Raw genomic sequence first — 144,179 nt, 5'->3', positions numbered from 1 at the left:
TCATAATAACTTCAGGACATATGACACAGGTAGACATCAGAAGGGCAAAAAGTACCTCCTGAATTAGGATCTCTTCTTGCTTGCAAAGCAGCTTAACATCACTTCCCAGGCCCTGGGCCTGGATGGGAACTTGCCCTCCAAGGGCAAGACCCAAAGACGAGGCTTCTCTTGGCCCACGTTTTGTCTTTGTAATTTCCCACCCCAACCCTAGGAAAGGATTTCCCTTCCAAAGCCTCACCCTAGTCTCCTAATTTCCCTCTTCCTCCTTACTGTCCATGGCTTCTTTCCTTTCTCTACCCCTCAGAGTTGAGGACACGCAGCTCAGATAAAGATCACAGCCAACCTTCCCCCAATTACTACTCTTCAATCAGTTCCACCCACGTAGTCACCCAAGGCGGCCACCATGATGTCATCTGCAGCTACTTGAAGAGAGCCACCAGAGCCACCAGCCACTGAGTCCTATCTGCCTTTCTACACCCTCCGTGACTTCCTGTCTCCCCTAACCATCACTGCCCTGGATCAGGTCCCCAGCATCTCCTTCCTGGGCTCAGGCAGGTCCCCCTGCCTCCATCAGCTCTTGATTTGATCTTGCCATTCTTTTGCTTCCGACTCTGCGACAGTCCCCCATTAACACACAGTAATGGTTTTCCAAATGTGTCTGGAGGAACCCCAGGTTGATGGGTCTTGGTGGAGTTTTAGTGAGCCCAGTAAATGAAATTCTGCCAGGGTTTTGAACAGATTTACAGGTGCAGGATTCCAACAGATGGAAATGAAACCATCACCTTTATTGCCAGTAAAGCTACGTTGAAGGATATGGCTTAGCTCTGGGCCAAATAGCATGGCAACACTTCCCTGAATTAAACCACAGATGCCCTGAGCAGCACAAACATCTCTCCTTCTTGAGAAGTGATTTTTCTTTGAGAAGAGGGTTCTCTCGCACAGGGACAAAGGAGTATGAATTAATGTGCCGTCCCCGAATTACACTCTTGTAAAAATTGTCAGGGAGCATTTCCCTAAGTGTGCCCATGGAACACTAATCTTGAAAAGAGATGATCTGGAAAGAAAGCATTCCATGGTCAAATGCCTTTAGAGAAATCTTCTTGTTCTCCATTGAGAATCAAGTCCACATGAGCATATTAGAGGTTTCCAGATCTGCAGTGAGGAAATCAGACTGATTTTGCTCATCAGAGGTTAGCCTACTGTTTCCCGAAATTATCTGATGAAAAACCCCTTTAAGAGTGGTGACTCTTTTTATATTTCCATGTGAAAGAAACTCCAACAGAGTAAGACTGCTGGTCTCTCCCCCTTGGGAGGAGAAAGAGGTGACTTTCTGATTAGAGAATGGAGAGGGAGGGAGTGTAACTCAGGCCTTTCTCCCCTCTCTCCAAGTAGGGTTTTCCTAAGTGAACCTTTTTGTTCACTCTTGTGGCTTCTATCAGATTGTGGCTCTAAAGTCTCTTCTGAAACTTTGTGGTTTTGATAGTAGAATGAGCAGTTAGGAATGTTTCATTAAAAAGTTTATGGCAGAAGTAGAGGGTATGAGAATTCTCAACTTCACAAACTGAGTGCAGTTTGTTCAAGCTTTATGTATGACCTCCGAACTTGGAAACAAAGAGGGCAATGTAAGGCCACTTGGAGTGGCTTTGCGGCTAAAAGAAATATGAAATCCTTGGAAGGGTCCTTTGCAAAGTAGAGATGTGTGGCACAGTTTCAAAGTAGAAGATTCCTAACCTCCATGTTACTTTGGAAATAAGTGCTGGTTTTGTTCATTAGAATACATGAATGGAGAATGAAATGTTGTGGCAGGAAACTGTTCTTGGTCAAAGACAAATTGGCTTCTCTTCTTTAAGAAAGGGATCTACCCTGGGCCCCCACCCCCATAAACCTTTGAGATAACCAAAGAACATGGGAGAAGAAAGATCTGCCTAGCTAAGCGATTTTGTGGGAAGAGCCAGACACTCATCAGTCTAGAGTCTTAATTACTCTCACTCTGATGGGAATAACTATTAAAAAAAGCACGTGATCTATACTGGGCAGGATTGATGTTCTCAGCCAGCTCATGAATTGTCTTCAGTCCAAAGATATTTTGGTCTGAGACAGGAAATGAGACAGTAAGGGTAAAAACATCTGAAACACACGAAGATCTTCAGCCTATTGATCCGAAGGTATTAGAGGATGTAATGAACCCAAGTGTGGTTTGAAGAAAGTAGCTTTAGCACAAATGAGAACAGAATTTCCTGGGGTTTGAATGAGCATCTAGATCAATTCCTACAGAGTTCCAGGAAAAGAGGAGTTTTGACAACCGTTGGTTTATTTGATCAATACATTCAGGCTCTCAAATGGATTTCTTTTAAATTTGCGTGTATAAACTTGACAAGGCTGTTAATAAACCAATACTTGTCAATGAAATCAATAATTGTCAAAGCTCCTCTTTAGTTTGTATAAGAAAAACATGCCCACGTATGTACCTTTCAGGACTAATGGTTGTAAAATTGGAGGCTACCCTTTTACCCACAAGAGTTCACATACGCTAAATGTATGCAAATCATTCATTCGACACACTTTGAATTCCTGTGTCTGGAGTCATAAAGACAGATAAGATAGAGTCCCTGCCCTCAAGAAGTACAGACTAGTTGGAATGACCAGTGTATCAGCAAATTAAAGGACTCTGTGGAATGACAGAGCCAAGAACAGAAGTATGTACTAAAAAGAGTGAGGCCCAAAGGAAGGGGTGTCAGAATGCCTGGGGAGGGGATAGAGAGTCTTCAAGAATAAGGGGGGAGTCTGGCAGGAAGGCAAGGGCATTCCATTATGAGAGAATGGCTTATGCAAAGGCCCTGAGGTATAAAGTCTTAGTATTCAGGGAACTGCCAATGGTTAGACATGATGAGTATAGGAACAGAGAGGGAAGATAAAGAACATGAAGGTGAAGAAATACAGGGAGTGCTCAGATCATTCACTCATTGATTCAGATAATATTACTGAGTACCTATTATGTATCTGGTAGATACTGTTTGTTACAACAATGAACGAGACAGAGATAGTTCTTGCATTCTAGTGGAAAACACAGAGAATAGATAAGTTAATAAACCACCTCAGAAAGTGATGAGTGTTTATGAAGGAAACAATCAGGGAGATCAGACAGAGTGATGGGGTCAGGGTCTTTGCAGCTTGGAAAGCATGGTCTTTCTTGGAAGACCATTTAGAGACAATGGCTTTTAAAGATTTAAAGGATGTAAAGTACTCACAGAGGTGAGTACTGAGGACCAAATCTGGAGGTCCTTATAATTTAGAGGACAGAGATGGGGCGCCTGGGTGGCGCAGTCGGTTAAGCGTCCGACTTCAGCCAGGTCACGATCTCGCGGCCTGTGAGTTCGAGCCCCGCGTCAGGCTCTGGGCTGATGGCTCAGAGCCTGGAGCCTGTTTCCGATTCTGTGTCTCCCTCTCTCTCTGCCCCTCCCCCGTTCATGCTCTGTCTCTCTCTGTCCCAAAAATAAATAAACGTTGAAAAAAAAAAATTTTTAGAGGACAGAGAGAGGAAGAGGGGGCTGCAAAGAAAGCCAAGGATAAAGATTTAAGACATAAGTTGGGAGGCAACTGAACAATGAAATCCAAGGAGAAAAAGGAGTATTAAGAGACGATAATGTTCCACTACATTTATTCACTTTTCACTTGGTATTTTTAAAGCTTATTTATTTATTTTGAAAGAGAGGGAGATAGGGAGGGGGAGGAGAGAGAGAGAGAGGGAGAGAGAGAGAGAGGGAGGGAGAGAGAGAGAGAGAGAGAGAGAGAGAGAGAGAAAGAGAGAGACTGGAGGTATCATCCTTGGAAAGAGTGGAAAACAACAGAGGGTAGGAGTGCTGGAGTAAAAACATGAAACATCAACAAATGTATACATACCGGTTTATGAGATTCCTCCTGATTTCTACCCTCATTCAGCTCCCAGAACCCTGACATTCTGGTCTTACCTTCAAGGCAAGAGAATCAAAGGGCATTCTCTGAGGAATTTGACGTGTCCAAGAGGAAATGTCTAAAGAAACAACATAAGCAATTGCCCTAAGAATGGTTGACTCAGATCACCCTACAGCAAAATTCAAATTCTAGGAGCCCACCAACATACTCAAAGGTCCCATCAGCTTTTTTGCCCACTTCTCTTAAACATGTGCCGACAACCAAGGATTACCTGACTGCTGAGAAAAAGCTTCAACCTAAAACTAGAGCCTAAAACCAACTGTAAAAACACAACCTAGAGGAAACTATGAAGACAGAGGACAACTTCAAAAATGACCCTAACTCAGAGAATGAGAAGATATTGCATCCGTGATACAAAAGCTGGATTCTGTTAAAATGGAGGAGGAGAAGCATTCAGAGAACACTGGAAAAAAATCTCTGAGAAATTAAAAGCATCGAGTCAGAAATTTAAAACTCAGCAAAAGGATGGAAGATAAAGTTGAGAGACATTCCTAGGGAGAAGAAGTGAAAAGAATTGAAAAGTTACAGAGAAAGGGGGAGAAAATTAGTAGACCAAACAAGGAGCTCCCATCTCTGAATAACTCGGGTTCCAGGAAGAGACAACCAAGAAACTTAAAGGAAGGAAGCCATCATCTGAAGGATATGCTTTTGGTTGAAAGCCTATGAGTACTGAGCACAAAGGTGAAATACACTCTTACTGAGACACATCAGTGTAACATTTGAGAACTCCAGGAACGAAGAGAAGATCCTATGGGCTCTCAGGGGGCAAAAACAGGTCCCATGCAAAGAAACAGAATAAAGATAGTCTCAGACTTCACAACACCATAAGGCAGGGGAACAGTCTTCAAAATTCTGAAGAAAAAAATTATCTACCCAGTCAAAATAGTAATCAAGTATAAGGACAAAATAGAGACATTTTCAGATATGGAAGTTCTCAAAATTTTATCTCCCACACAGTTACCATGGAAGGGCCTAGAGAATGCATTTCATCAAAATGAGGGAGGAAAGAGAAAGACATGAAAGATGAGAAAAAGAAGATCCAAAGGAGGAGAGAGGTGGAGGGAGTCCGAGAAGGTGATCAAGGGAAGATCCTGGGTGACATGACTGCATGTAAAGGATGCGTTCAGATCAGAGCCCATCAGAAGGCTCTGGGAGGGATACTTTCAAGATGATGTGAATGAAAGGACTGAGAGGCAGTGGAGAGAACTGGCAGAGAGATAACGGTTGAATTGGTATCACGCTTAGAAGACTAAGGATATGGTAAAAACAGTTGCCTCCAATGAATATAAAAAGTTACACAAGAGGTGCCTGGGTGGCACAGTCGGTCGAGCGTCCGACTTCAGCTCAGGTCATGATCTCGCAGTTGACGAGTTCGAGCCCCGCGTCGGGCTTTGTGCTGACAGCTCAGAATGTGGAGCCTGCTTCTGATTCTGTGTCTCCCTCTCTCTCTCTGCCCCTCCCCCACTCATGCTCTGTCTTTCTCTGTCTCAAAAATAAAGATAAACATTTAAAAAAATTTTTTTAAGTTACACAAAAAAAGGAAAAATACTTATATTACTACATGAGTCAACTACAAACAATGGTAGATGATCATAATATATTAAAGCTGAATATTGACCTAACCCAAGTGGATTGTAATTTTAATGTGTGAATAGGACTATGGGAGAAAAGAAGAGTGAAATCTTCTTCTTCTACATGAAGACCCTAACAGTGCCTAAAACTGAAAAAAAAAAAAAAAAAAAAAAAAAAAAAAAAACCCTGAAAAAAACTAAAAAGTAAAACTGAAAAAAAAAAAAAACCACACATAAAGTAGCAGTGCAACCACATTCTTAGAGAGATGGGAGTAAATATTAAAAGTATCAACACACTAAGAATAGAAAAGAACTTCATTAGTCTGATAAAGGATGTCTACCAAAGACCCACAACTAATATCATACTTAATGAGGAAAGACTAAATGCTTTCCCCCTACAGTCAGGAAGAAGAAAAAGGTGTCTGCTCTTGCCAGGCCCATTCGACACTGTCCTAGATATTTCAGCCTAGCCAATTAGGTAACAAAAAGAAATAAAAGAAATTGAGATTAGAAAGTAAAAAGTAAAACTGTATCTACAGATGACATGATTGTGTACATAGAAAATAAGGAATCCACTAAAAAAAAAAACATTTGAATTAATGAACAAGTTCAGCAACTTGGATATAAGATCAATATACAGAACTTAGTTGGATCTCTGTACGCTAGCAATGAATAACTTAAAAACGAGATAAAGAAAACAATCTCATTTATAACAACACCAAAAGAATAAGACACTTAGGGATAAACTGAACAAAAAAGTACAAGACAGCAACACTGAAAAGTACAAAGCTTTATTGAAAGAAATCAAAGAAAATCTAAATAAATGGGAAGACAAGCCATAAGAGACTCTTAAAAACAGAATAAACTGAGGGTTGATGGGGGATGGGAGGGAGGGGAGGGTGGGTGATGGGCACTGAGGAGGGCACCTGTTGGGATGAGCACTGGGTGTTGTATGGAAACCAATCTGACAATAAATTTCATATTAAAAATAAATAAATAAATAAATAAATAAATGGGAAGACAGCCCATCTCCATGGAACAATAGTTTTAACATTTTTAAGGTGGCAATTCTCCCAAAATTGATCTACAAACTCAATGCAATCCCTACCAAAATCCCAGTTGCTTTTGGGCAGAAAATTGACAAGTTGATCCTAAAATTCATACGAAAATGCAAGGGACGTGGAATGGCCAAAATGATCTTGAAAGAGATCAGTTGGAGAACTCATATCTTCTGATTTCAAAATCAGGAAAACTACAATCAAGACAGTGTGGTACTTGCATAAGGATAGACATATAGATCAATGGAATAGAACTGAGTGTCCAGAAATAAACTCCCACATTTATGGTCAACTGACTTTTTTAAAAAGAATATGAGACAATTCAGTGGGCAAAGAACAGTCTTTTCAAAAAATAGTCTGGGACGACTGGGTATCTGCATGCAAAAGAATGAAGTTGCACCTTATGCAACTCACACCTTATGCAAAAATCAATTCGAGATGGATTATAGACCTAAATATAAGAGCTACAACTATAAAATTCCTAGAAGAAAACATAGAAGTCGATCTTCATAACCGTGGGTTAGACAGTGATTTTTTCGATATGACACCAAAAGCACAAGCACCAAAGAAAACATGGATAAATACGACTTCATCAGAATTTCAAACTTCTGTGCTTCAAAGGACACCATCAAGAAAGTAAAAAGACGGGTGCCTAGGTGGCTCAGTCGGTTGAGTGTCTAACTTCGACTCAGGTCATGATCTCACAGCTCGTGAGTTCAAGCCCTATGTTGGGCTCTGTGGTGACAGCTCAGAGCCTGGAACCTGCTTCAGATTCTGTGTTTCCCTCTCTCTCTGCCCCTCTCCCGCCTGTGCTTCCTCTCAAAAGTAAATAAACATTAAAGAAAAATTTTAAGTGAAAAGAAAACTCATGGAATGAGAGAAAATATTTGCAAATCATATATCTGGGAAAAGACTGGTATCCTGAATATATATATATATATATATATACACATATATAGAACTCCTATAACTTAATAAAAAAAAAGATAAGTAGCCCAATTTAAAAATAGGCAAAAAAATTGTATTGACATTTCTCCAAAGAAGATCATCATTATACATTAAGGAAATGCACATAAAAACCATAATGAGATACTACGTTATACCCCTTAAAAGGGCTGAAATCAAGACAAGTAATAGTGAACAGGTAGAGAAATTGGAACCCTCATACACTGCTGTTGGGAATGTAAAAATGGAACAACTTCCTTAAAAGAGTCTAGCACTTCCTCGAAAGGTTAAACATAGAGCTACCATATGACCCAGCTATTGGACTCATAGGCATATATCTAAGAGAAATGAAAACATATGTTCACACAAATGTTCATAGCAGCATTATTCATCATACCCAAAAGTGGAAATGATCTAAATGTCTAACAGCTGAACAATGCATTAAACAAACTGTATATCCATACAATGGAATGTTATTTGGTCATAAAAAAGAATGAAATACTGATACATGCTATAACTTAGATGAACCTTGAAGACATTATGCCAAATGCAGGAAGCCAGTAACAAAACACACACACACACACACACACACACACACACACACACACACATTTTACATGAAATGCTCACATTAAGCAAACAGAGACAGAAAGGGCTGAGTGGTTGCCTGGGGCAAAGGTGGGAAGAAATGGAGAGTGATTGCTAGTGGGTATGGGGTTTCTTTTCAGGGTATTGAAATGTCCCAAAATTATATTATTGCTATGGTAACACAACTCTGAATACATTAAAAACTCATCAGCCGTACACTTTCAACAGGTGAATCTTAGAGTATGTGAAAAACATCGCAATAAAGCCATTAAAATCCCATTAAAGATATTGACAAAACATAAACATACCGTAAATATCTTCACAGCACTACAACATGTTTCCCCATCTTACTACTTAAGGCTCTGTTAGTACTTTTTCAACTTGCAGTGACCTTGTACATTTCACTGGTCTTCGACAGTGAGATAAAATAAGTCAACATTCTGTAATCTGAGGGAAGACGTACTCCAAAGTTCAGTGGTCAGGTTTTACCTAATCGGAAAGGGTAGGTCAGCAAGTTTCACATCTTACAACCTAACACTTTAACACGTGCTTAACTGCATCATCATAACAAGACTTGTCTTTGCGGGGAAACTGAAGAGTAAGCAGAAGATGTTTAGCCAGGGGTCCTACTGAAGTTTTTTTCTGCTAAGGTTGATTATTTGATTCTTCTGGATGTGAGGTGAAAGGGAGCAGAGAGCCAATATGCCGTGGTGGTCACCAGATCAGAATCTGGACATAGATGAACCTGGCTTGGAATACCGTCCCTGCCACTTAGTAGCTGTGCGACCTTATGCAAGATGCTTAGCCTCTCTGTGCCTCCATTTCCTCCCTTGTAAAATGGGAATTCTATATTTACCTCTGTTTTTATTTGAAGGCTTATCCTATCATAAGGTACCCAGTAACAGTACCATTATTTTATTTTATTTTATTTTATTTTATTTTATTTATTTATTTTTAAGTTTATTTTCTTAATGTTTATTTATTTTCAAGAGACACAGTATGAGTGGGGCAGGGGCAGAGAGTGAGAGAAATAGAGACAGACAGAATCGGAAGCAGGCTCCAGGCTCTGAGCTGTCAGCACAAAGCCCAATGCAGGGTTCAAACTCACAAGCTGTGAGATCATGACCTAAGCCACAGTCAGACACTCAACCGTCAGAGGCATCCAGGCACCCCTTTAAGTTTAATTTCTGAGAGAGAGAGAGAGAGAGAGAGAGAGAACGTGTGCAAGCATAGAAGGTGCAGACAGAGAGGGAGAGAGAGAATGCCAAGCAGGTTCCACGCTATCAGCACAGAGCCTGATGTGGGGTTTGATCCCCGGGAACCATGAGATCATGACCTGACCTGAAACCAAGAGTTGAATGCTTAACGAACTGAGCCACCGAGGCATCCCTTAGTACCTTTATTTTAAAAAGCTCTTAGTAGGCACTTACGAGCAATACTTCTTGGCAATTTTTTCCTGAATAATAAAAAAAAAAAAGTGTCATTTTTTTTGTAGATCAGCATCGTATCCATTCATTAGTTCTGTTTTATTCTGATGTGTTTATTATTATTTAGGCAAGAAAAAATTCTTCCTCTACCCTTCAAGGTCTTCTTGCTGAACTGAGAATTAAATTTACATGAAACATTAACAGGAGGAAAAAAAACAGTTTTATTACAAGTGCACAGAAGTCCAATTATGAAATTGAGACATAAAGAAATGACTAAGGCAGTTTTTATGTTTTTTAGACAAAGAGATAATATATCTGTGAGAAATTGACAGGGAAAAAAAAAAAACACTTAACTTTGGGAGCTTCAGTTAGTAAGGAACTTTAAGCAGAATTTGGGCTGAGGTAGTAAATTAGTAAAAAGTAACAAGGTTTTTTTCTACAGCCTTCTCAGCTCTAAATTCCCTATCACTGGTGAAAAGGATGGCTCTTTACCACCTTGTACGGGGAGGGTAACTTTCACATGAGAGATTTATTTCCCACTTTCAGAGGGACAGTCTCCTCTAGTTACTTGTAAAAGTATTTGCCTGAAACTCAACTATCAATCGGGAAATAAAGAACTAAAACATTTGATTTCTAAGCATTTTGTTACTCAACTGTTAAGGCTGCACTACTATTTAGCAAGAGCATATAGAGTGCAAAGACAGATTGAGCATGCCTGACTAAGAACCCCATTCTTCTCACGTGTGGCAGGTAGTAAAGGGTCAGTGTAGGCAAGAGGTGCTATAGCTGTCCTTGGCTCAAAATTGCCTTCTAAGGGATTCTTTGGTGGTTAAGCAAAGTCTTTGTTACAATGCAAATACCCCCCAAATGACCTATCAGTCAACCATCCAGGGAATTCCTTTCCATACTGCTCTTAGATCTGGACAGGAGAAGAAAGGTCCCGGACCTAGAAGACCCCACATTATCACACACACACATGCGCGTGCGCGCGCACACACACACACACACACACACACACACACACACACTTAAAGAGCATATGTGTGCCTCTATCACTTGGAATCTGGTGCTCAACACAAGCCTATCACTACCTCTAATTCTAAATATCTACTCTTGGGACAAACACTGCTCAGGTCCCAGGGAAAAATTTTTTACATTTTTTGCCTTTGTCCTCAAAACAAAAGCTACTGGGTCTGAATGCCACAAAGGTCTGTAAGTGGCTGCTGCCGGCTTTAGAAATGGACACTGCTTCAGCATGTGGACAGGATTAAAATGGTATGAGCCTTCAGTAATAGAAAAGGCAAATTAATGAATTTGTCAATTTCTTCCTCTCAGCATGAATTAAGTAGATTTTTATATAGCACAGTGTCATTCCTCCTAATGGTGGGCATCTCTTTTTCTTTTGTTTGTGTCTTGTTTGCTGTCCCTAAACTACTCATGAATTAGCATAATCACAACAAAAGTACACATGGGCAGCTGAGAAACATACTATAATATTAATTTATATTACTCCTAATTTTTTTTAATGTTTATTTTTGAGAGAGACTGAGAGACAGAGCACGACCAGGGAAGAGGCAAGAGAGGGAGACACAGAATCCAAACCAGGCTCCAGGCTCTGAGCTGTCAGCACAGAACCTGATGCAGGGCTTGAACCCACAAACCGTGAGATCATGACCTGAGCCAAAATCGGACGCTTAACTGACTGAGCCACCCAGGGGCCCCCTAATTTATATTAGTCTTAAATATATTTCTAAGTCTAGGCATAACACGAAAGAAGTGAGATAATGATTACTTACATCAGCAACTAAATTAGGAGAATAAATATTAGAATTGTGAATAGTTTTATTTTTGTAAAAATATTTATTAAGATTTTATTCCATTTTTGAAATTTCAAATAAAAACTGCGACTTTATTTAAACAATTTTATTTATAATTCTTTGTTATTATAATTTCTACTTTGCCTTTTAATGTTATTATTTTTGTGTTTTAAGAAATAAATTTTCTTGGGGCACCTGGGTGGCTCAGTCAGTGAAGTGTCCAACTCTTGGTTGCAGCACAGGTCATGATCTCACGGTTGGTGAGTTTGAGTCCCACGGCAAGCTCTCAACTGACAGCGTGGAGCCTGCTTGGGATTCTCTCTCTCCCTCTCTCTCTGCCCCTCCCTCACGGACTCTGTCTCCCTCTCAAAATAAATAAACAAACAAACTTCAAAAAAAAAAAAAAAAGAAATTTTCTTTTAAAATATTCAATTCTGGGGTGCCTGGGAGGCTCGGTCAGTTAAGTGTCTGACTTTGGCCCAGGTCATGATCACGTGCAGTTTGTGAGTTTGAGCCCCACGTCGTGCTCTGTACTGACGACTCCGTGTGGAGCCTGCTTTTGATTCTGTGTCTCCCTCTCTCTCTGCCCCTCCCCAACTTGTGCTCTGTCTCTCTCTCTCTCTCAAAAATAAATAAACGGTAAAAAATTTTTAAATAAAAAATTATTCAATTCTTATTTTTACACTTATTTTCATTTACATTTTTAATGGAAATATATTCAAGTTTGATACTCTTGGAAAATAATGAAGTGTTCTTTTTAATCCTTTAGATTATTATTGTCAATGGCATATGAATTATGTGTATATTTTGATACAATTATTTATGTAACTAGTGATTTTTTTCTGTCATGAAAACACAAAAATAGGTTTTACGGAATGTACGATAATCCATAAAATAGGGCTTTATTTTATCATACATCCAGATGTTTCTGGGCCTTCAAATAGCACATGAACAATATAATAAAATTCAGTTATCTTGATATTTTGCCAACTTTTAGTCATATAAAAGTTTTCCATTTTTTCCTATAGTTTTCCAATTTAAAAATTGCCATTATGAGGCTCTATTTCTCCAGCAAGAGAAAGAAGAGAAATTCTATTTGACAGCATGATTTATAATCTTTAAACATGTAGACCATTTGTACTCTAGCCCCGACCCCCAATATTTTAAGCTTCAGCAGCACTCGAATTCAGGACTCATCATCCCAAGCACCACCTCTCCATTTCCTTCTCACCTTTGCTTGGTTATACAAACAACTATTCTCTACCGGCCAACCCCACATTCACCTTCCTCCAAGGTTAGCCACCCCAAGAGGAAAAAGAATCTACTTTCTACAGTCTGTATATTCTTTGGGATTGGGCTCTATGGGCCCTGCTTAAATTCATGTCCACCCTTTCTAGAACAATCACTGTTGTCAAAGGGATTGGATGCTACTAATTGGCCAGGGGTGGGTCATGGGCCTGTTCTCGAGGCCAGAGGTTAGGAAGTGAGAACTCCAGGAAAAGAAACTAAAAGTGGGAGTTCCCCAAAGACAGGAGTGCTGGGCAGACAAAAACAAAACCCCAAACAACATAATTGGCCTGTTATATCTGCCTGGGTGGTGCCCACAAGCTTTGTAGGGGAAGCTGCATCGCTCTCGTGGTCAGAGCTGCCTAGATCAGACATCAGTCCCACAGCAGCCTACACACAGGGAACCTTATCAGCTCTGAGGTGACTCAGCACAGCTGGCCAGCGGGGGCCCTTCACTCAGTGGCTGCAACGCGAAACAGTCAAACTTTCTCGTTTAGAAAATACACATGCAAAAAAAAGAAGGCCATTTTGCTCTCAGACTGAGATTGCCAATAACACTTAACAATTCGTCCGGGTTTCCATCTAGCTCATCCTACATCCCTGGGTATAAACAGGACTCCACACAGTGAACCGAGTTGGCTGGAGGAAAGCCAGGCCTGTCTTTCTGTCCTAAGAAATTTGCCCGCATTGATCAGTACGATCTGATGGCCCGGACCTTTCTTCCTCCGCCTTTTAAAGGGAAATTTTTCTGTCACTGAATTTCACACAGCCAAAAATGAGCCACTCTTCTGGCAAGGAACAATATGGCCAACATAAAGCTTCCGTCGTTGGAAGGGAATTTTAAACACTTTGGTAGGTGGCCAGGGGAGATTTAACCACAGACTTTCTTGGGGGGAGAGGAAGCCAAAGTGAAAGCTCACACGCCTGCTGGTAGTCGGGCAGGCGTCTGGGTTCAAGTCCCTGCTGGGGTGCCGTGGCCAAGCTCCTCTCCACTTCCTTCTGGAAAGTGAAAAATTTCAAAATCATTCATTCATTCTACAAAGCTGTGTGACTGGAGCCAGAGGGAAGTGTGGCTGAAGAGTGAATCAGGTAGAAAGTAGATGAGGGCTGGCAGGTAACAGGTCATTTGGAATCTTGGACTTTGGCTTTTACCTCGCACAAGGGAGGGAACTGTATTAGTTTCTTATGGCTGCTATAACAAATTTCCATGGATTTATGTATCAAAACAGCACACATTTCTTGTACTAGAGTTCTGGAGGTCAAAACCTGACTTCCAGATGATCTCATTGGCCTGAAATTAAGCTGTTGGCAGGGCTGTGCTTCTTTCTGGAAACTCTAGGGGAGAACCTTTTTTTTTTTTTTTTTTTTTTTTTGGCTTTTCCAGCTTCTAGAGGCTGTCCACATTCCTTGCTCCTATTCCCCCTCCGCCTTCCAAGCCAGTGATGGTGGTGGGGTCTTTCTCATATCACATGCCTTCAATTTCCCTTCTGCCTCCCTCTTCCACTTTGAAAAACTCTTGTGATTACGCTGGGCACAACTGGATAATCCAGAATAATCTCCCTATTTGAAGGTTAGCTGCTCAGCGGTCTTAATTTCAGCTGCAACACGACTTCCTCTTTGCTACGTAACGTAACATACTCACAGGTTCTGGGGATTAGGACGTGGACGTCTCGGGTGGGGGGCGTTATTCTGCCACCACTGGAAACACTTGTGGTTTTGAGCAGATGAGTTGCATGATCAGGCTTGGGCTTTACCACAGTCACCTTGGCGTCGTTGTTTGCAGAGACAGTGGGTTGGCAAGGGCAGAAGCAGACAGGCCAGTTAAGAGATCACTCCAGGGGCACCTGGGTGGCTCCGTCGGTTAAGCGTCTGACTTCGGCTCAGGTCCTGATCTCACGGTTCGTGGATTCGAGCCTCGCGTCGGGCTCTGTGCTGACAGCTCAGAGCCTGGAGCCTGTTTCAGATTCTGTGTCTCCCTCTCTCTCTCTCTACCCCTCCCCTGTTCATGCTCTGTCTCTGTCTCAAAAATAAAAAATGAACAGTAAAATAAATAAATAAATAAATAAATAAATAAATAAATAAATAAAACAGAGATCACTCCAATAATCCAGGCCCCAGATGGTGCTTGAACCAGGATGGCAAATGTGGTAAGAAGTGGCTAAATTCCAGATATATTTTGAAGGCAGAACGAACGGATTTTGTTAACAGAGCACATGTATATGCAAGAGAAGGAAAGGTGTTGAGGATGACATAGGGCTTTTGGCCTGAGCCACTGGACGAACGGAGGTGCCATTAGGGAAGATGGGGAGGACCGTCCTAGGAACCAGTGTGGACTGGACATCGGCTTAGTTTTATAGACAGTGAGTCGTTCCACACCCGAGTGGATCTGCTAAGCTGTTGGATATGGGGGTTTCCTAAAGGAGTTTGATGAGGAGGTCCAGATTGAATCAATACATCTGGAGGCATAAGCATATGGATAATATTTAAAGCTGTGGGGCTCGTGAAATCACCTAAGGGATGAATGTAAACAGAAGGGAAGAGGGGAGGGTGCCCTGGGGCCCCAGCAGTCACAATGGTCTCCAAACACTGAATCTGGATCTATTGGCAGATCTCAAGGTCTTACCATCTTTGAACCTCTTGCGGCTGCAACCTGTGTATTTTCTCCCATGGTTACCTTTTCCTGTTTTGGCAGAGAAGCAAGGCCAGCAGCTCTCATTTGCAAGGCTGGTTGGGAAATGTCATGTTTTTAAGCTGAACAACTTGCTGCTCTCAGACTTTTCATTTTGCTTCTTGGTATTTATTTAAGTAACCTCTACACCCAGCGTGGGGTTCAAACTCATGACCCTGAGATCAAGTTGCATGCTTGGGGTGCATGGGCGGCCCAGTCGGTTGAGCATCCAACTCTTGATTTCGGCTCAGGTCATGATCTCAGGATTGTGAGATCAAGCCCCATGCCAGGCTGTACGCTGGGTGTGGAGCCTGCTTGAGATTCCCTCTCTTGTTCTCCCTCAACCCCCCCACCCCTCTCTCTCTAAAAAAAAAAAAAAGAAGAAGAAGAAGAAGAAATGCTCTGACTTAGCCAGCCAGGTGCCCCTCAAATTCTTCTTTGAAATGAAAGGAGAAATGAATGGATATTAGAGGGGCAGCTAGCAGTGTCTGTTCCAAGGATCAGCATAAAGCAAGAACAGGGTGTTATGTGAGCAGACAGCAGGGGGCCAAATCTAGGCTAGAAAGAGGCAGAGAAACTCTCCTCGGAGGAATGTTTAAGTCTAGACTTGAGAGGCAGTGGTGGTCTGCAAAGAGAAGGGGGAGAGAGCTTCAGGTGGAAGAAATGGCATGTGCAAAGGCCAGGAGACAAGAGTCATAGTAAGGCTCAAGGAGGAATCACAAGAAGTGCAGGAAGCCTGGCACAGAGCCATGAGCAGGGAGACTGTTAGGGATGGAGTGGAATCTCAAAGCAAGGACTAAATCGAGACAGTCTTGAGGGACTGCACTCAGGAATTTAGCACTTTATCCAGAAGCCTATGGAGAGCTGGTGGAAAAATTTTAAGCAGGGAGGAGCATAACTTGGCTTGGCTGCAGAGTGGTGAATGAAATGAGAGGAAAGTTGAAGGTGGGTAGACCAATTAGGAGGCAGTGGCAGGAATTTAGGTGAGAGATGACGGTGGTCCAGAGTGGAGAAGCATCAGGTGATAGAGAGGAGTGGAATGGCTTAGAGAACAATCCATGGGGGATATAAATGCTGATTAAGGCCTCATTTATCTCATAAGAATCTGATTATAAGTGATCTCTCCATTCTCTGGGTCAATGAGCTTGAGTAGCCTACAGTTTGCTCCTCCTGTATTACCTGTCTATTCATGGAACCCCCCCATATTCCACTCACTCAACTGTATAACCTCAGTTGTTTTTGAGTACTTCCCCATTTACATAATTTCCAACCAAATTCCATTTACTCTTCCTCTAAAATGTCTCTTAAAACCAACCTACTATGATTGCCTTAGTCTAGTCCCTGATCAACTCTTGCTTGGATTCAGACAAAAGGTCCTCATAAGTCTTGCTCTCCTTCAATACAAACCCTCTTGCAGTCTCTTAGCAGTTATGTCTTAAAAAGGACCATATTCACTCATCCGTTATTCTATCCCTCCATCCCTCCATGCATCCCTCCCTCCATCCATCCCTCCATCCACCCCTCCCTCCCTCCCTCCACCCATCCATCCTATGAACATACTCCCTCAGAGGTGCTTTGGGGGCCAGGGATACAGAAACAAAAAAGCTATGGTCTTTGCCCTTGAGAAGCTCACAAGTCGACTTCAATTCAGAGCCAATAACAGGGAATCTCAGAACATGGTGAGAAATGCTGTTTCCATGGTGACCTCCAAGTGCACTGAGGACAATGGAGGAGCTCCTAACCAGATTTAGACAAGGTCAGGAGGGAAGGGGCATGAACAGCCAGGGAGAGCTTCCTGGTAGAGGTGACACTCCAGTCTAAAAAGAGTCCGAGTAAGAGTTATTCAGGCAATGGGCAGGTGGTCCAAAGGGTGTCAAGGTCAGAAGGAAAAGCATTCACTTACATATCCACAAATATTTACTGAGTAACTACTATGTGCGAGGCAAGAATGACAAAAATAAAGGAGCCCACAAATGGGATTTCATGTGGCTAATGAGTAGGGCCACAATTAGGGTGAGATGAGCGAGGCACTCCCCTGGGGCACAAAATTTAAGGAGGTGCCAAAAAACCCAATCATGGAGATAAATAACATTTAATACAACATCTAAAAGGTAAAAATCAACACGAAATCTACAATAAGCAAAATATCAAGATTTTAAATAAAGACAGGTTCTGACCGCGCCACCCCAAGAAATATTGGAGCCTAAGACAAAAGGAAAAATGTGAATCCCTATATGTACATCTGTATGTATGTCGAATGGCTAATTTATCCTAGAACACTTAGTAGTTGAAGATAGGTTGAAAGTTTGGAAAGTAGGTACGTTAAAGTTCACATGAAGTCCAAATATTTCGTACCCCAAACAGAGTTTATCAAAATTTTACTTTCTGGGATTTAATGGCACCAGATTTATCAATAATATCTTTGAAATCTACTTCTGGAATAGTGAGGAAAAAGCTGAAGTGTAAGCAAAGGCCAGATCGCAAAGACCATGGTTTGCCTTCATAATGAGTTTGGAGGGTCTCCTAAAGGAACGCGGCCCTAAAACGCAAGGTGGTGGGTTAGACAGCTTGTCCAAATCTCTGCTCCTCCACTTATGAAGTTAGCGACCTTTGGCACGTTGTTTATCTGCAATTAAGTGTCTGTTTTCTCACCCTTAAACTGGAGATGACAGTACCTACCCCAAAGGGCAATTGAGAGAATGTAAATGCTTCTAAAGTGCTGAGCACAAGGCTTCCCATTTATAATGCTCTTGATGTATGAGAGACATTAGTATAAATATGGCTGTGGGGAGCCATCGAAGAAATTTTAGCAATGAAGTGACAGGATCAGATTTGCGCTGGAAAAGATCATTCTAGCAACAGTGTGAAGAATGGATATAGGAGGCAAGACAGGCAAAGTGACTAGGGAGGAGGTAACTGAAGAAATAAAGTCATTTCAAGTGGAAGAGGGTCTGAAATAGACTCTGGTGATAGGGAGAGAGAAGTGGGGACACATTTGAGATACAGTAAGGAGTACAAAGAACGTGGGGGAGTGAGGGGGCAAGCAAAGTTTGGATAGGTGGGTAGGGAACACAAAGGAAGAGCTGGCTTGAGAAGACTGGTTGTAAGGTGAAACAATTAGGATCAGACTCAACTAAATATAACAGAAAATCCAGGCTGCTATGGTAGCTCCAAGAAGCCATCAAAGATGCAGGCATCTATCTGCTTTGTCATCTTTAGCATATGGCTTCCATCATCAAGGTTACCTCAAGGTCCAAAATAACTGCTGGAGCTCCAAAAAATCTTGACAGCTGGAAGAAGGAACAAGAGGGGAGAGCAAAATGGTGTAGCTTACAGCTGAATCAATTCCCTTTGAGAGACTTTGGGAAGGTCCTACGCAATCGTTCATACAGATCAGAAACCAGTCATGTGGATGCATCTAATTCAAGGGAGATAAGAGTCTTTTACTTAGGTGCATTGCCATTTGTGATAAAATGGAAGTTCTTTTGTTGAGGCAGAAGGGGAGAATGGACAATGGGCAGGCCACCAGCAGTGTCTACCAGAAGGGGGACGTTCAGTTTTGGTCAAGTTTAGTTGAAGATGTCTTGAGAATAGGCAGGAGAGAAGTGTAGCTAGAGAGGTGTGAGTTGAAGGCTTTGGAATCAAGGTCATCATCCAAGTAAAGGATGTGGAATAAAAAAAGAAGAGGGCTAACTAGAGAATCGTGGAATCACTCAGAATTGTATGGGCGAGTGGAGGAGCCGTAAAAACCAAATCCGAACAAACAGAAACAGAGAAAGGGACGCACAAGAAGTCCTTTTAGTACTGTTGAGTTACTTGGGGTCCAACATGATGTAGAGATTTTTAGAGGTCAACCAGTAACACTCCTCTTCCCTACCTGAATTCTGAATCGACTAAGAATGAGCATTGGTAACAAGTAGATACCGGCGAGGGTGATGGAGAAAAATGCCCAGTTGCTTTGAGGGCCCAAACGAGAACAAAGACCATGAATTTATAGATGCGGAGGGGAGGAAGTAGATAGCTGAACTGGCTTGGGTTTTGCAGGTAGAGATAATGGAAGGAAAGGGGAAGTGGTCTTGGCTTAAAAACCTTTGGAGACTTTACACACTGCAAAACAGAATCTAAACTTGCCTTGACATTCAAACCCCCCTTAATTCAACTCAAGCCCACTTTACCATCTTATCTCCATTTCTCCTCCGGCCTCCTCGAGCCAAAGCTATTTATATCACCCTCCAGCCATCCTGGTCTCAACTTCCCTAAATGGTTGGATTTCCAACTTCTGAGCTTTGGCCTCCTTCTAATTGAATGCCCTTCTAATCATCAAAATCCAACAAAAATTCCATTTTCCCCAAGAAGTTCCTCACTTTCCTCAGCCAACATTAAGTTTTCGTCCCCTATTGGATTAGAATCATCCATCTATGCTCATTCTCAACCCTTTCCCCCATCCTTGGCCAAGTTGCTCCATACATCAGCAACCAGAAGAAGCAAGTTCCTTGGGCATAAATGATTAGGTTAGTCAAGCCCATCCTGGGTTTCTCTCCCGGCAATTGAAATTGAAATCGTGGGTCACATTAGGCATCAGGAACATAGGACCCTCTGGACTTGTGTGCAGAGTTGGTGCCTTCCAAAGCTGCCCATGACCTCAGCTGAACGTCTTGCAGCTGAGTCCCTGGAGATGACCCAGTATCTTTACCATGAATCTAATTTCGGTTCAGTTAGCTTGAAGCAGTTTCTGTTCCTTGCGATCTACTGTCCCTATCCCTGAGCCAGTAAAGCTCTCTTCCGATAGTACGTCGGGTACTCTCTCCTAACATCAGTTATGTAGGTGTGTATCTGCCTCGCCCGGGCCTGGCAGCCCTGAGGGCAGGAACTCTGTCCTATTCCTGCCTGCAACGCACTGGATGCTGAACAAGTCATTGAACTTGAATTCTTGACAGTTCACAAAATCCTGTGATGTATTATCTGCTAGACGATCATTCTAAATTCCTTCATGCTTTCCCCCCTTTTGTGATCCTTGTGTTATTTTAGACCATTTTTATCAAACTGGTTTTCATGCCACTCACAACTCTCCATATTCGCATGCTTTGCTTTTCTCATCCTATTTAGTGGTCACCAGAAAGGATTTAACAGCAAAAGTGGCCCATGCCTCTCTCTAGTTGGGGAGAACGCTGGTCTTATCAGCACCCCACCTTGCCGCAATCCACTGCCTTTACCCACGAAATGGATACTTCCCTTAAAGGCTGTTGGGGCAGTTTAATTTCAATGATGTCCTTTGAAACTCATTAAAAGGTCAGCAGGCAGGCTAAATGCAACTTCTTCCTTTGAAAACCATAGGTTTTCAGAGCTGGGGCCAAAGGTTCTTAGACTTTTTGAGTTTCTATGAACTAGGATTGATTTTTTTTTTTTAAGGTTGCTGCATTTACATTCTTCTAAGGAATGCCATTACAAATAATAAGCTTCTATTAACACAACATCACCTCCTGCAAAGCAGGTACCTTAACAAAGAACCTTCTAGCTTCAAATGGCAATAGTGCAGAGGTTAAGAAACCTTGTGTTGGCTGAATGACTTAGTGAAAGGCAAAAGGAACAAAGGTCCCAAGTTGGTGAACATTTGCAGGTTGCAACATGGAGTGGGGTGGCCAGGTGGGTTGTAATGGGGTCCGCCAGTCAGGGGTTGGACACATTACCCCACAGGCCTGGATGGGATGGAGGGACAGAGCCTATACTTACAGACGGTTTGATTTTTTTTAATTAACAAATTGTTTTAGAGAGAAAGAGAGTGTGGGTGTGGGAGAGGGGCAAAGGGAGGGAGAGAGAATCTCAAGCAGGTTCCATGCTCAGTGTGGAGCTCTACCCGGGGCTTGATCCCACCACCCTGGGATCATGACCTAAGTCAAAATCAAAAGTCAGATGCTCAACCGACTGAGTCACCCAGGTGCCCCGGACATTTTTATTATTTTTTTTATATTAAATATAATTTATTGTCAAATTGGTTTCCATACAACACCCAGTGCTCATCCCAACAGGTGTCCTCCTCAATGCCCAGACATTTTGATTTTTAAATGGAATAAGGCACATAGATGTTTAACACTGTGCCTGGCACAGTCAGTTGTCTAAAAATATTATTATTTATGATAATATAATGATGAAAAATTATTATAAGTGTTCAATAAATGTTAGCCATATTTATTTGTTTGTTTATTTTTGAGAGAGAGAGAGAGCACAAGGGCCAGAGAAAGGGAGAGAGAGAAAATCCCACAGGAGGCAGGGAGAGTGTGGAGCCTGAAGTGGTTCAAGCTCACCCTACATGGGGCTCGAACTCATAAACCATGAGATCATGACCTGAGCCAAAGTCAGATGCTTCACCCGCCGAGCCACCCAGGTGCCCCAAATGTTAGCCATTTTTAAAGGGGAAAAGCTTATCTCCCCAAAAGGTGTGCTGAGCTCACTCCTTCGTGGGTTTGGAGCGTACCCCTCAGGGGACAAGTTTTGCTGGGGAACCCAGTGACTCTGTAATGGATTGAGAAGGTTCAGGATTCCTAGAGGTAATCTAAGGAGCGAGGAGGAGGTAGGAGGAGGGGAGAAGAGGGAGGAGCTGGTGCGATGGAGTGCGACACTGTGGACTAAGTCACTCCTAGAAGGATCACCAACTTTTCTTGGTGGAGGCGGCCAAGGAATACTTTAAGATGCAGAATGGGTCACGACACAGTGGGAGGATTCTGGATCTCAGTTAACGTATATGAGCTACTCCTTTGCTCCAACCCCACCGCCAGCTTCTGTGACATTCTTACAATAGGGCATGGGTTCTGAATAAGGTTTTTAGTTGAAACTGAGGAAGGGCCCACGCTTGCCATTTGAGTTGAAACCATGTAGAACTGAGACGGCAGTGCAGAAGCAGAGGCCAGGAGTCAAAGGTGACCACGAGAAAAAAAAGTCGCCCGAGTTCCCAGACATCCTGGCAGGGCTTTGGACTTCCATAGGATGTGGAATATGGGGTTTAAGCCTGGCTTAAACCAGCAGCACCTGTCTTCCATTCCCCCAGTAAAAGAGCCCTGCTGGTCTCACACCTGGGCATGACTAAGTAAGCTAGGCCTGGAGTTCGGTAGCTGCTCTAGCTGGGTCAAGATGGGGTGGAACTCTGGTTTTGTTCTAGAATCACCCAGATCCAAGACAGTCACTAGGCTGGAGATCTTCCAGGGCTAGAGAGAGGCTGTGCCCTGGCCCTTAGGGCCACCCAGAGTCTTCCTGACTTTCAGGTATGGCATATCTGACCCCTGTAGGACTAGGGGGTAGAACTGTTGTGGTATCCATGTGGCTGGAGCCACATAAGCATTTACGATGTAAGGACCAAGCAGCCAGAAGACATAGGGAGTGATACTGTTCTGGGTAACCTGGCTTCATTAACTCTATGGCTTTGGTCAAGGTGCTACCTTGTGCAAAATTCCAAGTCTTTCCTGCCCCTCCTCCCCACCTCCCCCTTTCTGTGCACCAGGGAACCAGCAAGCCCCCTTACAACTCTAGTAGCAATTTGGTGGTCACGGTGACCGGGGGGTTAGGAATTAATTTTAGGCAAACAGCCTCTACTGCGTGACCCTAGGCAACTTTCTTTGCCTCTCTGTTTCAGTGTTTGCGTCTGTAAAATGGATGGGGACTAACAATAACTTCCTCTTGGAAGGGCTAAATGCGCTAAAACGCACTAGGGCTTAACACACTGCAAGAGTTTGACAGTGAGCCACTACTCGTCTTCCGATCATCCGGCAAACTCCTCTCACTCATCATCCCTGCTCGTCCCGGCTCTTTTAACTTCGTTCTCATTTGAATCTCGAACGTGCACCTTGCCGGTAAAGTTAGTTTGCATCTTACGCCGTTTTTTCTCCGTCCCTCCTTCCCAGGCCCACCCTTCGCAGACGCAGAGCGTCCGCTGGTCGCATTGACGGTCAGCGACGGCGGGCTCTGAAGCAGTTCAGTCTTCTGCTCGGCTTGGGAGGTCTCCGAACGGCCAGCTCAGATCCTCTGCGGCGCTGCCCTGCAGGGAAAGCCGCCGCCAGCCCATCTCTCAGGGGCGCGAGTGGAAGAACCACACTGCAGCAGAGGTAACAGGCAGGGACCGCGGCCAAAGAGCGGGGGAGGGGCTCATCGGGAGGACGGAGATCAGGAACACGCCACGCCACCTACGCCCGGCCTCCTCATCCTTCAACGGGTGGCCCCAGGCATCCCCCCCGGATCCCGTCCGCGGCTCCAGAAGTGACAGCCACGTGGCTCGAGGAGGAATGGAATGTTGGCGTGGGGGGCGGGGCTGGAAGGGCGCCCGGGAGGTGAAGAGGCACCCGAGCACGCGCGCCCGGGCGCCGGCTGCCAGGCGACACCGCCGGGAGCGAGCACGCTCCTGACGACACGCGCCGTTCGGCCAATGAGCGCGGGCCGGAGGGAGTGCCGCGCCGCCCCCTCCGTCCCGCCGCCGCCGCGGCCGCCGCCGCCGCCACAGCAGCTGCCTCCGGGAGCGTTTGAGGAGTCGCGGGCCGCCGCAGGCTCGGGCGCCGCACCGCGCCGACCGGAGCCGCCGGACGAGGCCCGGGGAGCCGCTCGCGCCGACCCCGCCGCCCGATGTCCTCAAGATGGAGGCAGCGGGGGCGGCGACGTGAAGAGAGCGGCGCTGTGGGCGCGGGAGCGGGGGCCCGGGCGGCCCGGGCGGAGGCGGTGCCGGGATGGGGCTGCTGCTCATGATTCTGGCGTCGGCCGTGCTGGGCTCCTTCCTCACGCTCCTCACCCAGTTCTTGCTGCTGTACCGCAAGCAGCCCGAGCCGCCGCCGGACGAGGCGGCCCGCGCGGGCGACGGCTTCCGCTACATCAAGCCGGTGCCGGGCCTGTCCCTGAGGGAGTACCTTTATGGCGGCGGCGGCGGGGCTGAGGAGCCCTCCGGCGGGTCCCCCGAGGGCGGCGCGACCCCGGCCCCCGAGACCCCCGCCCCGCCGACGCGGGAGACCTGCTACTTCCTCAACGCCACCATCCTGTTCCTGTTCCGGGAGCTGCGGGACACCGCGCTGGCCCGCCGCTGGGTCACCAAGAAGATCAAGGTGGAGTTCGAGGAGCTGCTGCAGACCAAGACGGCCGGGCGCCTGCTGGAGGGGCTGAGCCTGCGGGACGTGTTCCTGGGCGAGACCGTGCCCTTCATCAAGACCATCCGGCTCCTCCGGCCGGTGGTGCCCTCGGCCGGCGGAGAGCCGGACGGCCCCGAGGGGGAGGCGCTGCCCGCCACCTCCCCGGAGGAGCTGGCCTTCGAGGCGGAGGTGGAGTACAACGGCGGCTTCCACCTGGCCATCGACGTGGACTTGGTCTTCGGCAAGTCGGCCTACCTGTTCGTCAAGCTGTCCCGAGTGGTGGGGAGGCTGCGCTTCGTCTTCACTCGCGTGCCCTTCACCCACTGGTTCTTCTCCTTCGTGGAGGACCCGCTGATCGACTTCGAGGTGCGCTCCCAGTTTGAAGGGCGGCCTATGCCCCAGCTCACCTCCATCATCGTCAACCAGCTCAAGAAGATCATCAAGCGCAAGCACACTCTGCCGAGTTACAAGATCAGGTGAGAGGGCGGGGGTGGGGGAAGGACGCCCCGCAGGCACGTGGGGGGGAGGGGGAGGGGGGATGCCTAGCTGCAGGGAATCCGGGCCTGGGCGGGAGGCTGCCGCCTGCGTGGGAAGGGCAAGGGCAAAGGCTTATCCCCAGCTCCTGCTTTTCCGGGGAGCTCCCCGAGCCTGGCAGGACGGGACCCTAGATGAAGGCGAGTAGGGTGCACACCGCTTGCTCCCAGAGTGCAGGAATGTGAGCCAGAACCCTTTCCGCGTGTCCGTGGGCACTCAGGGTGCTGACGGCGTGGGCAGAAGCAGCGTATTGAAAGTGGAAGGGCAGTCCCCCTGATCCCCAGGAGGCGGCTTTGGGACTGTGGACAAGCTGTTCCTTTTGTGGCTGCTGCATCGAGGCAGTTTTGCAGCATCACCTTGGCCACGTTGAGAAATTGTTCCTGGACACAAAGTACAGGCAAGAGAAGCGTGCCGATAGCCGGAGGCTCTCACATTTGGCAACTGCAGGCCACTTTTGCAATGGCGCTTTGGCAACTTTCAGGGCAGAGGTGTGGTATCTGCTGTAAAGGATTACTTTCCCGCAGCAACTCGAAAGCCAGTGGGGACCCAGTACGTAGCGTAATTCGCCGCAGATGTCTTCTGCCCCTTTGCGGTGGGTTCCCTAACGCAGACCTAGACTCTGCGCCTCTTAAGGCAATTCCGGATGCAAGTTTCTCAAACAGTACCCAGATCACCCTGCAAAAGGAATTTTAGTGATAGTGATTTTAACTTTTTGAAACTCTCCTGGATCTGGTGGCTTAATTTTACGTAGTATCCTGTTCTGATTAAATGGGCAAGGCGTTTTGTAGGGATAGGGGATTCATCTACTTTGGTCTGGTTTGTTGGAGCGGAAAGGGTCATACATGGCACTTCTGCATCAGCTGAATTTTTTTTATCTCGCTTTCTGTCCTCTGCTTTTCTGTTCATTAAAATGTTTGACTCTTGGATTTTGTCCTTTCTTATAAAACTATGTCCATCTGGTACTTGCCTTACCTAGGTCCTTTTAGTGGAAGTTGCATATTTCTGGTTCACTGATTTTCTTCCAGGATGTCAAGTAACAGCGACTCAGGGAATCCACAGATATTTTATGTTTCAGTTTGATATGGATTATTGACTTGTGTATGTGGCAGATGTACTTAACTGATTATGTTTTGTTTAGGCTTGTGGCACAGAGTGACAGCTTAAAACTGTTGACTGGCAGGAAAAATTTACTTTGTAATGGAAATATTTCCATAGATTTGCAGAGGGTGGCGAACTGGATGTTCACTGTGTTTGATTTCCTATTCTGTGAAGTAGAACATACTTTATGAAACCGACTCTTTAACTCTGGAATGTAAGTGACTAAATTATAAATGAGTTCTAGTGTTTAGCCAGTGAGATGTTTATTTATAGCAGTGTGTTGCTAAGAAAGTCTTAAGAAAAAGTCACAGATTTTGGTATTCTGTCTCAACTTCAACTCTGATGGTTTTGGGGTAACTTTCAGATAATAAAATTTGGTTCAGTTATAATTTGGGGTTGTGTGCAGATTAGCCAGTGGCAATAAGGTTGGATATCATTTTGAGGTTTTGTTTTGTTTTTTTTTAATGTAGACTTGGAATGCAGTTTAATCTCAAGGAAATTATGAATAGCATTATGGAGACATTAGTAGGGTTATTGCTTTGAAGACACTTTATCATCTGTATCATTGAATAGAATCACCATCTAAGGTACAGCAAAATTGCTTTCATTTACCGTATCTTACGGGATTTTTTAAAAACATAGCATGTGTTTCGTTATATATGACAGTTCCAGTTTTAAACCTTACGCATTAAATGATCACCTCTAGAAATGTACACGTTTGTGCTCTTTATATCAGAAGGCATTTCAGTGGTCAGTCAGTAAATACTGCACAGAACAAATCTCGCACTGCAAATATTCGTTGTACACCTACTATGTGCTTATTATTGTTTAGTGTCAGGGCTTCAATACTGAGCAGCCTCAACCCTGGTGGAGCTTAAAGTTTAATGAGAACTGAATTAGCCATACTTACTATGACTTAACTAGAATGTGATCGGTGGGGGCTGGGGTTTGAAGTAACAAGGCAGCTGATTTTAGTTTAGTAAAAGAAAATAATAGAAGTGTGAGGATGAAAAGGGCTGCTTCAGAAAGTGTTAAGTTCTCTGGTCTGTGTAGCTCTTCTGCCAGAAGTATTTTAAACTACTGAGGTTGTGGAACGGATTCAAATTTCAGTTAAGAGAATGAATTAAAATACATTTAAGATGTATCACAATTCTCATAACGAGAATTAAAGTAGCTAGTGTTTACCCTTTTGTATGGTTGAGGGAGTGGTGCTCAAAGAAGGTAAACTTGCTTAAGGTCACACCGCTGTCCTGTAGGGAAATCCAGCCCTGATAAAGCCAGAGCTGCCTTTTTTCCTTCAACTCTGTCATCTTGTTTTTAAGGTTTTGTGTTTTGTATTTTTTTTAAGTGTGCTATCAATATGACATGTGGAAGTACATTTACAAATTAACTGAGAACTCTGAGAAGAGTGTAACTACAGAGTTTTTTTTCTTAAATTGGAATTTTTTTTTTTAAGTTTACTTTTGAGAGAGAGAGAGAGAGACAGAGACAATGCGTGCACATGCTGGTGGGGCAAACAGAGGGACAGTGAGAACCCCAGCAGGCTCCTGGTGATCATGATCTGGGCCAAAATCAAGAGTCAGATGCTGACTGAGCCACCCAGGCACCCCTCTTAAATTGGACATTTGAGAGCAGATCCTTGAAGGGTTAAATCTTTGGGTGCTACCATACATAGTATTTCTATTTTAATCCATTTAAATGTTTAATCTATTTTGTTTCCAAATAGAAGGTCTATTTTATCCTTTAGAGCCGTCTAATCTACTTAGAGCTAAAGCAGTAAAGAAAATTGTATGGGTCTTAGGATCCTTTGGCACTTATATAATATTCATCCTTGACAACATTATAGTCACTTCTCCCCTCCTTTATTTGTTTTTCCATTTCATGTTGCTGAAGTGAAGGTGGCCCATCAGGAATGCTAGCTCCTGATGTCTCAATCTAGAGATTCAAAGTTCAAATGGTTGCTTTCTAAGGATTGCTATGATTAACACTTCATTTTACCCAACTAACACACTTTGTAAAACATTATAACGTTTTTTAAGAAATGAGTCGTAAGATGTATACAGTTTCTACATATTATAATTCTAGTTTTACTGATACAATTCTAAATTCATTTCCCTCAAATGTTCATTTTTTCCTAAAATGTACACTTTAAAATAGTAAATTAAAGTAGTACTTTTTAAAAAATTAGTCTTCAGGAGAGAAAGATTACCATTAATATTTTGGACTACATGGAGAATCCACCTTCAGTGTGCAATCTGAGTAATAGTCCGGGGGAGTTTAGAATTTGGGAGTCACATACTTGAGATTCTTCACGATGTTTTTGTTCCTAGAGTATTATTGCTGTGTCTTAGCACTAGTTGCATGTAGAAAGGCCAGATTCAGTTTGCGGGTACTTTTTATTCGACCTCACTGTATTTTTTTGTTTCTTAATTGACAGTATCTAAAAACGGGAGATCTTGGGGGCACCTGGGTGGCTCAGTTGGTTAAGCTTCCAACTTTGGCCCAAGTCATGAGTTCGAGCCCCATGTTGGGCTCTCTGCTGTCCGCACAGCCAGCTTTGGATCCTCTGTGCCCCTCTCTCTCCCTCTTTCTGTCCCTCCCCCGCTCTCAAAAATAAATAAACATTGAATCAAAATCAAAATCAAAATGGAATTCTGGGTTCTCTTAGGAACATTGGAAGGAATGGCCTGCATTCCTTCTAGCAATAACAGGATGGAGAGGGAGGTCTAGTAGCAGCTGCAGGAAGTTCTTAGGCTTAGGTTTTAGTCCCCGCCTACTTAATGGTACTTGTCTGGCCCGGCATTATATGAATTTGAGACCGTCCCTAAAGGGAGCAGTACTGTTCATAATCCGTGAAAATGGGAAGAGTTAATAGCTGGATAGTAAAAGGTGATTATTTTTACCCTTCTTTAAGCATTATTATCTTTCAAGGGACTTTCATTAAGCAATTTTATTTTACAAAAAGTATTGATATGTTGAATTAAAAAAATCATTCTACCAGAAATTTTTTAAAAATCTCATGAAACATTTTCTGTTTCTGCAGTACAGTGATAGTAAGTACATAGTGGCTGCTTTTCACTTAAGTTTGGTGGCTTTTTGCTTTAGTGTGAAATAAGTCATTAGCTATGTAAGCATATACTTCTCTGATTGACAAATAAGGGGATATCTACTTAATGAGATTTGAATTTAACGAATGCATATGGAACCGTTATTTGGGAGAAAACTTCACTCTTCAAGTTCATAGAATATCTTCTGAACGTGACTGTTCTTATCCTAACTGTTCTGTTCTTTTACTCCTGAAAAGCATTCTGCTCTATATTTGTGGAAGTTTTTCAAATATTCCTACTGACTAGAGACCAAAAGACCGGGTGTGTTTAGTTAGGTAGAGCTTTTTAGCATGTTGATATTTACCTATATCTTCTCTAAATATACCATTAATTTCAGAGGACTAAATTAGGCTTGGTCTGAAAAGCCTCATACTCTGTAATGTGGTTTGTAATTGAATTCCTTTCTCTTTTGTCTTCTGAGATGATGAAGAAAAACATTTACTCTGATTGTTAATTATAGCATTTTCATTTTACTGATTATTTGAAGTAAACATGGCTTTGAGTTATGTCTTAAAATTTTTCAAAGTAAATTCACTGAAAGCTGTCAAAATCATTTGTAAGGTGTAATGTCCTATATTTATTCACTTTCTCTTTCATACTCTTTCTATATATGGACAACTTTTAAAAGGTGTCTTAGGCTAGAAAATACTTGAAAATAGCCTCTAAAATCCTTAGTGATTATAGGAATCATAGTTTTACTTAATAACAATTAGTAGGAATACAGCCTTTGATTCTTGGGGAAAGTACAGACAAGGACATTATTGTATCACTCTAGCTGTTCTGGAATAATGATGTAGTAGCTAATTTTTTAATTGTGCTTTTTCTTTTATTGCTGCTGAGATGAATATTTTTATATAAATAGAATTGAAGGACTATTGTCTTAGATAAATAAAATCATTTCTAAAATACTTATTTTCAGGGATGCCTGGGTGGCTCAGTTGGTTAAGTGTGTGACTTCGGCTCAGGTCATGATCTCGTGGTCCATGAGTTCGAGCCCTGCGTGGTGCTGTGTGCTGACAGCTCAGAGCCTGGAGTCAGCTTTGGATTCTGTGTCTCCCTCCCTCTATGCCCCTCCCTCCCTCCCCCCACCTCAAAAATAAATAAACATTGGGGCGCCCGGGCGGCTCAGTTGGTTAAGCATCCGACTCTGGCTCAGGTCATGATCTCATGGTTCGTGGGTTCAAGCCCCGCGTCAGGCTCTGGGCTGACAGCTTGGAGCCTGCTCTGGATTCTGTCTGCCTCTCTCTCTGCCCCACCCCCACTTGTGCTCTCTCAAAAATGAATAAACATTAAAAAAATTTTTTTAACTATATAAACATTAAAAAAATTAAAATACTTATTTTCAATAACTGTTTCCTGAAGACTGTCATACCTAGCTAGTGTTGTGATAGGTATGGTGAAGGATAAAAATGGTTATAACATAGTTAGCTGGTTAGTCTTTCTGGAGAAAACAAAGAACAATGGAAGCTCAACATAATGGCATTTTGGATGTATTTGAAACCTTCAGTTTTGTGAGGAATAGGAAGAGGAGATCAGTATCTCTGCTGATGACTTTGGGCTGTGTAGTATTTTGTAACCTTAGGGTCCCTGGTACACGTAAGTGTACTTCAGCTGATGCTGGTTTTACTTCTTGCAAGTTGGGTTTTCTTAAGCTTCTTTGAATTATTATGATCTGGGCACTTATAACTATTTAGATGGAAAATAATGTATTGATAAATCTTTGCTCTAGAAATTTGATTCATACATTGAAGGGAGAAGAGTAATGACGAGGAGACTGTTAGATTCTCATCAGTAATGTGCAGGTTTGCTGGTTGTCCAGGAAAACTCCAGTTTGTTCCTGGAAATAGCCAAAACAGATCATTATAAAGTAGATTGTATGGGAGGAGCATACCTGCTGATCAGCACTTCATATTGACTTACAAGTACTACTAATGATTATTATATGAGGTAGGGGCAAGAATCATAAAATCAGTTTCCTAAACTATATGCCAAGGCATTGTGTGGGTAGTTCAACATGCTTGCTGCCTCACTTAATATTTAAAACTACTTTACGGGAGAGTTGAGTGTCTCATTTTTAAAGATGTGGAAACTTGAGACTTAAGAGGAGGTTAGTGACTTTCTTGAAATCCTCAGGAAAAAGAAGAAAAAAGAAAAAAAAGTCTGGACTCCCAAAGCCCGTGCTGTGTTGTTTCGGCAGAGATCTCTAAAACAAGCTGGTATTAGGCCCATGAGTTAAGAATGGTTTTTACATTCTAAACTTTACATTTAAAGTTGTTCAGAGAACAATATGAAACAGACCATATGCACCCACAGATTCTAGAATATAAACTATCTGGCTCTTTATAAAAAAAAAAAGTTTGCTCTAAACTCTTAAAAAAAAAAAGAAACTAAAAAGGACAAAAGCTATGCTTTAAATGTCTACAGAAAAGGAGCAGATGTACATATATGTTGAAAAGTACTTTTAAGCCTTTTTTTGAGGGTTTTATCTTTTTGGAAAGCTAATAAGAACTGTGGCTCTGTGCAGAAAAATGTATACACAGATTTTTGTTTAATTTCATGAAATTTATAGTCCCCTCCAAACCTGCCTGGAGTCCTTAGACTCCAGGTACAACTTTGTTGCTGTAAGTATAACTGAAACTAATGTGCTTAAACATTGAGCACTTTAATAATTTTGTTGGCCTTCTTAGAAGGTATACAGGATTCATATGGCTCAGACATTCCTAAAAAGCCTCTATTCAAGAAAGTGTAACCAGTCTCTTTTTTTTTTTTTTTCTCCTCTTAGTAAAATTCCATACAGCAGGCTGAGCCTTTTTGAATCAGTTGTTCATTAAGAATACCTGACATTTTGGGCGCCTGGGTGGCGCAGTCGGTTAAGTGTCCGACTTCAGCCAGGTCACGATCTCGCGGTCCGTGAGTTCGAGCCCCACGTCAGGCTCTGGGCTGATGGCTCAGAGCCTGGAGCCTGTTTCTGATTCTGTGTCTCCCTCTCTCTCTGCCCCTCCCCCGTTCATGCTCTGTCTGTCTCTCTCTCTGTCCCAAAAATAAATAAAACGTTGAAAAAAAAAAAAAAAGAATACCTGACATTTCAAGTTAGAGTTTCCACCACTCAATACCATGTTTAGAAGTTAAATATTGCCCTTACATTTCTTCCTATCGTATTCTCCATTTTCTCAGAACAATGTCACCAGGAAACAAGTGCAGTTAAATCCCTTTGTTCTGTTTCTGGAGTCCTAGGACCTACCAGCACTTTTGGCATGGCATCAGAGCACATCATACTTCACTGGAGAGTCATAAAGCAACTACCTAGTTATTAGTAGAAGTTTTACAGAGGTTTAGTTTGAAAATGTTTCTTGCCAAATTGCTAAGACTCGGATAAAACCACATACTTATTGTAGTTGTAGTAGGGAAGAAGGAGGTATAGGTGTTAATTACTTACCTTCAGATGAGTAGAAATGCAGGTGCTAAGTAGAGACTGCCACTACTATGGAATTATTTTATTCTTTTGGGTTGAGGCCAGAGAGAAGTACTTAGTTGTCTGTCTCAGTCCATAGAGCTTTGGGGATAATATGTACCTGACTTCACTCTCCCAAGCAAGAACCCTTGAACGAAGGGCTTTCTCTTCCCTAGTTTCAGTTTTCATATCTGTAAAATGGAAACAAATAGTATCTATCTAATTGGAGATATTAAATGTCACATAGAGGACACCTTCCGTATCTTTGGTTTAGTAACACGTTTATTGATTATCCTATATCTGTCAGACATTTTACTAGAGATATGTCAGATATTTGCTAGGTGACACATTAAACTTGTTTCCCCTTTCAAAGGTATGTGTGGGTCTAACTCATTCACCACTTTACTTCACTCCTGGCCATGTCTCCAGCTCTGACCTTATCTTCTCTAACTCTTCTTTCACTTAGGCTGTTCTGGCCTCCTGGCTGTCCTCACACTCCAAGCATGCGCCCATCACAAGGGCCTTCCTGGTTATTCTTCAGGAATGTTTTTCCCACAGACAGCCGAAGAGCTCACAACATCATTTTTCTTGTCCCTGCCTAAGTATCGTCTTTTCACCATCCTATAGAAAAAAGCACGTTAGCCCTTTAAATGCAGAACTTTTTTGTGTGTGTACGAACTTACTGACGTGTGTGTGTGTGTGTGTGTGTACAGATAGAAATTGCCCAGATCCTGAGAGTATGCTTGATAGATTTTCACAAAGTGACCTCAGCTATGTAACTGAAGTGCTGGAATTTTGAGTTCAGTCTAAAGAATTCTGTATTCTTTGAATTTCATAAACAGATGTACAAAACATTTTAACCTTTTTTTAAAAAATGGTATAAGGTTGTCATTATAAACAGTTAGGCTGCTACTTTGTGACCTAAATTCTGATTGTAAAGTCAGTATTGAAGAGGAGCGTCTCCTCCCTTTGCGCGCGCGCGCACACACACACACACACACACACACACACACACACCCATACTACATCACACCACACATAACACAAATAATACTGATGAAAATCTCCAGCAGTTCACAGCTCTGAGTTAAGGTCTGTTGGGCACCTTATGGGCACCAGCTCTATTTCCATACGCAAACAAAAACAAAACCTGCATGTGTTTGCAACCTTCTCTGACCCTCCAGAAGGTGTGGCTTTCAATTTCTTATTCTTTGGAAAGGTCAGTATAGATAAACTGTAGATGACCCTTTCCTTGGACTGATAAAGAAAAACAGAACTGATTTTCGCTGGTCGGGTGCATAATTTTTTCATGAAACCAGCAGACTGCTTTAGAACATGTATTTCTTTCTTCTTTAATCAGTACATTGGGTATTTATGCCCATGAATTCTTCGTGTATTGTCTGGAGAATGGAGGTGATGATATGGTGAGTAGAGTATTGAGATGTCTGTGCTTTGGTTTGCATATCTTTGAGAAAAGAGCTAGAAAATGGCCCACTGCCCAGCATAATTAGTTCTTGTTGGCATGCACTTAAAAACAAGAATGCTATGATTAGCACAATAAAAATGTTTTGATTGGGTATTTTCCTTTGTATTAAGTACCTATATGCGTACTTGGTTCACTGGCATGGTACATGCCAGTGAAACAGGTATTCGTGACCTCAGATGTTTAGAAGCCATTTCTCATAGGATCAGCTCCCACATCCTTCCTGTATAATCTGCAATTGTAAGCGATTTTTGCTGTAAAATCTTAAATAGTGATAATGACATATTTTTATTTAGTAGCTGGCTATAAGAATCTATATTTGAAAAAATAACTGTGCTCTGTTCTTAGATCCAGCTATTTCATTTAGGCATCAGTATCTACCAAATAGTGCCTCTGGTGTTTGTGTTATGTGCTTACTCTCCTTTTCACGCGATAGTCTTTCATGTGTACTGGATTATGCTCATACTCATCACTAAGGATGATTGCGGTTGCTGACTACACAGTCTCTGCTACCTTAGTTATTTGGTCAAGCAAGTCAATAATTCAGAGCTTTTAGTTCTGTGAAACTTGCTGTGGCTGAAGTAAGAGCCATTCTATTATAGCCAATTTCACTGTATGATAATCATTTTTATAATGCACTAAAAGCCTTATTTTGTTCTTACCATTAAGTATAATCTGTAAGATTTAGGACAGGTGATGTTTGGTCTATTCTAATATTTGCAAAGGTTATTAGTTCTCAGTATTTAACTTTGGGTTTTAGTCAGGACTCAATTGCAAACTTTTGACATAGGAAGAATTGAAATGTTTGTAGCAAACTGTGTGTCCTTCATTTACTAATACTGGAGTGGCAGATAGTACAGATTGAATTTAGTTCAGGTATTCTGAAATTAGCGAGGTATAAGGAGGAAATTCCTGACAGTCTTAGTCTGTAATAAAGCCCATGAATACAATTTATCTCAATTTTAAGCCATTTTTTAGTAAACTATTTAAAATATTTGAGTAAGTTACTCAAAATGTTTGGAATTCTTAATGCTATCAATTTAGGATTTGGACTCCATTATTCTGAGAATCATGCTAGTCAACAGCATTTATTAGACCACAGTCTGTGCTGTTAACTGTTGGAGTGCCTTGGGGATGCTCTGTGCTCTTACGGCTTCTCTGGAAAGTAGCTTAGACTCTGCCCTGAAACAGTAGGATTAGATGACTGGGAATTACTTTCGTATTTCTGAAATTACTGTTGATTTGTTGATTTAGTGTATCCTTGGGTAAGTCTTGCAACTTGTTATTTTTAAGACTGAATGAAAATTAAAGTTTTTAAAATTTTTAGAAAAAATTATGTAGTTATGAGGTGGCATTATTATTCACTTATCTGTTATTTCTGCAGAGGTCTCATGTTTGGATTTCTCTCAAATATATAGGTACAAATCTTCTTAAAAATATTTAATAAGTTCCAACTTCAGGTAAGAGAAGCAGAGATACAGACAATATTAAAACCATTTATACTTCAGAATATGCTTTGCTACTTTTATTTGGATAGAGAAAACTTAGGAGAAAGGTGGACAGTTATAACCTTAAAGCATTAACTTTCTCCTCATTTCTCGTTTAGATCTTTTCCTCCATGTCTTGAATGGAGTTTTTGTCTGTTTGATGCATCTAACTGGCTTAAGAAGATCTGACCTCTGTATTATATACTTCATTTTTCATGTCTTTATCATAGTAAGGAGGTGATAATTTAGCTTTAAGATGTTTTCTCTTCCTCTATCCACTAGAGTTTAGAAGAGATTTAATTTACCCCATAAATGTTTGGTACCATCTTTGTCCAGGGCACTATACATTGCAAAGAGAATTAGTGGTAGGAGGGAATAAATAAAACACTCCTTCCTTAATTTTTTTTTTTTAATCCAGTAGTGAGAAACAGTGTACTTAAAGTAAGATAACAGGTTAGAACTTAGAATTGAAGAAGAATTGCCATGATAGCTGTTAACTTTTTCTGTTAACTTTTTAACTCTGTAGTTTTCTTTTTTCTTTTCTTAAGTGTATTTCTTTGAGAGAGAGATGAGAGCATGAGCTGGTGAGGGGCAGAAAGAAAGGGAGAGAGAGTGAATCCCAAGCAAGCTCTGAGCTGACAGTGAAGGAGCCCAACATGGGTTTGAGCTCACGAACCGTGAGATCATGAGCTGAGCTGAAACCAAGAGTTGGACTCCTAACTGACTGAGCCACCCAGGCGCCCCACTCAGTGAGTGGTTTTCAAAGTGTGGTTTGAGGACCGCTTTGGATCTCCACGACCCTTACAGGAGGAGTCTACCGTGTCAAAACGATTCTCATGGTAATACAGAAATGCTATTTGCCTTTTTCAGTGCCATTCTCTTACAAGGTACAGTGGTGTTTTCCAAGAGTTATATGATGTGTGAGGACATCGTCACCCAGACAGTTGATGGAATGTGAGCTTGTGGATTCTTATGTTTAAAAGTGTTATTTTTAATTTCTAACGTGGTAGATGTCTATATAACCCATAAATAATGGGTCTTTGGAGTCCTTAATAATTTTTAAAATGTGTAGGGGTCCTGTGAACCAGGTATTTGAGAACTGCTGATATAATCTCAAATGTGTTTATTTTTACCGTTTATAAAGGAGGAACCTCTGTTGCCTCGCTTCCTGAGTCAGCTTTAATGAACATTTCAAACATAAATTTTCATTTGATTTGTAGTATTTACATCTTGGTGTTGTAAGGAGCACAGATTTGAGTGGATCTGTTGCAGTTATGATTGTACCATTGTGATCACCGACCGATCACAGAAAGCCACTTGAACTTCCTCATCCTTAATTTCTTCATCTATAAACTAAGACTTACAATGCCGTATGTTGTTATGAATCATGAGAATCACAGATTTATGTGAAGGTATTATATAATTTATAGACATGCTAGAAACCAATAAAATAGTAATTTTTATATTCTCTTACTGTAAAGTGTGTGTTGGGGGAGCTGGCAGAGAGGAGTGGGGATTTGAATTTGAGGACAGTTCTTCTCATGGTTCTGCCTTTTTTTTTTTCCCCCAGCTTTGTGAAAGCTGAGGATTTCAATTTTATTCATCACAGGCTATGGTAAGGGACCCTCACTTTGTGAGTTGCGATGAACACAAAAACATACGAGATTTATCAGCCGTGGTCAAGAGGATTGCTTTGGTTCCCTGAGCGACTCCTCTCATTTGATACTTTGTCTCTCTGGTGCATAGGATATCGGTTAACATTGACTCACCTTTGAGTCACCACCTATTGAGTTCTCTTGCGAGGGACCTGTGGCCTCTGTCACCAGTCTTTTTGTTCAGTGTATATGTAAAACTACATCAGAGAGTTGTGAAGCATTTTAGATCTTGATCCTTCTATGCAGAATTAGGAGTTTGGGATAAAAGTGAACATCTTGTATGAAGTTGAGGGTATATAGATCGTCGGGGGGAAGTTTTGATAACTGGGTTTGTTGTCCTTGTTAGTTTCATAACTGTTCACCACTACTTTTTTCTCCTTGGGAGTACAGGAACTGCAGTCCTTTTCCAAAGTGTAGATTTGTCAGCGTGGTACACATGCAGGAATTCCATAAATGGAACAGTTCTCCATAGGTTTCCTTAAGTCGGTGTCTGACTATATTCAGTTTTCATATATGCTTTAGTTATAGAAGTTATGAAGTTTAATGATGCAGAGGTAGAAAGGGAACACCTAGGGTAGGGAGGCCCTACTGGCTATTGTTAATTTGTTTCCCTGCACTTGCAAGTTGATATCCTCTCAAAGAGCACAATTTTTAAAAAAACCAACTGGTATCACGACTGAAGTCATGGCCAGGTGGAATCTAAAATCCAAGGAAGACAAACAGCTGTGACTTTGAACGTCAGACTTGGTGAACGCAGACTCCCGAAATCGTTCTTTGTGGAAGGGAAGGAGTTGGCCCTGTGTTAAGTCTCTAGGAGATCAGCCTTAAAATAGATAAATAGAAAATTTGATAGGAAGTATTTCTAGAGCCCCTCACTGTGCCTACTGCTTTATGTGAACTTTCTCATCTCATCCTTAAAATAACCTTATTAAGATAGGTAATAATTATTATCTTACTTTTACAGATGAAGAAACTGAGGCTTTGAGAGTTGAAGTAGCTTGTCCAAGGTCTTAAAGCTAGTAAATGTAAGAACCAAAATTCAAAACCAAGCACCGGCTCTAAAACCTGTGTGCCTAACACTGCTTTAAACTGCCTCATCAAAAAGAAGCTGAGGAGTGAGGGATGAACAATGCTTTTTATTATTTCACGTAGTCCTTGTAACAGCTCTGAGGTAGGTATAATTATTATCCTTTTTCATATGAGGAAACTGAGGCTTAAAGTCACACGGTGCTCAAGGTTATATTACTGGGAAGTGGCAGAACAGAATCCCAAGCCAAGCTGTTCAAGCTCCAGTCTGCTCCTGACCCTGTTCTCCAATAGCTGTCGCGTATGTTTCTTTCCTTCAGGCAGCTGGCGATTTAGTTGGGAGGGAGGGGGTGGTGTGAGGGAGAACCAGAGAGAAACAGACATGTAAACGGTGATTAGGGGCATAATAGAAGCGTGTAGAAAGTGCTTTTGGAACACAGGCGAGGAAGCAACAGCAGGTGGAGCCTGCCCTTTACAGACAGGAGGTGAGTGGTGGAAAGGGGCTCACCACGCAGGACTACCTCGGGAATCACAGCGCTTAGCAGGCAGTCTCTCGGGAGAAATGATGTGGCAATCCTGACCTCGGTGAGCTTGGGGGAGCTCGGTGTGCGAATGGCCTTTGATGTAGTATCGATTGAATTGTCCAAGTAAAATTGGAACTTTGAAATGTAGGTATAGAAAAGTAAGTATTTTGAGCCACACGTGCTTTGTTTTCCCTCTAGCTCACATGGAGTTTTGTGTTAGTGTGCCATAGTTTGCACAATAATGCGCACCAGGGAAGTTACGGGCAGCTGAGGTTTTGTGATACTTAAACAGTCATTTTTTAAAGGAATAGTGTGCTACCTCTAAAGAAGGGTAAGTAGAGAAACGTTTTGAAGATGATCACCCCTGCTTTATCTAGTTTATATATTTGGTTTAGGAGAATTTAAAGCACATTTAGGTTTTCTGCTTTATCTAGTTTATATATTTGGTTTAGGAGAATTTAAAGCACATTTAGGTTTTCTAGTTCCTAATGCAAGAGAGCCAAGACTGTCAGAGTGAAAGGCAAAAACCACACAATTCCCAGTTGCCTCTTGGGAACTGCTCGTTCTACTCTCTTCCTTAGGCAGGATGTAGTGTTGTTTATATTCCCAAGCCTGAAACAAGACTGTGGTCTTTTGAGTCTGTAAGCACATTGGTGGAAAGGGATGAGATGACGTTTGGGCCGACTAGTAAAGGATAGTTTATCTTTAGACACGGGGTGATGGGATGGAGGTATGGTTTGGTGGAAGAAATAGCAGAAGGAACTGAATCAGGACATTGGATGGTATCTTTAAGGATTCCCTGAGGAAGCCAGTTTGAGGAGACTTGAGCATGGAGAAGGAAGAAAACCAGGCTTTGTGTGCCTATTACATGTTGGGAGCCCCACTATTTCACGTGTGAACTCTCTAAGTCTTTGTAATTGTCCTATGAAGTAGCTTTTTACTTAAAGAAGCAGAAGGCTTTTGTTTTGGATTTAAAAATACTTTTTTTAAAGAAGAGGAAACCTGACTTCAGAAATCCTAGCCTTGTAAGTCACTAGTGAAAACCCGAACCAGGCCAGTGGGGAACACCGAACAAGAGTGGAAGAGACATCTCACCAGTACGTGGAAGGGAATGGAGGTGGAACGGATGGGTTGTGAGAAGGGAAAGAGTAAAAGGTAACATCAGGTTTCCAAGTGTCTGTGAAGTCGGTGGTGCCAGTAAGAGAAAACAGGAGAGAAGGAGCCAGTTTCAAGAAAAGGTGTCTAATTTACTTTTAGGCATCAATATATAGAACTTATAGAAGCAGTGAGAACAAATGATGTTGCTAAAGAAAGTATAGAAGAGAAAGGCGAAAGAAGAGAGAACTGAAATTGTTTTAGTATACTGAACAGACCTCTTCTAATTCTTCATTAGGGAAGATTTAAAACTTATTCAGAAGTTAAGAGAGTAGTTCAGTAAACCCCCATAGTTTGTAGCAGGCAGTCATTAACTTATGGCCACTTTGGGGCATCACTGCTCTCCCCTGATTATCTTGAAAAAAAATCTCTTGGAGTTGGCCTTGCATGATTCTTATTTTTGTGTTTCTTTTCATGACACCTTCCCTCCTTGACAAAGCCTCGTCCAACCTTTACCTGAGTATTTCTAGAGATAGAAGGTATGCAGTGCGTTGAGATAGCTGTGCCTTTTTTTTTTTTTTTTTTTTTACCAGCTCTAATTGTTAGGAAGTTTTCCCTTTTATTGAGTTGAAGACTTGAGCAGATTTATTACTTTGGCAAAGACACAGAGCCCATGCTGAAGTCAAGAGTAGATTTAGACCTCAGACTATTTTTATATTGGGTTTGTAGTAAACCCTTTTTCTCTAAAGATCGCAGTGTTTGCAAACAGTTTTATTGCTGCCATGTGACAGAGATGTCACCAGCTGGCATTCAGGGTGCTTATAGAGCATTCTTGAAGAAACATCTTAGAGAAAAAACATATTTTAGACATTAAAAAAGATTCGGATCCACATATGAGAAGAAGGCTTGGCTTCTCTTGTAGGTGTAAAATTTAAATACTGTATATTTTTAAAATGTTACCAAAGTAATGTACATTTTTAAATTAAACATGTTTTTTTTAACTTTTACTAAAATACAACTCACCACTTAAAATGTGCACTATTACAAAATTCATTTCAATGCATTTTTACAAAGTGAACAGAACAGCATTCAGAACAAGCAATAGAATATTACCAGCAACCAGGAAGTCCCTTGAATGCCACCCAGTCACTACCCTCCCCTCTCTTCAGCGTAGCTCTCTTGACTTCTGTCACCATTGCTTTTGGGTTGGTTTTCTTTTTCTTTTTTTTTTTTAAATCTGTTTTTGAACTTTATATAAATTGAGCCATGCTGGGTGCACTCATCGTTTTTCTAGCTTCTTTATTTAGCTCAACAGTATGTTTGTGAAATTAATCCCTGTTACTGTGCACGGATGTAGTTTGTTCATTAGATTTGCTGTGGAGTATTCCACTGTGTGATTGTACTCAGTTTATCCCTTCTACTCGTGAGGGACCATTGGATAGCCCTGTTATGAATATTCTTATACATGTCTTGTGGTGACCGTTTGTGCACATTTCTATTGGATGTATCTCGGAGTAGGTTTGCTGGGTCATGGGTTATGCATCTGTTCAGGTTTAGTAAATATTGCCACAGAGTTTTCAAAGTAGTTACGATAGTCTACACTAGCAGTTTCACATCTTCAACATTTGGTATTGTCTTTTCATTTTAGTTAAAGTACATAATTTATTAAAACAATTTTTAATTTTTTATTTATTTTTGAGGCAGAGAGAGAACATAAGCAGGGGAGAGGCAGAGAGAGAGGGAGACACAGAATCCGAAGCAGGCTCCAGGCTCCGAGCTGTCAGCACAGAGCCCGACATGGGGCTGGAACCCACAAACCGTGAGATCATGACCTGAGCCAAAGTCGGACGCTTAACCGACAGAGCCACCCACGCGCCCCAAGTTAATGTACATAATTTAAAAGTCAAATAAAAAAATCACATATGACAGGACTTAGTATGAAAGTCAGCAGTCACTTGCCTAAATCCTCTACTTTCCTAACAGAAGTCAGACTCTTCAGAATCAACCATTTGTAACTGTTTCTTTAACAAGTTTTAAGAGGTGCTGATTAAGAACACAGATTTGGGAGCCTGACTGCTTTGATTCTTATCTTGATTCTTACTGCTTACCAGCTGTATAACTTCTGTGTCTCCGTTTCCTCATCTACAAAATGAGAATTCATTACATCTCATAGAATTATTAAGAATTAATCATTGTAATGCTTGTTATACAGTAAGCACTTGGTAAAGTTAGCTATGCTAATTAATCATGGCGTTACCTCTTTATTGCTCAGCAATGTCCCGTTGCTGTTCTTGATTTAACAACGTCAGACACTGTCTGTTGATTGACTTCCTTCTGAGGTAGGTGACGATTTAGCTAGGTGATGGCCTCTTGCATCTTCCCTTCTGCCTTTTCCTGACTTAGCTATATCACTGTTTGCAGTTCATGCATTGAACTGCATCCTTATTTGTACATAATCAATAACATTTATGTTCTGTTCAGAGTTCTCTTCCTTGACCGGTCTATGTATTTACGTTGTTACTACTTCTGCATAATTTTTCTTTATTGTAGAGCTACCTAATTTGCAGCTTTATGTTTCCTTCTCTGTATTCCAATTTCAAAATCTTTGTGCCATTCAGAACAATATGTCCCTACAGTCAAGTTTGAATTTTTTTTTTTTTTTTACCTAATTGCCTTAACCAAATTTTCAAGATTTAACTAAAAAATTAACCTCTCCCTTCTCATTCCTTCTGCCTATCTTATTCATTCCCCTTATTTCCTAGAGATCTTCTCGGAGCCTTCATCACCCATTTCAAACCGGGCTTGTCTCTTGGCTTGCCACACACCTGTCATCTGGGTTTAGGAGATCATTGCTTTCTGGACTTGGATCGACTCTTTTCTGGATCGCTTCTTTCTTGGTTTATGCCCTCATTTTGCTGGCATTTATTTTCATGTAACTTTTTAATAAAGGATGCAGTCTCCAGCAGTCTCTTTGTTTTCTTCTGTACCTGTTTCCTTATCTGTGTGAAATGCAGAAATGATTTGCAGACTGTGCTTCCCCATGTTACTTTGTGGATCAAGCAAAGTAATATACGTGAAACCGTGAGCATCCTTGCCGGGTACCTTCAGGCCAGGTTTAGTGTGTTATTCCGGCAGAAAACTGGGTGGTAATCAGATCAACCTCAGGGACTACAGACCAGGCTCTGGAGTTAACATTTGCATTCTGTTGTGGACTGAATTGTTTCCCCCAGAATTGGTATGTTGAAGCCCTAACCCTCAGCGCAACGGTATTTGAGGTGGGGCCCTTAAGGAGGTCATTAAGGTCCTTAAGTGAGGTCATAAGGATGGAACTGTAATCCAGTAGGACCAGTGTCTTTATAAGAAAAGGAATGAACATCAGGAGTGGGTGTGCAGAGAGAAAAGCCATGAGAGATTACAGCAAGAAGGTGCCTGTCTGCAAGCCAAGGAGAGAGGCTCACTAGAAACCAAACCTCCTGTCGCCTTAGTGGTGGACTTCAGCCTCCAGAACTAGGAGAAAATACATTTGTTTTTAAGCCACCCAGCGTGTGGTATTCTGTTTTGGCAGCCCTAACAGGCTAATGCCGGTTTTGCCTTCAGTGTGTAGGATGTATGAGGCCTCTACGACTGTTGCTTTATGTACAGTGTGCTAATGCCTTGTTTGGGGGCTGTTGTATTAGGTGAGCAAATAAATGCTTTGAGTCAGTACTTGATACAGTGACTATTCAATAAATCTTTGTTTTTCATAAGTCTTAAAAGTGGCTCTAAGTTTTTTAACAGAGGTGTGTTGTTTATGGTTTTATTTCTTATTTAAACACCAAACATTTACATATCAAAGCAATGACAAAAGAAATTATTTCTGGGTAAACTGGGTTGGGATTTTTCTTTTTTCTTTTTTTAATTTTTTGTTTTATGTTTGTTCGTTTTTGAAAGACAGAGACAGAGCACAAGCAGGCGTTGGGGCGGAGAGAGAGGGGGACACAGAATCCGAAGCAGGCTCCAGGCTCCGAGCTGTCAGCACAGAGCCCGACACGGGGCTCCAACTCACAAACCACGAGATCATGACCTGAGCCAAAGTTGGACATTCAACCGACTGAGCCACCCAGGCGCCTCCTGGGTTGGGATTTTTCTTAACAGCTTTATTCAGATATAATTCATATTCCATAAACTTACATTTTTAAAGCTTACATTCCAGTGACTTTTAGTATATTCACAGATATGTACGACCATCACCACAGTCCATTTTAGAAGTTTTATCACCACAAAAAAGAAAACCCCGTACCCTTCAGCTATCCTTCTCCTAACCCCCCTACCACCCCAACCCTAAATATGAATGTACTTTCTGCCTCTATAGATTTCCCTGCTCTGGATTTTTATATGAATGGAATCATATAATTTGTGGCTTTGGGGCTTACTGGCTGCCTCTGTTATTTCTTTGTTTTTTCCATTCCCCTCTTTCTTTCCTCCTCTCTTCTCTCTCTCCCTTCCTTTGGCACTCCCATTACGTGTGTTGGTGTGCTTAATGGTCTCCTAGATTTCTCTAAGGCTCAGTTCATTGTTTGTTGTTATTTTTCCTGGCTGTTCTTTGGCTTGTGTAACTTCTGTTGCTCTATCTTCAAATTCATTAAGTCTTTTCTTCTGTCAGTTCATATTTATGATTGAGAAGAACCCTTTTGGTGGTGAAATCTTTTTCTTTTTCTTTCTTTTTTTTCTTTTTTTTTTTCTTTTAGTGAGAGAGCAAGAATCTCAAGCAGGCTCCATGCTGTAGGATTCCATCCCACAGCCCTTGGTTGGGATCATGACCAGAGCCAAAATCAAGAGTCAGATGCTCGACCAACTAGGCCACCCGGGTTTAGTGCGTTAATCCAGCAGAAAACTGGGTGGTAATCAAATCAACCTCAGGGGCTACAGACCAGGCTCTGCAGTTACATTTCAGGTGCCCTGAAATTTTTTATTTCCATTTTTAGTTTTCAACCCCAGAATTCCCACTTGGTTCCTTTTTTAATGTAACTCCTATATTTTTTATTGATCGTCTCTATTTGATGTGACATTGTCATAATACCTCCCTTTACTGCTTTAATCATGCTGTTAAAAATGTTTTGTGAACATATTTCTAATGGCTCTTTTGAAGTCTTTTTCTGTTCAGTCCAGCACCTGGTCATTCTTCCTGGCGGTTTGTGTTGCCTGTTCTGCTTCAGGGATCATGCTTTCTCGATTCTTTGCAAGCTTCACAATTTTGGTTGGAAATCGGATACTTAGATAATCTATTGTAGCAGCTTTGAGCATGGTCCCCCTCTCCCAGGGCTTGTTATTTATTTGTTTTTTAGTGATTGCCTGGGTTCTTTTAGTGCCATCTACCCCTCACCCTATCGTTTTCAACAGTGCCCCGGGGGCCCATATTGTTCCACCAACGAATCCAGTCACAGTGTGGCTTCTTTCAAGGAATAATTTTTGAGGTCAGCGTTTCGTACTTGTTCTGACCTCAGGAGAGATCCTCCCCCCTGTCTTATTTCCTGTGACCAGGGCAGCCTTTATTTAGGCTGCATCTTCGTTAAATCCATGAATCTCCCGGCTGCCTTTCGTCACCACCTCCCTCGTTCTTGAGAGCACACGTAGGGTTTGAGCTTCTCCACATTCTTTGGTGTATGAAGTTAGCGCCTCGGGAAGAGGTTAGGAGCTTTGTTAAAGCCCGCCTTTCCCTTTCCTACCCCTTAGCAAAATCTTTTGAGCCAGGGCACTGGCGCTGGGGCTGGGGACAACGGCCGGCTTCTCCGTGAGTGAGTGCCACTCCCACTCCAGAAGCTGGGTGCGAGGGGGCTCAGGGGTGGCAGTAGCCTGGCCCCTCTGGGCACAGAACCGTTGTGTCCTGGGGCAGAGCGAGGACGATGAGGGCTCCGGTGCGCTCCGTGCCCAGGGTGAAGTCTCTGGCCCACAGATCGGGGCCTTTCAAGGAAGGGAGCTCCCATCTCTTGACTGGCCTGGCGCTTAGCCTCAGTGCTGGGCAGCGGGGGGCTGGATGAGAAACACTGCCGCCCTTCTCTCTCTCTCTCTCTCTCTCTCTCTCTCTCTCTCTCTCTCTCTCTCTCTCTCTCCCAACCCCCCCCCCCCCCCCCCCCCGGGAGAAAGGCCTCGGGAGTGGAGGTAAGACCACCATGTGCCCAGCTGCAAGCGGTCTAGAGGTCTGGAGACAAATCTCTTCCTTGCTCAGCCTGTTGGGGGGGGAGGGGGGGCCGTCTTGGTTTAGACACCACACACTCTCACTTTTCTTAACCAAATTTTCTAGTCAAGAAAATTGATGAATAGAAGTTCTTCCCTTTGCTGTTTACCATTAGGGCCATTTCCGAGGCTTGAAGTGTTTTGTTTCTGTGTCTATGTTAATGACTTGCATCAGTTTTATTGCAGAGTGGGTCAGTGGATCTCTTTTGCTGTCATTTCATTTTTTTAATTTAATTAATTTAATGTAATGTTTGAGAGAGAGCGTGTGTGTGCACACAAGCAGGGAAGGGGCAGAAGGAGAGGGAGAGAGAATCTTAAGCAGGCTCTGGTGGGGGCAGGGGTGGGGGGTGGGGGGTGGGGTGGGGGGTGGGCTTGATCTCATGACTGACGCTGAGTGAGATCACCACCTGACCCGAAATCTAGAGGCCAATGCTTAACCGACTGAGTCACCCAGGCACCACCCCCCCCCTGTGCTGTCATCTTAGAAGTTGATCTTTCTGGGTTGGTTTTTTAAGGCTTCTACAGGAGGAAGTACAGGTAGCTTGTTCAGGGAACTTGAGTGAGAAAACAGTGACAGGTTGATAGGCTAACAGAAGAAAGGCTAATGAATCCTGAGGAAGGATAGTGCGGTTGGGAAGATAAAACTAAGGGGTAGAAGTAGCCTGCTTTGCTGTTTGGATTTCTTTATTGGTTTGAGATGCTTAAAGGCTCAGACTTCAAATTTTTGAAAACAGTGTCCTTAGAGAATGCAAATGTGTGGATTCTGTTTATTAGCTTGGTGAACGAATAGCTTTATCCCAGTGTTTAGTGTATTATTTTTAAATGGAATACATTTTTTCTGATTTTAATGTCCTTTTGTGCATAAACACTTTTAGCAAATGCTGCTAGAAGCATTAATAAACCGAATTAGATTTTATTCCATAGAACATTGAAGTCACACACCTGTGGGAAAATATTCTTGCTGAATTGTAAGTTTATACATGACAAGAAAAGTTGATTTGTAGAGCAGCTTTGATTTAGCTGCATTATTATATTCAAAGTTGGTTGTGTATATAGTATAGTGATCTTTGTAATGTTTCACAGAGTGACAGTCACATGTTCTACAGGAGCCATGAGGCTTGTGTGTTAAAAGCACTCAGCTACAACATTGTATTAGCATGATGAATTTAGTTCCTAATTTTTTTTTTCCTTTCAAAAATTTGGTGCGAGTTTGAACCAAATGACTTCAAATGCATATTAAGGAGCTGAAGAGGACTTTCTGTTTCCCGTCTAGTTCAGAAGCAGGAGAAAAGCTCAGGACATTGTTTGTGTATCTATCTGTCCCTAAAAAGATTTTCCTTTAATCCTTTTCACGGGGAAACCGTAAAACAGTGTTTCTCCCCCTATGTCAATATCTTCCCGTATGAACTATAGTAGGCTATTATTTTCTAAATGTTTATTTCATTTTTAGCATTGGATTTTTATAAATAAGCTCGACACATACTTGAGTCCTGATGGTGTGCATGAAGGGTACAAACAGTCATGAGCATGTCACATTTGAGATTTCAAAGCGTAAATGCACAGCAATTTAAGTGACTGCAAAATAAAGAGTGAAAGCAGTGTGTGTGCTCTGCTGTGATCTAGGACCTAAAGCCGATTATGGAAAGTGTTTAGGATTTGTCTAGGCTTGCAGAAGTAGGGAAAACATCCAGTTGGTTCGAAAGACCTGAGAGCTGGAATATGCGTGGTATCTTCTGGGTACTTGAGGTGACTGCACTTCCTAGAAAGGGAGGTTTCTAATGGCGAAAAATGCCACTGGGAAAATAAATTGTGGTGGGCCCTGAATGTGAGAAACCAAGGACTTTTGACTGTCTTTTTTGTGTGAGGTTAGTGAGAAGCACTGAAGTTTGAAGCAGACAAATGCTGGGTCCAGTAACAGTGTATAAGGGGAATTGAAAACTATACCCTCCCGAGCCCAATTTTCTCTCATTTTCTTTGTCCTTTGCTTTAATGGAGGAGTATGAATTGTGTTTCAAATTAAAGATTTTAAAGGCTACAGTTCATAACTCAGCACAAGCTTCTCTGTGAAAACCAAAGTGTTAAACAATAAGCACATAGGACAAGCCTGAATTATTCATAGGTAACCGAAGTGTTATGTAATTTGGGCTTTGATGGAATCATGCTAGCTTGAATCCTGGTACTGCCACCCACCATGTGACATTGAACAAATCCTTTAACCTGTGAGGCTCGCTGTTCTCATCTGGGGAGGGAAGCTAGTCTATCAGCCCTCTCAGTATTGTGAGCTTGGAAAGCTTTAGCACACTGTCTGGCAAATAGTAAACGATTCTGATGCTATCCTTGCCGTCACGGATTGTTGTTGATGTCGTTGTGATGAGTAATCATTATCATGTGCTAATTACTCTCAATTGTATTGTTTCCATGAAAAATGCATTCTGAATTTTGATCTTGTACTGTAGGGACACTCTTCCATCTAGTCCAGAAAGAATCACTCTCCTGCCCCACCCAAGTTTTAGGGCCTAATGGGTATCTTCAGATTTTCTTGTTCTTTTTTCTAAGTGTCCTTCCTTGTCACCGAGAGCATGCCAAAAACCCAGGGGGGTCTGGGTGCCACAGAGAAGGTACCATCTGCTGCCAGTTGAGTGTGATAAGCTTTGGATTTATGGGGCACGTGCAATTTAGGTTTTCGTTTTGTGTTGTTTTCCTACAGATAGGTTTTGTTATTATGCGTTAAGCTGTGGTGTTTCTTGTTCAAAAATTTAGACTTATCTTTACTTTTCTCAGGTTTAAGCCGTTTTTTCCATTCCAAACCTTGCAAGGATTTGAAGAAGATGAAGAAGAACATATCCATATACAACAGTGGGCACTTACCGAAGGCCGTCTCAAAGTTACATTGTTAGAATGTAGCAGGTATGTTCTTTGTTCCCTCATTGCTACATTATGGGAAAGTGCGGTGAAAATTTATGCAAGCACATTTGTGTTTGTTCCGCCATTGTGTGAACTGTAATTCTTTGACCATGAATTTCATAAAACTAGTCCTTTCCAGCTTGCAAAAAATTTAAACCATATTTTAGAAAGTATTCTAATGGAGAGGATCATTTATTCTTCAGTAAACTTTAGATGCTTGATGCTCTGTTGGCATATTTCTAACTTCCTATTGGAGAGTTGTTATATGTATAACATATATAGTAAATGTTACATAGTATAACATTTTTGAGATTTGTTTGTGATCATTGGAAATACCCTGAAAAGTTGCAAAACCAGACTTAGAAACCCCTGTGATTCTTAAAATTTTAGAGCTGAAAGGCATCTCGGAAATAATCTTGCCCAGCCTCCTTTTTTTTACTTTCCCAGCCCCATAAGTCTTAGCTATGTTCATATCCTGCTTAAACTACTTACTACGCTAACATCCTTACTTTTTTCCTCATGCTGGTTACCTGTGTAACCACCAGAATGAGCTTTTTAAAATGCAAATCTTCCTGTCACTTTTCTACTTCAAATTGTTTAAGGGCTTCCCTGTTACTCTTAGAATATAGACGCAAATCCTCGCTATGGCCCACGTGCCCCTCTTGCCTCTCTAGCTTCTTTTTCCTCCCAGCCCCTCACTCCTAGTGCCTCAGCCACATAGGCCTTTCTCAGGAAAGAGTTTGGCAAATGTTTTCTCTCAAGGGCCACATAGTAAATAGTTTAGGCTTTATGATTCACGTGGTCTGTGTGGCATCTACTCAGCTCGGCCTTGTAATATGAAAGAAATCATAGATAACAGGTAAACGGATGGACATGGTATGGCTGTGTCTCCATAAAGGTCTACATAGGAATTTCATAATTTTCGTGTATCATGACCTACTCCTCTTTTGATTTTTTTTTTTTCCAAACATTTAAAAATGTAAAAACCATTGGTAGTTTATAGGCAACACAAAAACAAGCAGGGGGCTGGATTTGGCCCATGGATCATAGTTCACTATTCCCTGCCATAGATATTTTAAAGAACCAAGCTTCTTGTGTTCACAGCCCACTCTATTCCAGGCTGATGGCCTTACCCCATATTCTGCTCCAGGAAACCAGTCTTCCTTGCTGCATTTCTGTGACACTTGTTTGTACCACTTATTTGGTACTTATCACTTCTATTTTTATTTCCAGCCCATAATAAAAACAAGTGCCTGAGTACACAGTTCTGTTTTGTACCCAGTGTATTTGTGTCCTTGCTGATAGGTTAATTTTTAATATACTAGTAATATGCTAAACTTTGTTTTTTTTACCTTGGAGTGATTCAGTATTGTACGTCATTATGTCAGAAAGTCTGGTTGCAGAGGATTTTTTTTAATCATAGAAGGACTAAATATGCTGTAGATTTTATAAAAGGGACTGCATCATGTGGTAGAATGACATGTACATAAAAACACAGCTCTGCACATGTCTGAGTTTTAAGTGGCTAAACCAATATGGTATAGTTAAGCGTGAATATTAAATACCTAATTAAGATTTGGGCTTCTTCTAACGTCTGGAAGGACATTTTTCAAGTGGTCTGTGTCTAAAGAAGTTTTGGCCTGATGTTCCTTTTTTTCTTTCAGTGAATTTTCTTGTACATTTACATTTGTTATAGATTCAGAATCATAACATTGGATTACTTTTTCCAAAATAATCATAGCAACTTTCAAACATTTGAAGAGCAGTTTTGGACAAAATTTCGTGCTTCTCCTGTATCTACCTACTCATCTACCCGTCCCCAGACCTGCAAAGATAGCCTTGAAGAAGATTTATTATTCATTTATTCAACATACATTTGTTTAATATGATGTAGATGAGGTGTAATAAAGAGATACTGTGCTAGGAATTTTTATGTATATATTTAAAGTTTATTTGTTTTGAGAGAGACAGTGCAAGCCAAGGAGGGGCAGAGAGAGTCCTGTAAATTCTCTTTTTTTAATGTTTTTATTGTTGAGAGAGAGAGAGAGGGCACGCGCCTGCGTGCGGGGGGTGGGCAGAAAGAAATGGAGAGAGAGAGAATCCCTGACACGGGATTCGAACTCACAAACCAGGAGATTAAGACCTGAGCTGAAGTCAGGAGCCTGATACTTAACTGACTGAGCCACGCTGGCACCCCTGAATTTTATTACTTTAAAAGTTTTAGGTCTCACACTGTAAAGGGAAGTTCTTTTCATATTATCTGAAATATAGTTTTGAATTTCCCAGGTAAAACGTTGGGGGCAGAAACACAACTTTGTAAAAATTGGTTCTAACACTTTTTGTCAGAGTTTAAAAAAAACATTCTGAATTTTTTTTGCACTAACGCTGACTTTCAAACCACAGATGAACTAAATTGCTGTATTCGTAGCACTATTAGAAGACTAAATTATTTCCAATTAGTGTTGCAGTCATATTACGATTCTTTTTAGGTTTATAATTTATTTTATAAATTCCATCTTAAAGGATTTGAGATATTTTGCAAACAAAATATAGGCCCATGTGCATTTAAATAGAAGATAAATTATATCTAAAACAACTGTATAGAGAAGAAAAGCTCAGGTTTCCGGCAGCAAAGGAAACTTGATGGACTACTTAGCTCTTATTTCGTGGTATACTGTGCGTGTTTTTCGGGGGAAAAGAAATTCTGGCACTCAAGTCTAGAGGGATTTGTCATATACATCTTTGTGTTAAGACAATGATGTAATGGATACATTTTCTTTTCTTTGGCTGGTTTTATCAACCAGTTAGTCACATTTTAAACAAACTAAGATTATAGTTGGTGAAGGCAAAACTATGAAGTTTTGTTGTGTGAGAGCTCTGTACTCCAAAGTAGTATATTTAGGATAACCTGTCCCTAATTATAGATCGAAGGAGATTCTAATTAAGGTCAGTTCTTCACTGAGTCACACTGAGTCTGTGTTTTGTCAGCAGCTTTTAAAGTGTTGTTTTGGTTTACTGGGTTCCAAAAATACATCATTTAAAATTTTTTCAAGTGTTAACACAAAGAAAACCACAGCAGTTGACATTCTGCTCTATACCAAGAGTCTTCCCTTATTTCCCAGTTAACTATTACCAGCATGGATTCATGGATTCCTGTTTCTTTCTTTACTGTCCTTCATTATTTTGGTGCTTAAATTGTCCTCTGTGGCCTCTAGGAGCCCCTCAGACTGACTGCTGTATGCTGCCTGTGACATAATCCTGTCTTTTTTCTTCTTCCTCTTCTTTTTTTTTTAAGGCCTTTATCACTTTGTGGTATAACAGCTCTTCTAGGTTCATTTTGTTTCTTCTCTGTCACAGTCCTAGAATCAGCTGTTTTTCCAAAGAGCCCTAGTTTCTTTTAGTAGAAAATGATAACTAAAAAATCAAGATCTGGGTGTTGGATGTATTCATTGCTACTCATATATAACCAGAAGCCCCTTTAGCAGACAGTTAGGAAATACATATGTGTGTAGACACTTACACGTATATAATACATACAACACATACGTAATTTAGAAATCATGAATTCACCCAGTTCTAGTACTTCCAATTCCAGTTCATTCTCACAGGGCTTTCCTTGTATTAGTTCTTACCCCTTTCGTATTTTTGTCCCTTGAGCCCTGGCTCCCAATAACATCGACAATTTACTCATTTGCTTAATTCTTTAATACATCTGAGATAGTTTCAGAATTGCTTTGTCCGTACAAAAAGAGAAAACATACTTACGAAAAAGAATTCAGGATTTATTTGCAGTTCTCCCCTACTTTACCCAAGATTAAGGGCATCTGGTCAAGTACTGTATTCATAAATTAGGTTAGTTTTCCCCCTTCAACGTATTATGTTATTCATTTGAAATATGGTTGGGCTTATTTTGTTGTTGCTGTTTGCTTTCGGTTTCAGTCTCCCTCCCTCACACCGCCGCCTTTCTGTCCTTATTGATTCTTATTTTAATATGTATAGCATTCACATGCTTCCAAAATTCAAAACTATACAAAAACATATACAGATAGTCCTTACTCAGCATGGAACTGTGTTAACCAAAACCTTGCATATCAGAACAGTGGAAAGTGGGGACACTGTTCTTACATGCAGTAACTCAAAGTAAGGGCTGCCTGTGTGTATAGTCATTCAGATCTTCTGTATCTTTCCTGATTTTTTTGGTCTAGTTCTATCAGTTACTGAGTGAAAAGTGTATTTAAATTTTCAACCATGACTGTGAATTTCTCTCTTTTATGTAGTTTCATTATTAGATGCGTATGTCTTCTTGATATATTGACCCTTTTACCATTGTGAAGGGCCCCTTTTTGTCTCACAGTATTTCTTGTCTTGATACTTACTTTGTTTAATGTTGATAAAGCTGCTACAGTTTTCTTATGTTTATTGTTTGCATGGTTTCTATGTTTTTTTCTATAATCTTTTACTTTAAGTCTTTTTGTGTCTTTATATTTAAATATATATTACAAACGGTTCTTTTATGTGTAGTCTGACCATCTCTGCCTTTTCTTTGGAGTATTTAGTTCATTTATGATTAATGTAATAAGTTGTATTTCGGTCTGTCATTTTGTCCTTTAGTTTTTCTCTCATCTGTTGGTTTGGTTTGTTTCTTTTGGTTTTTTGTTTTTTGGCTTTTTTTGCTCCTCTGCCCCTTCTTTCTATTTTTCCTGTTTTATGAATCACATATTTTTAGAATTTAGACTTGACGTAGACCTTCAATTGTCAAAAAACACAGTATCTATAGAAAGCACAATAAAGTGAAGCATTATTATGAAAGGAGATATGCTTGTATTAGGGGAGGCAGCTTCAAGGTGACATTTTGATGTCCATGTTGTATAGTAAAATGTTTAGTTCTTCTGTAGAGAAGGCTGTTAACATTATGGAATTTGAAATTCAGTCTGTTTGAGAAGTTACAACCACAAAGTATTTCTAGCTTGCATTGATTGTCAATCTTTTCATTTAGGTTAGTATTGTTTGATTCTGTTCACTTGGTTATTTTTTACTCTAGTGTTAACTGGTTTTTGTTTGTTTTAATTTTTTAATATTTATTTATATTTGAGAGAGAAAGAGCATGTGAGTGGGGAAGGGGCAGAGAGACAGAGACAAAATCTGAAGTAGGCTCCAGGGTCTGAACTGCCAGCTGTCAGCACAGAGCCTGATGTGGGGCTCGAACTCATGAGCAGTGAGATCATGACCTGAGCCACCCAGGTACGCCAAGTGTTAAAACTGTTTTTTGTTTTTTGGTTTTTTAAAATCTTTCTAGGGCGGCTGGGTGGCTTAGTCAGTTAAGCTTCCTACTTTGGCTCAGATCATGATCTCATGGTTTGTGGATTCGAGCCTCATGTCAGACTCTGTGCTGACAGCTCAGAGTCTGGAGCCTGCTTTGGATTCTGTCTCTCTCTCTCTCTCTCTCTCTCTCTCTGCCTCTGCCCCGCTCATGCTCTCTCTTTCTCTCTCTCAAAATAAAGATTCTCTCTTAAAAAAAAATCTTTCTGAAACAAATAAGGCTAAGTATTATCTTTATTTCCTGAGTAGTTGATAAATGGGTGTTGTTATATTATCTGCATTTACTTGTTTGACATTTTATCTCTTTTAAAAAGGGAAAATGTGTAGCTAAATTTGAAGATACTTTTTGGAACATGACTCTGCAAGTACTTATATTATTAATAGCATTTATTATCTGTAATATATATAGTAGGCACTTTGCATTCATTATTTCCAACTCTCGGATATCTTTACAGGAGTACTATTATTCTATCTACTTTCTAGAAGATTAAGATCTGTAGGTTACTTGCCCATCACATCCTGGCTAGAATTGGAATCTAAGTTTGTCTGACTCCAAAATCCCTCATTCTTTCTATTTTCTTTATAACTTAAAAAAAAAAAATCTTACCAAGGAAAACTGGTTCTGAAATTCTTCATGTTATGTTAGAAGTATACAGAGTTTGGATTTGAGGGCAAGTCATTATTTTTTAAATGTTACCTTTTCAAGAAGATGGTGGGACAGAATTGTGTACTAATAATGAAGTATCATTTAGATGAAGGCTGAAATCTTTTCCTTCATGGGAGGAGAGATCAGAAGAAATTAGCTCAAATATGAAAATTTAAATTGGTGTAAGTGGCTGTTGAAAAATGGAAAGAATTTCTTGGAACTGTTGCTGAATATGATTCCTAGAGGTCTTTAAAGCTGTATACGTCTGTAACTATAAAGGTCTGTGAATTTGACATAACCCCACCAAATGAATCCGATTCCTATAGAGATCTTGAGACTATCCCTGTATTTATTAGCTGCTAAAGTTCCTCTAGGGGGAAAAGAAAAAGAATCTTTTCTTAGTTTCTGTACATTTCTCTAGGGTAGAGTTAAATAATCCTCCCTATAATTAGGTTGCTTTTAACTAGAAGCAGACTTTCCAGAAGATTCCAGATTTGGAATTTATCTGTCCTGCGTTTCTTTTCTTCCCCCACCTCCTCTTCCCTAAGGTTATTGTGTCAGAAAATAGTACTGTTTCTTTTGTAACTGTATATATTTGCTGCTGTTTCATACAGCAGACATAGCTATTTTATTTCCTCTGATGTCTGAATTATAAAGGAATTTAAGAAAATTAAATAGGAACTAGCTGACCTAAAACCAAAACTCTGGTTTCAAAGGCCAAACTCCAGAATGTTTTAAATGTGATGTTGGGTATGCTCTCTACTTATATATGATACCGTCAGCAAAACTGAAGTGAACTGTAAAAATGAACTGTGGTCAAAAAACAGAATTCAAAAGAAGATCATATCTTTGAATTTTCCCTCTCTTTGTACCATTATGCCATAACTGTCAATCACTGCTTCTAATATTTTTTTATTTATAGAAAAATATTTTCCCCCTTTTTTCTGTCAAAATTTCTTGAATTCATTAATCTCACATTTATGTGGCCCAGACTTTCACTCGCTGTGTGATCTCGGGTAAATTACCCAAGTTCTCTGTGCCTCAGTTTTTTAATCTGTAAATTAGGGTAATAATAGTGCCTGTTTCATAGGGTAATTGTGAAAACTGAGTGAAATAATAAATGTAGAAGCTTTTAGCCCTGCCCGGCAGTAATTGTTAGCTGCCACCACTGCTCCCAGTTCTTCTGTCGCTGCTGCCTTCACTTTGTGTCCACACTGCGGTGAATACAGAAAAGTGGGAAGTCCAGTGCCCGAACTCTTGAAACTTGAAATGTAGGTGGGGCTAGCAGACAAATACATAAACAAGCCAACTGCACAAGGCTGTCTTACTTGAAAGGAGGCTTAGCGAACAAGTACTATAGAAATTTAGTGCAAGGAGAAAGTATTTTGGAGCTGAAAGTGCTATGGAAAACTTCATGGATAAGAGGTGTGTCTTCCAAGATGGGCAGACAGACCGGTGGTAGATTTGAGTAGCAGCAAATACGATAATGTAGGCAGTTAGAAAAAGAGCCAATACGACAAAAGTGAGAATTTGTAAAGTATTTTCAGGACCTGTCTGAGTGAAATACAGATGTTTACATGAAAAATCAGAGCCAGATTCGCTAGCAAAGTAAGTCCAAGGTAGTTATCCTTTAATCAGAGGGCAGTTACGGAAGGTGTCTGAAAGTGACATTAAGAAGTGCTGTGTTAAGAAGATTGCTGTTTATAAGGCAGATTGCAGAGAGAAAGAGGGAGGTTGAAGCCCCAGAGACTAAGTGGTGTTCTAGGTTAAAGGTGATGAGGTACACACTTGAAAGATCTGTATCTGTAGGGACAGAAAGAAAAGCACCAATAGAATAACTAGGACGGGGTTTCTTGAGTGGCTGAATATGTAGATTCAGGCGGGGGAGGCAAAGGACTGTTAAGGATTATGGTATCATTGACTTTGATTTGGTCATCAAGTATTGATTATTTTTTGGACATCGGAGGTTATAAACAACAAGACATAGCTTCTGCCTTTCAGGACAAGTGGGAGTAATCGATGTGTTTGTTTCAGAGGGTAATGAATGCGACTTTATATATCTTTAGCAGTAGGGCATGGTTAGATTTCCCTGTAGAAAAGTGTCGTGTAAACTTGGGGTTGTAGAAGCAAAACAGGAGAAGAACAAGGACTAGACATTAGATTTGGAAGTCTTTGTCACAGACAGGAGAGTTGAGTTCTAAGTAGGATGGTTTTGTGGGGAAGTGAGGAGGTGGTAAAGGCAGGTAAGCACATATAGGAGGAGGTCAGCTAAGTTTGATTCTTTTCACAACCTGTGAGTTGATATTTGACTCCCTATCAGTGCAAGACTCTTTTCAAATTAAGCTTAATCATTTAAAAAAAAATTGGGGGGGGGGGGCGCCTGGGTGGCTCAGTCAGTTAAGCGTCTGACTTCAGCTCAGGTCATGATCTCATGGTTTATGAGTTTGAGCCCCACATCAGGCTCTGTGCTGACAGCTCAGAGCCTGGAGCCTGCTGCAGATCCTGTGTCTCCCTCGCTCTCTGCCCCTCCCCCGCTCACGCTCTGTCTCTCTCTCTCTCTCTCTCTCTCTCAAAACTGAATAAACGGTTAAAAAAAAAAAAATTAAAAAAAAGTTTTTGTTTGTTTTTCACTTTTGCTGTAAAAATGAGGTTCTTATAGAAGGGCGCATTAGGAATTACTTTTCTTTTGGTCTTGAGTGCTATAAATTCTCTTTTTCGATAGGTGGTGTTTGTGTTTATATTTAACACGAGGTTGCAGTATACCTTTGCCTTTAAAAAAAAATAAACACTTTGAACTTGGAAAGAGCTTTCATAGAGCTAATAATAGTTCTTTCAGGGGACAGAGGGGTCTAAAGGCAGTTTCCTTTGCCATTTTGTTCAGCAATATGGACTCTTCCTTCCCCCTTTCCAAGTAGTATAGTAAAAAGTTTTTGTACCGTTTATTCCTTATTCAGCATCTATTGAGTGTTCATTTGACTCAAAATATGTATTAGCCAGTGATTGTTACTACTTATTTCTGGTGATTATATAATTTGAATGGAAAGCCTTTGTTTAACTCAAGATTGAATTGTATATGCATAGGGATGTAGAATGAAAATTGTTTTAGTGTTTTTTAAATGTTCTGCTTAAACGAAAGCAAATGCTTTCTACATTCACCTAACTTGGCTGGTACTTGTGTTTCCAGTAATTTCCAGGAAAATTTCCAGGACTTCTAGGAAATCCTTCCTGGCATTGCTCCAGAAATTTACAAGTTTTTCCAAATCTCAAGAGATACCAGTCAAGAAATTAGGAAAATGGGGGAAAACATTAAGCTTAACATTCAACATAGAGTCATTACAGATTGAAGGAATCCAGATTACACATCACAAGCAGGCACAGGCAACACTGACGTAGGAACTGTGTCCTGGGAACCAGATATGGAGCTTTAGAGAGGAAACATCATGGTCTAAGCAGTCAGTCTTGGGTGTAGCTTTTGCCTTGTCTTGTAACTGGGAGTGTTCTTGCAAACAAATATTAATAAATTTGTGTACATACTATACTTTATACAAACTGTAAGAAATAATATCTTTTTTGTTTCAAGAAATAACAAGTTTTCTAAACAAAATAAATCCTTAAATTGACAGTATGACATGTGTTCTGTTAACTTTTCTGGGAGAAACTAAAGTTACTTTGTTAGAGTACTTATGTTTGCTGGCTTTTTCCAATATTTGAATATTGACCATAGGCTACCGTTCTTTGTAAAGTGCTTTAATGGAATAAGACGTGAATGTAGGATGCTCTGACACAGAATCAGAAATTGATCTAAAATCAGGATTAATAAAAGCTGTATCCATTTCAATGGCAAAACCAGATTCTGGGCAATCAAAATATTTCCATTATTAAAAAGAGAAAGTTATCTGAAGCAAAATGTACCCTAACATCCAACCTGAAAGTGTTTTTGGAAGTACTTTTAACAGTTGGACCAGTTGACAGCAATGCAAAATGGAAGTTTTCTGTGCCTGGAATATTTGTCACAAATCAAAGATCAAGGTTATCAGGGCAATTTGGGGTGCCTGAGTGGCTCAGTCAGTTAAGCATCCAGTTCTTGATCTCAGCTCAGGGTGTGATCTGGCAGTTTGTGAGTTCGAGCCTCACAGCAGGCTCTGCACTGACAGCATGGCTGGAGCCTGCCTCCTGCTTTCTCTTTCCTTCTCTCTCCCTCAAAATAAGTGAATGAATGAATGAATGAATGAATGAATGAATGAATGAATACCTTAAAAAAAAAACAGGGCAGTTAATGCTTTGTGTACCTTCAAATGTCATTGTTAAGAAAAACTATTAAATGTTAAATATTTGTGGTATTTCAGTATTTGGAACGATTTTCATTTGGAATATATTTTGTTTCAAGGTACCCTTTTAATATTTTCTGTTCTTGAATATCAGGTAAAAATCATGCTTACATTTTATTGAAATACGTAATCTTGTCACAACATATTGACTCATAGTAATGATAAACCAAGTATTTATTACATCTTTTTGAAACAAATGTGTAAAACTTTTAGTGTAACCCTACTGATTTACTATCGTTATAATCACGCGTTATTCTTTTTTTCTTTAATCAGTTTTATTAAGACATAATTCACATACCATACGATCCATCCATGCAGGGTGTACGATTTGTTGTGTTCTAGTATATTCACAGGGTTGTGCAACCGTCATCATGATCCATGATCCGATTTTAGAATATTTTTGTCCCTCCTACAGAAACCCCATACACAGTAGGAGCCAGTCCCCGTTCCCCACTAGTCCTCCTCCCCCAGCCCCAAGTAACCACTAATTTACTTTGTCTCTTCATTTGCCTACTCCAAACATTCCATATAAATGTGGAATCATACAGTATACGGTCTTTTGTGACTGGCTTCGTTCACGTAGCATCTTTTCAAGGTTCATGCATATCGGAGCATGTATCATTACTTAATTTCCTCTTATTGCCAAATAATATTTCATTGTGTGTATATGCCACGTTTTATTTACCTCTCCTTAGTTGATGGGCCTGAAGGGTTGTTTTCATGGTTTGATTATTATGAATGATGCTGCTGTGAACATACATGTTAAGTTTTTGTGTGAATGTCTGATTTCATTTCCCAGGAATGGAATTATTGGGTCATATGTTAACTTTTTAAGGAGCTGACGAACTGTTTTTCAAAGTGGCTACACCATTTTACATTCCCTCCAGCAAAGTATAAGGATTCATTTCTCTACATCCTCACCAGTATTTGTTGTCTCCTTTTTTTATTAGCCATCTATGAGTGCGAAGTGTCATTTCTCTGTGGCTATGATTTGCATTTCCCTGGTGGCTAATGCGGTCGAGCCTATTTTCATGTGCTTATTGGCTCTTTGCATATCTTGTTTGGAGAAATGTCCAACTTTAAATTGGGTTATACTAGACCCATATGAGATACACAGTTTGCAGATATTTTCTCCCATTCTGTGAACTGTCTTCTCACTTACTTGGTCATGTCCTTTGAAGTACAAAAATTTTAATTTCATTGAAGTCCCATTTATATATTTTTTTTTTTTTTTTTTTTGGTACTTGTGCTTTTGCTGTCCCATCTTAAGAAACCGTTGTCCAAATCAAGGTCACAAAGGTTTGTTTTTATGTTTTCTTCTCTTACATTTAAGTCCGTAACTCATTTTGAATTAATACGTTTTGTGTTATTTTTTTAAATGTTAAAAAGGTGTTATGAAAAACATAAAAATAGGAAAAAAGTTCTATGCTTTCAGGGATGGATTCTGAGAATTGCTTTATCATTCCCGAATCCTGAAGATTAGTATCTTTTGGGAATTTGGGAGCATTAGCTGGTGCATAAGCCTTCTCTGCGTGACCAGAAAGGCCCGTAGGTAGTTGACTCTTTTGAACAGATGGTGGCAGCAGAGCTGCTTTTTATAAACTCAGTATTTTATAATTATGAATCTTCGTGATGTTTTTGGCAGTAGGTTGTTAAGCACCATTAAATATCCTTTTAAGATTAAAAACTATTTAAGTGTAGAGATTTCTTTTCCCATGCGTGTATTCGGACTTTTTAGTTTATGAAGCCGGTTTGTGAGGTATGGACATGATTTACTCAAAGTCTCCAGCCTTAGGACACAATTTTCTCCTATTACTCTAATGTGGGTTTTTTGTAAGTTTATTGAAAAAAATTTTTTTTAATCTTTTACTTATTTTTGAGACACACACACACGCACAGAATCCGAATCAGGCTCCAGGCTCTGAGCTGTCAGCACAAAGCCCGATGCGGGGCTCAAACTCACGAGCTGTGAGATCATGACCTGAGCTGAAGTCAGACGCTTAACTCACTGAGCCACCCAGGTGCCCCTTTTTAAAGTTTATTTTAAGAGAGAGCACGTGCATGTACATGCACGCATAAGCGGGGCAGGGGTGGAGGTGGGGAGTGGGGGAGAGAGATAGAAAGATAGAGAGGGAGGGAGAGAGAATGAATCCCAAGCAGGCTCCGCAGTGCCAGCTCAGAGCCCGATGCAGGGCTCGATCTCATGACTGTGAGATCATGACCTGAGGCGAAATCAAGAGTCAGACACTCAACCGAGTGCCCATCTAATGTGTTTTATCTACTTCTAAAAATTATTATCTCACTTCTACCCCCATGATCTTTGTGTAGACATAAAGTAACAGAGTAGCAGTCAAATGTTGATTAATTCTAAAGCTATTCTGAAGCTTACTCCTGAAACACATTGGCAGACTTATGTTCTGCTTTAGAAGATAGGTAATATGGAAGCTAGACATCTGGGTAATATTTTTTTCCTTTAATGGTAAAACTGCTTTATGTCATCTCAAGATTGGACCTGAGATTTCCTTTTTAGATCTGAATATTAAACAGTAAAATTAGGCGATTCACTTATTCCTTGACAATTATTTTCAAGTTAATAGAAATAGCAAACATTTCATTGAACACTTACTGTTTGCTAGGTGCTGTACTGAATGCTTTGGCATGCGTTGTCTTCTTTTGTTCTCACGACAGCTCTAAGTGGTATTATTTTTGCCCTGAATTTTTCAGAGAAAGCGACGGGTTTTGAGAAGGTAAATAATTTGCCTTAAGTCATGTTAGGAGACGGAGAAGTGTGTGGGTATGTTCATAAGCAACTATGTTGTACTATTTTATGTGTGTGTAATTTTTACAGAGGTGGTATCGTACTATATGAGTCACTCCCTAACTTGTTTTTTAAATTCAACAGTCAGATTTGAAGGTCTGTAGCTTCTGCTACTATGTATAGATGTCTGGTCAGTTTGTTCACCTCGTGAATATCTGCGATTTTTCTATTTGATCTAGCTGCTGAGAAAAGCTTGTCCTGAATTTCACCTAGTTTCAGCTTTACTTCCCTTTTCCACTAGAGGGTGTGCTAAGTGTTTGACTGATTTTTTTTTCTGTTACCAAAATTATAAGTAGTAATGGAGTAACTTGCTACTTCTTGGTATAATCAGAAAGAAAATTTTATCTCCTAGAACTGGTGTAATAGTCTCCTTGTTTTATTTTTATCCTGCAGGTTACTCATTTTTGGATCCTATGACAGAGAGGCAAATATTCACTGTACGCTTGAGTTGAGCAGTGGTGTTTGGGAAGAAAAACAGAGGAGTTCGATTAAGACGGTAAAGTGGATTTGCATAGTTTTACATGTTCATAAAGTTTGTGTTTTCTAAGTATGCTTTTAATAATGTTTCTCTGTCCCTAGAGTTATTTTTGGTTATGTGCATATAAGTATGAACAGCTCGTATTCGTCTTGTTGCAGTACACATCAGTGATAAAATGAATCACATAAAACCGTAGTACTCAGATCACTTGCTCGCATAAGAAACCTAGGCTCATTTTACTTCTAGAACTTTCAAATTGTTTCACAGGGATGGAATTAGAATAATTCTAAGCCTCTTAGCAGTAAATTTAGAGCATTCTTTCATTCAGTAGATGCTCTATGAATGCTTACTTTCTACTAGGCACTGTGTGCTGAGGAAACAGTTCAAATTAAGAAAAGACCCTGTTTTGTGGTGCTAATATGGGGTAGAGGTTTGGCAGGATGGTTAGAAGAGGGGAGAGGTGAACTACGTGTTTAGGATGGAGGTAGAAATGACAATAAATGGGTAGACCGAAGACATGAACAAGGTAATTTCCAGAGATGGACAGATACTATGAAGAAAATGGGGTTGTGACAAAGGAGATTCTTGAGGGAAAACCTCTAAAAAGATGACACCGGCACAGGATGTTCATCCATTCAGATAGAATTTCAGATAAACAGTGAATAATTGTTGTTGTTGTTGAAAGCATTCCCCCAGTTTTTAGATGCTAAATCTGACAACCCGACACTGGAGATGGGGCCCGAATCGTGAAGAGGAGCAAGCCACGTGGAGTTTGGGGGTTGAGGGAGTGGAAGGCACTTCCAGCAAAGGGAACAGCCAGTGTGTGAAGGCAGGTGGAACACGCTTGGTGTGTGTGAGGACAGAAGCCAGTGTCTCTGGAGCGTGGTACGTGAGGTAGAGTCCTGCGTAATCTTGTAAGGAGTTTGAATTTCATTATTTGTGGTGGGAGAGTTTTCAGATGACAAGTGACGTGATCTTGTGTACATTTTGTACAAAATGTTCTGCTTGTGTAGACCAAGGATTGGAGGAGGATAAGAGTGCACCTAAAGAGAGATCCGTTCGGAGGTGTTTAGGGAAGTGATGTTTACTTTAACCAGGTGGTAGCTGAGGAGATAGAAGAGAGTGGATTTGATATACTTTTGGTGTATGAAGGACTTAGAGTTCTGGTTTGTTTTTTTATTAAAAAAAAAGTTACCTAAATTGCAAGACTGAAAAGGCTTTTAAAATATTTTAAATGTTAGAATTAAAGATAAACAAAAATAGTGCTTTACTCTCAACATGTTTTAATTGGACGTGTTAGAGTCTTTGGGTTCTTAAATGAATAAAAATTGTCACGAGTTATTGGTTAATTTGTTTCTAAAATGAGTTGGTATTTTCTGATATTCTGAATAGCAGTTTTAATAGCAATTATTATGTGCTGCTTGCAATTTGCATAAATCTAGTCTATTAAAGATTTAGAGCATTTATCAAAATGTTGTCTACAGAATTTCTTTATTAAGCCCCTGAAGTTACACAATGGAAACAGAATTCCAGAATGTTATGGCTGTAATCGGGGCAGGGTTGTTGGGGTGGGCGAGTCTCTTCCCTAAGGGAACCACAGCCTTTATTTATTTTTTTTTTTTAAGCAGTTTATTTAATTTACTAAGCATATATTGAAATGTTATGGGCTTGGGAATAATAAAATTCCAAGAGTGCTGCTTGAAACCCCAAACCTCTCTGGAATTACTTTTAGTGTTTTGAAAGCCAAGATCCATTTAGCACATCAGTAGTTTTTTGCAGGAATAAATTATCGTTCTGTTCTTTAAAGGTGTGCTTATATATTTAGTTGTTTCTATTAACTTTAACTCTTGGTGGCAATGTAGACAATCCTGTGATTATTTTTTGTAGCCAGTATTTGGGAAAACTATTTCTCTACTACGTCTTCATTATGGTGAAGAAATACTTTTGAACGATGCTACCTAACTTTTATAATAGTAGTAATGGGTTTTGGTTTTCTTAGAATAATGTTATTCTTTGTAGCATTTTAAAAAATAGTCACAGTTCTCAATTTTTTAAATAGATCTATAAGCATATTTTCATGCTCTTGAAGAATGCGACTTTTAGTGGTAATGTGATATTCTTTGGACGTTCTTTTGACCTTAAATTGTTTCTCATTTCTTTCTGTAATAACTGTTGTGAATGTCCTTACATAAAAATTGAGTAGTATGAAATCCTCTTGGAATAACTAGAGTGATTTTGGTCAGGGTGGGAAAATAGGGAGGAGTAAATCTGGAAGAGGAGGATGGGCCACAGCGTGTGAATTTCTGAAAGTGGTAGGGAGCTGTTGAAGATTCTGAGCCTGGGAATTACATGGTCAAAATAGTGGTTTTGAAGCAAGTCTCCCATTTCTTTGATGGTTGTTCATACCCTCACTTTCTTCTAAGTTACATCTCAAACAATGTGAAGCAACTCCTCAGAGGAATAAAATAACCAGTTCTGAATTACATGAATACATGGAAAAGCATTATTGTTTTATACAGGTATGAAATGGTCATAATTTGCCATTGCTGTTGGCATTTTCAGTTTCCTTTATTATATTTGCAAAGATATGAGATTAGACATCTTTAATATTTTACAGCAAAGGTTAGTGAGACTTTAATCTTGAGTTATAATTTTAGGTCTTTATATATGTCATAGGCAGTTTTGGAGAAAGAATTCCAGGTTACTAATTACATCTGGTGTTGAAAGTGTCAGCAGCAGTTAAGTGTCTCCAGGCATTAAATTACATATGTCTGAATTTAATAACTCTGGGGAGGAGAATTTATTGTGTTCTTCATAAAACATTGCAGAATAGGATTAGATAATTGGCAATATATTGCAAAATTGGGATAGAAAAAAGAATATCAGTAAAAAATAAGTATGTGAAAGTATTTGATGAGTTTGGAAGCTATTTTTGTATAAATACAGTTTTCAGGTTTAAATTAAAAAAAAAATTTTTGAACATTTATTCATTATTTTTGAGAGACAGACAACGAGAGCAAGGGAAGGACGGAGAGAGAGGGAGACACAAAATCCCAAGCAGGCTCCAGGCTCCGAGCCGTCAGCACAGAGCCTGACGCGGAGCTTGAACTCAACGAACCGTGAGGTCATGACCTGAGCCGAAGTCAGACGCTTAACCAACTGAGCCACCCACGTACCCCTAAATTCGTTTTTTAAATGTTGAAGTGGGTTCAGTGAAGTGATCCACTAGTTTGAGTGAAAATGTAGAAAGAAAGAAAAACTAATTCTTTCCGTATTTTAAACGTGTCTGTGAGTCTTTAAAGCATTATATGTACCTTATCATGTTGCTGATAGCGGCAGATCATTAATAATAATGCTACACGAATTCTTTAGATTTGTAGTGTTTGCACAAGTGTTGGGAGGTACAGATGAACAGTTTTAATGTATTAGCTGCAAGTATTAGCGAAAGCAAACGAATAGTGGCTTAAGCAAGAACAAGACTTGCCTCGTGTGCCAGGCTGTAAGAACAGAGCCCAGCTCTTACCTGGCTTCCTCCCCCATCAGGCTTAGTCTGGGATTTTTGTCCTCATGGCTGTAAGATGTCTAGTGCACCCCTAGGGATCCACCCTTCAAGGAAAAGGGTGAGGCCTAAAGCCTGCCGAAGGTACACATCAGCCACGTTTTGTCCTTTTTAAATGCTTTCCTGGAAGCTCCTCCCAAGGACTTCCACTTAAATCTCATTGCTAGAACTGAGTCACGTGCTGTCCCCAGCAGCAGGGAAGTATGGCCAATCATTGTTTTTTAGGCTTTTAGAAGTAGAAGTCCAGGATAAAGTGTTATGAATATATTTTATGTGCCCAGTCCATAGTCTTACCATAAAAAAATATTCACATCTGTCTGAGGACTTTTTTTTTAAGGGACTTTTTCTTATATTGGGATAAAAGTGCATAATTAAAAAGAATATGGGTTTCTTCCTGTTTTGATAGGGGCAGGGAATTAGAAAAGAATCTTCTGGGTCCCTGAAGGTACAATAGGGTGGACAGAAGAGAGATATTGGAATGGTCACGTGTTCAGCATAAATAGAAGCACTTCATGTCTTTATGGCGCAATATGCAGGTAACAGGGAACTGCGGTTGAAGGCATTAGGAGATGTCATGATATTTTAGATCTGCCTGAAAAATAAGAAGTAAGAAGTCCCTAAAGAGCATTCAGCTAACAGTTGGGGAGAATCCGTAAATGATCATTTGGAACTCTTAATCACAGTGAGTATGTTCCCTTCGGAGCAATGTGGTGTCAACGGGCAGCTTGTATTCGGTGGCTGCTGTGAGGAGGGCCTTAGACTGGGTCAGCCACACGCCAGGTTATGAAATCTCTCTGTTTGACTTGGGTGGTACCTTTCCTCCTCTCCACTGCTACTTCCCAATCAAAACCTCATTTTTTTAAAGGATCTGATTTTGAAAGATCGGTTATATTAGGTCCCCTCAATTTTCTTTTTAAACACACCCTTATAATTAAAGAGACATTTGAGGAAATGATTCCTGCTTTCAAAAAACTGTCAGTGTAAGAAAGGAGGCATAGGAACCAAATATGTAACATGAGTCTATGAAATACTTTTCTCATACACAAAGAGCCAAAGCTTTTTGCCTGTAGGATCTATACTTGTTGCGTTAAATCCCACTGCCCCTCACAAGAACTGAACCGAGTGGTAGTCTAATAACTAGAAGACAGTTTGGGAGTGGCAGTAGTGGAATCAGTTTAGAACAGAGAAGGAGAGCTCTGAAACTGTAGGGAGATGGGATTTGAATGAAAGGACTTTCCTAATAAGATCAGCCATGCTTAGTTGCTGCCTAAGAACTGAACCTGACTCAGAGGCAATCTCTCTTAGAGCCCAGTGAGTCTCCTTATACTTCCAGAGTAAAGGTTAGGGCAACTGAATACAGGAAACACATGGTGGAAGGCAGGTAATCAGTCAGAAGAAAGTGTGATAATATATAAGGAACTCATTCCCTAGAGATAGGGATTAGATTAGAGTCTAATATTACAATGCTAAACAAGCATATAGAAGAAATGGAAACAGTAAATGCATTTCAACTTTCAGAAATTATTTATTTATTTATTTATTTTGAGAGAAACAGCACAAGTGAGGGAGGGGTGGAGAGAGAGAGAGAAGAAGAAGAGGAGAGAGAGAGAATCCCAAGCAGGCTCCATGCTGCCAGTGCAGAGTCCGATGCAGGGCTTGAACACAGGAACTGTGAGATCCTGACCTGTGAGCCAAAACCAAGAGCCGGATGTGTAACCAACCAACTGAGCCACCCAGGGGACCCTTCAGAATTTTTTTGATGAAGAGCCATACAGAAGGTTCCCATATAATTTTATTAGTAGGAGAATATTTTGTCACAGAGCTGCCTTATGAGTAGGGATGACCAGGTGTAATACTCTGAATAGTTGAGTCCAGAACTTTGGTCAGTTTTCACCAATGATCTGAAACCGCGCTATCCAATAGAAATGTACACCATTTAGGTGATTTTAAATTTTCTTATAGCCACATTTTAAAAAGTAAATATAGGGGCACCTGGGTGGCTCAGTTGGTTAAGTGTCCAACTTCAACTCAGGTCATGATTTCATGGTTTGTGAGTTCAAGCCCTGCATTGGGCCCTATGCTGACAGTGCAGAGCCTACTTGGGATTCTCTCTCTCTCTCTCTCTCTCTCTCTCTCCCTCTCTCCCTCTCTCCCTCTCTCTCCCCCTCCCTCCCCTGTCTCTCTCTGCCCCTCCCCCATTTGCATGCATGCTTTCTCTCTAAATAAATAAATAAACGTGAACTTAATTTTAGTAATGTTTTATTTGATCCCATGTCCCCAAAATATTATTTCAACATATGATCAACATAAAAAAAAAAATGAGGGTTTTTTTGTTTTAATTTAAAAGTATTTGAAATCTGGTGCATATTTTATAATTACAGTACATCACAATTCAGCCTAACCACACTTCAAGTGCCCAGTAGCCACGGATAGCTAGCGGCTACCACATTGGACAGCACAGACCAAGAAGAAGGACGTACGATGTAATACTGAGATTTGCGTGTGGCACTAGACTTTTCTAAGATGCTCCAAGCTAAGAGGAACAAAGTGAAGAAAAAGCTCTTAGGACAATTACATAAGAAAGAATTCTAAACTATGCCTAAAATATATGAGATCTAGGATCCTTAAAGAAATACGTATGTCTTTGTGCCTCCAAAACAAATTCAGCCTTTCGTAAGACTGGGTGTCACAAAATCAGGACACTTATTTAAAAACCATGAAATTCTCATAGAATTAATTATTTGCACATTTCTGGTTTCTATAATACAAGAAATCTATGAGAGCTAGATAATGTGGGGCGAAAGAAGCAAAATTAATATGGCAGAGCCATAGATAAATGAATGGGAAAAAGTGTTCTTCAGCTGAAAATACAAAGGTGGGTAAACAATTAATAGAAGCATGTAAATACAAACAGTAAGCAGTAGGATGATTGACAGATATACTGAGTAAGGAACTAGGTCTGTGGGGCAGTGAAGATAAATCTGTGTCCCTGATGATGATCAGGTGATATAAATGCTAAAAGAAAGATACTTAAAAGGTCTTTGACAGTTCTGCACACCACACTTGGCGGTAGACTTCACAGGGACACAGAGATGCTGTATCCTTTTTATGCTGTGTGTACTGCACGTAGTAGAAATCCTGGTATGTTCCAGTTGTTCAGTGTCCTAGGCGGGTGAGGGTAGGGTGAGTGACCATTCTGAAATACAAATCTGATCCTTCAGTTGCCTCCTTGATGTGCCCCCCAAAATACTCTCTGGTCTGGCCTCTATCTCCAGTCTTCCCTTCTCCTCTCCATCCAGCTCTAGCCGTGCTGCCCACCTTTCACTCCTTCACGCTTGCCATTCTCCGTCTACCGCACAGCCTTTGAACATGTGTGCACTTCCGCCAACACCTTTTCTACGTGTACACCTGTGCCTGTCCCCATTCTTCAGATCTCTGTGGCAGCCCTTCGCTTATTGGGCCCTTTCCCTACACCGTGTCATGACAGGGCTGGCAGTATTTCGAAGGCCTTAGTGTCCATTGACTCTCAGCTGGGTTTGACCAATGGGAAGCTCTGATGGGAGACGGGAGTAGACTGGGGAAGCCGCGGTATTCTTCCTCTTCCCGTCTGCCTTGGACAACAGACATGTTTGGCAAGCTGCTGTCTCTCCTCCAGGGCTCCGTGCTCCTCCTAGCACAGCACCGTTATGTTTCCTGCTTATGTGGGGGGTCCTAGCTGCTGGCGTCTGCTAATACCACTTCCTCCCTCTGTCCTTCCAGCCAAAGGTTGGTAGTGACTTGTGACTTTTGCTAGTATCGCAGTCCCTTGACTGTCTCCTGTTTGGCTTGTGGTTCTGTCACTGAGTAGCCATTGCCCTGTTGTGAAGTCCCTCTTTTCGAATACTTAGGTGTTTTCTGTTTCCTTATCAGACCCTGACTGATCTATCAGTCAGTCGCCATTCCTCAGGAAACGTTAGCCTAATGAGCCTGAAGGTCCTTGGGAATATTTCTCATAGTTGGGAACTGATACTTATATTGTATGATAATTTGATTGGTGTTATCTCTGCCAGGATCTTTCTTTACAGCAGACAGCATGATTGTTTTTGCTTACAGCATTGGCATTCAGTAGGGTATTCAGTAAATGTTTCTGCGAATACTGAAGATGACTGACTAGCCATGAGAGCCTCCGTTTACCCTCAGCCCTTTCTCTTCTAGATTCTAGGTTTCAGCATGACTTAGTCACAAATGAGGTTTACTGCTCAACATTCCTTCTGAGAAAAGCCTGGTTTTTACAGTGAGGGTTTTAGTTTACAAATATGGTACATAATGGTATAACGGTATTATTTAAAACATTAAAAGAACCTCTTACTCTGTGTATACAGTTCAGTGTAGCATAGATAAAATGTGTGATCTAAAATTTTACTTGCCTTCCCTTTTGGTTTTGGAGAGCTTCAGAAGTCTTGCTGAATGATAGCTCTCCAGATCTATCCACAATTTGTTGAATATATATAGAAAAAGTAAAAAATGAGTTCTGTAAAGAAGTGATTTCAAGTAAGAATATCTGAGACAGACAAATTTGTAAACACATTAGGCTAGAAGCTTCAGAGTTGGCATTTTGGTGTGTTTGCTTAAGGCCAGATGCCTTGCAGATAGCAATTTGGTGTTCCTGTTTAACCATTTGCCATTTACAATCTTAATCTTATCAAAAGGAAGAAAAAGATTAAAGCAAATAAAGCTTTTTTGAAAATGCCAGTTTTTATGAAAACTCTGGTTTAGTTCAGTTTGATAGCATTTATGAATACAGTAGGGACTCCGTGGAATTTTAACCATATGTAACGTTCTATAATTTGGCTTCTTAAGTAAACTACCGGCCTTTTAAGCTTTAGTAGTAAATCCTATGTGGCATTTCCACTCTTAAAGTTCATCTCGGTTAAAAATGAGGGATGCGGTTCCCTGTCTCATATTTTCTTAGTGTGTTTAATATGATTGTGAAATGGTGTGAAAAGAGTAGGAACTTGGGTTGAAATATAGAAATATCAACTCTCCACATGAATGCAAGGCACTGTGTGAATATGAAAAAGAAGCTGAATATGAGGTGTAAGCAGTGAGAGTATGGTCTTTTCCTTCAAGGAAGATAAGCAGTGAGGAAATGAGACAACAGTTTGGTGAGCATGAGTATTACTATTAGCATTTGAATGCTCTAAGGGCGTTTCAGAGCAAGATACTAGGAGGTTCCACTGGAGGGGAGATAGCGTTCTTCTAGGAAAACCAAGAAAGAATTGGAGGTGACATTTGAGCCAAGCCTCCCAGGTATATGTAGTATTTTAAGATGGTAGGGAGGGCATTTCAAGGTGGAGGACATGGGGTAAACCCAAACAAAGAATACGTGTTGCCCAGGTTGACCAAAGAATATGGTAGTGTAGGTAGATTATACAAGACAGCAAAAGGGTGGGACCGTATTGTAGAAGTGCTTTAAATACCAGACTAAGAAGTTTGGTTCTTACTGTGTAAGACAGTAGGAGTTACGGAAGCTTTTAGAACGAAAAGTGGTCTCATCAGAGTCTTGCTTTAAGGCAGTCTTGGCTCTGAATTTGAGTCTTAGTTGGGTCACTTATTGGCAGCATGATCTTAGTCAAAGTCCCGAAACCCATCTCATCCAGAAGTACTTTTTTCCTCTATGAAAGGGACTGAGAATGCTTCACACGGTTGTAGGAGGGGTAAAGGAAATTCTCTGTAGTAAGATGTCTAGTTTAGTACCTGGCATATAGTATACAGTAAATAATTGCTTTACTAAATCTGGCAGCAAATGGGTAAGTCCAGGATGATCTGACAAAGAAAGATGAGAAATAGTAGAGAGGAGGGGTAATGAAAGTCTGACCAGAATAGTGGCAATAAAAATGGAAAAGAGAATCAATGTGGCTTGGATACCACCGGAAGTAAGGGGTTTTTGGAGAGGGAGGGAGGAAGCCATAAAGACTGGAGCCTTGAGGAGGAGGAGAGAGAAGATCTCATTGAAGTCCAGAGTTTATCAAAGGTCAGTCTAGAGATGGAATTTTTGTCATGTGCCACTTTGATCTACTGTTTGTTCTTTTTATATTTTCAGTGCTGTCACTTAAGGTTTTAACATCTAGTAAGTTGAACACTTTATTTGGAATTGTTTTTAGAGGTCTCTCTTTTTCTTTTTCTTTCTCTTTCTTTTCTTTGTTTTTTTTTTGTTTTTGTTTTTTGTTTTGTGTGTGTGTGTGTGTGTGTGTGTGTGTTTGAGAGAGTGAGTGTGAGCAAGGGAGGGGCAAAGGGAGAGGGAGAGAGAGAATCTTAAGCAGGCTTCATGGCCAGCACAGAGCCCGACGCAGGGCTTGATCTCACAACTATAAGATCTTGACCTGAGCTGAAATCGAGAGTTGGACACTTAACGGACTAAACCACCCAGGCGCCCCTGGATCTCTTTTTCAAATAGGATAAAGAGAACCAGAATGGGGGCGCCTGGGTGGCGCAGTCGGTTGGGCGTCCGACTTCAGCCAGGTCGCGATCTCGCGGTCCGTGAGTTCGAGCCCCGCGTCAGGCTCTGGGCTGATGGCTCGGAGCCTGGAGCCTGTTTCCAATTCTGTGTCTCCCTCTCTCTCTGCCCCTCCCCCGTTCATGCTCTGTCTCTCTCTGTCCCAAAAATAAATAAACGTTGAAAAAAAAAAAAATTAAAAAAAAAAAAAAAAGAGAACCAGAATGATTTCACACAAAAAATAGTATGAATCTAAATATTTTTTGGAATAGCTTTTGAGAACAAGTTAAGAAAATAATAAAACTGAAACATTGTTTTTGAAGTCTATTCCTAGGGACCCTCCAGTTTACTGTGATCCAAATAAAACTGATTGATTCAGTCCATCCCTTGTCATGAACTAAAGCATCCTGTTCAAGGCACAGTAGCACCTCCCCATAGAAACCCACTTAGCCAACTAGCTCATTTCCTGAGTCATATACCCAGATACGGGATACAGAACCAAGAAATAAACAATTAGGAAAGTGTTGGGTGTTACCAGAGATCCTGCATAGTATACATTTCCCTGCCCACACATGTTCAGTCTGGTGGTAGTTAAGAGCAGTAACAAGAGCTTAGCCATTTCGTGTGTCAGTCATTTTAAGACCCTACATGCAGAACCATTTAATTCTCATAGCCACTCCATGAGAATAGGCACCATCATCTCCATTTCATATATGAGGAAACACAGAGAAAGTAGCTTACTGAGATCCCCCAGTTTGCAAGTGGTAAAGATAGTGTGCAGACCCAGGCACTGTGACCCCAGAACTGCTACTCTTAATTACTGCATCATCCCCGCCGGTGGTGGGTGCAGATCGCAGTTCTTTTCCCTCTAGTTCTGTGCCTGTGGAACAAGTTCATTCATCTCTAAAAGAGGTTAATAGTAACAGTATAAGGGTAAAATACCCGTAAAACACTTGGCACATAATAACTATAATAGCAACTGTTATTGAATTTGACCTAAATGCTACCTGCTTTGCTGCTATAATTTTAGTGCTGATATTTTATATATCCTTTTAAATCCTTCATGTAATAAGATGAGGACATAGCTCATGAGGGATGAGGGAATAGCTTCTTCAGTCATGGCATAGCGTCTGTTTGTTTAAGACTTAAGGGCCCAGTAGTGATTTTTTAAGAATATCAGCCAGTTGAGGGCGACGGGGTGGCTCAGTCGGTTAAGCTTCTGATTCTTGGTTTCAGCTCAAGTCTTGATCTCGAGGTGTGTGAGTTTGAGCCCCATATCGGGCTCTGGCTGACGGCACAGAGCCTGCTTGGGATTCTCTCTCCCTCTCTCTTGCCCTCCACTGCTTGTGTTCTGTCTCTTTCTGTCTCTCAAAAATAAACAAACATCAGGGGCACCTGGGTGGCTCAGTTGGTTAAGCATCCAACTTCAACTCAGGTCGTCATCTTGCAGTTTGTGGGTTTGAGCCCCCGTATCAGGCTCTGCCGACAGCTCAGAGCCTAGAGCCTGCTTCGGATTCTGTCTCCCTCTCTCTCTGCCCCTTCCCCACTTGTTCTCTGTCTCTCTGTCTGTCTCTCTCTCTCTCTCTCTCTCTCTCTCTCAAAAATAAATGTTAAAAAAAAAAGATTTTTAGGGGGCGTCTGGGTGGCTCAGTCGGTTAAGGATCTGACTTCAGCTCAGGTCATGATCTCACAGTTTGTGAGTTTGAGCCCTGCGTCGGGCTCTGTGCTGACAGCTCAGAGCGTGGAGCCTGTTTCGGATTCTGTGTCTCCCTCTCTCTCTGCCCCTCCCCCACTGTGCTCTGTCTCTATCAAAAATAAATGTAAAAAAAATTAAAAACGTTTTTTAATAAAAATATTTAAAAAAAAAGAAAGAACTTCTTAGGACTAAAGAGTGTGAATGTCATAGCATAGAAAAAAGCCTAGATAGTCTGTAATTAATAATACAGTTTTAGAATATTTAAGGAGTAGTAGTGTAGGGGACTAAACTGAGATCTCTAGCACTCACTTTTGTATTTTACTATAAATGTGAAGTTCTGTCATTTACTAATTGAAGATACGTTAAAAATGTATAGGCTGAAAGTAAAACTAGGTTGAAGTTTTTATCTTACACGGGCCCAGGGGAAAGGACAGCAATAACCACACTTAACTCCTGTGTCCTATGAAGTCAGTCTTTTTAATATTTCCATAAGGTGCTGTGTATTTCTCCGCATAAATACTGAGCATGACTGGTTCAAAGTGGCTTTGGGAGAGCTGTGTTTCTCATTTGTAAGCATGTTAATTTACACTGATATTGAATCATACTAGACAAATAGGTGGTTATATTTGAAAGTTGCTTATATATAAACAGTATGCTCTATACTAGAAGAGATAAGAATGTTTTATTAATCATTGTAAATAAGACTACTTCTGGGTAATTCATTATATTTCTCTAAAGGTTATCAAGTGACTCGTAGCATATGGACAGATGGCTCATTTTCCAAATGAATGATGTGTGAATGATCTTTCATTCATATATAGTATAAACTGATCAACACTGAGAATGTCACATAAGCCTAAGTGGGAAACTGTGGAGCATAAGGAAGTGTAGGTGTCATGAAGTAGAATTTTAATTTCTGTGTGATACACTCATTTGTGAAATTTGAGGAAATGCATATTTAACAATAAAGTCAGCAGTTTCCATAAGATAAAAGTGGTATGTTTGGAAATTGGTAGGAGCTATATATTTTTGCCCCTATAAGAAGACATTCAGAAAGCTATAAAGAAAACTGCAAAAATCAACCATAATCCCACCACCTAGGGAGACTGCTGTTAACTTTTTAGGAGAACTTTATCGAGGCGCATGGGTGGCTCAGCCGGTTGAATGGCCAGTTTTGGCTCAGGTCATGATCTCCCATTTCGTGAGTTTGAGCCCCACATGGGGCTCACCGCTGTCCGTGCAGAGCCCGCTTCCACATCCTCTGTCCCCCTCTCTGCCCCTCCCTCTAGCTCTCTCTCTCAAAAATAAGTAAACATTAAGGAAAAAAAAAACCTTTATAACCACAAACACACACTGTATTCACAGGTTATGTCTGTGGTTTTTCTTTTTTAAGAATAAAAGGAGATCGTGTGTTTTATAACCTGCCTTCTTTTCTACTTAACAGTATACTGAGAGCCAATTTTTATTTCCATATACGTGTGTTACTGTTTTTATTTCTGCATGATACTGCACTGTGTGCCAAAATTTATTTAACCAATTGCTTATTGATGAACATGTAGACTTTTCCAGTTTTTTTTGTTGTTGTTGTAAAGAAGTCTGTAATGTCACTGCAAGTATATTCACACACACCCATTCTTTTAAGTTTATTTATTTTTGAGAGAGAGAGAGTGCAGACCGGAAGGGGGCAGGGAGAGAGAGAGACAGAATCCCGAGTAGGCTCCATGCTGTCAGCACAGAGCCCAACATGGGGCTCCAGCTCAAACCCTGAGATCATGACCTGAACCGAGATCAAGAGTTAGACCCTTAACCAACTGAGCCACCCAGCACCCCTCCAGTAAAACCTCTTTAAAAACAGTCCACAGAACTGGAGAGTGTGACGCTAAGTGAGATAAGCCATACAGAGAAAGACAGATACCATATGGTTTCACTCTTATGTGGATCCTGAGAAACTTAACAGGAACCCATGGGGGAGGGGGAGGAAAAAAGGAAAAAAAAAAAAAGAGGTTAGAGTGGGAGAGAGCCAAAGCATAAGAGACTCTTAAAAACTGAGAACAAACTGAGGGTTGATGGGGGGTGGGAGGGAGGGGAGGGTGGGTGATGGGTATTGAGGAGGGCACCTTTTGGGATGAGCACTGGGTGTTGTATGGAAACCAATTTGACAATAAATTTCATATATTGAAGAAAAAAAAAAAAACAGTCCACAGGTTGCAGTTTGCTGAACCCTAATCTAAATAATTCTTTGGTCAGAGACTGCAAAAATAAAAGGCTAGTGGCACATATTTCAAAAATTGCATTCCAGCTAGCATAAAGTCCTTAGATTAGATAATAGTATTTTATCAATGTTAATTTTCTGACTTTGGTAATCATGCTGTGGTTTCAATAAAATGTGCTTATTAGGAAATACACACATTTAGGGAGTAGGGAGTAAAGGAGGCACTATGTGTTCAACTTACTTTCAGATGGTTCAAAAAAAATATGCAGAGAGAGGGAGAACCAAATGTGGCAAAATGTTAACAGTTGGGAAGTCTGGATTCAGGATAAAATGGAAACCCTTTGTCCTATTTTTGCATCTTTACCATAAGTTTGAAATTTCAAGATAAAAGGGTAAAAAAAAAAAATGTCTCTGAGACTCTAATACTCCCTTAGTAAGATGTAAATTCCACCCCCCACCCCCCACCCCCCTTGCAGAAGTACAGTGATAGCTTATGAAGCTGAGGGTTGACTTGGTGATTCTGAATCAGAGCTATTTGGCAAAGAAAGTTAAAAGGGCAACAGTGTTCCATTCTGTTGCTTCCATAATAACCTCAGACTTTTCAGAGGTTTTTATTTTACTGGAGTGGTTGTATAAAATTTAAATTAGTTTTGAATCAAAACATTCATTAATGGAGACTTCAGTCAGATTTAAAAGAGAAAAGAAACCTAAGTGTTTTGCAAGGTAGTCATTTGGATGTTATTACTTTCCTAACAGCCTTTGAACGTAGGCAGAAGATCATTTTTCATTTTTGTTCCTTAGATCTCTTTGGTCAGTTGTATTTGTATGATGGACTTTACTGTTTCAGCGTATTTCTAGATCTTTGTTGTCTTTTAGCTGAGATGACCAAAGGATGCCGTCCTGATTCATCATCTCGTTGCTTTAGAGACCAGGTGATCAGAGAGGTGGCCAAGCTGGCTTTCTGTTTTGAAGATCGAGGGGCCTCGCTTACAGTTTTGCTCCAGAAAAGAGTCTTCCTCTTCCACCCGAGGGGAGATCACGGAAGTGCCTGGATTGTGCTAGTCCTTTATTCCTGTAGTTTCATTTATTTTATTTTTTTTTTTTTAATTTTTTTTTTTTTTTTTTTTCAACGTTTATTTATTTTTGGGACAGAGAGAGACAGAGCATGAACGAGGGAGGGGCAGAGAGAGAGGGAGACACAGAATCGGAAACAGGCTCCAGGCTCTGAGCCATCAGCCCAGAGCCTGACGCGGGGCTCGAACTCACAGACCGCGAGATCGTGACCTGGCTGAAGTCGGACGCTTAACCGACTGCGCCACCCAGGCGCCCCCCTGTAGTTTCATTTAATTTTGACCACAACCGGTGTGGTAGATACTGGTATCCCCTTTATGCACTTAAGACCCACCGAGGCTAAATCAGTTGTCTGAGCTCACAGAACTAGTCAACGTTAGAGCCAAAGTTCAAACCCAATGCTGAATACAAGCCATCCAGACACCGCAGCTTTTCTTCGAGGAAGAATTTCGCCTCTGTCCCAGCGCTGAGGAGGCGCTGACTCCAATGCTGTTTTGTTTTGTTTTGTTAACTACCATTACGGGCTGGTTACTGAGAGTTGAGGCATTCTACTGATCGACTGTTTACATGTAAAAATCCAAGCGAGAGAATTTAGGATTTATTTGCCGTACTATTCAAATATGCCCCTTTAAGAACTTTTTAAAAAAATAATCGTTGTCATCATCTGGGACAGGGAGCATGAAAACTTACTTCTGCACCAGTACTTCTCTTTACCTGACAGATTCTTGTTCATTTATCTGGCTGATGAGTTGAAAAACTGTTCTAATTTAAACATTTATGAAGTAGTTAAACTTTAACAACAGGTCTTGGTAAAGTTCTGTGGGGGAGGATTGTAATTTTAATGCCAAGAGATAAAAGGCAAGGTATTTGCCATATTTCTGTCTCCTTCTTACACCTTCTGTGAAAAAGACAGTACGATTTTGTACAAATTGTGAATCTTCTTTGCTCAGACAAGACAGTTTCAGAAAAGACAGCTTATAAATATGGTATCTCCTCGTTTCGGTTAGATGGTGGTAGACCCGAATAGAAGGTGACTGAGAATTTAGTTGGGTCTTTGGAAGCATCAAACACAGTTATCCAGTAGTTGAGCGTCCCCTGGAATATTTCAGTTTGCATCTTCTCTGTTGTCAAAACTGCCTGTCCTTAAAAGTAGGTTGGGTTGGGGCGCCTGGGTGGCTCAGTCGGTTAAACGTCTGACTTCGGCTCAGGTCACGATCTCGCGGTCCGTGGGTTCGAGCTCCGCATTGGGCTCTGTGTTGACGGCTCAGAGCCTGGAGCCTGTTTCAGATTCTGTGTCTCCCTCTCTCTGCCCCGCCCCCGCTCATGTTCTGTCTCTCTCTCATTCAAAAATAAACATTAAAAAAAAAATAAATTAAAAAGTACGTTGGATGGATACAGAATGACCCTTCAGAGAGTCAGTATTGTCTCCTCTTTTCCCCATGTTTCCGTTTTCATTCTAGAACCTGGAAGTTGTTTTATTAACTTCTCAGAATTCTAACTGACCGAAATGTGCTTAATGAGTAGAAATTGAGTAATAGTACTCTAGCTCTAACTCAGTCACTTCAGAATTGAGCCAGATGTTACTTGTGTTACTTTACGCTCAGGTGTGTTTGTGTGTTGAGGGAAGAGAAGGGAAAGGAAGAGAGGCGGAGGAGGGAGAATGCCTGTGACGTGAGCAGATGCTTCTCCATGTGATAGGATCGTCAGCTATGTCGGCAGTGTTTTAAAGTCATAGATGGTGAAAATACAAAATCCGGCCCACGATCTTCAATAGCGTTGTTGCTGCTTCCGGTTGAGACAGATGGGTGAGCTGTTGGTCCCCAGCCGTGTGAGTCATTCGTGCCCTGTAACCGTGAGCGAACCAGCCTGACCTCTGGTGTTCAGGGAACCCACCAGACTGTCACAGCTCTGCCACATTCTGTGCTGAGCATGTTGTACAGAAGTTGCCCTCGCAAACAGCTCAGTGACTTAATACAAAAGTTGTTCTGGTTTTAAAAATCTTGACCTTTCGATTGTAAGTCACCCTCTGAGAATCTTAGCATGGAGAGTTGGGGCTACTCTGACCAAAGCATCTGTAGTATAGTCTCAAACACGGTGACTTTAAATTTTGTAAATTCCAGTGGCTTTCTGACAGAAATTATTGCTGCATTAGTAGAAGAGTTTCTGACGACAATTTTTAAAATTTAAATAATCCCGGAATATCCAGGGTATTCAGTTGGCGTAAACAAATAATTCTACTTTCAGGCAGAGAGCCGGCCTGGTGCAGAAGAGGTGTAGACAGAGGAAGACAGGGTAGGGGTGTTGACAGAAATGTGGAGTATCCCACATAAGCTGTGCTGTGGAGGCCCTGAGCCAGTCTGCGGAAACTCACAGTCGAAAGAGTGTATGTCTTCCATTTTTAAAAAATGTGGGCAGCAAAACCACTGCAGATCAGCGCAGCAGCAGTAGAGTGCGGCAGTGAGTAGAAAACGCCGTTCCAAAGAGCGTTTCATGATGGGAACCGCACTGGGTAGACGGCTCCTTCTTCAAAGGCTTCCTTGTAGAGTCAGATGCCCTTTGTCCCCTAGCTGTCTCCCATCGCCATGCTTCTCAAAAAAGAAGGCTCCTGTAGGAAGCTCTTCTGTTGTTTCAGACCATCACCGCCCGAAGCGGGCCACTTCTGCTCTGGCCACCTGAACGGAGCCGTATTGAGTCGAGTGTCCCTTCTTTGTTAAACCCTGTGGTCCTGGGTCCTCAGTGGACCTTACCCACTGCCCGGGAAGGGGAAGGAAGGGAGACACGGGCAGTAAGTTTCAGTCTGCCCGGATAGGTGGGGAGGAAGTAGTCCACGGAGCTTTCCCGCCGGGTCGTGGCCCTGCAGCCGGGCGAGCAGCACCACGAGGCTGAGCCAGCCTGGAGACTTGCAGCTGACACTTGTGTTGCCCACCTCAGACCTGTTTCTGTCCTTCTCACCACGTTGTCCGTCATACGTAGGCATCGTCTTTCACAGCCACCCGTTATGGAGCCAGTTGCTCACCTCCACGGCAGATTTCTCTGAGAAAAGCAAGAACTGTATGATTTTATTTTTAGAGCCTCGGTCTTCATTTAGCAACTTACGAAGTGCATCTTTCTCTGCATTCACATTTCGGTTAGGTAAACAAAATGTATCCATGGGAGAATTCTATTTTCAGACTCCTTCAGACTCCGTTGGCCATTTTATGGCCTTGGGTTTTGGGTTTAGAGTACTTGAGCTTTGGAAATTTGGATCATCTACATCAGTGACCTATAAAAAGGCAGAGCACTTACTGAATGGTTTACAAATATATGATCTTTATGAAACTTTTTTTGTGAATGGTCTGTTTTACAGCAAATAAACGTTGAAGCAATTTGAAACATTTTTAAACATTTGGCTTTTTAGATTTTTTTTTTTTTTTACAGGAAAAAACCTTCCTCTTTGGGCTGGTATTCATGAAACTGGGTGTTTTTTTTTTTTTCAACGTTTATTTATTTTTGGGACAGAGAGAGACAGAGCATGAACGGGGGAGGGGCAGAGAGAGAGGGAGACACAGAATCAGAAACAGGCTCCAGGCTCTGAGCCATCAGCCCAGAGCCCGACGCGGGGCTCGAACTCACGGACTGCGAGATCGTGACCTGGCTGAAGTCGGACGCTTAACCGACTGCGCCACCCAGGCGCCCCGAAACTGGGTGTTTTTTTAAGGGGTTTGAATGGATCAGTGTGGATTAAATATTATTCATATTCAAGACTGCAGCCACATTATAGTATTAAGTAGTTCATCCAAATGCTCCTTAAACCATAGTTTCCGTTTGTTAACTTTGAGCATCTTGGGCATAAAATTGGTGGTCGAATTGACATTATGCCTCTTTCTTTTGAAAGGTCTTTTAGTTGAATGAACCAAGATTCCTTCCCTCTTTACATAGACTGCACTTGTCAAAGAACTGGAATACTAAACTTTCGTTTCTTCAAACATGCTTGCTAGCTTGCACCTCCTCCCTTCAGAGCCACTGCTCTCCTTGTTAGATACATTCATTGCCTCCAGTCCTGACCCGGCCTGATAAACTACTAACCCTGCAAGTGTCAAATTAAATTTTTTAGGAGTGCCTTCTTTGCTCTCTAATGTCAGTTAAGTGATTCCTGTTAAATCACACATGTATGATGGTAATTATTTGTTCATACCTACCTATTCTGTTTCCTTGAGGCCAGGGAAGCTCATCTGTGTTGTTCAGGGCTGTACGTCTAGGCCAGGTGCCTAAGCATTTGAATGAGTAAGTGAATCAGTTGGTACGTTTCTTCCCATTACTTTTCTTTCTCAGTAGCTTTGCTATAGGTTTTGTTAAATGTGGTTTTTTTTTAGGTCAACATCGATTTTTCTGGAAATGTTATTTGCATTTCATCTTGCAAAGAGGAGTTACAGAATACACCAATGTGAAGACCATTAGCATCTTTTAAAATTGTAATATGAGAAGAATTCTGATAGAAAAGGTATTGGTTACATTATGGACCAGGAAGACTGAGAATGGTCACTTGCATTTAAAAGCCTGCTGACAGAAGTTTCATTATGTACTGGCATTGTGTCCATATGTGTGCACATTGTTGTGTCATTTCTCCCATCCCTGCCCCACTTACTACTCTACTAAAAAAGCTGGGAAATAGTTCCTACAATGTCTTTTTCGGAAATTTATTTGCTGAAAGAATACCCAAAAGTATACCTGGTCACAGTAAATAGGGTCTTTCACTTAGAGATCCTTTCTTGTACTTCTGTTTTTGGGGGTTTTTTTTGTTTTATTTATTTATTTTTTTTTTTTTGGTTTTTTTTTGCTCAATGTTGAAAGCTTGTGTAGGAGAGAACAGTTTGTAAACGAGCTATATTGATATGTTATTAAAATATATCTTCTTCTTAGCTATTGTATGAAATTATGTGCATGTTAGGAAGGGATTAAAAAATCAATATGTTGTTTTCCCCTCAGGTGAAAATACAGCATCCCAGTTGGGTCCAAGAAAGGCTAGAAGGATGTCAGAGTATGAGAGCTCTTAAAGGCTATCTTGGTGTTTTTACTAAATTGCTCTCCACAAGATAGATGCACATACAGCTAGCATTTTTTAACCTGTGTCTTGACATTATTGGTAAAGTTAAATGCGGGCTCTCTGCAATCTTGTGTGTATTGACTTGTGATTCAGCTCATGTAATTGCTCTTTGGTTAGTATGCATCAGCAGTTCTTGACAGTTGATACACTTATTTTTGTATATAATTCAAAAAATATGAGAAATAATATCTCTACTCCAGATGAAATCTACTTTTTTCTACTTTTTTTTTTTTCAACGTTTATTTATTTTTGGGACAGAGAGAGACAGAGCATGAACGGGGGAGGGGCAGAGAGAGAGGGAGACACAGAATCGGAAACAGGCTCCAGGCTCCGAGCCATCAGCCCAGAGCCTGACGCGGGGCTCGAACTCCCGGACCGCGAGATCGTGACCTGGCTGAAGTCGGACGCTTAACCGACTGCGCCACCCAGGCGCCCCTGAAATCTACTTTTTTGGTTTTAACAAAATTCAGGCCGATTGACACAGGCTAAGCCACAGAGAAAACACTATTTCCTACTTTTATGATGTATCTGTAGCTTTCCAGGTTAATAGATACAGCACTTTGAGTTTAATGAGATACTGTCTATGATAGTCTCTAACACAGTGCCTGGGAAGCTAGAACTGGTTTGGAACCGATGCCTACTACAACTAGCTGAAGCAGAAAAGACGTGCTTGCTCTGGGGATTCCATGGTGTTGCATGGGTGCCACAGGCAGGTGTGAGGGCCACTGTTCGTGGTTTTGTGGGTTAAGCCCTGCTTAGATTTTATTTTAGCAGGAGAGCAGCTCTGCCTTAGAGACAAATTGGAACCAGGAACTAAACCACTGTCAGACTTCTCTCTCCCTCTCCCTCTCCCTCTCCCTCTCCCTCCCTCCCTCCCTCCCTCTCTCTCTCCCTCCCTCCCTCCCCCTCTCTCTCTCTCAAGTAAACATTAAAAAATCTTAAAAAAAGAAAAACTTCCCTTCAACTGAGCATTAAATAATTTGTAAACAAATGGATAGATGAATTTAAGAGCTAATCATAGAAGCCATACTTAACATAAATTCTACATTTAAAGTGAAAGCTGTGTTGTTGAAAGAAAAAAAACCCCCAGGTAAAAAGTCTATACAAGACAGAAAATGGGATAATGCTCAGCTTTACAATAAAAAATATTTATATTGTTATAATAATTGTAAATACCACTAATTTTTAGCTTTTACAATCAAACTTGATAGCTTAATTATAGTTTGAAAATTAATATAATAGCTATTCAATTTTGATGGTAGAGTTTTAGAAGGTAGAAGGTGTAAAGAGGAGAGGTGAGGAGAAAGAAGTCTTAGTATCAGAAAGATGAAATAAATAGAAGTATACTGATTAAAATTATAAAGAGGTTACATAGAACTAAAAATGATGTAACACTACTATAATTTGGGGAAAGGAATATGGGGCTGCATCCTTGTCCGTTACAGGAGGAAGTCAGCAGATTGTCTAAAATTTGATACATTAGGAAATAATGACGTATTATCTAGAGAACAAAAAGTAATCCCTAAACAACTAAAAGAGTTGGAAGGTGGTTGCTGTGGTGTGGGAGTGAGGGGCTTGGAAAGAGAGGACTGTTGCATTTTGGTAGAAGTTATTTTGTGTATTTGATTTTTTTAACCATATGCATGTATTTGATAAAAATTAAAAGTTTATTCATATTCTTTTTTGATATAACAGTACATAAAACTAAAATTTGGGTTACTTCTTTTTTTAATGTTTATTTTTGAGAGAGAGAGAGAGAGAAAGAGAGAGAGACCATGAGTGGGGAAGGGGCAGAGAGAGAGAGGGAGACACAGAATCTGAAGCAGGCTCCAGGCCCTGAGCTGTCAGCACAGAACCTGACTCAGGGCTCGAACTCATCATGACCTGAGCCGAAGTTGGACGCTTAACCAACTGAGCCACCCAGGCGCCCCAAGTTACATTTTTAAGTGTTTTTTTTCCAGACACATTTTGTTCTTGCTTCTTACATTTATGTCTGGTTTAATCTTGTATCTAGAATGTAGTATTTCCAGCTATCTGTACTTAAGAGTCAGTATTCATTTGATTGACGTAAGTTAAATGGAAAAACTATCTAAATGTTGCTCTCCTTCCTGATTGACTTTAGGGCCATCTATATTCATCCCAAGTTGTTCCTATTAAATTAAGTAAATTGGAAAACTAAGGGCTATCCGAATGAATTACCAGTAATCTAATAATATCTTTAAAAAGACATATAAGTATCTTAAGACAAAAATGGTATATTGGTTTTATTCGTTTTTGCTTTATTTTTAATAGCTTTATTAAGGTGTACTTTAAATGCAGTAAATTCACCAGGTATACAGTTGGTGAATTTTGGTCATTGTATGCAGTCATATAACCTCCCCCCTAATCAAGATGTAGAATATCCCCATTACCTTGAAAATTTTATTTGTGCTACTGTAGGCCCTCAGTCTGCAGTCTCCAGTCCCCAGTCCTTGACAAGTACTAATCTGCTTTCTGTCACTATACTTTTGCCTTCCCTAGAATTTCATACAAATTGAATCATAAGAGCATATGGTTTTTTGGGGTTTGACTCCTTTCACTCCACATCTTTGAGATTTATCTATGTCATGTGTGCTGTATGTAGTAAGCCTTGAAATCAGAGAGTGTACAACCTGCATCCTTGTTCTATTTAAGGATGGGTTTGGTTAATTTAGGTCCTTTATTACCTCTCTTTGACTTTGCCTTTCCAAAGGCCTGTAGAGATTTCCATTTGAATCTGTGGATACATTTGGGAAGAATTGGCATCTTAACAGTAATGAGTTTTCCAGTTTGTGAATGTGGTATCTTTCTCCATTTATTTTGGTCTTCTTTAATTTTCCTTTGCAATGTTTTATAGTTTTTAGTATACAAGTCCTGCACACCTTTCATTCAATTTAACCCTAAATATTTTTTATGCTGTTGTAAACAAATTTGGCCTATTTTTTTTTTTATTTTCTAATTGTTTGTTACTAATAGACACTCATTTGTCTTTTCTATATTGACATTGTAGTCTGTGACCTAATTTCACTTATTAGTTCTAATAGTTGTTTTGTAGATTTCTTGGGATTACTCATGTATAAGATCATGTTATCTGCAAATAAAGACCATTTCTTTCTTCTTTCCAATCTTTATGCCTTTCCTTATGTTATCACCTTGCCTGTATCCTCTGGTATAATACGAGCAGAAATCCTTCTTTGTTCCTGATCTTAGGTAGAAAACCTTCAGTATTATGTTACTTGCAGATTTTTGTAGGTACCCACAATCAGGTTTAAGAGTTCCCTTGCTTATCTAGTTCAGGACTTCTATCATGAGTGGATGTTGGGGGTTTTTTGTTTTGTTTTGTTTTGTTTTTTTATTATTTATAAATAATCCTGTTGAATTATTTATATGGTTTTCTCCTTTGTTTTCTTAATATGTTAAATTATATTGGTTGATTCCTGGCTGTTTAAATCAACCTTAAGTTCCATGTTAAGAACAAAGAGTAAATCACAAAAAAAAAAAAAAAAAAAAAAAATACACATTCCAAGTGATAGTTTTCAAAATTTACAGTTCTCAGACTCATACAATTTAGTTTCTTGCCCATTTGGTACTGTTAACTTTCTGATATTAGAAAAAAAGATTACATTGTAAGCTTTAGCTTTGGCACTCTGTATATTAAAAATATATTTATGTTTGTGGATTTGAAAGAATGCATTCTTAAGGGCTTAAGTGAAAAAACACTATTAACATTATAAGGTAATTATTTATTATATCATAAGGCAAAAATTGGTTGGACAAATGTTTTTTGGAGATTCTACTACATACGTTTTTTGGAAGGATTGTTTCTTGTTTGTAAACCTTTAGATAATCAAAAACTTGACTTCATTTCCCAGTCCTTGAGGATAATGTGATTAAGATTCTCCTTAATCTAAAAGCAACTCTGCAAAATCTGTTAACATCCATATTAAAAAACAATTTCCAGGGACGCCTGGGTGGCTCAATTGGTTAAGTGTCCAGCTTCGGCTCAGGTCAGGATCTCGCGGTTCATGAGTTTCAGGAGTTCAAGCCGCGCAGAGGGCTGTCCGCTGTTAGCACAGAACCTGCCCCGGATCCTCTATCCTCCTCTGTCTCTGCCCCTCCCCTGCTTGCACTCACTCTCTCAAAAATAAACAAACAAACCAAAAAACCCAAACAGTTCCAGTAAGGTCTCTCTTATTGGCCAACACCATTAGGTAAGAGAATTAAATTTCTAGCTTTTAAGTGGAATTTATTTATTAAAGCAATACAGACAGTGTTATATTTGGATATCAGCAGGTTATTTGGCAAAGACCCTCATGAGATATCTTGAAGACCAGAACTGAGAAACACAGGCTAAATAACAATACAGTTAGACTGATTTGTAATTTATTTAATAAACACAGATTGAATTCTTGTCATCTTGAAAGGATGCGGCATTCAATTTTTTTTTTTTTAATCAGTAATTTGAATGAGGATAGATAACGTGGTGTTTTTTTAGTTCACAGATAATGTGAATCTGGGACACACTGATAAATCTGGTGACATTTGTTTAGAAAACAAAATGATCTTGATGAGTTAGAAAAGGATATCTCATTAATAAGATACCTCTTAATAAAACAAATGTAAACTCTTTTCTTTTGCCCTCCCAAAGATAATTTAACAATACATCATAAAAACATCTAATGACATAGAAGATATTTCCCATTATGTTTCACAACAAGATTTAGAGGCGCCTGGCTGGCTCAGTTGGTAGAGCATATGACTCTTGATCTCAGGGTCATCAGTTCGAGCCCCACACTGGGTATGGAGCCTACTTTAAAAAAATTTTTTAAAAACACAAGATTTAGAGTTACATTCACAATGGGATCTCGATTTTTTATTAAGATTAAGTACAACATAGGTAGCAGTTCTGGATGGTATCGTTAGGTGTGGGTTAATGTTTTCTCACTCCCCTTCCATGAGCTCATTGACTGTTTTCATTTTTTTCTCTTTATCAAAGGTTGAATTAATAAAGGGGAATTTACAGAGTGTCGGACTTACGCTTCGTCTTGTCCAGTCAACTGACGGGTATGCTGGGCATGTCATAATTGAGACTGTGGCCCCAAACTCACCTGCTGCACTCGCAGACCTTCAACGGGGAGACCGACTCATCGCTATTGGAGGTAACTGTGCTGATATGCAACACACTTTACATTCATAGAGAAATTAGCAAATGTGGGAGTTTTCCCTATCTTCATTCTATGAGCCTGTTACTTTTATATTGGAAAGAGAAGGACTTTATTCATAAAAATCTGAAGGGAGCACATATGACATTTTAGTCCTAATTATACATTTTAGTCCTAGTGTATACATCTTTAAAAGACTTCATCTTTAGACCACTCATCTGTAAACTTCTCTAATTTTCCTTTCTTTCCCACCTTCTACTCCTCTAATGTTTATTGAATATGAAAGAAAGGGCAGGTCAACAATTACTTCTGTATCATCTCCACCTTAACTACTGTAGGGCTAAGACTGACAGCATTAGCACTATGACCCTCATCACTTAGGACTAGATAATGAACAGGAGAGAGACTAATATTCCTTGTCCAAGAGGGCACACTTGAACTATCCTATGGCCCCATATTGATGGTTCTATATTGTCCCTGACGGGCCAGCCATGGCCAGCCATTTGTTAATGTGCTGCATTAGAGTACAGCCTAAATCACTATTGCTGGTGGAAGAATGTGTCACCTGCATGCCTTCCTGTCAGTTGGACTGGTCACTGCATAAACTGTTGATAGGCAGATTATTTGTGTATTTATATCATACACATTTACGAATAAGTGGTAGGACTCACTGTACAGACCAACGGGGAAAAAGTCCAAACCTTTTCCGACCTTTGTAGTACCTGTCCCCTACCGCCGCCCCATTCGAGGCTTGTCAAGAGATTTCTTAAACACGTGGTTGGTCACAGCTGAGCTTCTAAAGACAATGTGGTATCTTTCTCTGACAGCTGAGATAATAAACAAGGTAGACCAGTTCCTAAAGCAAGTTTTTCTTAGTTACATGTCAACGAAACTCTGCCTTTGATTCAAATCCATCATGACAGTAAAATAATGAAAATCATTTAGTTGCACACCTAGAAGCCCAGCTAAGTCAGTGTTTTCACATGGAGATCCTCTGATCATGTCATAAACGGCACTTCTCAACCTTCTTGTGTATTCCAGTCACCCAGACATGGTGTTAAAATATGGATTCTGCTTCAGTGGACCTGGAGGGGGCCCCAAGATTCTGCGTTTCTAACAAGTCCCCAGATGCCACTGCTGGGTCATCGGCACTTAGGATAGCAAAGCCATAAAACAGACCTCCTCTGTTAAATAGTTGTTTAACAGAAACATAGCAGCTTGTTCTCCCTCAGCTAAAAACTGTAACTCAGTATAATTTTTTTATATCCACACATACTTGTTCTGGTTTTACCTACAGGATATATATTTTTTTCCTCTGTGTCCTTTTATGAAAGGTTTGCAGTTACATACGTAGTAAATATTATCAAAAATAAATAAATCCAAGCAATATAAATGTATACAGAGTGAAAAATAGAGGTCACCCTTTATAGCTAACATTTGTAAAAACAAAATATTTACTGAGGTAAGGGGCAGGTATAATACACATTTATGGTTTATAGTGATACTTTGCTTATATGGGTATATAATTTTTTTAAATATTCAGTAATGGGATTGGCGTAATTGAAATAAGATTGGCAAAATGCTTATTATATTTGAAGTATGATGGAGTTCATTTTTCTTGTTTCTCTGTTTTTCTTTTTTCTCTGCTTTTGTGTATATTTGAAACATAGCAAAAGAAAAGGAATCCAGATTTGGCCAATTAGTCCTGGAGGAACAGTGGTTGTCTCCACAAAGGTCCCGGTGGTTGGGGCAGAGATGAGGGCAGGTGTTAAGTCACAAAGAACAAGTTTAGATTGAAGTTTTCCCTACTGCAGCTCACCAGGTGGACCTGTGTTTCATCCGACTACGATTTTGCTGGAACTTAGTGTGGTTCGAGGGAAAGAGCAGCCTGGATGAATCATGAAGAGCCACATCAGAAAGCTTTGGGTTTCAGTGGATGAGTTCATATGCTAAAGATTTTTGAGCCAAAGCTTTAGGAAAAGTGGGGAGCACTATGTTTGGTGATCAAGACAGGGAAGGTCTGTGGGGTGCAAATTGGGTTAATGGGGAGGCTGGCAGGTTGATTCCCGAAAGACAGGAGAATGAGAAGGTCATAGAGGGCTTTTAACTATGCTGCAGTTGTCATGTCCATCAACATCCAGGTGCTGATCTCCAGAAGTAGTGAGGGATGTAGGACTAGAGTGAAGAAGAGGGGAGAGCAACCCGAGAAACCACTGAGGTGAACGTGATCCAGGAAGACAGCGAGAAGGAAGGGAACTGTGTCAGACGAAACCATGAGGACGTTTGCGTACAAGGAGCAGGTACAGGTGGAGAAAAAGAAAGCAGAGATGGTCAGAACCGAATTGGGAAAACCAAGAAAAAGGTTTTATTTTTTTAATGTTTATTTTTGAGGGAGAGACAGAACACGAGTTGGGGGAGGAGCAGAGAGGGAGGGAGACACAGAACCCGAAGCAGGCTCCGGGCTCAGAGCTGTCAGCACAGAGCCCGATGCGGGGCTCGAACCCACGAGCCGTGAGATCATGACCTGAGCCACCCAGGCGCCCCAAAAAAAGTTTTAAAGGAGAAGGAAAAGAAAACTACGAGCCAGGATAGCTGCTGGAGCAAAGTTCTGAAGGAGATGGGGAGTAGGGTCCAGAGTGCAAGTCTGATCCGTCCTCACAGATGGGTTCTTAGTAAAAATGGGAGTGAGAAAACGTGGCTGCTTGTTGATCTCTTCAGGAAATAAGGAGAGGTCACCTACCAAATAAAAGATCTTGGCAGGGGGCTCGGGGGGGCTGGCTGGTGCTAGGGAGATGGAGCTGGCAAGCTGGCTCAGAACACCAGGTGACAGAAGAGGAAAGGGGCAGGGCAGAAGAATCCGAAATCTTGATGTGAACCTCAGTGAACTCTTGAGACTAGTACTGGGGAGAAAAGCAAGTGGTGTCAGGAGACCAGCTGAATCAGGAGAGCAAAGGAGAAATGACTGGGCCTGGAAATCACCTCAAAACATGCAGTTAGACAGGATTGTAAGAGGTGGGAAATAGGAGATTGTGGGTAGGGATTAACTGCAAGCGAAAGACCGCTGTGTGGAAAATTCCAAGTGATAACCAGGTCTAAAGCATGGTCTTGCCTGGGCAGCTGATGTAGGAGAGGATCTAGGTTGAGGAACTCTGTGGTCAGGTTGTTAGATGGGGTGATGTTACTCTGATGTATTTAGGGTGGCCCTAAGACCTTTGGAAAGCAAAGACCCCTTCTCCCCTTTTCTAAGTCCTACAGAAAGGGGTAGCTTGGATAAGTACCGTTTGGGGCAGGGTGGGAAGAGGGCGGGAAACAGAGAGCCTTAAAGATAACCTAGATGAGAAGACTAGAGAAGCTACTAGCTTTGATTGTCTCAGGGATGGGACAGTATGGTTGCAAAATAGAGGCAAAAGGGAGATTTTTCACTCTAAGTCTTTCTATACCTTTTGAATTCCAAACTGTTAATGCGGCACCTGTTAGAACATAATAAAAGGAAAATTTAAGCTCATACTATTGATGCAGATAGTAACCAGCTTGTTTAACTTTAAAGCAATTTGTGCCTTCCCTGTTCTTTCTGATCCTGACAAAAAGCTTAGTTTGATGGGTAGGGTTAATAAAAATATGTGAAAGGGCCCGCTGTTCATGATAAAGTATTTTTGCTAAATTTACTTCAAGCATTGGTCTCAGAATTTGATCGTGCGGCACAATTACGTATTGCTTTTCCATAATCCTGAAATGATGGCAGTTCGATTCAGCAGAGTTAGGTGATTTTCATTGCAGTAATTTACATATTTTCCCTTTTAAAATCTTTCAACAGGTGTGAAAATCACCTCTACCCTGCAAGTGTTGAAGCTGATCAAGCAGGCCGGCGACCGGGTCCTGGTGTATTACGAAAGGCCCGTCGGCCAGAGCGGCCAGGGCGCGGCCCTGCAGGATCATTTCGGACAGCTGGAGGAACACTTCCTGTCGGCCTCATGCCCACCGAACTATGAGGAGGAGACACCTGCCTTGGCAGCGGATGCTGAGAACAGAGATTTGGACTCTGAGTTTGAAGACCTGGCAGGTGATGTCCGAGCACAAACTGAGCTCAAAGATGAGGCACCGTCATTAAGTCACAGTCCCAAACGTACTCCATCAACACTTTCTGTTAAACCCCTTGGAACGATATCACCGGTTTTAAACCGTAAATTAGCTGTAGGAAGTCACCCACCCCCACCAAAACCTCCATGCAAAGAAGGAAATAAACCCTCAGCCCTAAAAGCTTCTGAGGTAACAGACCCGACGCAAGTGTCAAAACCCACCCAAGGATCCACTTTCAAACCACCCGTCCCACCACGACCACAGGTGAAAGTCCCTTTGCCTTCTGCCGACGCCCTGAGTCAGACAGAACCAGATGTGCCCGCTGAAAAGCCAGAAAAGGTGCTGCCTCCTCCTCCTGCAGATAAACCTGCCGAGAAGCAAGCAAAAACTACAGATCACACGGAAGACGCGGCTGCATCGAAGCAGTTTTTAGCAAAGCAAGACGTGGTGAAAGATTTTCCATCAGAAAGTTCCTGCCCTCCCAAGGACAGTTCAGATGACCCCCAGACATGGGAATCGTCAGAAATCCCTTACCGAAATAAGCTAGGAAAATGGACCAGAAGCAGAGCAACCTGTCTCTTTGACATAGAAGCCTGCCACAGGTACTTAAACGTTGCCCTGTGGTGCAGGGATCCCTTCAAGTTAGGGGGTCTTATCTGTCTGGGGCACGTTAGCTTGAAACTTGAAGACGTGGCTCTAGGATGTCTGGCGACATCAAACATGGAATACTTTTCAAAGTTCCGACTGGAAGCCCCCTCACCTAAGGCGATGGTCACGAGAACGGCCCTGCGCAGTCTGAGTGTGCAGAAGGGATTCAATGACAAATTTTGCTTTGGTGACATTACTATTCACTTCAAATACTTGAAAGAAGGAGAGCCAGACCACCCTGTAGTCCCTAACTTAGAGAAAGAGAAAGACCTCCATTTGATCGAAGAGGTTCCTGCCCTACCCAAAGAGGAGCATCTCGTTGGACAGATGGGCTTGACAGAAAACAAACATAGTTTCCAGGATACTCAGTTCCAGAACCCAACTTGGTGTGATTACTGTAAGAAAAAAGTGTGGACTAAAGCTGCCTCCCAGTGTATGTTCTGTGCTTACGTCTGCCATAAAAAATGTCAGGAAAAGTGTCTAGCCGAGACTCCTCTCTGCGGAGCAGCTGATAGGCGGATAGACCGGACCCTGAAAAACCTCAGGCTGGAAGGACAGGAAAGCTTCTTAGGCCTGCCTCCTCGTGTCGATGCTGAAGCTAGCAAGTCAGTCAACAAAACGACAGGTTTGACAAGACATATTATCAATACGAGCTCCCGTTTGCTAAATCTGCGCCAGGTCTCTAAAACTCGCCTTTCCGAACCAGGAACTGAGCTGGTGGAGCCTTCACCAAAACACACACCCAACACATCAGACAACGAAGGCAGCGACACAGAGGTGTGTGGTCCGAACAGTCCTTCTAAACGGGGAAACAACACGGGAATAAAGTTGGTGAGAAAGGAGGGTGGTCTGGACGACAGCGTTTTCATTGCAGTTAAAGAAATCGGCCGCGATCTGTACAGGGGTTTGCCTACGGAGGAGAGGATCCAGAAACTTGAGTTCATGCTGGATAAACTGCAGAATGAAATTGACCAGGAGCTGGAACACAATAATTCCCTTGTTAGAGAAGAAAAGGAAACAACCGATACAAGGAAAAAATCACTTCTTTCTGCCGCTCTGGCGAAATCAGGTGAAAGACTACAAGCCCTGACACTTCTCATGATCCACTACAGAGCAGGCATTGAAGATCTGGAGTCTTTAGAAAGTCTGTCTTTAGACCAGCCCTCCAAAAAAATAAGCAAGTACACAGATGATACAGAAGAAGATCTTGATAATGAAATAACCCAGCTGATCGACTCCCAGCCATTCAGCAGCATATCAGAGGGCTTGTTTGGCCCATCCGAGTCTGTTTGACAGACAGCCCGCTTAAATACTCTCAAGTGATTGGGGAAAAGTCGCATCTAAAGTACCACAGATAAACCACGTTTTAAACCCTCTTACAAAGCACTTCGGCCCACTGCTCCACAGTCATTTGCTTGCGTAGGAACAAGAGTGAAAAAGGTGGTTTTCCAGCGAAACCATGACCAGCTCACTAAAATGGTTGTTTCGGATTGCATTTATAGCTATGCTTTTTTGGGTTTATACTGGGAATTTATTTTTACTAATTTATTTTTAACTTTTTCTAATTATGTAATTATGTAAGCTAACTTTTCATGTTTATTATGTGTGATGTCTCGTGTTATTTTTCTTCATCTTAGTTTCTGAATTAGTGTTACGTAGGATACTGTCCAAATTCTTGAACTGTTTTCATTTCCATCACGGTTCTAACGAGTTTGCTGCCCAGATTGACAACGGCAATCACTGAGGGAACAGGTTTTGAATCTTTGTGTTAGGAAGTTTATCATCTCTACTTGCTCGGGATTTTTGTTGTTTTGGGGCTTGGGGGGCGGGGGGGGGGGTTGTTTTTGCCAAATGTAACAAAAGCCGATGCTGTGGCTTTAGTCAGTTACACTGATTTAGTATTAAAAAAAGAAAAAAAAGAAAAAAACAATTACATATATTGCTTGCTTTCTATCCTGTGAATTTTTTTCTAGTTTTTGTGCAGTTTTAGTGAGAATATAGTTATTAAATTGAAGAGGTTGCATTGCAAAACAAAATGTAATAGGGAATAAAGAATGCAGTTGGGCAAGAATTTTTTAGACAAGATCACTAAACAGTAACTGGTAGGATTTTGAAATCTAATCTTTTAAAAGGTTGATTGATGCTTTCTCCTTTTAAATGGAAGTTCTGAACATTTATGATTTTTTTTTCCATCTTTAGTTCTCCCATGGGAAATAAAGCATGTCAAGGATGAAGTTTCAGAGGCCTGTTCTTAAAATGACCGTGTTGATAACTGACTTTGGCTGTTTTGTTTTAGAAACCTTTTCGTGCGGGAGGATGTTGTGAAGGAGAGGAATCACGCAAGATAGATTTATTTATCGCTTCTCTGACCTGCTGCAGGTTAAAGGAGTAGTGATTCCTCCAGGTGCTTCTGCAGTGCTGTCTTCATTCGTTTAAAAAATGAAAACAAAAATTAACAGTACAGTACATAGGACTCGGGGTCAGTTCTCTGATGACAAGGATCTATTTGGATACTCGGTCCGTCGTGTAGACCCCAGTAACGCGTGGCCACTATTGGTTATACCATAGAAGTTCCGGCCTTTTATAGGTCTATTTTCCTTCTGTAGGGAACTACTCTGATAATTGATCCATAGTAGAAACTGGCATGATAATTTTGAATCTAGATGGGACAGTTTTGATGGCATAGTAAATTAGTAAGGGTTCTGGTCCAGGTCTCCAGCCTAGGACTCCAGATGAAAGTCTAAGTTCAAACTTTTCCGGTGGCCACGAGTGAACTAAGCACAAGAGTGTTCTGTGCCAGTCTCCCCCGCTCCAAAGTAGGAACAGACAATACTAACTACCTCACAGGATCATCGTGAGGAGAACAGAACGGCAAAAGTGCTCCGAACAGTAAAAAGCTATTCAAAAAGAGTACAACTCTTACGGAGCACAGAAACATGTTTGAGGGTAGAAAAGTTATTCCACTTCTAGAATCAATGGCCAGTTGTCATTCTTGCTGTTTTTTATGAAGTGAAATATTAGGAAATACGTTTACTGGCCAAGTTTATAGAACAAAAGTCTGTATCCCGTTTTGTTTAGTTAAGCATGCTTGCATTTTAAATGAACGCTGCTGTAGAAGTCTTTATACACCAACTTCTCTGAAAGCTAAAAATGGTTCTGTAACATATGCTTGAAACAGTGTGCCCAACGTAATAACCAACTTTTATCTTATAAAGAAATAACTTACCGGTGATAACGTGGAAGGTCAGTGTCTGTAAGTGGCTGGTGTTGATGGACAGATGACACCACAGAAGCTTTAGTGACAGCCAGGCATGCTGCTGAAGCTGGTGCGTTTGAAAAGAGCTGCAGGAATAACGCAAAATCTTGGTTTCCTAAAAAATCTCCTGTTTCAAAAGTATTTAACTCTGTAGAACCACAATTACGAAAAGCTCGGTAATGCTGCTGATTATATTTGTAAAATCTACCTTTAATGTAGTGCAATATTTTTATATCTACTGAGGTAGTGGCATCACGGCTGTACTTGAGTGCAGGGGAGGGGGGGGTCACTACAAGCAGCCTAGGGGTAGTGAGGGGTAAGGCTTCTGAAATAATTGTATTCTATTACATTCCTGATGTAATCTTGCTGCCATGCTATGTTATCAATAGCTAAAAATAATAAAAAGAACTACCACAGAAAACAAGAATATCTTCATTTGCTAACCTCTGAACGAGGGGATTGGCTACATCTCTCTGGAATCATCGCCGGGTAGAATTCGGCCACGCAAACAATGTCTTCACAAAGTCCTCTCTTGCTGAACAAAATTGTTAGCTTGAAATCAGCCTAAAAGCATTAAGTTCCGGTGTTTTGTTTTTTTTTTTTTTTTCTTAACCCTATTAGGAATTAGACTGTTTTCTGCATTTCTGATATTTAGATGGAGGATTAGGTTGGACAAACTGAACATGTTAGCATTATTTGGGAATCAGAATTATGCTGTGAATTATAGTTACTTTCATCAGATGTACTTGTTCACAGCAGTCAGGAAAACAATCTAACCTTAGAAATGGCAGGGATAACTTACTGGGCTTTTCCACAAGGATATTATGTGACTAGTTACAGATTTCAGTTGAAAGCAAATTTTGTTTCCAAAGCCAAAAAGTAGGGTTTCAGACTAACCTGGAGTGAAATTTACCTGATGCCTGTAAGCAGAGAAGAATAGTTCCTAATTAGGTATTCACAGTCAAGACAATACCTTAAAGTGTATTTTATTCCAGCGATAATGTCTGGTTTATAAAGAAATACAAACAGGCACAGTAGTGTTCAGAAGATTTATTAAGGAAACGAGCTAAAACAGGCACATACACTTAGCAGTCGAAAGAACTGAATATTCTTTGCTACCTCATTAGTGGTTTTGTATCTGTTTGCCAGGTACAAACATGACCCACCTCTGCTCAAAAAAATAAAACGTTCAGGGAGCTGTATGTTCTTTGTTCTGATACATTAAAAGAAGGAAAAAAAAAGCGTCACTTCATAGTCTTGCTAACCCCAGGATATCAGTCCTATAAAAGACCTTGCAATTTTACCCCCTCAGATATAATGGATACCTTTGCTGCTAAAACAGTTTTGAAAAACTCCCATCTCTTTTGTCTTCTCTCTGGAGATCAACAGTGGGCATGCCTCTGCCAGTCATTCTTGAAGAGTCTGAAGCCTTAGAGGCAAGAATAAAATTGGAATAAAGCATTGTGGTCAGGGAGAGCCACAAACCCTCTAAGAGAATCAACCCATAGCACGTTCCCCAAGGGGGTCTCCCCTGTGGGAGAAAATCCCGCGGTTTTAGGTTCGCCATAGGAGAGCGCTTCCCCATCCATCTTTACAGAGTCACAGATTTAAGTTCCCCAAGGCAAGTATGTGAAGTTCATTTGCTTCCATCGCTGCCCTTGAAAACCAGATTTCAAATCATTCAAAACCCCACAGAAAAGCTTCCTAAAGCAAATGGAAACCGGATTAGCTACTTCTAGAGAATTACAAGGTTGAGGTTGAGGAGTCCTCGTTCTCAAATTCTTGGCTCCTTGTCCAAGTTAACAGAAACACAGTATTAGCTTAACAAAGAACAGACATTAGGTAATTTCTGATTACAGAGCTACAGAGTTTACAAGTATTTGCGACATTCTACACTATCTGCGCACTCCAATCACATCCTACAAAACCTGATGTCAACTGACGATACTATTAACACAGTATTTGCTGTTGAAAAGGCACATCAATGTTGTCATGCTTAGAAAAACCACATTACACAACACTAGATACGAGAATACATACGCCTTTCTAGATGTTTGGGGGTTTTCTGTCTTTGAAAGGGGATGTGTCCTGACCACTTTTTTTTTTTTTTTTAACCTGTTTTCCCTAATGTGATTCAAGATTTCTTTCCTCCACCTTCCTTTAAAATTTGTCGACTTGAACAACTTTCAGAAGTCTAAAAAATAATAGTTACAGTTGAAAATTTAACAGATACCTAGAAAACACTTGGATGACCTCTTAACAGGTCAAAGGTACGTGGTCTGATTTTTTCACATCATAGCAGCGATTAACCTTTTAAATGTCTAAAACTTGAACGAGACGTTAATATAGCGATCCTGCTTAATCTTGTCTGTATAAGGGATCCGTACCCTCACTTTTCTTTCACCCAGTGAGACAATCCAGTCTATATCTTAAAGGGAAAGCTAGTTCTACAACTATACTTTGGGTGCTTTTCTCCGCTTTCGGACTGTTTTCTAGTTTTCTCCTTCTGGCTCTAGTGCCTGCTGCCAGCCACGTGACTTGTAAACATGTAATTTGAAACCATCTGTTTCCAGGTAGATGGTTACACAGAAAACTAATGCCAGCTACGATTTATGGGTAAGTCCATAAGATGACGGACTCAAGTTCCTGTCCTCTGCCTTTGAGATAACTAGCTTTTAACTCATAAATATGTTGATAGTAATTACAAGTTAACCACACGCAGCGTCACTACATAATATGCTGTCTTGATTCTGTTTTTCAGACTTCCTTCTGGTTTCTCAGTGTTGGAAGTGTCTCGGAGATAATGTGTGCTTTAATTTTAAACACCCATTACCAATATTCAGAAAAAATATACGATTCTTTTGCCCAAGTGTTTATGAATGTAAGTTTTTTAAAAATTATATTTGATTTGGATTCAAATATTTATAGATTTACACTATATTTCGTCAAAATATATTGTATAATATTGAATAAAATCAAATACATAAAATAAAGTTTTCAACACTATTTATACAAACCCCTAGAAAAGCTGCTTTTTCTTTATAAGGCTGTTGGCAATCGATCACAACCACGGAGAAGAATGAATAACCTTTGGTTGTTTGGCTTTCGCCAGGGACGATGGTGCGACTAAGTTCTGGAGGAGTCATTTCACTGGTAACACTGTTTTGTACAAATAAAAACTTTGACGACTTTTGAGGATCTCAGTCACTTTCAGATTCTTCATCCTCACCTATCGGATACGACTGGATGTTATTCTGGGTGTACGTCTTTGTCTTAATGGGGCAGTTGTGATCCATGAGAATAGCCTGAAAGACAGCAGAGTGCACATACGGTGATCTTGTTTCACAAAGATAAGATGGTTTCAACCTACCATTTTTGAGGATCACTAGTTTGAAGGCTGTAGATGGCACCACCCCGTGGGAACCAGTCCTTAGGTGCAACTGCCAGGTTGCCTGGCCCGGAAGCTGCGGGGTTGGACGCTCCAGGAGGATCCCAGGCAACAGGAGAGACTGCAGAAGTGGTTTCTGCCTGGGCCACGGGCACCCTAAAGCCATGCAACAAGGGCTTATGCGGGTTACGTTTAGGAAGAGTTCTTTTTTTTTTTTTTTTAATGTTTATTTTTCAGAGAAAGAGCATGAGTGGGGGAGGGGCTGAGAGAGAGGGAGACACGGAATCCAAAGCAGGTTCCAGGCCCTCAGCTGTCAGCACAGAGCCCGAGGCGGGGCTCGAACTCCTAGACCGCGAGATCATGACCTGAGCCGAAGCTCTACGCTTAACCGACTGAGCCACCCGGGCGCCCCCATTTAGGAATTCTATTTGGAATCTCGGAATCGGGGGGGATGCTGGAGTCACACGGTGCCAGCTGTTCACTGTGGCAACACCCTTAATCGGCACGCTCTGTCCTTAACGAGGCAAAGTCCCACGCTGGAAATGTACCTCCACTGTGCATGTATGTGGATCTGGTTCTGATTGCAGCCATCTTCGCAGGCTGCCCTTCCGGTATTTTCAGACCACAGCCACGGTCCCTTAGATTTCCCTGCACTAGACATCACAGGGCCCGTACGTTTTCATAAATGGCATTTCCAGAGCACCTCTCCTCCAAATCCTAGAGGTCTTCCTCTTGTCCAAATAAATGTAGGATTTAAAAAAAAAAAAAATTCCTCTGATGCCCATAAAAATCTTATGCCTTCTCACTGTCACTAAAAATGTAAAAACAGTCCATTGATCCTCAATCGATAGACCCACGCAGTCATTATTCTCTTGAAAGTGTGCAGACCAAGCATGTAGTCTGAGAAGACAGCCGTCCCTTATCGGACCGGGATCACGCCGAGCATTCCTGCCACAACACCGCAGCTTCACGAGAGCCCCACCTGGTAGGCGGGTAACCCTGTGCGGGCACAGAGATCAAAGAACGTGACCAGGGATGCACCGCTGGGAGGGGACAGATGCGTGCCAGGCAGCCTTATGCCACGGTCTACTCTCGCAGGGCTCCGGGGCAGAGGCAGTAAAGGGCCAGAGCACGGCAAGGGGACGCTGCGTGCAACTGAAGGAGATGCTCCCATCAGGTGTGTTTTCTGGACTTTTCTTCCAAGTAAATAATTCCCCCAAGACCTTGTTGTGCGGTGTGAAAATCTACATGGAAACGTTTCTCTGTTGATATGAGCCCACTGAAACCTATCTTTGTGTTTGTCCAACACTCCCCGCCCCCCACCCCCCAGGTCCTGCTCCACACATTTGGGACCTTCTGTAACTCCCCTCAGTGCTAACCCATGTATCATTTCCTGAGAGAGAATCTAGTGATCTGCCTGGGTGACATGTTAAGATAAAGGACTTCCGTGACCCTATAGGTCAGGCCGCCAGCTCAAACTGTCAGCTGCAAAATTTAACAGTTTTTATACTTTTTGCCAAGTGAATGGATACGTGTATTTAATAAGGAGCTCAATGTCTAAAACTAAGTAACTGAGGCAACAGACATGGTACCCCAGGACCGTTCTCCCAGCGTTTAACCCCCAAAGCGCACATCTCATCTCCCCAGGTTAGTGATCCTCAAAGAAATATCGAGAATCACCAGGGGGCGAGGGGAAGGGAGAGTTAATCATGAAATTCCAGTCGGGTCCCTAACCCTTCATGACAATGGTGTCAACACGCTAGGAGAAGCACTGTCTCGGTGATGTGGCATCGTCTAGAACTACAGAGGGCCCTACGGCTGACGACAGCTCGCTGGGCACCTGCTTGCATGCCCCCAAGGTCCTATACCAGCAGGTCAGCGACCTTACTGCATAGGAAGGGCAAGTCCCACAGCGCTCACAGGGGAAACGCTTGCTGTGGATGAAGGGCTCAGGGAAACCTGTACCAGAGACGGGATACCAGCTGAACCTCGAAGGGCGGAAAGGGTGTGCACAGCAAAGGAGCTGGACGTGAGCACAGCATAGGTCATCTACTAAATGAGACACTATGTAAAACAGGGACACTAAGTAAGCTGGCCTGGCCACCACAGAGGTCTGATGATGAGGTACACACAGCGAGATGTTAATTAGAAAGCCCACCCGGCACCAGACTGCAGGGCCTTGAGTGTCAGGCAAGGGACCTTGACCTCTGGCCCACAGGCAGTAAGACAGCCTTGGGACGGATGGCCATCGTTCGACCCTCTTCATAACCACCTTCTCTCTCTTGGTTCAACCATCGTTAGACCTGACTCTGCATATATGCAGACTTAAGGACCCCCGAAACCTAGCGCTGGGCACGACTGTATGGCAGTTCTATTTTTATAATAACGTCTACATGACCAAAGAAGCCAGGCAGCATACGTAGTATTCCCAAAGGGCCAGGAAGAGAGAGGCGTGAACAGGATGCCACTGGTAAATCAAGTGCATGGGGGGGCCACGAGGGCCGCCAGGTAATTTCAGCCAGCTCTCCGTGCCACTGCTGGGCAACAGAGGCGTGTCTGACTCCGGACTGAAAAGAGAAAGGAGGAAGTTCTTTGAACTCAGAGCAGAGCCCAGTCACTGAGAGCTGAACCCCAGCCCCTGCCAGATGCCTGGTTTCTTATCAGACACAGAGTGAGGATCTCCAAAGTGGTAAAAGCCTTGTTGGACTAAATGAAGTATATAAATGAAGCAAATACACAGCTGAAATATTGAGACCATAAAAGCTGAACAGTAAGCCCTCCAAACTTCGAGATTTTGAGAGCTACCAGGCCTGAATGCTAGAAAGTTTTATTTACTCTATCTTCAAAAAAAAAAAAAAAAAAATGGTGAGGGTTTTGCACATCAACTACATAAATGCCCCACAGAGGGACCCATTTCTATAAATAGATGATAATATTCAGGTCCTTGCCTGGCCCCTGCATTCAGAAAACAGGGTGGCTGGAAGGACCCTGGAACAATGAGGAGAAAGCCCGGAGCCACCCAGGAAAAGCAAGCTGCAATCCCAAACCCCTACTTTCCTGTCTGGGCCACCACTAGAAACTTCAAGAGTAAGTTGTAAGAAATGTGCCCGATCTTTAAAAATAATTCTTTAACCTGGGAAAAAATATCCATTCCAGCACACAGCCATCCTCAACTGGGTATTCTGAGAATCACGGGCTGCATGTCACTGTCGTAGAACTAGAACACAGTTGTCCTCCAACGGCAGAGTGGAATTTCTTATACTTGCAGAGGAACAACAAAAAAAACAAAAAACAAAACAAAAAAAGCCAGAAGTCGAGGATACCAAATGGAAGAAAAACTCAAGTGCTCTCACGCTAGTTCACGATTGTGTGATTTGGGACCCATGAAAACAGCTTTAGATCTTTCAATATAAAATAGCTGAAGGCTATTCAGAAGGCCGCCTAATGAAAGAATGATTTGCTCAGGCTTATGTGCCTTATTCTGGCTGCCCGCCTGCCTTTGGTAACTGCTGCTCCTGAACGCCCGCACTTGTCGGTATTGGATTCTCTCCAGTGAGCAATAATCAATTCTGTCTCCTCCCTGGCACACTGCTGTCCCGGCCTCACTCCCCCTTATCATTAGGTGTCTTCCTGCCCTGCTTGCTCAGGGAAGAGGCAGCTGCTGTTGGCCACCCTCAAATGTTACCATTACGCGAGTCAAATGGAATCCAATGTGATGCCTTCAATTATGGGCATCAGTGACGGGCAGCGAGATGCACATTTTCTCAGGTTTTTAATGATTCATCTTGCTAGGCACTTATTACGGATTTTTGACATTTTGCAGCGAAAGTGCCTTTCGGGAAGCCTACAATTTTTGCTGCCTTGCCTTTCAAGATTGTCTCTTCCGCTCCCTTCGGCATTTCGCTTTTTAAATGAACGAAAGCGCTGATTTAACACGAGGGAAGAGAAGGGGTGCTGAGGTCGGCCTTCTGCCAGTCATCACGTGGACTCCAGGGTAGCAGCTGGCCCAGGGGGGTTGTTCCCCTCAACCCCCCATCCCCTGACCTCACTTATTTCTTCCAACACCTCAGATAAGCCACCACGCTGACGCCGACACATGGCACAGCGGCCACTAACGTCTGCTGCTTGGCTAAGGAAGCCCATTCAGCAGTTCAGAGGTCTCAGGAGCAAAAGGAAGCTCTCGCCTCACAGGAGGGAGAAAGGGGGGACACCAGGGGGCCTCTGGGCCGACAGTAAATCAGGGCGTTAGGCAGAAGCAGGAAAGCAGCATGAGGTGGTGCTGGAAATAGTAACGCACTTATTGAGCATCCACTGTGTACTAAGCACAGGGCTAAGCACTCTGGGATTCTTGGCTGAATCCTTACAACAACCCAGTAAGGGAGATGCTATCCTGTCCCCACAGGACAGCGTGGCTCCAAGGCCACCACTAGCCCTTCATTACTTCCCAAGAATCTTATTAAACAGTCTCCTGGGTGAAAGAACTTGTAGGCGATTTTGTCTTTGTGTTTTTTGGTCCAAAAAGGGTTGGGAGTAACCCCCTTTTCCGACCCCGATTTGGGCAAGCTACCATGCGGGGCTCAGGCGAGGAGACGGGTAGGATGAACAGTAAAGTGCTACGGTTGCTCAGAAGTGGGGCCATGTAAGCAAGAGGAAGGAAAGAAGAGGTGATTTCCGTCGGAATATTTCCACACCTTCCACTCCTCTTCTTTCAAATGGGTCATGAGTGGGGCGCCTGGGTGGCGCAGTCGGTTAAGCGTCCGACTTCAGCCAGGTCACGATCTCGCGGTCCGTGAGTTCGAGCCCCGCGTCGGGCTCTGGGCTGATGGCTCAGAGCCTGGAGCCTGTTTCCGATTCTGTGTCTCCCTCTCTCTCTGCCCCTCCCCCGTTCATGCTCTGTCTCTCTCTCTGTCCCAAAAATAAATACACGTTGAAAAAAAAAAAAATTGTTCAAATGGGTCATGAGTAATACCAAATTATCCAGTTAAATCCTATATAATAAAGGGCACACGACAGAGTGATCAGTGCTGAATACACTCTTTGTCTGAAAATATTTTCAAACTATATTGAACAAATTAATGAATACAAAGAACACCCCAGACAAATAAAGGCTGCACGTAACCTAACTTTAGAGTCTGTGTCTGTTTTTAGACCCACTCTTTGGGGAAAATCGTAACAGGGAAGTTCAAGAAATGCCAAAGCGTCAGACCCATTTCCGTTCACCCATCAGAAAGAACTTCTGATGTGCCCCCAAGAGAATATCACAAGAACACCATCTCCCCTCGCCACCATTATCTCCTTCATTCTTAACTTAAGCCGCCACTCTCATTCTGCTAGATGAGGGTCTGCCACCACGGGAGGTTTTAAAACCCAGCAACACCATCACCAGGGATGGACGCTCATCAGGTTAAAACGACTAATGCATTCTAAAATTCAAGTTTAGAACCGGTAAGTTCTAAACACTTTCTCCTCGATACTATATCATTTAGTTATGATTCTGGTTATGAAACTGTGAATTTAAAGGTTGCACATGCTCACGTGTGCCCAAAGGTACATATACGATAGTTTCCCAAAACGCTCTGTTATCTACACCAAAACCATCTCCAGAATCCTACGCAGTAAGAACGAAAACACTATTACTGAAAGCCGTAAGGCTCAGGAGAAAAGCAAACGGCACCCAAAATGGCTCATCTCAGGACTCGGTGCAGGAAGCAAACAAAGTTATGTTCAAGATTTTCAAGAACTAAAGGCAATTACATTTAACTACTCCATGTCTGGTTGACAAAAGAGCTATACGGACTGCTAATCTATGTACCAAAACATCACCTCATTCTTCACATTTATAAACATAATGTTTGATACAGTAAGAGAAGCATGGCCTATGCGGTATAAACGCCAAAGGAACTCTGACCCTTTATGTTTGGGGAGTTCTGCCCCAAAGGAGCAGAAATATACTTTCTAACTGAGCCATGAAGGAACCATCCAGAAGACCATGCCAACATGATCAAGAAACACTAGAGTTGCGTCCTAAAATTCTCTTACCATTTTTTCTTCCTTGGCAGGTGGACTTCGAAGGAAAAAGCAGAGAGGAGCAAAAAGAATATCAATTATTCCAATAATCGTCATGAGCCACGGAAATCCGATCGCCTTTGCGATAGCCCCACCAACCGAAGGACCTTTCAGGAAACAGAGAAGGAGATAAAGCTCTCTCCAAATGCCTCACAGACAGAAAGACACCAAAGTTTAAACAGTTTCCGGTCGGCATTATCACGCATCAAGATAAAAGCTTGTTTTGAAAGGTCAGTGTCCTTCCTTACCTATAGCATATCCCATACAGAAGGCCACGTCCGCAATGGCATACACGCTCCCGTAGACAGACACGTGCCGCAGGTCTACCAGGTAGCCCATGATGGGCATCATTGAGGAGTCCACCATTCCTGTGGACGGGCAGAGAACACAGTCTATAGAAAACCGACGTAGCCCGAAAATGCGGGGAGTATCAGTGTCCTGACCCCCCACCCTGCCAGCGGCTCCCCTTCTGTCATCACCACCTGTGAGTCTCAAGGCAGGCTCCCCAAGGCATACCCTTCACTGAAGACAGGCTGCAGGTCACTGGGGCTGGGACTGGAACCCAGGCCACCTGTGCCTGTTCTCCCCCTGGCCCCACCTGGCCCCCACCGTCTGAAGGGCCCACCCTCCAGCAGAGGGCACCCCGTCCTCTGGTGACTCACAGACCAGGCTTCACATCCAGTGGGGTGCTGGCCACTGGCTGTGTGGCCCCTCGCCTTCCTCCAGCTGGTGCTTTCCAGATTAACTCTCTCCGGGTTCCACAGCCCCTCACCTTCCCCCAGGGGGCACACCCTACAAGCCTCACACACTCCCCTCCCCATCTACACCTCAGCCTCACACTCGGACTATGAGAATAAGTTGGAAAGTATCAGGGAAGATGGGAAGGAATCAGAACACGAGGGCGTCTGAGGGGTCACCGTGCCCTGCTCAGAGAACAGACTGAAAGAGGTCTGCCAACCCGGGGGCTTAAACAAACAATCACCACCACTAAGGCCGGGATCAGAATCTCCTAGCTCATGAACAGTCAGGGACAGGCAGAATAAACAAAGAGTAAAGGAAAAGCATGTGTGTTCAGAGTCCTGGGCTCACGTCCCTGGCGGGATGGGCACGGCCATTCCTCATCTAGCTGAACACTGGTTTCCCCATCCATAAAATGGGGCTGATAACAATCAGCTAAAATGAGACCCCATCTGTGGGCACCACCAGCAGACCAGTCAAACGTCCATTCCCTCACCTCCATCTACTACTAGAGGCTGGAAGAGGAGGGACGTTCCTTCATTCAATCGGTATTTATTGATCACCTAATATGTGCCGCGTGCTGGGGACGGGGACAGGGTGAACAAACTGGACAGAAGACGGGGACAGAACAAACTGGACAGAAGCTCACGGGCCCCCGAGAGCTCAAAAATGAATTCCAGTTTTCACTGAAGCCATGAGGTGCTGTGGGAGGGCAAACCTAACCCGCCCGGGGAGTCCCCAAAGGCTCCCTTCTTTCTGTCTTTTCCACTGCACCACTCAAAGCTTCAGTTCTTGCCTTTGGCAATTGTGACAGATTTAGCCCTTACTTTTATGACGACCAATCTGTATATTATAAATGAGAAACAAAGGTATCCTATTCGTGCAAAATATTAACAAGATTGTTTCCAGCATACATGGTTCTTCACATCCAAAGACCCTGTCCCCTTTGCCGGTGAAAAATTGCCACAGCACGGGTGGCCGTTGATACACCAGGCCACCTTTTCTGTACCAGACCTTATAAAAACATACATGAAGTCTCTGTCCCCCGGGTTCTCATCTGCACAGATCTGAGCCCAAACAAAGGTGCTCTGAGGGAGGGGGTTCTCTTGTTTGCCCAAGGGCAGCAACAGAGTATCTGTTTGCTTCTGTAAATAGCAGGGTTTATACAAACACTGGCTTTCAGAAAATAAATGACTAGTATGTGAACGCAGGTATCTATCTGTAGACAACTGACAGGCAGTACTTGAGTTTGGCAGCCCACAGCCTCCTTCCGAGCTCTAGAAATTTTAGGTTGAGGAACGATAGATAGTCTGCCCCAATAAGAGGAAATCTTTCTGACTAATGGGGAAAAGAAAGTTCTACAGGTGACTTACCAATTGCAAAACCAACTCCAAAGTTAGGAGCTATGAGTCCGTAAATGTTTTTTGCGAAAGGAATCTGTAAGAGGAAATACCCGTCACACTAAAATCATGACATCCCACGTAAAGCTTCTGGGAAAAGCCTAAAGATGGGTCTTCTCTGGCCTGGTTTGCGTGTTCCCTTCTGAAGTAGGAACTAGGGGGAAGAAGGAGGATGGGGTCTGGGGAGAACTGGGTCCTCCAAGATCTCAGAAGTCGAACCTGAAATGGGTTTTGTGACCACCAAGAACAGCCTCGTTAACTGCTGTATTTAAGACCAGCCCGGACCACGCTCCATTCCCGACAAGGGCCAGAAGGCCTCACTTGGGGGTAGATACCGGCTGTTGGTAGAAGATGTGTTGTTCTAGAAAAAAAATCTTGCTACTGTTTCAGGCTAGTCGGCTCAAAGTGTTTAAAGACACTGTAAGATTGACGATGATGGGGGGTTGGGGAAGTGAAATATAACTATGCAACCAACCGTCCTAAATAACCTGCAGCTGACCTAGAATGTAAATGTATCCCTTGGAGAACCTTGTCCAATATGTTTAAGAGGATAAAAAATTGGAGGAAAATCGAAAACATAATAAAACCAAATATTGGGACGCCCGGGTGGCTCAGTCAGTTACGCGTCCGGCTCTGCATTTCGGCTCAGGCCATGATGTCCCCGGTTTGTGGGTTTGAGCTCCACGTCAGGCTCTGTGCTGACAGTGTGGAGCCTGCTTGGGATTCTCTCTCTCTTCCTCTCTCTCTCTCTCTCTCCACCCCTCCTCCTGCTTAGGTGCACTTTCTCTCTCAAAACAAAAAACATTGAAAACATAAAAATAAAAATAACAAACAGACAACAAACTTCACTCTGCTCTAAAATGCTTCCTGGTGATTCTTGCCCAAAGCGAAAGTTTTCTTTCGAGACCACTACCACTTGTCAAGGAAGGTCTTTTACTCACACATAAAATGCTGATTCCAACAATTATCATCCCCAGAAGAGCACAAAGCCACCTATCGAAAGAACAAAAAAGCACCTTCCATAAACAACCGCTCCCATTCCCACCCCCCACCCCTGCCAAATTTTCAACAGAAATCAGGACAATTACTTATGAAAACTCAGGTAGAAACAGCCAGAATTGGCTTAAAAGAACGACATTATACTTATGAAAACTCAGGTCGAAACACCCAGAACTGGCTTAACAGAGCGACATTATTCCAACAGAGCGAGAGCATGCGGTACTCATCTTACCTCCCCATTTTGTGTGCGAGCATCCCAAAAATATTGGTTCCAAGGAGATAAGAGATACTAGCCGGCAAGAAAGCAATGCCTGTAAATTTATGGAAAGGACACCTTATCAGTACTGATATCAGTCAAGTGTTAGAAAAAGTAATAATTGTCAGACATCACAATGGCGATTAGAGCGGATGAAAGAAGGCCTGAGGCCTGCACCCAGGCAGCTAATATCCGGCGGCTGACGGAGCCAGACGGGACCCCACGCGGCTTCTCCGTCCTCACAAAGCTGCCAGACGCTCCAGAAATGAGATGCGTCCCTCTATCAACGGCTTCATCTTGCCTCCGTGTCTGCCTGGTGGCGGCTTCACCCACGGACGCACACGGGCAGCTTCCGCCGCGGGAGCCCGGCCACTGGGCTCCCACACGTGCGGTGAGCGGCGGTGGCACCGCCCCCGTCCTCACCCCTTCGTCACTTTGCCACAGGAGACACGGGCATTGAGAAAGATCAGGGAATGTGAAGAGAAGGACAAAGAAAAAGTTAAAGTCACCCCAAAGTCCATCGCTCAGGTACTGAGCACGGTGATTCCTGCTCCGTAATCTTACACACACGAGCGTACACGCACACAGATACACGGGTGCGTGCAGGATTCGGGTTTTTTAAGAACAAAACAAGACGCGGGATTATGCTCTTGTGCTGTAGTTCTACGTCCTTTTTATTTTATTTTTTTAATGTTTATTTATGCATTTTGAGAGAGCACGAGCAGAGGAGGGGCAGAGAGAGAGAATCCCTAGCAGGCTCTGCACTGTCAGCACAGAGCCCAAGGTGGGGCTCGAACTCACGAACCAAGAGATCGTGACCTGAGCAGCAACCAAGAGTCGGATGCTTAACCGATCGAGCTACCCAGGCGCCCCTCCATCCTGCTTCTTTCAATTAGCTTTATGAACACCTTGCCAGGCCTAAAAAAAAAAATGAACGTCTACGCGGTCATTTTTTGTGTGTGTGGCCAAGTCACACGACTGACGTTTTCATGTCTAAGGTTCAATGCTCTCCCGGGGACTTGGCGTCCCCGGCCAAGCCTGTGCCAATATCCGGCTGCTGGTGGCAGTGGTTGCTTTGGAAGTAGTCTCTGTGTTGAACAGAAAGCCCGACGCGAGTCAGGCCAGCCTGGCCGCTAGGGATCTGTCCATACCAGCTCTGTGTGGTCCCCATCTGTTATCAGGACAATGGGATGGTCTCCTCCCAAAAGATGGCGTTTCAAACTACTGCTCTCAGCGTTTTTCCTGAACTCAGTTACACCGGATTTGATTCTAAGCCTCGCCCACAAATGGCGAACGCCGCTTCGTTCTTAGTCACACGGCCACACACGAGCTAGACGTGCCCAGAAGGTTAAACGCCATCAGCTGGGATGCACTGAGCTCAAAATGCACGGGGCCCAGGGCCTTTCTCGGCCCCACGGCTCAGCAGCATGCACACGTGTGATGTGACCTTGCCTCTTCAGGGATGCAGTGGCCCTTCCCTGCACCTCCATAAGCACTAATGCAAGCCACCAAACTCTCCAGAGAGGCTGAGCCTTCCAGCACAGTAGCGACTTCAAAATGATTAGGTCCAGGAGCTAAATCCAAAACCAAGCCACTCCAGGCTTGGTGATCTGGGAAACAGTAACAAAGAGCAATCTCATTTCATGTTCCAGGAAACCATTTCTGTCACGCTTGGCAATATCGGCGGCCAAATAATTGCGGGATGTAATTGGATTCAGTGAACGTTACTGATAGCACGGGTCTGGCTCAGGGCGAAGACACTGACCACAGTGTGGCTCTGGCCACCACGAGAGCTTCAAAGGAAGGAGCCAGACGATGTCTGAGCTGGAACGCGGCTACGCTGGGGACGGAACAAAGGTACATATGCCGTGCTCTGGGAACCCAGAAGCTCCCCAAAGCAGCTGGCGATTAAGCCTAACCTTGCACGCCAGGTAGTAGGCTTAGTGTGGAGACGTTAAGAAGTCACGAGGGCCTTTGTGTCAAGATATGAGTATCTATGGGGTTCAGGGACGGGTAAACGAACGAAGAAAGCAAAGGAAAAGGTAAATAACAGCACAGGCACCGTGATAAAGAGACACCAACATCGGGCCTCAGTGTCGGGGAAACAGAAGGGAAGTGGCGGGGGAAGGCCCAGACCCCGTCTAAAGAGGCGACTGCTGCTCTGGAAGACTGAGGTCCCAGACTGGAAGATCCAATTTTTCCAGGAGAGATTGAACTCTAGATTCTTACAGGAAGTCTCTTGAGCTTTTCAAATGCCGGCAACTAATTTTTACGAACATAAAGCGCTAGCAGGTTGACACCATACTATTCAACCAAAACCTACCTACGCGCGGAACTCAGTCCACGGACTGAGGGCCACCTGCTGTAAACCGGGGCCCAAGGAAGTGGACTGTGAACAACCCAGCCAGGGGCCCCATTTCGGGTAAATCCTGACGCCGGGAGCAAGGCACGGGATGATGCATCTCTGAAGGCACAGCTTCAAAGCAGGGTCGCCAACATGCTCGGGGGGGCGGGGGGCCACAGATGAATTCCATCTTCCTGACCCACGAGGGGGGTGCTGAGCTCACGCGTGAGACCTGGGAGTGGGTGCCCCCCCCACCCCCGTTTTCCATAGATGGCAAAACAGCCTCAGGCCGCAAACTCCAGTTTCAAGATCCCAAGCAAAAAGCACTGGGGGTAAGCCATGAAACAAGAGGTTCGTTTCAGCTCGAAACACACCGGCTGAGGCTCCAGAGGGTCCCCGTGACCTCACGGGGCCCAAAATGCAGCGCATCTCATAGGAAGGCTTTGAGGAGCAGACGCCAAATAGCCCTCCCTGTCCGATCCCTCTGCCCTGTCCTCCGCGAGAGCTCCACCTTCCCTGTACCTGACCCTGGCCGGCTGGCCTTCCCCACATCGGTGAGCTCCTGGTGGGCAGGGACCCCTTCATCTGTTTCCACAGCCCAGCTCCGTGGCGGCCCAGGGGAGGCGCTCAGAACACGGCCGACCGCTTAGAGGAGAAGGTCCCGTGCGAGGACATTCGCTTCCCACGACCGACAGTCTCGAGGGAGGCTGCCCGGTCCGCTGAAGGCAGGCACCGTGTGTCCAGCCGCCGGCCTCCCGGGCGTAAAAGCCTGCACTGCGGTCTGGAGCCGGAGTCCTCCTCCTTTCTGGAGCTTCCAAACTGGGGGCAGGGCCACGTGCTCTTTGGACCTCCAGCTCTAAGCTCCCGATCGCCATTGCGACACAGCTTCAGCATCCCCCCGCGCCGCCGGGGCCCCCGTCACATCACGCAACCCACAGAACCAGCTCTGGGAACTCGGCCCTCGGTGTGCCCCTCACGGCACCCCGCCTGGCGACTCAACGGGACACCGTCTAGCTGTGCTCAGGGACCCGGGCTGGGAGCCCAGTGCCCTCCCAGACAGCTCTTTAAAGATGGCTCCAACTAGGGGCGAGTGTCCTAACGCCAGGCCCTGAGCTTCCCATCACTTCCACCCACTGGTCCTGGGGTGCATTCTGGAGCCAAGAGAAACTGCCTTCGACCTCCGCCCCCGGCTGGCCACCACAGCAAGAAAATGCAGCCGACCCTCTCCTTGGCTTCCCCAGTGAAACCCCACCGGGGCTCCGGTGGCTCCCAGGGACTGGCCATCTCCTGCCACTCCTCCGTCCAAGTTCAAGCCACTTCTCCACCTTGAAACACGGTGCGCAGAATCGCCCCGGCCCAGCTCCGTGCCGGTGCACAGCACCTGAGCGCTCGCGGCTCCAGGAAGGGAAGAGGGACCGAGTGCATCACGGGGCCGGCCCCTGCTCTGCACCCCGAGAGCCCCAGCTCACATAGCCCTCACAGGGCTCGTAGTGCACCGACCTGTGCCCCCACCAGGGCCCTGCCTCGTCTCCACGGGCGTCTTCAACCCTACGGCCCGACCCCACATTCTCACCGGAGGGATTCCTCCATGTCCCTTCAGAACTTTGTTGGTACCTGTGGGGGGATCTTTTTGAACTGTCATCAACTGGGCAACTTTGTCCCTCCAAAGCCTGTTTCACCTGCAAAGGCAACAAGAAGTCTGTGTCGGCCCTTTCCTGACTCAAAGAGAGAAGTGTGGACGGGCCGGCCCGCACACGGTGCCTGGGGCCACACGTGTGCGTGAGCCTGTCCTTCTGCTGGGCCGCTGCTCTCCCTGCGGGGTGCCTGCACCCCCCTCAGTCACCTCTGCACGTACCACAAAGTTCACCCACGGGGATCGTCTGCCCACCCCCGCGCTTTCATGGTAAGCCTGGCTTTGACCACGGGCTCGACGGGCTCGAGAGGGAGAGGCTCAAACCACAACGGAGCCTGCAAGGAGCCAATGCTGGACCTGCGGCCCCAGAAGTGACGGTAGGAAGGAGTCCTTGGACTTCTCCCGAGCCCTCCCTGATGTCCCCAAGGGCTCCGTCTGGAACCAGGATGGGGCAATAGTCCCAGTTTGCCCTATGCCAAGGGAGGCTCAGGAGGCTGAAGTCCTCACATCCTGGAGCCACAGCATGCTGGCAATCATCCTGTCCTTGGGAACCCAGCCAGGCTGGCACAGGATGTGCCCAAGGTCATGGCTGCCTGGGAGCAGAGCGGGTCCCCGGCCGAGCACAAGAGTATCCTAGCCTCCATCCCACACTGCACCACCACGTCTCCTTAAAGAGCCAGAAGAAAGAGTTTGGCTCCACTCTTCTCTGGGGCCCATTCCTTAGAGCTTAAGTTTCCCCTTGGGGCCTGTAGGCGTCACCAGGAACGGGGTCACTAAGCCTCCGGGTGCTGGGGCAGGGTGCGGGGGGCAGGGGGTGTCATTTGACCCAGACTTGACGTGAAGGGAGACGCCACGAAGTGATTCTCTTTCCACCGACCCAAACTCAGGGCCACCCCCAAATGGCAGCACAAGGGGCCGGGGGATGGGCTCACACGGCCACCCTCTGGAACACGGGTGGGCTCCCATCTACCTACTCTAAAAATCACGGCCAGACACGCAGCGTTCAACAAGACCAACCGCGGGCCGCCCACACGGCTGCTTAAGACTGTTTTGCCTTGGGGGCGCCTGGGTGGCGCAGTCGGTTAAGCGTCCGACTTCAGCCAGGTCGCGATCTCGCGGTCCGTGAGTTCGAGCCCCGCGTCGGGCTCTGGGCTGATGGCTCAGAGCCTGGAGCCTGTTTCCGATTCTGTGTCTCCCTCTCTCTCTGCCCCTCCCCCGTTCATGCTCTGTCTCTCTCTGTCCCAAAAATAAATAAACGTTGAAAAAAAAAAAAAATTAAAAAAAAAAAAAAAGACTGTTTTGCCTTGACTTCAAATCTTATGGTCTTTCTCCAGAAATGACAAGGGAAGCAGAAGGGCGGGAGGGAGCCCACACACGACCCTGCAGCACAGCAGGGGCCCGAGCTGCCCCGGGGCCTCCTCTGGAGGACGGCCGTGCCCCGTGCTGGCGCTGGGTCCTCACTTCCACCCTCGGTCCTCACACCCCGTCGCCCACGGCGCCCCCCTCACGAGGCTCAGAGGGGGGCCTGCGGGGCTCCGGGGAGGTGGGCCCCAAGCTGCAGAGCCCACACGGGAGCGGTGCTCCCCTCACACGTGCTGTGCTCCCCTCACACTGGGGGCGATACGGCAAAGCAGGTACAGATACGGGACTCTCTTGACGAAACACGAGCCCATCTCTGAGACCGGAAGGAAATGACCTCACGGTGGACAGGTGCAGCGAGCCGAGGGGCTGGTGACCATCTGGCCTGGGAGATAAGCCCCACAGAGGATCCTGATGAAATCTAGAAGGCCCGCAGCCTGCTATCTAACCCGGAAGGCCCAGGCCGCTGAGGGCCTTTCAGGACTTTATAAAGAAAGCCTCAGGCTGTGTCTGGAGAGGGAGCGGGCAGGTGAGCGGAGGTGCCCTGCGCACGGCCAAGGACGCATTCAGTCGGGAAGATAAGTCAGTCGGGCGGGAAAGAGCACTTGTAAAGGGACGCAGGAGCTCCACGGACTCGGTGCCCCAGGGCCACGGGCGCCTCCCGAAGACACACGGGAGGCCCAAAGCACCGCAGAGGAAGGCATCGTGATGCTAACAGCAGCAGCAAGACCTGAGGAGCGTCTCCCCACCTTTTGCAAAACTGCGATTAACTGGGGGTCAGGAGAGGGCCTTCCCTCTGCGAAGTGGGGTGCCCGCTCTGGGAGTCTGGAGTCCTCGCGTTGTCTCCACTGCCAGGAGGTTCAGAGCCGAGTTTCTGCTTAACGACTAGCCTTTCAGTTTTGCGCCCACACTTTTTCCTCCTTCACCGAAGGACTCTTGTTGCTTGGGGCTTGGTTTTGGTTTGGCGACGTCATTTATGTACCATAACGTCCCCCCTTTTGAAGCACACAGTTCAGTGGCTTATACTAGAGTCACAAGGTGGTACAACCGTGGGCATTATCGGATTCCAAAACACTTTCTTCACCCCAGAGAGAAACCCCACACCCATTATCAGTCCCTCCCCATCCTGCCCCGCCCCAAGCAATTTGGGACTTTTTACTGAAGGATCATTTGATGAAAGAACACAGATCAGTGGCGAATCCGTGCAGAGCCCATAAGGACTGGGGTAGGGACAAGTCTGAACCAGGAAGCAGCAGGTGACAGGACCCCCGCTGCAGAGGGAAGAGAAGGTTGCCTAAGGGAAGGTTTTAGGCACTAAAAAACGGCAGCTTCATTCAGAACGGAGAGTCTCCACCCAAAGTGGCAATTTGTAAGCTGAAAGAACTCTGCAAAGAAAATAAATCCCCAGGAAGGATAATCAATAAACTCTTAAAGAAAGAGGTGTGCGTGCAGGGACTAGCCTTGCAGATATTAAAAATGTTCTAAAGCTCCAGTAATCAAATAGGAGGGTATCGGCGCGGGAATGCGTGCCGACAAGTGGAACAGAAGGAAGAATCCAGAAACAGACTCAAGAACACACAGCTGTTTCAAGTATGACAAAGGTGGGAAAATTCAGGCGGACTCCTAGGGGCAACTGGCCGGTCATACGGCAAACAGTAACACCAGACCCGTATCACACACCGCATACCGAAACTAAATCTGTGTAAATCCAAGTTTCATGTGAAAAACAAATCATAAGTTAGGGGGAAACATGCATGAAAAAATAATAGCATGCGAAAGGTCTCATCTGAGCTTCAGATGAAATGACAAAGACATGAAGGGTCAAGGAGCTAACCGTTGGCATCTTAAATGATCCGAGTGGCGAAGAGAAGAGACGAGAAGAGACGAGAAGAGACGAGAAGAGACGAGAAGAGACGAGAAGGAAGGAAGGAAGGAAAGAAAGAAAGAAGGAAAGAAGGAAAGAAGGAAAGAAGGAAAGAAGGAAAGAAGGAAAGAAGGAAAGAAAGGAAAGAAAGGAAAGAAGGAAAGAAGGAAAGAAGGAAAGAAGGAAAGAAGGAAAGAAGGAAAGAAAGAAAGAAAGAAAGAAAGAAAGAAAGAAAGAAAGAAAGAAAGAAAGAAAATAAAGAGAAAGAAAGAAAAGAAAAACAAAAGTCCACCTATAAAGTCAAAAGACAATACAACAAAGGCAATATTTGTGAAACATCTGATAAAGGAATAATGTCAATTTACAAAGAACAATTAAAATCAATTAGAAGACAAACATCTCCACATAAAAAATGGGCAAAGTATGTTATTCATGGACTTCATAAGAAATCCACAGTAAAAGAAATAGACATGGCTAATATATGAAAAGATGCTCAATTGTGTTCAAAAAGCTTGTAAAAATAAATCAAAATGAGAGTCCCCCGCCCACCCCTTTCTCACATATGCAGCTGGGGAAAGACTGAGAATACTGATATTAGTGCAAGGTTACCAAACATCAAACACCCACTGGACTTTCAGGAATTTTCCCTACAGATACATTTCCGAACACGAACAGGAATACAGGTAAGAATACACTGCCTCACTATGGTTTCTAATTGACAAAAACTGGAACTAACCCAAATGCCCAACCAAAGGAACCGGTTGAAAATTTATGGCCTAACTTTACAATAGAAAAATCCAACCATTAAAATGAACAATGGGCTTCCAGTCAACAGGGCAGGTAAATCGATAGGTTTTCTTGTCCCATTTTCTATCCCATTTGCCATTCCCATCCCAAAGTCCGTTCAAATTTTAGTAAAGGAAGCCCCATGCTCTCTCCTCTATGCCCAAGGACAGACAAAACGAGACAGGAGAAAATGCAGTCAGAGAGGGAAGCAGCAGCAGAGGGACAGCAGTGATGGACACGACAGAGAACACTGGAACCTTCCATCTGCACACGGAGCAGCCAAAAAGAAGCAACACCTTCTGTGCCTCAAAACACAGGACCCTCCGGAACTGAAGGCTCCGAGTACCGTGAATGTAAGGCTGAGGCGGTCAACTGGAAAGAGGGTTGAAAGGTTGTTTTAAGAGCAGTTGGACCCCCCCCAGGGCACCTGGGCGGCTCAGTCGGTTAAGCGTCATCGGCTCAGGCCTTGATCTCAAGGTTCCTGACATCTCAGTTTGTGAACTCAAGTCCCACGTCAGGTTATCTGCTGTCAGTGTGGAGCCAGCTTCAGATCCTCTGCCCCCACCTCTCTCTGCCCCTCGCCTGCTTGTGCTCTTTCAAAAATAAACAAACATTTAAAAAAAAAAAAAAGAGGGGCGCCTGGGTGGCGCAGTCGGTTAAGCGTCCGACTTCAGCCAGGTCACGATCTCGCGGTCCGTGAGTTCGAGCCCCGCGTCAGGCTCTGGGCTGATGGCTCAGAGTCTGGAGCCTGTTTCCGATTCTGTGTCTCCCTCTCTCTCTGCCCCTCCCCCGTTCATGCTCTGTCTCTCTCTGTCCCAAAAATAAATAAACGTTCAAAAAAATAAAAATAAAAATAAAAAAAATAAAAAAAATAAAAGACCAGTTGGACCCCCAGCTCTCTCTCTCTCTCACACACACTCACCCTCTCAGGAGACAGTTTCTTTAGAGAAAGAAGACGAAAATGGCCCAGGGACCCCAGGCAACATGGAGATCAGGGATTACATAAGACGATGAAATGGGGAGTGAGTGGAAGTCTTCCTACTAAGTGGTAAGAGGTTGTAATTTCAACAACCTTTCCACACACACACAAAACCACTCAGAGTGAATATGAAAGGGCTCTTGAAATTTAAAATATGATGACACCGATTATAACAATTCAATAGACAGTTTAGACAATGAAGATGAAAAAATCAATGGGAAGAAGAAAAGGCAAAGTAAGAAATTACAAGCACGAAACACCAAGGGTCCAATACCGAACCGATAAAAGTAACAGTGAAACAGATAAAATGGAGTAGGGGAGAGGATTAATTAAAGAAATAATACAAAATGGTTTCCCAGAACTAAAAGAAACAGCTTCCCAGATGAACAGACTAACCAAGAAAGTTCCCAGTACAGAAGAAAACAGACCCCACTGCAAAAAACGTCACGGACACTCATAACCAGAGAGAAAGAGATCCTTCTAGCTCCTACAGAGGACGGGGAATGAGAAGGACACTGGCCTCCTCAATAGCAACCCTGGAGGCTAGAGCACAATGGGACAGTTGTCTCAAAACTGAAGAAAAGGGGCACCTGGGTGGCCCAGTCAGTTAAGTGTCCAACTTTGGTTCAGGGTTCATGGGTTCGAGCCCCACGCTGTCCTCTGTGCTGCCAGCTTGGAGCGTGGAGCCTGCTTTGGATTCTGTGTCTCCCTGTCTCTGCTCCTCCCCCACTCATGCTCTCTCAAAAATAAGCACAAAAAACTGAAGGAAAATAATTTCCAACCAAGAATTATATACCCAAGTAGACTAAGTCAACCAAACATGAGAATAAAGATGTCTGCAGATACGTAGGATCTCAGAGAACTTTATCTGCCATGCACCAACTCTCAGGAAGAAGCTAGAGGATGTGTTCCATCATAATGATAGAGTAAACCAAGAGAAAGGAATATAGAAGGGAAGGATACAAGAAACAGTAGAGAAGCAAAGACGCCCAGATATTGGAAGAGGAAAGTCCTAGGATGACCTAGTGAACAAATCTAGACTGGAGCAAGACAGAGTAATGTAGGACAAATACCCATAAACAAGCAAAAACACAAATAGGTTAGGTTTGCTGATGTACTTGGCCGTATTTACAGGGCCTCTCACTTTTGCCAGAGAGTTTGAGAATACATTCAGAAATGCTACATGGAAAGCTAAGAAAATGGAAAGAGATGGCAATGATTAACTCCAGGAAAAACAAAAGTTTGTAAGAAGAAATAATCATAAAGCCCTATATAGTTCATCTTTGAACAATTTTTACATAGTCACAATAAAAGCCAACACTGAGTGCCAAACTGACCAACAAATATAACTGTTCTAGGAAAACAGAAATTGAGAAAACAGGTAAGTTGGTTGTTTGATATTTTCAGGTGTAATAACAGCATTAAATCTTCATCTACTACGTTAGGGAGCTGGTAGTATCAGAAATGGGGGAATTTAAAAAAACAGGAGTTACACATATTATTTAGAGACATAAGTTAGCAGAAGAAACAACTAAAAGAGTTGAAGTGATTAAATCTGAGAAAGGGGGTTAGAGATGGGGAGGCATGGGGCAAAGACTTCTGGCTTTTTCATTATAATTCTAATAATGCTATTTAACTTAAACATTAAGTACATGTGTAACTCTGAAAAAATCTAATTAATTTTGAAAATTATATCTACCCATTCTGACACGGAAACATGGCCCAACCAGAGTTCACACAATGACATAAATGGCAAAGTTCCATTCGGGTTGGGTTTTTAAGCATCTCACACATGGTGATAAATGCAGAACCATCTGGAAAGAGACACAAAACTGTTAACAGTGACTGTTACAGGGGACTGGCCTGGAAGGAAAAAGATGAACATGAGATTTTAAAATTTACTTCTTTGATCTGTGTACTTTGGTTTTTTTTAAATAATCAAGTATGTATTGCTTTCTAAGTCAAAAATATTTTTAAAAGAGTAATCCTCTTACGTACGGTTTGTTGTCAGCCTGTTTCACATAAATCTTCCTGCTACCCACGTACGTTTAATATAACTACTAACGTCTAGTTCAGAAACACGGGCAGCCACTGAATGTATTTTGCGTCTTGTTTCTGCCCAGGTCTCATGCCTCTTTGCTAATTCTGATTTAAAAACCTGAAGCTGAAAAAGGCCCCAAAGCTCACTGCTACCCTAAGCACGGACCCCATTAAGTATCAAACAGAAACAATCGCTTTATCATCCTGGCACCTGCAGCTTGTCAGGGCTACAATGACAGGACCCACCCCGAGGACAAAAGTTCTAGAATCAGAAGCACCCACACCAGGCCTCACCCAGCTGCCACTTGCGGGAACACATGGTCTCCATCATCCAGATGGGCAGGGCTGGCTCCAGCATGGCAATCCCCATGTTTGCAAAGCAGATGGACCCTTTAAGGGAGGAAGAGGGTTAGTGGGCTTCTGTTTTGGGTCTTGAGTGTCCCCTACCTACTATTTCCAAACACAGTTAAACGCCACATGCCCACAGCCAGAACAATCCACTGAGATACCCAGAACATCTACTTCTGTAAAGAAAAGATAATTAAAAATAAATAAAAGATAAATAAGGAAAAGATAAAAAAAGGAATAGTGAGGAGGCTGGATTTATTACTACTGTCATCATCATTTTTATTATGAAAGAATATTAAATAGATTAAATACTAATTAAAATTAAACATTAAGTTTAAACAAAGTATTAATTTTTTTTTTCAAAATAGCACCCCAGAGTCATAAAGGAATTGGAGGGAGCCTCGGAGGTCATTAGGTTAACCGTCCCAACTTATTAATGAAGAAGGACTTCTAATTTATTAACGAAGGAACTTGCCTGAGGCCACCCAGCCACGTGGGCCACTTCCAGACCACACACAGACTCCAGCAACTGGAGGTTTCTGCACCTAAGTTTTACTATGCGAGGAATCCAGACATTTCTAAAGATGCCCTGGGATGCCCCCAAATCTGGTGCGTTCGGCACAGACGTGCCGTTGAGGGATTTTTTTTAATCAACTATACACATATGCTATCTTTGCAAATATCCACTATCTGTTAACCAGAACCCTTTGTAGATGTAGAACCATCGGGGAAAAGATGCAGAGCCGTTCCCCACCGTGCTGGGAGCTTCCTGTGCTGTGTCCCCATGAACCTCTAATTTGCTAGAATCCTGATTCAAAGAACACTGTGTAGTGTAATTAAGGTGCTCACGTAATGCAGAAAGGTTTTTTTTTCATGCTTTGGGACGTGACAGGTGGAACAGAGAGAGAGGATACTGAAATGGTCCCCTCACCCTCCCGCTGTTTTCCTGGATTCGCTGTTTCTCTCTTTCCCATCTATTAATTAGGGCCAAATTGGCGCGGTCATTCTGTCTCCCCTACAACCCAGGGCCCATAACTCTGAACCCCTCCTTGTCTACCTCTCACACAGCAAACTGATACCCCTGCTCTAAATCCCAGCAAGCAGGGATAGCCTCCAGGCTTCAAAGCCCACCGACCCTAAGCTGTTTCCCCAGCCCTGCCTTCACTTTCCCATGCAAACCCCACTAAAGGCTCTGGCCTAGGCCTTCCCCTGGCCCTTTTCTCCCCCACACCCCCCACAAAACCTGGCGCTTCCCTACGTGGCCCTGATTGGCACGGTGTGCCTCCTTTCCTCAGGAAAACGTAAGAAATACAATCTTCTTTCAACATCCCAGACCTCTGTCACCACTCGGTCATCCTCATAGGTTAAAATCCTGCCAGAACAAATAAGACGCCGCCCGGCCCCCGGCTCCCCGAGTCGAAGCTGCTGGAAGTGTGGTAGCCTGTCATTCAATGCTGGGTATCTTTCCTCCCTGAGTCGGGGTGGGACAGTGAGGGTCAAAGAAAGTCTGAGGCAGGGGGCAGGGGGCGGCGGGCGGCAGAGAGCCCCGCTCTCCCCACACACCTCCTCACCCCACCTCGGACAGCCCGGGCTCCGTGGGCATCTGGGCTCTGGAACCATCCCTGCATCTTGATGGGGGCACAGAGAGGTGCCCTGCATTAGGAGGGGTGCAGAGCCACGAGGTTTACCACCCTTTGGCCAGCAGGCATGATGATGGGGGTCTAGACCAGGGTTATACAGGCACCCCCCACCCCAATCCAGCAGCAGCAGGTTTAAACAAAGCCAGCCTGGCGTTTGAAAAAGGCTAACCTGGAATACTCTTAGATAGGGCATGCATCCTGTTCACCCAGACTCCCCCAGCCCTACCAGTGTCCATGACCACCGCTTAGACAAATAAACCCTAACTGGGTCTGATGCCACACTTCAGGACTGCCGTCTCCTGGCCTGTCCCCAAGGGCCTCTGCTGACTGGTGTCCGGGCCCAGGCAATGTAAGGTTGGTCCCCTGTGAGGCAGCCCAAGGCCTGTGCCCCTGAGGCAGACGGTCCTGGGTGAACCGTCTCTTGCATCAATGAGGCCCACTATCCTCCCGACTAGTCACAGGACCCCAGGGCTTCCTTTGAGCCCATCGAGGCCAAGAACCCAAACACGGGACCTTCTGTAGCCAAAGGGGGTTTCCCGACTGGCCTCCCTGCTGCACAGCGTGCCCTCTCCGCAAGAAGGGACTTGTCCCCTGGGCCCTCTGGGGGCTCCACTGTCAGCCTCTATTCATACCCGCCTGGTGAATCAGACTGCCCACCGACGGTGCCCACAGTGAGGCCAGAGACTCCTTCCGGAGGTTCAAGGCCAAACAGTGATGGCCGCTGACACAAACAAACCTCTGTGACGGGGCATCTCCGTGACCCAGACATCTTTGCCCCAAATGAAAACCAGCAAAGGAACTTGGCTGAGGGTCAGAAATTAACGATGGAAGAAAGCTATTCCTTGTGACGTGGATGTAACCTCTTTGCCTTTCACGTTTCACATCGCGACGTTTCCAGCAGCCAAGTGAACCCTGGTTCTCGCCATCCACCCCTCCCCACCACCCTTTGGCTGAGAAGAACCAGGGAGACTGGGGGGGAAGCCCCACCTGCGGCAATGAAGATGTAGGGGTCCTTCAGCAGGGTGGTCAGCGGCGTCCCCTTCTGGCTCTGTGAACAAAAATCAGGGGTTAACGAAGTTGATGTGACCATCGCAGCGCCCTCCTTCCCCGGGGGGCTTACCTCTGGCTGCACCCGGGACGGCTGGAGCACCAAAAGCTGAATAGCTACGACAGAGGGAGAAAAAAGATAAAAACGTGTGGCTCCAAGCACCTACTGACATGGGTCACCCGACACGGGTCACGACCAGCGAGATCACGGCAGAGGTCCCCGTGTAGACTCACCTCCATCCAAGAGCACCAAGGCGGCCAGCACCAGGAACGGAGCCGTCTTCCCCACAAACTCGTAGAGCACGCTCCCGAAGGGGGGGCCCACTGCAAGGAAGAGAAAGAGGGGCTGGTGCCAGGCCCCGCGACCGATGTCCCCCCTCCACCCCCCGCTCCACCGTAACCATCCGTTTGTTTCTCGAGTTTGTACTTCGTTCCAACACCTATTTGGGGTGACTGCTCTACATTCTTTCCAGTAGTTTCAAGTTGTCCTGGGGACTTCCTCCAAGCTGGTTTACACCCAAGACACGGGCAAGAGTGTAGAAGGGTCACCCCCAAAGTAAAGACCAGAGAGAAGCCAGACCCAGGCCACACACGGCTGTGCTGCTTACGGAGCAAAGGAACATAGGTCCACGGGGACTTGGCTCCTTATAAACCAGCACAGCGGAACTTTGGGCTCCCAAATGAAGGCCGGAAATGTAACCGAGAAGGGAGAGGACCCAAAGCTCCTCTCAGGGAGGATAGGTGTCCCCTGGCCGGGGGGTAGTCAGCCAGGGCAGGTGAGGAAAGCAGACGTGGAAGGTGGGAAGTCCTCAGGTGGCATGGTAACTCAGAGGATGTGAGAGAGGAAGGATCTTGGCAGACCATCCCATTCCTTCGTTTTACATCTGGACCCAGGGTCACCCAGCAGGTTGAGAGGCAGATGCAGAGGCAGGGAAGCCCACGTCCTCCTGGGTCAGGAAGGTCCCACCCGTTTTCCAAGGCTCCATGAAAGTAGGGAATGAAAAAGGGGACAGCTGGGGGAGTCTATCAGCACGAGCAGACCCAGAGTGGACTCAGGGAGCACTGTCGCCCTCCGATGCCCACCAGCCCCTCCCCACAAGCTGCCCCACAAGGTGCCTCCAGGTGCCCCCTGCCCACCTAGGACCCCCATGGCCAGGCCTCCCAGGGCGATGCCCATGGCGTTGCCTCTCTCTTCGTCATCCGTGTACACGCTGGCCAGCATGCCCATCCCTAAACAGGAAAAGAAATGTTCAATAGCGAAGCTCTCAAGGGAGCACAAAAAAAGAATAACCTGTGACTCGCCTGCCCTCTCTGGCCCAGACTTGTGATCTCCCAAACCCATCAGATTCACAGAAAGGTATAGACCAAGCAGAACCCAAAGGAAAAAAGCAGTGCCCTTCCTAAGAACCCCTCCCCAGGCACCACGAGTGACACCTCAATTCCCCACATTATTCCAGCTAATTCTACAAGGGGCTGGCCAGCCAGGGCAAGGTTGGCGGCCTCCTCAACGGACTGACACCCCCCCCCCCCAGGGAACGGCTGCCTCAGGTATTTGCACACCTACCAGCTACAGACGAGCAGGAGGACCCGATGCCCTGCAGCGACCTGGCGATCAGCAGGAAGGCATAGCTGCTGGAGAAGGCGAACACTGCCGAGGGAGGGGCCCGGCTACGCATCAGTGCCAGCCTGGTGCCGTGGCCACCCTGCTCACGTGGGCCCTCGGAAGCCATCCCTTACCCCGACGGCGCATCTCCACGCTAACCGCACTGTGCTCCTGTACCACCAACAGCTCTATCGCCCACCGCCCCCCTTCTGCAACCGTTACCAACGCACAAACCCCCCACCCCGGGGCTGTGTCCTCAATTCCCCGTGTGTGGTCCTCAGAGCCCATCCCATGACCCCCAGGCCGAAGGCAAACATCAGACACTTACTAATGGTGGACACGAACATGATGCAGAATCCCGCAAACATTGGAATTGGGTAGCCAATTCTGCAAAACAGAACCACGGGGAGCATTTGGTGACGGCTTTGTATTTTTTTAAGGCTTTAGGCGGAGCCTCTCCTGCCTACCCTTTGGGGTCAGGCGGATAAGGGCTTGGTAGACTTTTCTAAAAATTCATGTACTCGGTGCTTCCTGTGTGACCTTTTTGTGTTTGACTGTCTTGGAGCAACGTGAATCCATTCAAGCACTGCCACTCTGCACAGAGGTTTCTCTGGGATAAATGTTAACACAGCTTTGGCAAGTAATCCAGAACACATCTAAAATACACAGTCCCCGTTTCCACCATTTTTTTTTTCTTTTAAATCTTTCATTACGGTCCTTGCTAGCGCTTCTCCAAAGGGACAAAGGCAATCAAATGATTCTAGTAAAAGGTCATCAAATGATTCAAATGGCAGCAGAGATGATGACACTATATCGGAGAGCATCAGGGTGCAAGGAAGTCTTCAAGTCTGTCTTCACTCTTGACCCCAACGAGGCCAGCCTAGAAAAATGGGCCTTGCGGCCAGCGCAGAAGTTCAACATCGCCACCGCTCTGAAAGAGCCGCTGTGCGTACAGGGCTCGGCCATCAGGTGGACGGGGTTGGTGGGGAGACGCTGGCCTTCTGGGCGTCGTACCCCTGGCCGGACACATAAGCCAAGCAAGCCTCCCTCAGCCCCATGGAGAGACCACTGGCCACCTCCCAGCACCGGAGTGAGGGAACAGGGACATGTGGATGATAAACTGCTACCAGGCACCTGGGACACAGAAGGTGCTTCAGAAACTGTTTCCTCCCTTCCCTCTGCTCTTCCTTCTTTCCTCTCTGTTCCCGCACAATAAGCGGGCTGCTTGGCTCCTGACGTACAGATGGGACAGGAGAGCGAAGGCAGCCTCCTGGCCCCTAGGACCCTGGGAGGGAGGGGGCTGACACCGGCTGAGCTACCGCCTTCCAGCTGGTGTGTGTCAACCCAGAGCAGCCCAGAGCCTCTCCAGGCGTCATTTTCCCCCGGCCCTAGACCCTGTGGGTCACGGAAGGAACCAAATGAGGACCAAGGAAGTCTTGAGTCCCAGTCACTCAGCCTGGAAGGGCTCCTGCATTCCAGGCTCAACTGAAAAATCACGGAGGCAATACCTTCTTTTAAAATCACACTGGGGGCGCCTGGGCGGCTCAGTTGGTTAAGCGTCCGACTCTTGGTTTCAGCTCAGGTCGTGATCTCAAGGTTCGTGAGATCAAGCCCCACATCAGGCTCTACACTGACAGCGTGGAGCCTGCTTGGGATTCTCTCTCTTCCCTTCCCCTGCTCAGGCACTCGCACGCTCTCTCTCATAAAATAAACTTTAAAAATGCTTTTCAAAAAATAAAGTTACATTCAATTCTCCAAGTACTTACACCCTTCAGCTCGATGATTTTGGTAAGGGCAGATGACCACCTCCCCACTTTACAGATGAGAAAACTGAGGCACATAAAAGGGACTTGTCAAATGTCCTAGGGCTAATTTCACTTGCGGTCATCCTGTACAGTCCAGGGCTCTTTCCTACACACTTCACCACCCCTCCCCAGAAGGACAAATACGGCTTTAAATAGAACCTTTCTAAAAGATCCTAGTCCTACTCCCCACCCCTTTTTTAAACTGCTTCCTGCACTTCAGAAACTAAGTAGCAAAAATACAAGTAGCAAATGGAAATCATGCCAGATTCCCAGACAGCCCTTCCTTCACAATCCCATGCATAAATTCCCCCACAATGACCTGAGGTGAACTTGTAATTCACCAGTCGGGGCTCAGAGCCCATCAGGCAAACCAGGAAAGATACCAGGGTTGAACTGCAGTTCAGATCGCCTTCAAACGGTAGCTTCTCTAATCTGGACTAACCTGCAGCCGACTGGTCTTTGCTCTTTATTCAGTCCGGCAAAAGAACCCCATTCACAACACCACATCCTCCGCAGCACTACCAGAGGCTGAACAAAGAAACTTCCAGGCGACTCAGCGAGGAGAACCCACGAGCAGTTTATTCTTCTCCACAGCTCCTGCACATCTTGGGGGTGCGGGTGGGGGACTGGAATATGGCAATATTTGTAGCGGCCCTGGAATAAAAGGTTTCTCACCCCCTTTCAACATACTACTTGGAAAACAGTATTTTGTCAAAGCTGTTGGAATACCAGTGAAACTATGCTCAGTCTGCAGCCTGATCAACTGGCCAAGGTCACCTGGCAGGACACATCTGGAGTAGCTTCCTCTTACCAGGAGACTCTGGCACTCCCCAAGACCATAAGTAGGGGGCTAGCGAGCGGGTCACTTGTGATTCCCACCGCAGCTCCATGAGGTCGTGGCATTATCCCCATTTTTTGGATGGCTACAATGAGGGCTAGGAAACTTATGTAACGTGCCCCCAATTCAGGGTAATGGGCATATCTTGAGTGCCTAGGGTGTGCTGGCTCCTGCCAGCACACGCTTTGGTGGGGATGCCCGTTAGAGCACAGACTCCCCACCCAGTGAGAATGGAGGGTCCACGTTTCATTTAACACCAGCTGGCTCTGTACCCACAGACACATGTGCTTACGTAGGATTCTTTCTACCAAGCCTAGGTGCTGTGTTTTCTTTAAAAACACCGCAGCTGTTGGGGCGCCTGGGTGGCGCAGTCGGTTAAGCGTCCGACTTCAGCCAGGTCACGATCTCGCGGTCCGTGAGTTCGAGCCCCGCGTCGGGCTCTGGGCTGATGGCTCAGAGCCTGGAGCCTGTTTCCGATTCTGTGTCTCCCTCTCTCTCTGCCCCTCCCCCGTTCATGCTCTGTCTCTCTCTGTCCCAAAAATAAATAAACGCTGAAAAAAAAAAAAAATTTAAAAACACCGCAGCTGGGGCGCCTGGGTGGCTCAGTCGGTTAAGCGTCCGACTTCGGCTCAGGTCATGATCTCGCGGTTCAGGAGTTCGAGCCCCACATCAGGCTCTGTGCTGACCGCTCAGAGCCTGGAGCCTGTTTCAGATTCTGTGTCTCCCTCTCTCTCTGACCCTCCCCTGCTCATGCTCTGTCTCTGTCTCAAAAATAAATAAATGTTTAAAAAAAGATTTTAAATAAAAACACCACAGCTACTGTTGTGTGTGTGTGTGGGGGGGGGGGGGATTTTAATAAAGCATGTATGGAATAACCAAATGGCAAACTCAAAGGCTGGCCAGTCCAAACCCTCATGCTGGATGAGAAAGCAGAGGTTCAGAGATCCAATGGTTCAGCCACGGTCGCAGCGCTGACCGCTGTGCATACCGCCGGAAGCACCTTTCCCCGGGGCTCAGCCTCAAGGCAAGAGGGTACAACGGGCAGATCCCGGACTCCCCCACCCTCAAATTCTTCTGGCTCCCTGAACACCCACCTCCGAAGGAAAGTTGTCTAATGCCCCAGGGTCCCTGAGAGATGGGCAGATCACCGGCGCCCTTTCTCTTTCCCCACGATGTCTCCTAAATGGACAGAGACTCAGCTGGCATTAGTCATAAACATCTGAGTCAGCCTCTCGTCCCCGTGCTAAGCAGAGCTAGATCTGAGGCAGCAAACCTTTAACGAAATATCCCGTTACTATCCCCTTATGCGTCATCCCAGCCCACGGTCATCCTCTATAGAGCATCAGGGAGCAGTTAATCTAATTGGAATAAGACAAAAAGCCAGGTATCGAATCCCTAGACAAAAGTGCCAAGCGATAAAAGTTATGATCATTATATATACCTACACACCAGTGGAGAAACTCCATATTCCCTAAATCGTCACCGAAAAATCAATACTTTTATCTTTAATAATTAGTTTATCTTTGCCATAGAGCCTACTGCAAAGCTCCATTCGCAGGCCTGTTAAAACCCAGGCTCCCTCTGCCCTGGGAAAGGACGACAGCAAGGACACAAAGTGGGGGACCCAGAAGGGACGAGAGGAGGCATCTCCCTTCTTGATTACCTTCTAAAAGGCGGTACAGGAGGTGAACGTTAGTAAATGGAATGATTCATGTGCTAAGACGTACCAGGAAGCTGACTGTCGTTCGTAAGGAAAACAACATTCTTAGGTTTAGTCCTTAGGTCTGTCTTTTTCAGCTATTAGGTGCAGGCAGGGAGTTACGTGAGCCATGGACTTCTTACTTTCGTGGGTAGGACCCCTGTTCCCTGACACAGGGAACAAGTTGGGGGGGGGGGGCGGCTCTGCTCCCGTTAGAAACACCTGATTCCACTGGCAGCTTCTCTGAGCTGGAGAAGCCAAGATATCCTAACAACACCATCCTAACAACATCTAGGATGGGAGAGCCCTTTCCAGAAGGGCTGGTTTCCCCGTCCACGGAGAAACTGAAAAGGTCACTGCTCATTCCCACAAAGCTCACTTCAGACCAACTGGCTGAGGCTACAGAAAAAAAAAAAAAAAAAACCATTACACCGAACGTTCTGTAGAGACTTCATGCCCTGTGGCTTCCTTCTTGTCATTCAGATGTTAGCTAAGATTTGTGACGAGAAATAACGGGCTCTCAAATATACTAGGTAACTATGGAAATAAATTAAGCCACTGATGCCGGCTTGATAAAAAGCAGACCACTGAGACAATGACAAGCTAAGGAGGAAGCCGGGGGAGCTGTCCCCCAGCACCCGCGGTTAACTCTTTCCCCAGCCCTGGGGCCAGTGCGTCCGGAATAGCTTTTGGTTCTCAAAATGCAACTGCTGTAGAAGCCCCATGTTAAACAAGTGAAGACCACAGGGCCACATTCTTAGGCAGGTTTACGGACAGATACGTAAAGGTGCTTTTAATATCGTTTACCTGCCTGAATCCCCACCTAGGTCTGCATACCCCTGAAATCCACTCGCGGGGCAGACGGTAAGAGATCTCTTACACACAGCGGCAATCGCGAAATGAGTAGACCGGAATTATAAAATAAGTCACACGAGCCTCTAAATAAATTAATTAAATAAAAAATCAAGTCAACCAAGGCACCTGCAGGCTTTGCAAAGTGTGTTGTTGGATATGGGACCGCTACACTTGCCAAAATCAAGTTGGCTCCCTCTCTGGTCACGTGTTTTAGAGTAAAACCACGGTACCTGAGACCAAGTGAAATCAAGAATTGCCTGTGTCCATATGGGCAGCCCAATGAACACCCAAAACATTTCTCACAGATTATCATTTCTTACTTGCAGGGTTTGGAACGAGAGCTCTTACCCAGTATGTAAAACAACAGACCGGCAGCTTGCTTCTTGCGTCACCCACCCATAAAAGCCACCCATGCAACAGCCTCTTGACCACGAATAGGAGGGTCCGGGCTGGGACGCATGTGATGAGGGGGTCCCGCTTGCAGCACGAGGCTCTAGAGAGGAGTGGCCTTCAGTGGCCTCTCGGTAGCTCCCCCAGTCTTTGGGGATGTCTTTTCCCCTCTGTCGGAAGCACAGCAGAGGGTGGCAAGCTGGGCGAGATCATACCAGGGGCTGGAAAAAGATATTCTTCTGGGGCTGGAGACATGAGGGAGGGTCCCCGTCCAAAAAAACCAGGCTGGTCTGTTTCTAAACTCCCTGCCTGCTGATTCAAAGTAGCCATCAACAACTATTTGGGCTTTCACTAGCTCGGCCTGGTACAATCAGAGAGAGCCAAACAGATACAAGAAGAACAGATTTTTGACTTGCACTGTTGATCCTGAGTAGCTCCATGTCAAAACTACAACACTTAAGCAGGTGGAAAGAACAGGAAGGAAGGAAGTCACCCAGACAGAGAGTCTGGACACTGGCTTTAGTCCTGCTGTCTGTCGCCAGGGGCAGTCCCTTTCTCTTCCCATGCGGCAAACTCCTCCGCCTAGAAGGTGGCAGGACTGGCCCCAAAGCCCTCACTCAGCCTCCTCTTCAGGCTCTGATGCCCCGTCTTTTTAACTCCTCCTTCTTTAATCAGAAACACATTAACCAACTGTAACGTGTTTTATTTTTTTATTTTTTTTTTTTCGTTTATTTATTTTTGGGACAGAGAGAGACAGAGCATGAACGGGGGAGGGGCAGAGAGAGAGGGAGACACAGAATCGGAAACAGGCTCCACGCTCTGAGCCATCAGCCCAGAGCCCGACGCGGGGCTCGAACTCACGGACCGCGAGATCGTGACCTGGCTGAAGTCGGACGCTTAACCGACTGCGCCACCCAGGCGCCCCTAAAGTGCTGTTTCAAAAACACTTGTTTGCAACGCCGAAAACGTGCGTCACACACATCTCGTTCGTCATTGAAGATGCGATTGGCACAAATTACATCAAAAGACTATTTGCGGCGGCTCAGAAGGGCAACTTCTGTAAAGGAAAGCGGGATGTATCGCTCCCCTGAGCAGAGCTGCCGAGAGCCCAGACTGCTGCAAGTCCCCTAAATCCATGTCTACTGGGCTTGGAAAATACACAAATTATGACCATGGTGGAGGAACAACAGAGTTCACGCTACAACACCAATGTGACAATTTGTCTGCATTTCCACATTACAAGGCAGTGCTACAGGAGGGATTTTAAATCTGCCGGGTAGCGGCGGGGAACCAGGTAGGGATTAAAATTTTGCTCTAGCTCAATTGCAAAGTGGATTACCCATCATAAGAATAGAATTGGGGCGCCTGGGTGGCTCAGTCAGTTGACGGTCTGACTCTTGATTTTGGCTGGGGTCATGATCCCAGGGTCATGAGATAGAGCCCCACACTTGGGCTCCGCACTGAGTGTGCAACCTGCTTAAAATTCTCTCTCTGTCTCCCTCTGCTCCTCTCCCCATCTCATGCTCTGGGGCACCTGGGAGGCTCAGTCAGTTGAGTGTCCAACTCTGGCTTTCCTCTCAGGTCGGGATCTCACAGTCGTGTGATCAAGCTCCACATCGGGCTCCACACTGGGTCTGGCACCTGCTTCGGATTCTGTCTCTCCATCTGCCCTCCCCTGCTCACCACATGCACATTCTCTCTCCCCCCTGCTCTCTAAAATAAAATATGGGGTGCCTGGGTGGCTCAGTCGGTTGAGCGTCCGACTTCGGCTCGGGTCATGATCTCACGATTCCTGGGTTCGAGCCCCGCGTCGGGCTCTGTGCTGACAGCTCGGAGCCTGGAGCCTGCTTCTGATTCTGTGTCTCCTGCTCCCTCTGCCCCTCCCCCGCTCACACTTTGTCTCGCTGTTTCTCAAAAATAAATAAATGTAAAAAAAAAATTTTAAAGATTAAAAAAATAAAATAAAAAACAAGAATAGACTGAATTTCACAGATCACAAAACAAAATTAGGTTTCCCTTGGAATTTTTTTTTTTTTTTTTTTTTTAAGCCCGAAACAGGAGTCTTGGGTAGCTACAACATCAAAGCATTTGGAATATTTAATAGGCAAACGGTCTCACTGGCTTTAAACAAGCTTCTTCCCCGTGGCATAAGCAAAGCATTAAGAACAAGAATAGGGTTTTTAAAAAAGCTTTTCACATTTGCATTTGGAAGACTGGAACACACCATTTCGGCTGAGTTTCTAAGTACTGCATTACACCGTACAGCTAAGAATATTCGTGCCCAAGTGATTGGCAAGACGTTATGACAGTCATGTCCTCAATTTTCCTCATATAGGATTTGAGCTGTTTGCTCTCTCGGAAGAGCAACCCGGAGACATTTTCTGTAATTACACCAGATGCATGTTAAAGAAGCACTCTTAAGGGCTGGGGAAAGAAAGAAAAACAACTCCACGACTACCGAGGTCTGTTTGGTTTTCCTGCCGAAGAACAGAGGGAAACGGCACCTTGAGGACAGTGTTTCTGGGTGGGCTTGCAGAACACCTGTCCTTGCGAGGCGGATTTGCCTAGCGTATTTTATGTGGCAAATTCATACTCTTGCTGGACACAGGTTGGGACTGTTCAAATTTATTCAATGGCACTACCCAGTCCAGAGAAACAAACCGCGGAAGCTTAAAACGTGCTTCCCTCCAAATGGCCGTGGGTATGTGACCAGCACCCTGTGTGTGTGTCTGAGGGCGGCCTGTGCCGGGGGGGCGGGGGCAGTCAGAGCTGTCTAAGCCTCTGCACCACCGCAGACCTCCTCAGCCCCGCCCCAGAGCTGGCCCCTGCTCTCCCAAGGGCCCCGTGCTTGCTTTAACGCTCTGTTGTTACAATCTCGAAACGCTTTGTATCTGAACAAAGAGCCCTGCAGATTGAGGAGCTGGGCCCGCACCCCCTAATCCAGGCCAAAGAAACGGAAGGATGGCCCTGATCCCAGCTTGCACAGGTTGACCTACTGAAAACTGTGCTTGGTTCACGGACTCCAACGTGGCTTTGGAACCTCTAGTGGCTCTCAGGTGCACCCCCCCCCCACACACACACACCAACAAAACCCCCTCCTCTCTCTGCCTGGCACTCAGGGCCTCTTATAGCCTTGCGCTGCCCCGTCCTCACTTGCCCTGCCTTCCTTATTCAGCCCACCCTTCTACGTTCTCTTTTCCGGCTGTAATCTTGGTCTCTGCTCATGCGTCTGGGCCTGGTTCACAAGTAGGATTCCAGGTATTCCCCTCTCTACGGTTTTTTGGTTTGTTTGCATTTCTGCCTTTCAGGCTACAACGTTTATATGGCAGTCTGCCCCCACCACTCATACTGCACCAGCTCTTTGCAGCTGACACCTTCAGGGATTGCCCTTTCCCTTTCTCTGCAAGTGCCCTGCCCTGTGCTTTCCAGCCCCGGCCGTACCAGGCAGAGCTAGGCCAGCTGGGCTGCAGAAGGATATGTGCTGGATGGCCACCGACAGTGGAGACGGGAACAATTATTCAAGAGGAGGAGGCGGGTCCCCCCCCCCCCAAAACATCCAGAGCATCCAGATTAAAATAAAGCTAGTTTGGGCATTATCTGGGGGCATTAGCGGCTGGTTCGACTGATCCAGAAAACAGGCTCAATACGTTCCTCTTTGTGCGGGTGGACACAGCTGAGTAACCGGCAAGGGGGCTCATTACATGCCGTGGCCTCGGCGCGAGCTAAGGGGTCCGTCTTTGCAGCAGGATTACTGGTCTTCCCCCCTCTCTCCCTGGCCGTCTTGACCCTTCCCCACACCAGCACTAAAGCAAACCACCTTGGCTTTCAAGAAGGAAGCAGACGGCCAGAGGAAGAAGAAAACACAAAGGCGGGTGACACACGGAGCCCAACGATGATGCCACGGCGGCTGCAGAGTCAGTTCCTGCCGCCCAAGGGCAAGTCTGACAAATGTACTAACGCGACACAGCATTTGGACGGAATCAACGGGCTCCCACCCAGGGAGGGCCTCTTTATTCTGTTTTAGTACTTCCTTACTTTCTGAGCAAGAGAGGGGGCAACAAAAAAGGCTGAACACGTGGGAAATCACGATGAAGGAAAGAAACCCCAAAGAAGGAGATCGGGTTTCCCCGAGCTCGCCCACCACTGGTTTTCCGCACTCTGATAAACGAAGGAGAAACAGAATCCCAAAGAGCAATGACCTGGGAAGGACATGAATAGAAGCCTCCTCGGCCAAAATAACGGAACCTACCTGTTGGTCAACAGTCCTATGAAGGGGTTGGTGAGGAGCTGGATGGTGGCTTTAGAGGCAAACAGCAGGCCAACTTGAACGTTTTCATTCAGGAGGTCTTTGTTCTCGCTGGGACAGTCAGAAGGCGCGGCGGACGTGTTCGTCACCGTGTGCTGGGTGCTGGCCGCAGGCGGTGGCCCCCGCTGTAGCTCTCCGGTGCTATTCCCGGTGACCATGGTGGTGTTGTCGTAATAAGAGAAGATGCTCTGGAAGCGGCCCGAGGTAGACGCCGTGAGCACTGGCTTGGCGGTCTGGACTTCTGAGGCATTTTTCTCGTGATTAATGCTATACAAGTAACTCGGGATGATGGGGACTGGGGACAAAAGCAGAACAAGAAGGTCAGGGCTGCACGGAAACCACCTGTCATCAGGACAAACGACAGCAAAACTACAGTCGCATCAAATGCCAAACGAGGCCCAGAGAGGTCTGCCTCTGCGACGACACCCCTGCCTGGACCCCGGGATAATCTCACAGCGCTGAGCTCTGGCCAGAGAGAGCAGAGCCCCGGGAGGCTGGGAGCGCTCCGTCTGCCCTCAGGGCCGGTGACTGTGCAGAAGTGACCTGCCCCGGATTCTTGTCCTTTGTGGGGTTTCTCGTTACAGGGCTCCCTTCCAGGAGTATTTTAGGAAAGGAAAATGTGGTCTGAATTCTGCTCAGGGCCGACCTGGGATCAACGAGAGCTCCTCAGGGAGGGACTCAGACCTTCAAACGAATGAATCGAGGAAACAGAAACCTAAATTTCATTATGTGTCTTAGGGAAAAATAAACCCACAGGAGAAGGAACGATTTGGAGATTCTGCGACGGGCCCACTTCATCTTTCTGTTACCTGAGTGGGAGTCTGCGATTTTTCGGCCAACCCGGAAGATGTAGAAATTCCGGAGACTTCCACCCAGGCAAAGAAAAACGGATGTTAAAGCACCTGTGGGCACCTGCTGACAGAGCACTCAACACAAAGGAGAAGCAAGGCTGTTCTGAAGTCAGATGAGCCCTATCACTCTGATAATCCCAATAATCCTGCAGGTGGGAATCCATAAGAGAGAAGGGAAATAACCCACCTGGAGAACACAAACTAAAAAAAGAATTACTCATTAAAACTGCGGGCATTGAATTTTTTTTTTAACATTTATTCATTGATGAGAGACAGAGAGCACAGGCAGGGGAGGGGCAGAGAGAGAGGGAGACACAGAATCCCAAGCAGGCTGCAGGCTCGAGCTGTCAGCACAGAGCCTGATGTGGGGGCTTGAACTCAAACCATGAGATCATGACCTGAGCTGAAGTCAGCTGTTTAACCGACTGAGCCACCCAGGCACCCCTAAAACTGTGGGCATTTTTAAGGAAAAGCATACCAAATGCTTTGCTGTTAAGAGGGCTAATGAACAGACCTGGATTTTAATTCGCCTTTCAAAAATCCATTACAGGAAAAAGACTAAAACCAACACCCTTCAAACTGTTCTGGAAAAGGTCCTACAATGTTTCCATCTCGAGCCATGCACCGATACAATATATTTAAATGTCACTTCCTTTTTTCCAGGGAGAGAGGTTGACTTGCTCCTTTAAATGTTAAGCCAAACTGTCAGCCCACCTTGCTGGTTAGCATAGTAACTGTTGTAACGTGATCTGGAACCCTGGGAATTGCCAGTTCGTAGTAGAAATCTTTTTCATCGCGGTCAAAGCAGGCGGGCAGGCGGGAAGCAGGAAATTATCAGGAGGAAACACAAGTTCTGGGTCTTAACAGATGTCACATTTTTTGACCTGACCACCAGGAAAACGAAGCCACAAAACGCGGCTGCGAGTCGCCCAGCGCGGCAGACTCGGGGTGGAAGGGGATGCATTTTTTTTTTTTTTTTTTTTTTTTTTTTGCAAAGCGTGTTCTGCAACTTTCGCGGGGGGCGCGCTCGGGTAGGTGGAGCCCCCAGGGAAGGGGCACCCGGGGAGCGGGGCCGGCCGGTGCGAACGTACCCACGACCGTGAGCAGCATGTTGTCCAGCAGCAGCGCGAGGAACACGATGAACAGGATGAGCTTCCGTGAGTGGCGGCTCTCCAGCAGCCGGCGGAGCAGCGCCAGCTCGCTCAGGGCCATGGCTCCGAGGCCGGGCTGCGGGCGCGGCGCGCGGTGAGGGGCCGCGGCGGGTGCCGGGGGCTCCCGGCGCCCGCAACGCCCCGACCTCACCGGGGCGGAAGGAACGGTCCCGGGACCGCGCGCACGGGCGTCCCAGCCTCGGTTCACCTGCGGCGGGCGCGTTCTCGGGGGCACCTGCGCTCCGGATCCTGGCCGCCCGCGAGCGGCGTCGGGGCCCCCCCCAACCCGGGGCCGGCGGGGGGCGGTCCCGCTCTCCGCCGCCCTCGAGGTCCCACTCCTGCCACCGAGCGCTCCGAAGGCGCCGCGGGCCCCCGCGCCCCGTGCGTCCTGCGCCCCGGCGCCCCCCGGCCGCCCCGGAGACGGAGACCCTCCCGCCCCTGGGGTTCTTCCCCGCCTTCCGCCGGGCCCTGCTGTCCCCGCGCCGGGTCCCGCGTTACCTCGGGGTCGCCTGCCCTGCGCCGTGGGCTCCGTCCGTCCGCTCGGCTCCGGGTAGCGGTCTCCACCCCAACGCCCCGCGCCGCCGCCGCTCGCTTTAGCCGGTCCGGCTCTGACGTCACGGCCGACGGGGGCGGGAGGGCGTCACCTTCCAGCCCCGGCCTCAGCCCCCCGCCCGGACCAGCGCTGGCCTACCCCGCTCTCCGCCCCCGACCGACGGCGCCCCATCCGGCTCCACCGACGGTGCCCCATCCGGAGCCTCCGGGGGGGGGGGGAGAAAGGGGGGGGCGCGCCAAGGGAAGAAGTCAGGGCCCCCACAGCGGGACGTCAAGAGTCCTGGGGTTAAGGTCAGGGGCCAAGATGAGGAGTCGGGGATGAGTGCTTTCACCTGGTCCCAGGTAGGGGCTGGCTGCAGCTGCTCTTTGAGCCTCGTGCCCCTGAGCTTGGCCGTGAGGACCTGAAGGCTGACGGATGAGAGTGCCAGGGAAGGGGGTCAGAGGGTGTTGGGAGCCAGGGCCAGATCTCTGGGAGGGAAGCCACTCAGCACCCCGCAGCTCCCGGGCTCGCCCACCCCTGGAGCAGGATGCAGGGTGTCACTGTGAGCCTTTGGGTACCCTCGAGTAGGAGATGTGGAAACAGGGAGAAAGGGGACACCTCTCAGTGTCACCGCTCCCCACCCCACCCCCCAGTGGGAGGATGTGAAGCCCCCAGGCCCTGGAGCCTAGGACTCAGGAAGTAGGAGCAGCAGGCCTGGGCCTCTGGGGCCACCAGGAGTATGTCACCCTGCACAGAGGACACTAGAGGCCAGGAAAGTGCGAGGCCTCTCAGTAAAAGGACTGAGGAGGCAGCTGGCCCCGACCCTGTGTGCTGCAGTCCTCTACTGTGCATGGTGCCCGCGGAGTCTGGTCAAGACAGGCACGGTGCCTGCTGGGGGGTGATGGGCAGCTGTAATCCTCACTTGCCAGGGGTAAGAACCCACCTTTGATTCCCAAGTCTGTCCATTTTATAAGCGGGAGAGAAACAAACAGATGTCCCCCTGACGTAGCTGGACCTTTGGAGGTCCTTCTAGGGGGTGGAAGGAACCGGAGCCGTTTCCCTGGAAAGCCACTCCGAATCGATGTTACCCTGCTGCGGCCTCCTAGCAGCGGAGCCCGGCCTTGTTTTATTAATCTTGGCTTCTTGTCAGCTGGAGGCTGCTCACAGCAGAGGGTGATGAGTGGTGCTCCCCGCCCTCTCCCCTCCTCCCTTCCGCGTGCCCCCCATGCTTCCCACTGCTGCCCCTGATGTGTGAGAAAGATGGTTGGATAAGTAAGTAGGTCAGTAACATGGGGACTCCGGGATGTCCCAGGATGTGTCACCTTAAATATTAAACAGAGAGAGAGAAGGAAAACCACTTAGGAGGAGAGAGCAGATGGCAGGGAGCCGCGGAGATGGCTGTGAAGGGTATCACGCTCATGGAGTATCACACTCAGGAAAGCGCCTGGAGTTTCAGAGCCCAGAGAATCCGAGGTGTCACGGTTAAGGGCTCTTACAAGGATGCCTGGCTCCCCTTCTGCTACTTCCTTGATAGGTGACCTTGGGCAAGTTATTTATCTTCTCTGTGCCTCGGTTTCCCGATCTTTAAAATGGGGACGCTCACTGGGCCGGGTGCAGGGGTGTGGTGAAGATTAAATGGGAATCGCTGAATGCAGGGCCCCGCACAAAGGGAGAGCTTGGTGCGTCTGCCATTCATGCATCCGATAAGTATTTGTTGAGCGCTTACTACGTGCCAGGCACTATGGTTGATGCTGGGGAGACAGTAATGGTGTAAGCGAGGAAAATCGCTGTTCTGGGGGTGCCTGTACCTCCCGCTGGCAGTGTTGTCCACACAGGAGAACACAGGGCACACCGACTCCGGCCCAGCTGGCTGGAGGCATCTGGCACCGGGGAAAATGCTACTGTCTGTGTTTCCTCCCTTTGATCTCGGCCACCACACCTGCAACCCCAAGGCCCACCACAGGGTCTCCAAACTTTTTGTGGATACCCACGAAAGAATCCTCTAAAAATATGTATGCCCCACCACATATCTGAGTTGGAATCTAAAATGTTTTTTTTTTAATAAATTTAAATGGTTTGGGTTATATTGTATATATTGACCTTATAAACCAGCGTGACTCTCATTTAAATGTACCAGATGGAAGGGGCGCCTGAGTGGTTCGGTCGGTCTAGCGTCCGACTTCGGCTCAGGTCACGATCTCACGCACAGTTCGTGGGTTTGAGGCCCACCTCAGGCCCTGGGCTGACAGCTCAGGGCCTGGAGCCTGCTTCGGATTCTGCTTCAGATTTTGTGTCTCCCTCTCTCTCTGCCCCTCCCCTGCTCGTGCTCTCTTTGTCTCTCAAAAATAAACAAACATTAAACAAAATTAAATGTACCCGATAAAGTATAAATGGTACAAGGATGCAAAAACCACCTTTTATACTTAAAAATACAATGAAGTTTCCTTCAACAGTCAAAAAATTGACATTATATTCTTTATGCCTTCAAATATTTCATTCCATTTCAACAGAATTTTATCCAACTGTAATGATTTTATCACTTAACGTCTTAATTCACTACCTTGTCTATTAAATGAACTGTAACAAATTATGAATATGCATTAGCTTTAAAAAAATTGTGGGGGGGGGGCGCCGGGGTCACTCAGTCAGTTGAGTGTCAGACTCTTGATTTCAGCTCAGATCATGATCCCAGGGTCATGGGATCGAGCCCTGCATCAGGCTGGGGGCTGAGCACGGAGCCTGCTTAAGACTCGCCCTCTCTCTCTCTCTCCCCTTCTGCCTCTCTCCCCTGCTCGCACGCACTCTCAAATTTAAAAAAGTTTAAAAAGATTTTTATGGCCATAAGTTTCTAATTTTTCAAATCGCCTTTAATATCATGTTATTATAACAATCATTATTAGTATATAAATGATGAAGGCATCATGCACATATGAATTTTGGTAATTATTAAACATAATAAGGAAAAATGTAATCAAAATGCATGACTGAGCGAGATGGTTGGGTGGGGGTTTTTGGAGCCTTTGATAAAACAGACACTAACATTGCTTCCGGACGGACGTTCTTACGCCGCAGGACAATGTAATACAGTAAGGTGGTAAGAATCAGGTGGCGTGAGAGGTGAGCCAGCGGGAGACAGGAGACGGTTGAAAGAGGAGGTGATGAAGGAGTACCCTCCTGCCTCCACCTGGGTCCGTCTCAGCCAGATCGTGTAAATTGAGGGTCTCCCATGACTCAGGAAGCCTTCATATATACCCAGTGTCCTGGCATTCCAGGTCGAAGATCCAGCCTTGGAAGTCCAGTCTGGTCTGGGTCTTTGGGACTCCACAACCTTCTCTTAAATCACTTAGCACCTGGCTTCCCCTTCAGCCACACTGGTTCCTCTCAGTGCTTCTCTGCCTCAGGGCCTTTGCACTGTTCCCTGTGCCTGAGAAGTTCTTCCTCTTCTTCCCCTAGTTATCTCCTCAAACTTCATTATCGGCCCTAACGTCACTTCCTAGGAAAAGCTCTCCTTTCGTGGACCCCACCTCCACCAACAGACAGTTCCTTCTCTGTTAAGCCCTCATGGAAGTGTTGCTTCCTCCAGAACTTGTCTATCCGTGAGGAACAATATTCCCTTAAGTACGATCAAGGATCTCTGTCTCTCCAAGTATCCGGACAAGGGACATTCTTTGCTCATCACTGAGATTCCCAAATCTCATTAAATACCTGTAAAGAGGATATGCACGGAGCAGTCAGGGTTCCCTTCCGACGCAGAGCCATGGGAACCAGAGAGAAATCACCTTTGCCAGAAGGGGAAGGTTCATTTCCCCCACCCCAACCTCTCCCCTCCGCCCCCCACAGGCTACTCCTTGAGGAACAGGCTCTGAGAAAGCCTCCTAGTAACACATTTGTTCTCCCCGGGAACTCAGACTGGTGTGTTCGGTCACAGAGCCTCCTGCCTCCACCTGCTCCCACCTTTTCCAAACATAGGGGGTAGGAAGGTACAAAGGTTGACTTTTTTTCAGCGAATTTCAATATTTAGGAATGATAAGGCATGAATGGTTGGGAGCTGCTAGGAACATAGCAGCCATTTGAAAGAGGCTTCATTTGAGACAAACTAGCCTGAATCTAAGCTATCGATGGCATCCTGGCTGGGTCACTTTTACAAGTTCTGTGACTCTGGGTGTTTACTAAATCCCTCGTGCCTTATTTCTCATCTGTCCCTCAAGCATGATAAAAGGTCCCCCTCCCAGAATTGTTGTGGGGACTCAGGGAGATGAGGCTTGCATCGTGCTGCTTGCACAGCAGACGTTCACGCTCATTAAATGTTCTCTGGTATGGGACGCAGACCCGTGAAAAGACGCCCAACGTCGCTCATCATCAGAGAATGCAAGTCAAAACCACAGTGAGATGTCACCTCACACCGGTCAGGACGGCTAAACTCAAAACCACGAGAAACAACAGGTGTTGGCGAGGAGGTGGAGGAAAAGGACCCTCTTGAACTTTGGGTGGGAAAGCAAGCTGGTGCAGCCAATGTAGAAGACAGGATGGAGGTGCCTCGAAAAGTTAAAAATAGAACCACCCCATGATCCAGGAATCGCACCACTGGGTAATAACCCCCCAAATTCAAAAATAATACTTCAAGGGGATACATGCACCCCTATGTTTCTGGCAGCATAATTTATAATAGCCAAATTATGGAAGCGGCCCAAGTGTCAACTGACTGGTGAATAGAGAAAGAAGGGTGGTGTGTGTGTGTGGGAATATTACTCAGCCATAAAAAAGAACGAGATCTGGCCATTTTGCAATGACATGGGTGGAGCTAGAGAGCATAATGCCAAGCAAAATAAGTCCGGGAAAAACAAATACCATGTGATGTCACTTATAGGTGGAATTTAAGGAGCAAAACAAATGAGCAAAGGGAAAAAAAGAGAAGGAAGGAGAGAAGCAAACGAAGAAACAAACTCTTTACTATAGAGAACAAACTGATGGTTACAGGTCGAAGGGGGGTGGATTAAATAGGATATGGGGACTAAGGAGCACACTTGTGATGAGGACTGGGTAATGTATAGAAGTGTTGAATCACTATATTGGACACCTGAAACTAAATATAACACTGTTAACTATACTGAAATTAAAACGAAATGAAATGAAATTTTTAAAAGGTGTTCTCTGGCATTGGAAAAGTGCCCGTGCTGAATAAAAACATGGAAGGGATAGGTGGTCCGTGGGGAAAGTTCTCAGGTACTCCCACAATGAGAGAACTTGGAATTAAGGAAAACAAACATCTCCTGGGCATTAAACTGTGAAATGCAAATACTGGTCAGAGCAGACATGAACAAAGGCACCCTGAAGAGACACAATGGTCCCGAAGCTAGCAAAACCTGATGTCCTCGTTAACACACAGGTAGAGGTAGGAGATGGTGTACCCAGTGGAGAGCCGGGCACAGGGTGGAACAGGCAGTTCATAGAAGGGGAAGCCCAAATGGCTACCACACTCATGAGGAGACACTCAGGCACAGCGGTGATCAGAGGAATGCCGATCAATCAAACAGCACAGTGAGAAACAGCCCAACACCCATCAACCGGGCAGCAATTAGGAAGGTGGTAACTGCCATTTGTGGGTGAAGATGTGACGAAATGGAGATTCTTACCCTGGGGGTAGGGTGGGGACCGTACAGCCTTTCTGGAGGATGATCAGGACCGCTTGGTGGAATTAAGTCAGCGTGGACACTCTGATCCAACAACGTCTCTCCCTGTCTGTGTCTCGGGGAAATCCCTGAAGGGGCAAGATCAGGGCTACTCATTGCAGTGTCGTCTGCAGCAATGAGCAGCTGGAGGCAATCCTGGTTTCTATCGCTAGGGACTAAATAAATAAGTGAAATGAGGAGAAGTACCATCACTGGCTACCACGTAGCCGTCAGAGGCGGCATACAGGATTACCAGCATGTCTGCACCCAAGTCACAAAGGCTTGAGTCCTGAAGGAGGAGAGGGCAGAGAAAAGCAAGTTTGTTGACATGACTCCGTGCTGGCTCATCAAAAGTGCAGAAGCATCACTGCGTATTTTGGGGCTTCGTTCCCATTCAAGGCTATGCAGGGGGCGTGGGTGCCTTTGGGGGGAGGGGGGCCGGCGTGGGGATCGGGGATGAGGTGGGAAAGTGGAAAGAAGTAGAAATAAACCCAGAAAGGGGCCTGGCGAGGACCAATGACCACAGTGTGCACAGAACTGAGACAGATGATCAGTCCTCTGTGCATAAGTTTCCTTTCCGTGGATGCCTGGAAAAGACAAAGGCTTTCGGTGCAGGGATGGCTGTCCTGAGAACATGGGCCACGTGTGGACCACATGTGGACCAGGCCTCCCAGGGACGGGCAGGGCTGTGCTCTGTCTCAAGCCCAACTGAAGGGACACCCAGATCTTCTGGAAAGAATGAAGAGCTTTGGGAAAGGTAAATAAATAGCTGGCTAAGTGCAAACGACTCACCTTTTCCCTTTATAAACATTTAACTGTTTAAAAGTAGAACAGTGTCAAGAAAGAAAGGTATAACACGGTCTCGAGGGATTTCGGACATGTTTAGACGTGTTACTTATAATGACTGTCACTTAAAGGATGAGGGTGGTTATGAGGCTACAAAGTAGCTAGACTTCTATACGTCACATGCAGTGGTGTGCCATTAACTGTTAATGGACTGTTAAAAGTTAAGGATGTATATTGTCATCTCTAGAGCCATCACCGTAAAAAATAAAGGAGAAGAGCTAAACAGCTAACAGGAAATTAAAATTAAATGGAGTTCTAGAAAGTATTCACATAATTTTAAAAGGCAGGAAAGGAGGGACACAAAGGAGTCGAGTAGAAAACGATAAATAAAATGATAGATGACATCCAGCCATACCCAAAATTACACTAAGTGTTAATGGACACTACAATTAAAAGACAGAAATTGTCAGAATAGATTTAAAAAAAAATTTTATGTCTACTTATTTCTGAGAGAGATACAGAGCATGAGCGGGGGAGGGGCAGAGAGAGGGGGAGACACAGAATCCGAAGCAGGCTCCAGGCTCCCAGCTGTCAGCACAGAGCCCGACGCGGGGCTCGAACCCACAGACCACAAGATCATGACCTGAGACAAAGTCAGTGGCTCAACCCACTTGAGCCACCCAGGCGCCCCATGGATTTTAAAAAATAGTCTGAACTCTATGTTGCCTGTAAGAGATACTCTTTAAATATAAAGACACAGACGGATTCAAAGTAAATAGATGGAAAAATATACCATGCAAACTGTAAGCACAGACACCTGGGGTAACCGAATTAATGTCAGATCATGTAGATTCCCAAACAAAACTTTAAACCGAGATAGGAAGAAGGAGCTCTTGCGATGGTAAAAGCGATCAATGCAGGAGGGAGACGTAACAATCATACGTGTGCGTAGC

General features: G+C 44.0%; 2 protein-coding genes across 2 annotated transcripts; one reads left to right on the top strand and one right to left on the bottom strand.

Annotated features, from left to right (window-relative positions):
* Positions 1-23,787: 23,787 nt before the first annotated feature.
* PDZD8 (PDZ domain containing 8) lies at positions 23,788-96,275 on the top strand. The gene is made up of 5 exons (XM_045439091.1): positions 23,788-24,907; positions 48,886-49,011; positions 62,513-62,615; positions 87,708-87,870; positions 91,688-96,275. Exons 1-5 carry the CDS (start codon positions 24,039-24,041, stop codon positions 93,889-93,891), a joined length of 3,465 nt encoding a protein of 1,154 aa, XP_045295047.1. The 5' UTR covers positions 23,788-24,038; the 3' UTR covers positions 93,892-96,275.
* Positions 96,276-96,889: 614 nt separating this feature from the next.
* On the bottom strand, positions 96,890-137,540 carry SLC18A2 (solute carrier family 18 member A2). Its single transcript, XM_045439092.1, has 16 exons — positions 136,738-137,540; positions 136,180-136,315; positions 134,181-134,532; positions 124,673-124,731; positions 124,306-124,389; positions 123,879-123,971; positions 122,976-123,065; positions 122,815-122,858; positions 122,682-122,742; positions 120,001-120,096; positions 108,678-108,756; positions 108,388-108,439; positions 107,420-107,483; positions 105,557-105,676; positions 105,282-105,415; positions 96,890-99,159 (listed from the first exon to the last, which is right to left on the bottom strand). The coding sequence occupies exons 2-16, from the start codon at positions 136,298-136,300 to the stop codon at positions 99,055-99,057; spliced, it is 1,554 nt and encodes a 517-aa protein (XP_045295048.1). The 5' UTR covers positions 136,301-136,315; positions 136,738-137,540; the 3' UTR covers positions 96,890-99,054.
* Positions 137,541-144,179: the final 6,639 nt, after the last annotated feature.

This window comes from Leopardus geoffroyi, chromosome D2 (assembly GCF_018350155.1).
Source record: "Leopardus geoffroyi isolate Oge1 chromosome D2, O.geoffroyi_Oge1_pat1.0, whole genome shotgun sequence".
NCBI lineage: Eukaryota > Metazoa > Chordata > Mammalia > Carnivora > Felidae > Leopardus > Leopardus geoffroyi.
The sequence above is the reverse complement of the archived record's forward strand: the minus strand, read 5'-3'. Positions and strand labels throughout refer to the sequence as shown.

Bases quoted from the DNA above. Each gene is read 5' to 3' on its own strand.
- PDZD8 (XM_045439091.1), top strand. From the start codon at position 24,039: ATGGGGCTGCTGCTCATGATTCTGGCGTCGGCCGTGCTGGGCTCCTTC. The intron at 24,908-48,885 runs GTGAGAGGGCGG...TACTTTTCTCAG, and splicing joins CTGCCGAGTTACAAGATCAG to GTTTAAGCCGTTTTTTCCAT. The intron at 49,012-62,512 runs GTATGTTCTTTG...TTTATCCTGCAG, and splicing joins ACATTGTTAGAATGTAGCAG to GTTACTCATTTTTGGATCCT.
- SLC18A2 (XM_045439092.1), bottom strand. From the start codon at position 136,300: ATGGCCCTGAGCGAGCTGGCGCTGCTCCGCCGGCTGCTGGAGAGCCGC. The intron at 108,757-120,000 runs GTGAGGCCTGGT...ATAAATTTACAG, and splicing joins TTCCCGCAAGTGGCAGCTGG to GCATTGCTTTCTTGCCGGCT. The intron at 105,416-105,556 runs GTAAGGAAGGAC...GTTTCCTGAAAG, and splicing joins CTGTATGGGATATGCTATAG to GTCCTTCGGTTGGTGGGGCT.